Source organism: Lissotriton helveticus, chromosome 5_1 (assembly GCF_964261635.1).
Source record: "Lissotriton helveticus chromosome 5_1, aLisHel1.1, whole genome shotgun sequence".
NCBI lineage: Eukaryota > Metazoa > Chordata > Amphibia > Caudata > Salamandridae > Lissotriton > Lissotriton helveticus.
Genome location: NC_136065.1, coordinates 347,469,547 through 347,613,725, shown reverse-complemented (window position 1 = coordinate 347,613,725; position 144,179 = coordinate 347,469,547). Strand labels below are relative to the sequence as shown.

General features: G+C 44.1%; 1 protein-coding gene across 3 annotated transcripts; it reads right to left on the bottom strand.

The window, feature by feature from the left end:
• Nucleotides 1–26,571: 26,571 nt before the first annotated feature.
• Nucleotides 26,572–140,952, bottom strand: RER1 (retention in endoplasmic reticulum sorting receptor 1). Of its 3 annotated transcripts, none has more exons than XM_078642465.1 (7): nt 140,818–140,952; nt 98,702–98,789; nt 83,058–83,162; nt 72,892–72,991; nt 61,438–61,516; nt 53,350–53,485; nt 26,572–27,795 (listed from the first exon to the last, which is right to left on the bottom strand). In XM_078642465.1, exons 2-7 carry the CDS (start codon nt 98,780–98,782, stop codon nt 27,706–27,708), a joined length of 591 nt encoding a protein of 196 aa, XP_078498591.1. In that variant the 5' UTR covers nt 98,783–98,789; nt 140,818–140,952; the 3' UTR covers nt 26,572–27,705. The 3 variants fall into 3 exon arrangements, with proteins under 3 accessions (XP_078498591.1, XP_078498593.1, XP_078498590.1); XM_078642467.1 differs by having other exon boundaries at nt 140,814–140,871; XM_078642464.1 differs by lacking the exon at nt 140,818–140,952 and adding an exon at nt 109,698–109,733.
• Between the last annotated feature and the right edge of the window lie 3,227 nt (nt 140,953–144,179).

Here is a 144,179-nt window from a genome sequence, read left to right as displayed (position 1 = left end):
GGTTAAACCACCTGAAATATAACTAAGTAAAAGAAAACAAATTTCCAAAGCAAATTGACTCATACATAAGCTACAGAGATTGACGCCTAGAAAAAGAAGGGTTATAGAAGCATACAACATCGCATTCATGTAGAAAAGACATAAGACAAAAATAGCTAGGCTCAGAATCACAGTCCCTCTTTCTCCTTTGGCAAACCCCCTATGCCATTTTACCCTTAAGCGTGAGTTTGTATCCACTGTAACAGAGGTTCCCATATCAAGCATACCTCTTTGTTTTTTCTTAATCCCTTTATTTTTATATATGGCCACCTCCAGACTACAAATTGCCAGTAATCTAACCCTCCATTGTGTGAAGGATGGCGGCTGGGGGTCCAACCAAGCGGAGGCTATACACAGTCTGAGTGCAGCCATAGCTACAAAAATCAACCCCTGTTGGTTTATTGGCCGCTCAGTTCCAGCCACTCCTAGCATTATTTCTTCAGATATAAATTTAGAAACCTCTATCCTAATATTTGTAAGTCCTGAGCACGAGGCGAACATATGAATATCGTTAGCTGCAACCAATGAGCAGCGTGGACAAGCAGTACCCAGACCGCTGGCCCATTTGGCCATTTTATACGGTGTGTAGTATAGGGCAAAAAATGTTTTATAGAATTGCGCCTGCAATTTTATTGACATTAGCCATGTTTGTGCGAGCTCTAGCGCACGAGCAGGCGTTCCTTTCTGCACCACTAGGTTAGACTGCCACCTATCGAGATATTTGTCTAGATCATCAGGAATAGAGCTATTAAGCTCCTTGTAAATTTCACCAATTTTAGGGGTCGTTTCCATACATAAATTATCTATTGCTGCAATATTTTGAAATGTGGAAATGTGCCCCGCCCTCCCATTTTCCTTGACAAGAAATCCCTAATCTGTAGGTATTTAAAAAAATCCCTATTGCTGATATTATAGTCATTACGAAGCTCTGAGAAGCTTTTCATCCGATTTGCAGTAAAGAAACAACCTAGTTGGGTAATCCCTGCCCCGACCCACCTGGACATGCAGCCATCTAGAAAAATCTCTGGAAGATCGGAGTTGCCATTAACAGGGGTATAGCAAGAGAAACGTCCCAGCCCTAGGAGTTTGCGGATATTGATCCAAACTTTCCAGATGCTCGAGATAGTCTTGAGTTTAGTTTTCTTGAAAAAATTATCATTAATATGTCGCCATAAACACCCTTTACTTCTATCCCCTAGAATCATCTCCTGTGGGGTAGGGATTAAAAGATTGCGGGAGTCACTGGCTATCAGGTTCGCACAATATTTAGCAACCGTGGCCCAATAGTACATCCTGAAATTTGGCATAGCTAGCCCCCCTCTTTCTTTCGGTAGCATAATCCATTTGAGTGCCCTTCAGGTTTCTTAAATCCCCAGATAAATCTAGAAAACAGAGATTCAATATTTTTAAAGTAATGTGGGGAAAACTCAAGACAAATTGTTCTTAAAAAATATAAAAATCTAGGTAAGAACAGCATTTTAATCATATTACATCTACCACCGATAGTCAAATGTAAATTATCCGATCAGATCTTTTCTTGTGCTCCCTATTAGTGGGTCGAGATTTATCTGTACAATTTTGTCTACCTGGGCGCATATACTGACACCGAGATAAACAGCATGCTCCACTACTCTAACATCTCGCATCTCTACTTTGTCATTGATAACAATCCGAGTTTTCCCTGTATTCAGTTTATATCCCGAGTTGTTGCCATATCGTACTGCTTCCTCCTCAACAATCTTAATAGCCTCCTTGGGGTTGGTGGTAACTAGAGCTATATCGTCTGCGTAAGCAAGGACTTTTGTGTCATAATTATTGATCCTAATAGGTGACACACGAGGATGGCTTTCAAGTTTGCGGATAAATTGATCGATGTATATCGCAAATAAGAGAGGCGAGCAAGGACACCCTTGTCTAGTTCCCCTCGTGATCTTAAAGCTCTCGGACATACTGCCATTTATCACTACGCTCGCGCTTGGGTTGACATAAAGTGCTTGGATAGCCTTAATAAATCCCTTCGTTATTCCGCGGTTTGACATAGCTGCCCATAAAAACTTCCAGTAGACCCTATCGAACGCCTTTTCAGCATCCAGCAGAATAAGGGCCATAGGATCTCCTGTAGCTTCAGCATAATCAAACAGGGAGATCACTCTCTGTATGTGATCTGTTGTCGATCTGCCGGGAATAAATCCATGTTGTCGAGCTGACACCATTTTATGGATTATAGGTGCCAGTCGCCCTGCAAGCAGTTTGGAGTAAATCTTTGAGTCTCCATTAATTAATGTTATTGGTCGGTACGAGCCCATCTCTAATGGATTTTTATTCTTCTTCAGGAAGATCATAATCTTTGCCAATGACCAAGACGGAGGTGGATTCCCCCCCTGAAGTATGGATTTGAAAAGCTGTAGCATGATAGTTTTCAGTTGTTCTGCGAATTCGACAAAAAACTCTGTAGGAATTAACGGTGGGCGGCCAGCTACGCTCCGTGCACGGAGTGCACGTAGTGCCGTCTCCTACGCATTTTGCGTAGCGGGCGTAGCCAGGCGGCACTACGCGCGCTCCGCAGACGGTGCGTAGCCGGCCGCCACCCGCCTCCCTCCCGCCCTGCCTAAATACTTTTAAAAAAAAGGATAGAAAGCTTTTAAAAACACTTACCTTGTCCGCCGCGTCCCCGGGGCTCCCTCTCGCCGTCCCTGGATTTGCGCCGCCATTTCGGATACTAATGCGCATGCGCGGGTGGCCGCGCATGCGCATTTCTCATGAGGAATGCGCATGCGCGGGCGCCCGCGCATGCGCATTAGTATCCGAATCTGTGGCGGCGCGAATCGCGGGACGGCGAGAGGGAGCCCCGGGGACGCGGCAGACAAGGTAAGTGTTTTTAAACGCTTTCTATCCTTTTATTTCAGTATTTAGGGAGGGCGGGAGGGAGGCGGGCGGCGCGGAGTGGGGCTACGCGGAGTGCGCGGGTGGGCGTAGTTTTGCGCCCACTTCGCGTAGCTCCGCGGAGCCCCACTCCGCACACTACGCCCAGGGTTAGTAGGAATCCCATCTACGCCAGCAGCTTTACCAGTATTCAAAGATTTCATGGATAATAATATTTCGTCCCAGCTAATGGGATAGTCCAAATCATCCTTATCCTCTTGTTCCAGGCGCTCACCCAAGTCTTCACCTAAATAATCTCTCGGATCCTCTTGCTCTCTTGGTGGTTCCTCATACAATTCTAAATAAAACCTTTGAAAAGCAGCTCTCATTTCATGTTCTTCTAATCTCAGCACGCCACTACTATCATTAATAGCTTTGATCATATTTCCAGTCATCTCCTCTCTTGTACGCACTGCCAGCTGGTGCCCCACTTGTTCGCTAAGTTCATAAGCTTTTTCTTTGTAGATCGTTGCTTTGGTTATGGCTTTTTCCGTAAAGATCTCGGATATCCTATTTCTAGCGATTGCAACTCGCGTTAATCCCTCAGTTCCCTGACCTGTTTGTACAGCAACGATCAGATCTGCCTCCGCTTTATTCAAGTTCTGATGTAAGGATGCAAGGAGTTGTTTGCCTTTTCTATTGTTGCGCACTGAAAATTGCAATGTCTCCCCTCTAATACCAACCTTCATTGTGTCCCATACTACCTCAACAGGAGCACTACCCATGTTTATTTCTAAAAAGGATGGAAGCCACTCTCTCATATGGCTGCAGTATTCCTCATTTCTCAAAAAAGCTCTTTCAAAAGTCCAAGAACTTCTAGTGCGAGTAGTGCTGCTGCATGATATATTAAGTTCTAGTGGGTTATGGTCAGATAGTACCCTTGGGAGCTTCCTTATAGTGCAACTGTCCTTGACTGAGTTAGATAAGAGTATGTAATCCAACCGGGCATGGCGGGAGTGGGGGATGGGAAAAGAAAGTGTAACCATGATCCCCATGGTGTCCCAGTTGCCATCCATCCAATAAGCCATGAAGTTCGCACAGATCTTTGAATGCTCTAAAAACTTGGGGTTTTCTCCCTTGGTATTTTAATTCCGGGCCTGGAGTCCAATCTCCTGGTAGGTCAAGGTTGAGGTCACCGCACACAATAAGAGGCAAGGGCCAATGTACCAGTTAATTAGAAATGCTTAGTAAAGTATCTGGGTCATCACCCAGATTCCCATGCACTGTGCATAAGGTCACCGTATTATGCCCATTATTGTAACGGCACTCTGTGATGGCCCATATTCCAAAATTGTCTGCAAGTGATCAATTAAATTGTAAGCCGCCTCCTTTAGCAAGAATGGCCACTCCCTTAGTGCGAGTTCCCTGAGTAGAGGCGGTTATAAGTTGGAACCCTAGGGATTTTAACAGATGTTGTTGTACCCTCTCTATATGTGTCTCTTGTAAGCAGACTATGTTGGCCTCCATCGCATGTAGGCCTTCTGCTACTGTTTGCCTCTTTTTTAGGTCGTTGAGGCCGCAGATATTTAAAGATACAATTCTTAATCTAGCCATCCTTCTTAAAGATCTTTCTTTGAGTTAAAGCGATGTTTGTTATTTGTTTTTCCTTTTGCCCCTTCTGACCCTTGCGTATTAATGTAATAGCCATTTTCCAGACACTACATCTCTTTACATGCGTGGTTATCAGCTCTTTAAATCTTTGTTGCAAATTTGCTCTTTTTAAAGCCCTACAATTAATCTCTTTGGTGACTATCTTCCCTTGGTCTTCCCCCCATTCCCTTCCTTCCCTCCCTTCCTCCCATTTACCCCCCCCCCCCACCCCCTCTTACCACCCTATGAGGCGTCCTGGGTCCTGGAGTACCCAGGTGTGGGCGACCGTATAGTCAGTGCACCTATGCTTGCCCTTGGCCTGGTAATATGTACCCTAGAAATATTGCAGGCAGTTATGGTTTCCAACAGGGTTTATTACCTCCTTCAGCTCCCCCATCCGAAATGGAGAACAAGTGCGATAACATTTGGAGGCTTTACAGTTGCCTGTGCAATTTGGGGTTGTGAAATGTTCTGCACATTTCAAGGGAGATGATTATGTGACGGTTGGCAACATATATGCAGATGAGGTTGCAAAATACTGTGCTCATAACGCTTGTACCTTTAATGGAGAGTACACTAATGAAGAAGCAGACAACCTCTTGTTAACAATTGCTGATACCTGGGAGGAAGTTAATACGTTGCAAGAAGATATCACTGAGATAGAACAGAAGATTTGGGTAAAAGCTGGTTGTGTGAAAAGAGATGAAGACATTTGGGTTTCAGGAGATAGAAGACATGTGTTGCCTAACAGTTTATTGCCTCCTATGGCAAGGCACTATCATGGACCTTTTCATGTGGGCAGAGATGCCATGGTTCGGCAGACATGGTTCAATTCTAAGTTCAGATTGATGGCAGAAGCATTGTGTCACAGGTGTGTTGTATGTCAACAGATGAATGTGGGAAAAGGACTGCAGTCACACAGGGAGATCAGGATATTCCTTCAAATGGATGCAGCTAGACCTTATTGAGGTGCCTGTGTGCAATAGATTGCGATATGTCCCAGTGGTGGAGTATTTTCTCACGTTGGGTTAAAGCTTACCCGCCTAGAAGTTCCCCCCCCAGGATTTCAGCCAAATTCGTCGAACAGCTGGCCCCTCCCATTTGCTCGATTCTTAACAGCTCCCTAAGTGATGGTCACCTCCCCCCCTGCATGGACGTACCCATGATACACACGCCAACACTACTGTAGTCTCTTGCTTCTACATTCTTGGCCTCCTGCAAAGGATCTTCCCCCTCTTACCCTCATCCACCAAGAAAAGGCTGATGCAGGCCTTGGTACTTAGTAGACTTGACTACTGTAATCCCCTCCTATTTTCAGCTAATGAAACTGCCATAAATAAACTTCAGGTAGTGCCGAATACTGCTGCCCGACTCACTGTCGACGCCCCTGCTAGAACACCCTCGGCACCCCTCCTGAACCAACTCCATTGGCTCTCAATAAGAAAGAGGGTAAAATTCAAAATAGGGTGTATTATTTATAAAGCCCTCAATTTTCAAGGCTCATTGTATCTCTCTAACAAGCTCTCCTCCTACACCCCGGCACGGACTCTTAGGTCCAGCACAGAGCATCTGCTCAACACCTCCAGAGTCAAAAAGGCACGTAGTGGTGGCAAAGCTTTTTCTTATCTAGCCCCAGTATTTTGGAATAATTTGCCCTTTCATCTACGTTCTGGACTTAATCTGGCCCAATTCAGAAAGATGCAAAAAACCCGCCTCTTTTAATCTTCCCCTGGTCTCTGATGCTCCCCACCGTTCCAAGCGCCGAGATACCCTCATGGGTGATTCAGCGCTATACAAACCAATAAACTTCAAGTGATAGTCTCACTGTAGCTAAACTGTTGTTGAGGGAACTCATCCCTAGGTTCAGATATCTGACCTCTGGAGTAAGACAGAGGCACTCATTTTAATAATGAGGTCCTGAGAATGTTGTTTGCAGCATTGCAAGTGGAGCAGCGTCTACTCTGCAGTCATCGACCTAAGGCTTCTGGCATTGTGGGGAAGGTCAATGGAAAGTTGAAATCCAGATTAGATTAGGTGTGTGCTTCGTCATCTCTGAAAAGGCCGGTTGCTTTGCCTATTGTGCTAATGGGTTTTCATTGTGTTCCTGATTGGAGAACAGGATTGTTGCCTCACAAACTTATTATGGGAAGGGCTATGCGACTGCCAGCTGTGCCTGCAAATGTTCTTGTGAGGTGTCCAAACCACTGGCATCCACCAATTCCTCATACCAGTTGTCCCCTGGTTCATTAAGGGAGTGGTGGACTTCATAAGGGTTCTCAGACCCCTTCCAATCGCCCCCCTCTCAAGACCTATCAAAAGAAAAAGCCTCTGGCTCTGATTCAGAAGGCATGGTACAGCAGGTGCTGGAGACAGGCATCTTGCGATGCCTATCTGGCTCCTTACTGGAGTCAGGAATAATGATGGGGTCAATGCCAGCACAGAGCATCGGCGGCACCAAGAACAGCAGCATTGGCGCGGGCTTCATGGAAATTTGCGGCATCATGAGCGGAAATGCTCTGGATCCAACACTGCATCCATGGAACCAGACTGGGGGTACGGGCAGACCCACTGGCGGGAACCCTTGGGACACAAAAGCACTCCAGAGGGGTTGGGTCGCCCAAACACAAGGTGCATGGCCTCATAAAACTCTTTGAGTTTGGCGGGGGTCGCCCTGGCTCCGGGAACCCCAGGGAGGTGCTGAGCTGACCCACCACAGGTTCTGTGGTCAAGCGTGGCCTTGAGTGGTGTGGTCATTCTCGCTGTGAAGGTGAAGTCAAGGGGCTGAGGGCTCTGTGAGCAGTCCCAGTGCTTTCCATGCGATCGGGTTTGAGAGCATCACAGGGTCGTCAGGTGGTGAGGAGCTTCTGTGAAGGTTCCCTAAGCTCCTTCAGAATCATGGCACAGAAGTCCATGCAGGTCTTGGAATTGTGGACCCACACCAAGTACTACAAACAAACCAAGTGTGTGTCTGTCACAGACCTGTGACAGGCACAACAGGGTTTGAAACCTGCTATTTTTCTAGGAGACAACCCTAGCACACCAGGAGAAAAAATCTAAAAAATTGCTTTGACAAAATGTCAGTAAATAAGCAAACATTGACTGGGGATAACTCACTTTGGATATGCACTGACTGGCACAGAGAGAAAAGAACTGATGCCAGCATGCCTCTATAGGTAATGCCCATCTCACATACGGCGGTGTCGACTCAGAGCTGAACCTTACCACCTACTGGCACTCAGGGATACTGCTCTAGAATATCCTGGTCCTGTATACCAGCTGGGAATAAATCTAAGGTAAGGAATTTGCGGCTTGAAGTCTCTATCAAATAAATGAATTTATACATATAATTTCTTTAAAGATCTGCTGTATTTCTGTTGAAACACTTTATTTTTGGCATCTACATTAACAAGCATCATAACAACAGCTGGGATATTGTGGTTTTCGTTGTGGACTGATGGAAGCACAGACATCCTTTATTATTTTCAAGAAAAACAATACCAGAAGCTATGTTGTCCGGTATGGCAAGGCATGTTCATGGCCCAACTCAAATATGAAGAAATGCGATGGTGCCAAACTGTTATTGAGGGAACTCATTTAAAATGAGGTGATGCTGCGTATAGTCATCAATATCTAGGGGTGTAGGGGGAAAGTACCTGGTAGAGCCGCCCCCCCACTCAAACAACTCTCAATCACAAAGAGCCCTACCAAGACAGAACGCATCAAGGACTTAGACCAAACGGGGGCTCTGATATATCATCAAAAATCTAGAATCCCTTAACGTGTAGAATCGGGGAACTCCAACCGGTCGATCGCGAGCTACCGGTAGCTCGCAGAGACCCTGTGAGTAGCTCGCGCCGAGTGCTGCTGAATTTAGTAGCATGTTAGCATTATTTGGGCTATTCAGGCTGTTTTTTTGAGTCCGTTGCCCGCCCTCACCCAAAGCAGCGCTCTGATTGGCTTGAGCTTAGCTGGGGTGGGGGCGGGCCGAAGAGGATGACGTTGCTCTCCTTCAGAGGCTTGTGACCGGGTGCGCACAGAGTCTCGTGCCTTTACCTGACTGGCACTGCACTGTCCTTTGTGCGAGTGCGAAGCTCAGGCAGGCGTGTTAGGGCGTGTAGTGTCCCCGTGGAGCAGTTTGCACTCCCAAAAGAACTGCCGGGACCAGAGCACATGGAACCTTGCACCCGAGCAGCAGGTTAAGCACAACATAACATTCTTAGTTAGGAACCCCCTCTCTATCGTGATTGCCCCGTTACTTTGTTTTACTTTTATTTGGGTGTATCAAGACAGCAAGCTAGACCAGACCTAAAAATGAAAATATAATTACAGAGAATAAATGAGGTTAAGCGGCCTTTATGTGCAGGGTCATATCATGTAAGACGATGGTGTGGGAAGTCAGGACTGTGCAAGGGTGTAGGGCCCAGACGCGCATACGTCGTCCCTTGATCGCTCACAGGCGTTGAGAGAATATGACGGTCCCAAGAGCAAAATCCTGAGCTGATGAACAAGCCACAGACATGCACAAGTGTTTTCCCTTCTAGTGTAAATATATGCAATCTGTTTCCGCAGGGCCTGTAATTAGAAAGGAAACGTGCCGCACTTGCCACTGGCATCCGTCACAGAAGCTGGCTTGGTGAAGTTAGCGGCGGGCCCGAGGCTGAAGCTGATTCTCGCGCTTCCTTAGGGTTACAAAGCGCCTGCGTTATTTGTGCTGCAGAGATCACTTGTCTTGGCACATGTCCCGGTTTACAGAGAGGATCAACTGAAGACCGAGGGAGGCTCACTTTAGGACAGGGGGAGTAGTTGCCAGCCTCCAGAAATGAACTAAAAAATGAAGGCTGATCATACTCAGAGTAAAAGTTGCATTTAAAGTCCTATTGTGCCCCTCTGTTGAAGTGAAAGTTGACAAGTCGAATATTCCCAAAATGTTTTGTGGGCTATCTCCTGAACACCATCCTACTAACAGAGACAGTAAGAAGACCACAACTTTCCTCCTCCACTGATCTACATTTCGACAGAACTGAGTCGTGTGTGTGCTGTCACACTTTTCTTTTGCGTATCTATCAAAATCTTTATTCCATCCCATTACTCTCTGATTGAGCACCACATTTAATTGGCATCTGTGATCTGCGCCAGGGCTTCCCCTTTGCACAACACTACTACTACTAGTCCTCACAGTACTTTAATTATTAATTCTCCGCACTTTCGCTCACAATACCTGCTCTCTTTCAACACCCATATTGCTTCTTAATGTTCACCATGCAGCCCTCTCGCGGCCAAGTGAAGTGCACCCTTCTACAATCCAGTCTCAGTTGACAGATAACTAGAGCACTGGGACCATATTGCGGTGGAAGCTGGGGTGCTCCTTCATGTTGCAAGCAGGTGGCCGAGCTCTTTTGCAGTGTCAGCAGCACACACAGTTTTAGGGTACTCAGTGGTGGAGTGAACAGGTGATTACATTATGTCTTTGCACCCAAATTCATCTCAGTTTATTGTGGGCCACCATTGCCACCCTGAGAGCTTGTTCGATCCCTCACCCACACCACACCACACTTGACTGCTTCAGGTTCACTGGGGGAGCAATAGATACCCGCTGGCCCTGGTCACAGTGTACTCCTCATCACCATCCCCCCTGTCCTCCACAGTTCCACTACAGACTACACATTGGCAAAGGCCGCACTGAGTCCACGTCAATGAAACTGGGTGGGGGAGTTCAGTCGGAAAAATGCGCGAGTTGCTTGGGGTTTAGTAGCTCACGACGATTTTCACTGACCAGAAGTAGCTCTCACTACACAAAAGGTTGGAGACCCCTGGTGTAGATTAACACTGTACCCAAGGTCAAGATGCATAGGTTTATAGAAGTGGATGAACACAGGCCACTGTACATTGACACCCAAAAATTAAAGTGGAAACAGAGAGATTGCTTTACAACCAAGAAACAGCATCCCACTGATTAGACAGTAATGAAGATTGTACAGGCATGCCCTCTGTGGTGCTGGCACCACGTACCATTCTCGGGGGGCGCGGCTCCACAGGGGTTTGGTAACTTTGGGCACATTGGACAAAGATACTAAAATCATTCTAGTGGTGCTCACTCTATTTCATTGTCGCATTGTTGTTTTTATTTAGGTGGCTCTATACACTTTGAGCACTGGGAGGACACGTGATCATAAGACACGGGGTCCACTACATGATCGCTGGTATGTGATGCCCGGGCGATCATAAGGTAAACAAATGTCTTTGAGTAAAATTAATGCGTGGCGTTATTATGGGTGAATTCGCCCTGAATATACTAAATCCTTTGGCTGCAGGGTTGTATATTGCGGTACATTCATTGCTGAACTCCAGTTTTATCTACACAGGTCCTTTAAATTGACAAGGTGTGAAGATTGAAAATAGTGCACCCCATCTTTTGCCCTGATGAAGTTGCTGCGGTTGGAGCAACAAAACATGTCGGCCTCAAACAAATAATGATGGTATATAATTAACCATTTTTTAATTGAAGGGTTTTGCAGCACCATAATAAAGATAGATAGCTAGCAAACCTTTCCATACTTTTTATTCTTTTTTTGGTTCATTTTATATGGGGTTTTGGTATTACTATATGCAATCGCACAATAAGTGTTGGTATTGGTCTACTGTTGGTGTATTTATCACTATTCTTATTTGTGCACATATATATGTTTGTGTGTGATTCCTTTTTCTTCACCCAGAGAGAGTGACCAATGATGAGAAGTGGTTAAACCGGTGATTGTTAACCGGGAACCCCCTCGGGTGATTCGACCGTGAGGCACTCTCTCTGTTTCCACTTTAATTTTTGGGTGTCAATGTACAATGGCCTGTGTTCATCCATTTCTATAAACCTATGCATCTTGACCTTGGGTACAGTGTTAATCTACACGTTAAGGGATTCTATATTTTTGATGATATATCAGATCCCCCGTTTGGTCTAAGTCCTTGATGCGTTCCGTCTTGGTAGGGCTCTTTGTGATTGAGAGATGCTGCGTATAGCCCTGTAGGTGGATCAGAGGTTCTATTGTAGTTATATGTCTAACAATCTGGTATCATTGAGCAGATTCAAGGTAAACAATGAAGGCCAGACTTGCCAAAGTGTGTACATCCACATACCTGAAACGGTCTGATGCCCTTCCATTGATGCTGATGAGTCTCCAAAGCACTTCTGATCAGAGGACAGGACTGTCCCCCACAGCAGACTGCATGGGGATAGCTATGAAACTCACCATCATTTCTTCAGCTGCACTTGTAAGCATTACAGTTGATAAGGTTATGGACTACTGCAAAGGACTGGCTGATGTGGTACATTCTGTCTCTCATCAGGTTGAGGCGGCGACTCCCCTTCCAAGCCAAGAACAATACCATGACTTAGAGACTGGGTCCTGTTGAAGAAAAGTCAGAAATACTTGTCTGGAACACTGCTGCTGTGGTCCTTTTAAAGTCATCCTTGTGACGAACACTGCAGTGAAGTGTGGTAGCCTTCCAAAATAGGTACATCCTTCTCACACCTGAAGACATAGACAGGCTGGTGAAGAAGCTGTGGCAACAACCACTGATTTGAAGACTCAAACTCCATCGACTCAGAACGACCAGAGGGAGGGCAGAGTGTGTCAAAGTGTCTCAATGTCGAAGTGAACTACGTTGAAAAAAGCCTGTGGAAAGCCAAGCAGTCCATGCGTGCATGGGGGATGGGGTTGCGAAGACAACAAAGATGGCCAAGGAAAGGTGAGAGACTGAGATTGTTGTGCCAAAGGAATGCATCTCAAAGACAATCAACAGGGAAAGAGACAAGTGAGCAAAGTGACAGTGAGGATTACCGGCTAGAAATCAGGTGATCTAAGGTGCCTCTTCAAAGGTATTCAACTCCTGAATGGACGCACTTTGCTGAAAGTGAAGCAGACTTGATAAAAGGGCTACCACACTGAAGACTGATTGATTTTGACGGACTTGATCCAACTGCCCAAAAGAACTAAAGCGTTTCTGAAACTTCTTAAAGCCCAGGCTCCAGTAGAAGAGCAGGGTTGTCATTTTAGAATATGCTGTTGTAAGGTTAGGGATAATTTCTAAAGATAATCAAACATGTACATACTCATTATCAACATTTTGTTGATTTGCACAAGTAGAGATCAATTAGAATAAGTTTTTTGCCTTTTGATTTGTGTTGTTTGAAACCTGCCTCTAGAGAAACCTTGGTGTCTGATTCACCAAGCAAATGTAAAGTTATACTAACTGTAGCGCCAATTACCTTAGTTATTTTCATTATTTGCTCATTAGCGGGCTTGAATTCTTCCGTTGAGCATGCATCCACTGTAGCTAAACCTAATTCCACATAAAAAATAGAGGCATATATTTGGTATGAAGATTTTGCATGGTTCCAAAGGGAATTTTTTCATACAGCATTTTCTTCAATCTGTTGCATGAATATTCTCGAGTCTTGCATGCGCATACACCTATCTACCTCAACTACAGCAGAGGAAGTGACCTGCTATCTCTTACCTCCTACTTAGTCCCTGTTTTTCAGTGTAATTCTTAGATTTTTCTTTATCATCAGGGTTGGTTAAATATTATTTTTCCAATTTTCATTAAGGGCCAGATGAACGACCATTCAGTTTAGCGAGTCTCAAATTGTGACTCACTAAACTGAATGTACAACAGTGTGACACTGTTTGCGATTCCTAATGGGATCGCAAATTGCATTCCTCATCAATATTTATGAGGCAAGCGCAATTTGGGACCTCATTGGGAATGGCTAGCACTCCCAGTGATGGTGGCCTGCTGGAGTCAGCAGACCACTATGTCCGAACTGGGGTGGTGTGGAGTGCAAAGAAACGATGGATTTAGGCCCAGATCTCTGTACTGGGGTGAATGTATGACATTGTTCTGCATTCTGTCCATCAACTGTTGATTTTGCATTGTCACCCCGAGTGGGATGGGTATGCTCAGACGTGAGTCCCATGCTCTCCACACCACTGGAGTCAAGCTATCCTGGCTGAAGACGGCTGATAGCCAGAAACCGGTCCTAGGATGCTTGATTCCGGTCCAGGAAAGACATGGCTTGGCAGTTTGGGCTGGACTGTTCCCATGAGGCACAGGGTCAAGGCTGATTTGCATATGGCCATGTCTGAACTGGGGTGGTGTGGAGTGCAAAAAAAACCGATGGATTTAGGCCCAGATCTCTGTACTGGGGTGAATGTATGACATTGTTCTGCATTCTGTCCATCAAATGTTGTTTTTGCATTTGTCACCCCGAGTGGGATGGGTATGCTCAGACGTGAGTCCCTTGCCCACTTTGCCACTGGATTCAAGCCAGGCGGGCTGAAGACGGCTGAAATGCCAGAAACCGGTCCTCGGAAGCTTGTTTCCGGTCCAGGGAAGGCATGGCTTGGCAGTTCGGGCTGGACTGTTCCCTTGAGGCACAGGGTCAGACTGATTTGCATATGGCCATGTCTGAACTGGGGTGGCAGAGTGGGCTAAAGAACGGTGATGGATTAAACCCAGATCTGTTGACTGGGTGTGAGTGTTTGATTGGTTCAGATGCTCTGTCCATCACCACCCCCTTTTGCACCACTGATTATAATGACAAGCAGAAGAGGGTGGGGAGGCTGGGCAGGGCCTCACCTCAGCCCTCCCTCCTCCTTCACACCCCTCATCTTCCCTCTGCCATAACGAGTGTTTATGTAGTCCGGATGCCAGTTGGCAGACCGGGCCCGCACCCTCGGCCTACAGCGCCGCATGTTTGTTTTTCTTTCGGGGTTTGGGCCTGCTTGCGGGTTCGTGGGTCGCCCGGCCTCTGGGGCACTTGGTCTGCGCCTTCACACCCTCCGGGTTCAGGCTGACGATAGCACCATCTGGGCCTCGACGTCAGAGAGCAACATCTGGCACTAGGAAGGGAGCTACAAAGAAGAGGCTCTGCCACACAGAGAACCCTCTCGAGGAGCGCCTGGCCCTTCACTTGGCGCTAGAAAACTCCTCTCAGTCATACTGCACGCGGATGAGCAAGGGAGAGACCAGAACATTTAAATAATCCCTGTGAGAAGTTGGCATGGTATATGATGTACACTACTCTAGTGAGCACCTTGCACCAGTCCAAACAACCCTTATGGTGATGGTTGTAAAGTCAACCTTATAGACCAGCTATCCTAGGGGTAGCATGGACAAAAGCAGTCTTAGGCTAAACTCAAGAGGGAATGTGAGGCCAGCTGTTTTACCATATGCAATCCTTTTTAATACCAAATGAAAGGACACCACACAGGTTATATATTCAAAATATATATGTATTTATTTCTAAAACAACCCACTGAACTCTTTAGGAGAACAGGAGCACAAGTGCATAAAAAGTAACTTAATATAACATACAAAAGTTGCACAAATATGGCTAGGCACTGGTGGCCCCCTAAACCATATACTAAAATAGTGGTATAAGAACCACGTCACGAACAATGGTAAGGTCTAGGGCCTTGGGAATCGCTGGGGCTACACTGGACTAACAGTAGTTAGGGAGCAGGAGGCCCACGGGATGCGGGTGCAATGTCTAAATGCACACGCGTGCACACATCGAAGTCAATGGGTGCGTAAAGTTAGAAAGTTAAAGATTTAGGAGTCTTCCGACTGGACTAGAAGCTAACCACTTGAAACTAGGACACTAGGATTGTAAACCTCTACAGGAGCACCGTAATACTCGTGTTACCTCACCCACAGGAAGCAGGTGCATAGGTGTCAAAGTGTGTCGGGTTCGTCGTGGAGTTCTATGGAGCCTTGGAGAAAAGATGCTGCAGGCGACCAGGAGAGAAGAGTCCGGTTGGATCCAAGGGTGGATTGAGGATGAAGAGTACCTGAAAGCAGAGGGGATAGAGTCTGGGTCACTAGCCAGTGACCAGGAAGGAACCAGGCGATGTCGGGATGCGATCAGGTGATGTCGTGAAGCTCATCTCTGCAGCCACGTGGACCAGGAGGTGTCGACGATGACCAGAAGCTGGATACGGACTGTCCCACGAAGGCTCTCGCTGTTGGCAGTGTCGGATCTCGATTCGGAGTCAACAGGCCTTGGCAAATGCAACCCACGCAGGAATCAAAGATGGCTTCTGAGTCAGACCAGCAACGTCTGATGGGCTGCTCCTTTTCAGGGGAGCAAGGGCCAGTCTGGAGCAACCAGACCAGCGTTGGAAATTCAAAGGTTCGTCGTCACAGAGGCCACTAGCCAACGGGCAAGTGACCGGACAGACGCGTCGAGCAGGAAATTGCAAACGGGCCCCATGCAGCACTCGGTGAGTGTGGAGAGGTGATCTGCGGTGCAGTTGGTGCTCGGGCTTCTCAATCCCCAATGCACAACTTCGAGGATGCCTCAGAAGTTGCACGGAAAGCGATTCGCCGGCTTTCCAAGATGGCTGGTCCCACGTCTCTCGTCGCCTCCACGGGTCTCAGCTTTGCTGTGGCTGTGGATCGGGCTGTTGGATGTCTGGAAGTCCGGGTCTTGTCAGGCTCTGTGTTCAAGCTCCAGCGGGAGCAACGACAAAGCAAACCGTTGAGCGCTGGATGGTGCCTGCTTGCACAGGGTGGTCACTCCTTGACCACAAGGGAGATTCTTCAGTCTTCTACGTCGAGTAGGATGTTGAAGGGTCCAGAGTTTCGTATCAGAGTTTCAGTCAGGATTATCTAAAGTCTAAGGACACCGTTCTTCCTATATACAAAATCTAGGGGCTGGATTACCTGCTAGGTCCCTCCTATGGGTGGGAACCAGGAAGGGGGTGGTTACACCCCTTTCCTTTTGTCCAGTTTCACGCCAGAGCTGGGGCTGGAGTGCCCCAGCACCGGTTTGAACTGGCCTATGCATGGGACACCTTGTGTGCCCCAGGCAGTGTCTCATTTCATTCAGCCCTCCCTGCCCCAATCCAATATCTCCTGTCTGGGGTGGTGCTAGCACCTCCCTGTGACAGGAAATCTATTGTCCAAGCCTCCCTCGCTGGAAGGACGCCCAGCAGCAGGAGGTCAGACTTGTGTCTGTGGCAGCAGCATCCATTTTGTGATGCTGAGGCTCTGGTTAACTTTAACCGGGATTAATGGAAGTAAAATGTCTTCTCCCTCTAGAAGGTTGGAATGCTAACCCCATCGCCAGAATTGGTGAGGGGGTAGTATTCCAAAGCGTATGACACCTTACACGACATGTTTTGATAAAGCCAAACCAAAGTTAGCATCTGATCGCGAGGTACATAATGCACTTAAGAGTATATGGTATGGCAATATCCTAGAACAGCTATAAGGACATGGTTCCGAAAGCTGCAGACAGGCTCAGCTCATGCTAGAGCACCATCTCACATAAAAACCAAGCACTCTGCCTCCAGGATTGTTAAGGCCTGCCATAGGAGGGACTTATAGGTGTATATGTGTCTAGATATAAGTTTAGATATAGGAATACTATACCTAAGCAAGGAGTGATTACATGACCTCACCCCAGCTGAGTGATCAGCCAGTTGTGTCAGTTTGGATGGCCAGCCAGGGGTGGCAAAAGATATGCTGCAGCCCCTGGTAGGCCTTGGGTGCACCTATGCCCTGGGTACCTATAGTACACTATACAGGGGCTGATAAAGGTGACTCAATATCCAATTAGTTATGTACCTAGGGTACATGGAGTCCATTTTACAGAGAGAGCAGATAGCCTGGGGCCCTGATTAGCAGGATCCCAGGCCAACTAAGTCGAAAACCAGCTAAACACAAGGCAAAAAATGTGGGGTAACCATAGTCAGGTATCCACCTTCCTACAATCCCCCCCACACACTTAAACATAACTCTAATCAACCCGAGCACTCAACCAAACTCGGCTCTCCTTGGGAGAATTACCTTTACCCTTTCATTGTCCTCCTGTTCGTCTACCCTTGAACCCTTCTATCTACTAATCCATCATCTCACTCTTTCATTTATAATCAGACCTTTCACCCCTACACCCATCAGTATATCCATGTCTTCATCCGTTCACCCATCCATCTTTTCACTCTTCCCCATCTGTCCATCTTTCACCTTCCATCCAATCACCCATTTCTCAGTCCTTTAATTCTTCATTCCATCAATTCCCTCACACTTCTATCCAGTCATTCTTTCACCCTTCCACCATACCTCACCCTTTCTTCCTTATTTGAATTTCCTTCTCTCCTTCCATTCTTTCTTTCGTCTTTCTATCTACCCATCTTCTGTCTCTCATCCTTTTCCTTTCTTACTATTCTCTTATGTTCTGTTTCTGTTTAGCCATCTCGCTGTCTTTATGTCTATTTTCTCTTTCTTTCTCTTATTTCCATTATGTTATCGTGTCTCGGTTTACTTTTGTGTGTGTCAGACCTCCTCCCACGCCTCTCTTTCATGCTATTACCCGAGAGTATTATTTATGGATATTTTCTACAGACCTGCAGGCAAATACACGTCTAAATAATGTTGGAGTGAACCCCAGTTCTTCATCCCAGTGGAGCCCCCCCTTACGCTGCATAACTGGGGGTTCACTACGCCACTGTGTTTCAGCGGCATGTAGTGTGTCTGCACATCTGAGAGGCAGGGAGCTAGCTTACCTCTTTCCAGTAATCTGCTTCCAGTATAAAAACTCAGTACAGTGTGTGTGTCTGCACCCAGGACGGAAAGAGAGCGTCTCTGTCACAAATACGGCCCACACCCTGGCAGCCCAGTGCATTGTCTACACACCTGAGTGGAAAGGAGCTTCTCTGTCACAAAAACTACACACACTCATGTAGCCCAATGCAGTGTATCAGCATGCCGGCCAGGCAGGAAGCTTCTCTCTCACAAATACTGTGCACACTCCCTCAACCCAATGCAGTGTGTCTATACACCCAAGAGGCAGGGAGATTATCTCTTTCCAGCAGTCAAATACAGCTTCTCTGTTACCAATACTGCGCACACTCCCGCAGCCCGATCCATTGTGTCATACTTGGAAAAAGTGTTCACATTCACAGATCTTTCTGTGTAGAGTTAATCTATTATACTAACGTGTATTGCACAGAAGCCTTGAACATTTTTTTATAAAAAAGATTTAAGCACAGCCAGTATTTATGAACTGCGATTTAGCCAAACTGAGTTTTATTAAACGTAAATTATTTGAAAATAAATAACTATAAGTGTTTCTCAAAGGAGAAAGGAACAGTGAATGCATCCAGGTGAAAAAAACAAACCAAAACCGAAATCAAAGAAAGAAGGGTGGAGTACAATGTGAGCATACACAGTATATTGGTTGCTTTATGTCACCTGATAACAATACACTCCAACCGATGCGTTCTGGGTGACCTCAACATTTGGTTTGACAAACCCAATATGACCCATCCAAAAACAATAATCACTGGTCTAGACGCACTGAACCTACATCAGATTGTCCACAAACCCACACACATCGCTGGACATATCCTAGATGCCATTTTTGCTAATACTGAACTAGTGACCTTTCAAACTAGAACTCCAGTCACATGGTCAGACCATTTGCTTGCTTTCCAACATAAAACAACACCAAGCGACTCGCCTAAACCTGCCTTACATGCATCCACCCATCGACAGTGGAACAAACTCAATTTGGAACACTTAGAAACACAACTAACATCCAGTACAGATCTGAAAACAAATTCTGTTAAAAAATTATATGAGTGGATACAGGAAGCTTTTGACATCCTGATTCCACTCAATACCACACAACAGAACAAAAGAAAACAAGCATTGGCATAACCAATAGGGCTTGCCTTTGGGACCTTAAGTGTTTAGCCATGCAACAGTTGATGTTGTTGAACCAAGGATATCGTGCTGCATAACCAAATACTTATAAGGTCCCAAAAGCGAGACCTACTGGCTATGCCAATGCTTGTAATTTTTAGTGTATGGCTCCAAGATTCCTGTCTTCCAAATTGGAATGGTGAATTAAAAAAAATAAAACAGCAGCTGGGTCATGCAGTAGGCACAGAGGCATGGTGATGCAGGCATACAAGTACTGACGTCATCATATTTTTTTTTTTAGGTTGATACACAGTCTAGAGCCCCTCCCCCCCCCTCTTTTTTGCCGATAGTGAAAAGCCATAGAAAAAAGCACTGACAAATCCAACGTGTCTGAATTTGGATTGCAAGGATTGAATATTGGCCAAAGATACCTTATGAACATTCAATTGCCGCAGGATTTTGCAGCCTCCTGCATATGGACGTCTAACAAAATCTTTTCCCAAAATCCTGCACAATCTTATGGCATATCCCTGAACTTGCAAGCTGTTTATAAATGTTTTGCTTAGTATAACAATAAACAATCAAGTGAGGGCTGGATTTGTTGCAAGGCAGACATTTTACACCATTTGCGAATTCATGATGGACATCTTTGACAGAAAAATAAGGAGAATGATTACTTAATTGTATTTATTATATTGGATTGGAAATGTAGCCTGGTGGCGACTTAGTGGTGCTTAAGACAAGTTTCAAAATCCCAGCCAGAAAAAAGATGACAACATAAAAATAAAAGAATGAAGGAAAACCAAGATCTAGTCACCAAGATATTTAGGGTCGGAGTATCACAAAAAGTAGGAAATTTGCTCCTGAAACCTCATGTCTAAATATGGAGTATATTTCAGATTTTTTGGAATTCACACAGGCATACTCCCAGGGTGCTGCAACAGTCACGGTTTTCCAAGTGGGCGTTCTGAAATGGTTCTGCGAATTCCAGATTACTTCATGAAGCAGCATTTCTGCATGTGTAAAAGAAGCTACTGTATTATACCTAAAAGTGTTCTGCATGTGGAACTGCACTGGATACTTTTTTCTTTTACTTGAAAAATCTCTTTACCCCTGAAGGAAATCCCTTTGTCTACACAGCCAACAATTTTGGACTATTTTTCGATCCATGGATACTGATATACTTTTGCCTAACAATGGTGCAAATCCAACTAAACGCAGGTGGTGGGAACTGTGCCTTCCAACACAACCTGGGACCATCTTTTCTCACTGGTAATATCACACATAGTAGTGTTATTACTTGTTAAAAATCCATTTAGTAGAGTAAATTAAAGTATGGGAAATACAAAATAGTACTTTGAAGTTGTAAATGGTGGAACCAAAACAATTTACAAATACATTTATGGCAGGACCTTTATCGGGTAATAGGAGTTTTAAGTTTCATTTTAACACAATAAATTGCTCCCATAGCCAGGTCTTGATTGTATTGATGATTTGTGAGAGGGGGGTGGCCTGGTGGTTTCCCTATTTTGCTCCCTGTTGTGAATAGGTAAAACACTCAAACCAATTAACAATATTTTATAAATGTAAGTACGTTTTTAAACATTTTAAATAAAACTTTTGTCCCCCCAAAAAACATACCCACACACCTTTCTCCCAACATTTTATTACAATTTAAAAAAAAAAATCAACAAATGTTGGCAATTGTTTGAAAAAAGAGTCATCTGAAAACCACAAACTCTGGGTACCAATATTATCACCATCTCAAGACAAATTGTAAAACTTTAGACAGAATCCCACAATAAAAAAAAGTTGAGACTCTAGTGTGAACATGCAGGAATTAAACCAGGCATGGTGGACGGGTGATTAGAAATAAAACAGCCTCTTCATAAACAATTTTGTCAGAGGGGTGCTCGAGGAAAATCCTCAATAAAATTGTGAATTCTCCATCACATGTACGTTCCTACTTTATTTAGTACAACTAAGACATAATCATGTTTGCTTTCAGTCAAAAAACAAACCCATTCTTAAAGTATCATGTAGCCAATTAGACATATATATATATATATATATATATATATATATATATATATATATGTCTGTTGAAATTCTTTATTTTTGGCATCTACATTAATAGGCACCAGGACACAACAATACTTGGGATACTGGAGTTAGGATTATGGACATACAGTCTTCACTTATTATTTTCATTATAAAAAAAAAAATACCATCCTGCAAGACGTGGTATGTTCTGGAGGCTTACAGTGTTTTTCCCTTACCACTGCTTGGACACATGTTGCTTACACTTAGGGTTTCCCGTGGAATACTTTAAATTAAAAATGTAGCAGGATTGAATTATGCAGAAAACATGGCATGAGGACCCTTTAAAGACACATTGATGAAAAATATTCTTCCTGAGGACTTAAATTGTCCTACTCGAAAAAGGATATTACGCCTATGGAAAATATTTTACAAAATATCCCTTTATATGTCTTGTCACATGTTATATTTGGCATGAACGCCATATTTATGCCCTCACAAGGTTTCAGTAATGCGGAGGGTGTTCGACCAAATGTTCTTTTTGCTTTTATTTGATTTTTCCTCACTCTAAGTCTAAAACATTTACGTTGTCCCAGGTCACTTCTCCGTTCCATTGATCCCCCACTCCAATGACTTCACCACTCGCTCCTTCATTGCGACCCACCCATTCCGCCATGTTCTTTAAAAGGAAATTTTTATTTAAATAAGTAAAAAACAGAGGACCCAACAACAGCAATTTGCTGCAGTGCTGCTCCTTGTTCAAAATGTGGTTTTGTACACAAGTTTTGTGTTTAACGTATGGCTCCACGATTCCGGTCATCCATTTTGGAATGGTGAAATAATTTTTTTTTAAAACAGCCGCTGCATCATGCTGTGGGAACACAGACATGGCGAAGCATGCACACATATTCACTATGCTGGGTGTCTGTAACGTCATAACACATGCATGTATTGACATCATCACACTTTTTTTTTGTAGATTCACATCACTGACAAAACATTTGTTTTCTCTTTTTGCCAATACTAAAAAAAACAGCAAAAAGCATGAGCAAAGCCAATATGTCTGCATTATCAGTCAAAAGGTGATACTTATTAGCTTGGCCAATGCTTGTGCTTTTTGTAAGAGTAGATGGCGTACTCAAATACCAATATTAAGTTCCTCGGGTACACTCAAAGTGTGTCTTTCTGAAAGAAATGGGGACATGACTGGTGAGGTCTTTTATGAGGATAGGCAATAGCACAAAATTAATATGTGGTTATGGTAAAACTGTTTCTCCAAATGCAGGATTTAAATTGGCCTACAATTAACGTGTTCAGTGAGCCAACATGACTGCTAAAATGATGCACATATTAAACATTATCTGGGTAAGACAACTCAAGGAGTTGGGCGTTTCCAGTAATTAGTATTCGTATGTTGTTGTGCAATATAGAGTGCGCAAAGAGCACATCCTGACAAACTGGGAATCTAAATGTCATTCTACTTTGACCTGTGAGTGGGCGATTTGAGAACCTGACCCATCCCTAAGGGTGAATAGGATATTTTCTTGAACATTCTTGATGTTCCTTGGGACTGTTTACTTTTAGCGTTTTTACATCATTCTTTCAATTAATGTAGATTGGATGCAGTTCTCTGTTGCATAATGGAAACATGCACTGCACACAATTTGTCTAATTGCTCAGATACTTTGAACTAATCCTGTTCAACCCTAACCCTGATTGATTCCTTAACACAACTGAGTTTTGAGTCATTGTGTGGTTGTATTGTGTACCTTCTGAACAACAATACATAGCAAAAACATTTTAAGAAGGTGGAACTCGGGGCTGGTTGGCGAATTCAACAAAATAGATAAAACTTGATGGTGAAGCTTCCAATGACAAAAATGCTTGAGGGATTGTAAGGCTAAAGATACCTTATGAACATTCAATTGCCACACGATTTTCCAGCCTATTCTATATAGACGTCTACAACATCTACTCCAAAACCTCTGCACAATCAGATGGCAGTCCCACTGTTAGAAAGTAGCATATCCTTGAACTTAAAATTCTTTCCTAAATGTTTTGCTTAATATCAAAATTATTATCCTGTATCAAGTGAAGAATAATAATAATCAAATGATGGCTGGATTTGTTGCAAGGCAAGATTTGACACCATTTCCGTATACAATATAATTTTAATTCACTAAGCAATTACAGACATCTTTGAGAGAGAAAAATAAGGAGTATATTTACTTAATTTTACATATTGTATTGGATTAGCCACACGTGTATCCCAGTGGCCACTTAGTAGTGCTTAAGACTAGTTTCAAAATCCCAGGCGGAAGAAGAAAGAATAAAGCAAAACAAAGTACTAGTCCCTAAGAAATTTAGAGTCGGAGTATCATAAAAAGTAGGATATTTACTCCTGTAGCCTTATGTCTGCTTATGGAGTATATTTCTGATGTTTTGGAATTCACACAGACGTACTTCCCAGGGTCCAGCAACAGTCACAGTTTTCCAAGTAGTAGTTTGACATTCTTCTGTGAATTCCAGATTCCATGAGGAAGCAGTTTGGCATGTGCAAAAGAAGCTACTTTACATTTGTGTATACCTAAATGTGCACACTGTTTTCTGCACTAGGAAAATATCTTATTCCATGAAAGAAATCCCTTCCTCTACACATCCACCAATTTTGGGCTATAATTTTGAATTCTCCATCACATGCATGTTCCTACTCTGTTTAGCAACACTAAGATATGAATAAAATAGGTTTGCTTTCACTCAAGAAACAAATTCATTCTTAAAGTACCGCGTAGCTGATTAGACAATGGATATATAAATATATATTTTAAGATCTGATGCATTTCTGTTGAAACACTATTTTTGGCATCTGCATCAATAGGTACCAGGAAATGAGATACCTGGGACATTGGGATTTGGATTGTGGACTGGTGGAGACACAGTCTTCATTAAAAAATATACCATCCTGCAATACATCTTTCCTAACCACTGTTTGGACACTACATGTTGGTTACACTTAGGGCGTCCCATGGAATATTTTAAATTAAAAATGTAGCAGGATTGAATTATGTATGCAACATGGCAAACTGACCCTCCAAATTCACAATGCTAAAAATTTGTCTTCCAGAGAGGACTGAAATTGTTCAACTCGAAAAAAAAGACATTACTTCTAAAGAAAATATTTACATTTCACCTTTATGTCTTGTCACATATCTTATGCAAGAGAATTTGCATAATCCATGAACACCATCTGTATGCCCTTGCAGGGTTCACAGTAATGCTGAGGGTGGCCGTCCACATGTTCCTGCGTTGGTTCTTTGGCCTGAATCATGGTGGCCAGTTGAAACACTTAGTTAAATAGAACTGTGGCTTTTGTAGTTTTTCTTACACTTTTTAGAGTGGTATAATTTAATTAAAAAACATGTATACTGCAAAACGTCTGGAGTAGAACCACCTCAAAATAAGTATTATATTTTTAAAGTCTGAGATATAAAGCAGAGGCAACAAAAATCCCAGTATAATCGAAAGGGATTTACACACTATTCTAGCTTGGATTTGACAGTGTTGTACAACTTCATGGCCATGGATGTATACCTTTGTTGAAATTTGTACAATCTCAACTGCACATCCTTTGCCTTGAGTCCCTATGGAAAGCCTGTGGGAATCTTCATTCTTCTCCAAAGATCACATCAAAGAAAAGTAGTGGTCAAGTATAATGGAACAGGTCTTGGCCAATTTGAGACAAAGAGACTAGCGCATTTTTAGTCTTCAAATGTGTAATTTTGGGCAATTTTAGATACAAATACTCCACCACTTGCGAAGCTGCTCTATTTTTAAGCTCGGATTCTGGACTTAGTAAAATGTTTGTAGCAATTGGGCAACTGCTTTAATAATTGATGACATGTGCACAGCTTGTAAAACTTGAACCCAAGACAGTGGTACAGCTCCTGTTCTTTTGCAGTAGCTATTCTAATGTGTGTAAGAAATGGATTGCTCCAATATGCCGACTGGTTGGGGTGGCTCAAAGCAGACTCACCTTGGAAATTTTTAGAACTATACACAGGAAACTATTGTGACAATTCTGATCCAGAAATAGGATGTTAATTTGATTTATGATAGTTTATTTTTCATCTTGACATTTTGCATTTATGTGATTGTATTTTAAATGTGTTTTTAATGGGTTCAATCCACGAATAAAGTGAATGTAGGCTGACTTCTTCAACACTGTGAAGAATAAAAGAAAACGGCAAAAACACCATGTAGTGCATATTCCCCATGATAATATCTTACCACTTGAGGAATTTCACTTTGGAATCAAGGTTCAAGCAGGATCTGTGTGCTACGACCTAAGCGGTTACCCAAAACTTAAAAAAAAACATTAAATGGCACGCAGAGAATATTCAGTATCACTAGTTAGGCACAGAAACCCATCAAGATTGGATCCGCTGCAGATGATTTGACGATTCTACTCCAATTCCAGAAAAAATGACGTGTAAAGATTATCTTGCAAAAGAGGAATATTAAACGCAATCAGAGTGTACAAGCAGGTAGATTTTTCATTCCACCAGAAATATCCTGGGATAGACTAAGCAGGTAAAGGCATCTCCATGATGTTTCGAAATGTTCTGAGTGTGCAATGAACATAATTTTGTTTCCTATTTTCACCATGGTTTCTAAATCAGAAGGTTCAAGGTAAGCAAGTAGGCTGTTAACGAACCCATAATATATTAAAACCTTGTATTACCCACGTGTATTCAAAGATTCTTACAGCACAATTGTTACTACATTTACATCTGTGGTTTATAGCACATTAGAAAAAAGTTTGATACATTTCGATACTGCTAGGGTGGTGCTTTCAGTAATTTACTTGAGGCAAAATTCTACTTTAGTTCGGCCTCGGAGTACCCTTTGAGCAGATGCACCCACAGATAGGGCTAAGAAAAAAAAACACACAGATTTCAAACAAAATGTATAATTATTATCTTTAAGGAAAATGCTTTCATTCATAATTGAAAAATGAATCAACAAGGGTGAAAAAGTATGGCTTTTCATTCTGAGCCACAGAAAAAGACACAAATCGAACTGCACAGTAAAGTGCACTTCGCGAGGCCACTCAAAATTAAAATTATCTAAATTACAGTGAGTATCTGAAATGAATCCCAGCATCATAATTAGCGGTGGCACGCAAGGGTAGGGAAATCTACAAACGTCTTAGCCAATCAAGCAGTATTTAAATTTACAGTAACTTCAAGGTCCATAAATATAGTTGAGACGAGAAAGGGGTCACCGTCTTTAATAAAGTTTGGAATGAAAAAGTCACTTAATAAAATCATCTTTTTTTTATAGTTGTACCACATCGAAAAAACATATACATGCATGTCATATAGTTTAGTCTCAATTTTTCATAAAAAATGGAAAAAGCAGCATTCAAACCCTCCAAAATCTTTTTTGCCACTGGCGGGTTTGTATGTGTTAAAATGTCTTGAAGGGGCTGCACAAAAGAAACTTAAGTTAATCAAAAAAAATAAACCAAAAACTTTTTGTATCAAAGAAATAAATGTGAAAATAATCTCAACTAATAATTAAAATATATTTATATATAGGTATATCCAGGCCCTCAAGCAAAATTATAACATCAAGAACAGAGTTTTGAACCATTATTAAAAGGGCGCAATTTCAGCATCACGCAGGTAGCGCAACAGTGAAACTGGCATTTGAACCAAATGGAGAATACAAGAAAAACATATAAAAATCTAACACTTGTTTCAGTTCTTAATTCCACTAAAAGTGTGGGACTCCTCGTTCAAAAAAGAGCAACTATAATAACTTTTTAATATTCTTAATAGCTCACGTTCAACTGGTGTCATTTCCCTTGGACACTTTCTAAAAGAGGATCTACCAAACCCAGAGAGCAAAGGGGTGCACGGTATCTCTTCATTCCTTTTCATGTGCAGCACACTGTGGTCATGAAAACTGCCCACAGGTTAGTTGATTATTCCAAGGACCCCCGTCGCAGAGACAACACTGCGGTAGACTGTGAGGTCAGACCTTTTCTTTCTTTTTTTTATGTTTAACAAACCCTGCAACTGTGAACTAATCCTGAGGTACTAGTGCCACAGAATACCACAAATTCGGGGGCTTCTTCAGTTGCTGCTAAAATGAAAATGTTTTGCTTCTATGGAATATTCACCACTTTAGACATCGGCAGCATCATTTGGTTGAAATGCCAGTTATCGGGTGGCATCATTTCGGATATTTCATTCATACAACTAAAGCTATCCGAACAAGAAACAAAAATAAACTGCATCATTAGCTCTGTCATTTCCTGTTTGGTGAATAAAAAGGCATTATTACAATGGCTCAAAACTGTTCTTTTCCTTTAATTGTACATAAGAAAGTCAATTGTTCCATTTAACTGGAGAACGGCTTCCCCATGTCTTCCTTTCCTTTGTACTTCCTCTTGCCGTGCGTGAATGGGATATATCTGTATTTGATCATGTGCTGTAAAAGAAAGTAAATATGGTTAGATGTCTGCTGCAGCTGCACAAACACAAAAAGAATACCAAGGCCAACTTGCTCAGTCATTTCCTAAAATAATACAACATTTAAACCGTACTGACAGATTCATTAAAAGAAATATCAGACTAGGGATGTCTACTATGACCCTTTCCTGTCCTTTTGCAACACAACAGCCTCTTGGACATCTTTATTTACTCTTTCACTGGGATTACCTTTTGTGTTTGTCCCAAACCGTATGAATTGCATTCTTGACTTTGCATCGTCACACATCCCCCAGGGTGGTTGTATGTATTCACTATAGTCTCTACCAAGAATGTCCATATGCTGCTCCTACAACTTGACTGCCTTGTCACCTACTGGAAATTTTCAGGCCAATTGATTACATAAGCAAGCAGTAATTCTGAGGCAAACGAAAACTGGGAAGAGGCGCAATTATTTTTGAATTTCTGTAAGGGAAATGTAGAAACAGCTTTTTGGCCACTTACGTTTCCTTTTGCTCCCCCCCCCTAGTTAAAGGCAGTAAAGAGAACATTTAGAGGGATTTCGGGGAAACAATAAGGTCAACCTGCACACCCCACCCAAGTTAGAAATGAGAGGCAAGTTCGCATTTATGGGGAATGAGATGTAGCCAATTCAATTGGTCTGCACCGTTATGTATTATTCCCTGAAAGCGAACTGTAAGAAAGCAAGTGGTTCTTTAAAAAGCCTATTTCCAAAGTTATAGGTGGCACAGGGAACATTTGCAGGTACAAAACTGCGTGTTATGCTAAAACAGTGTTGTATTTTAGAGAACCCTGAAGATTAAGAAGACTGAATCATTTCTTTCCATTCTAATATGTTGATATGCTGACAGTGGCGTATGACATTAAAATGGCTACAATCTAAACACCCACAAACCGTCCAGTAGTGTGTCTATGGTGGTGTTCTCTGAAGATGGCATACTTGGCTCTACGTTGTCCTAATGTTTTCTTCCTGTGGCACCCATATGGTCACACTTAAAAAGGAAGCAAAATTATATTATCCTCCGTTGGTAGGATAATTTGTGAGTACTCACTCTAAAGGCACCAGGCAGAAGTCTTGCCTTCCCATAAAACTTGCATGCGTCTCCTTGCAAGGCAGGATCATCCAAAGGTGGTGTCCCGAACTGCCGTGATAAACTGAAGCCTTTTTTTTTTGTTTGTTTTTTTAATGGAAAAATGCTTTCCTTTGAGGATATATAGAGTACCCCATTTAACAGTGCCACATAGAGCCTGAAAACTAAATAAAGCCTGAAAAAGTTGGCTTTATGATGGACTTGCCCTCCAGTTAGTAAAGATGTTAGGCTCTGTGGTGGTGGTGGTGGTGGTGGTACGTCGCCATTAGAAACACCTGGGTAAACTCTCAAGGAACAGCATGACCGAATTTGAGCAAATTTTATTGCCAATTTACAGCATCAATTCCAAATCTCAGGCACGTAAAGTGATCATCCTTGCATCTTTTATGTGCACTGGAAGTCTGTGAACACATGGATGCATGACCTGCCAAACAACGTGAAATGCTTTAAGATAAAGAAACTAGATAAGGCTCAAATTCCTGGTCTTCAAACAATCTGTATCTTTAGAGTTAAAACAAAGGAATGTTTGAACCGCTGTAAGAGCCTCCAGAGTTTAACTAATTTCTTGGCAGATTCCAGGTGTGTACTTCAAAGAGAACTATGTGCCTTTTAGGCTGAGAAGGAGCCTTCGTTTGCAAGGTCTACATTCACGTGAATATCTTGAAATTATATAAAGGTTGTAAGGACTAGATAGCTCAAGTGTGAGTAGAGCCAATCACACTTAAAAACCTAGCAAAGACCTCTAGAAACTTACACAGCTGAAGAAACTCAGGGAAAGTGTAAAAATAACAAGTAGTTTCTTTTTATCTTTAGGTTAATATTCTTGTCCTGAATGTCTTGATTTAGAAACACCTTTGACTCCGGTTGTCTCCGCATTGCCACCCCCATGTACAGACTTACATCTGAAGCATAGGGAAGAGAATATTGCCTAACGGCTAGGGCAGTCGACTTCGGGGTTGGGGATCGGGTCTCGGCAGGGACGCTCAACATTCTGTGATTCTGGGCAAATAACGTAATCACCCCGTGCTAACAGAAATAAATGTGTCCATCTGTAACGTAACTGGTGCTCATGTAAATCGCTCTGATACCTTCTAGTTCGCGCTATATACAACTCCACACACAAAAAAAAAAGGTATCTATGAATCTGCTGATGAATGGCCTCCTTACCGTTACAAACTGTTCATTTTCCTCAAGATCTGGTGGAAGAAATTATTATACCCACTTTTGCTATTATGGACAGAGTTCTAACCTGTTTTGAAGCGTTTTGGAGTCTCAGGATTCCTTAGAGTCAACTCTACCCTATACCAGAGTATGTAAGCCTGAGGAGCTTTGTTCTACTATACAGCATCAGACAAAGGTACAGTGAGTGCTTTTGCACAGTCCAGTAAACATCCGTCTGCTCAAGTTCACTTTCATACTTGCATTCTCGGTATATAATGTACACTTTGCTCATCTCTTTCCAAGCTGGGCAACGTCAACTTGCTGGAATTAAACCTTAAACAATCCGTACCACGTCAAAAATGTGGTGAAATGTCAACTTCTCTGCAAAAATGGAATGGGCATAACACGTAAGACATTTTCCCAAGGGTTTCTGTGGCAATAAGATGTTTCTGACCAGCACATTTACTGGACAATATAGTTTACCACAAGCATCTCAGAGTGTCAGGTGTGTACACTTGACCTAGATAAACAACTCCTTCACCCTATGCCCATGAATCTGCAGAGTTAGCTTTGTCCATCAGGCAAGTTTTACTCCACGAGGCACTAGTAGTTTCGGAGGTTCAATACAGTAAGACACAATAATTAAACAAAATTAATTCAATGCAAAGTAGTTAAAATAACAAAAACTAAACAGAAGGGTATGATCCTTCAATATCAATAAACGGGGAGAAAACAGACAATGTTATCCTTAATGGGAGCATATGACAGCTCAGCTATTCCCCGAAACCTGGGGGTCTTATTTTCTTATTATTGCTTTGTCAATGGATCACAGATGTGAAACAATGCTAAAATCAATGAAGTACTCTGATATTTAAGCCCTCTGATGTCCTAGTTTCCCAGTGGCCCTACTTGCTTGGGCGGACAAGAACGTCTTTGATCTTATGTTGAAAATTAGTATAACTGTCAGCCCAATAATGTTTTCAATCCCAAGCAAAGGTAACTCAGATTTCCAACCACAGAAAACTGCCACGTCATTAGTATCCCAGGTGTACTATTCAGTTAACCAGGGCACTGGACACAGTTCAAGTGACCAATTGTATCTCGAGGGGTCCTCCAAAAGGCAAGTGTTTTTGATCAGCGGTGAACAACTGTTGGTGGGATTGGGTTTGCACCCAAGGGTATTGCTCTCCCCCACTCCTCCCTCGGTTACTGAAACTTATGGTTCTGTATATGGAGAAAGGATGGTGGCTGTCAACATTTTTTAGTGGCAGAGAGAACTAGTAGGAATTGACACAATTCTGAACCCAGCCGTAACTACACCCAAGTGGGAAATTTAAAAGTTAGGGAGCAATGTCCTATTAAGTGTTGAAATCTTGTAGCTCTTCAACGGCACACTTCCTTGAGACGTCCACCAGGGAGCTGGGAGTCCATTGAATCCTGCTCATGCCCTCTTTATCTGGCCCCAGTCTTTCAGCCACACAAGGCAGCATAATTTCAGTCTCTGCATGATAAGAACAGAGAAGCAAAACATCTTCAGATTCCTGGGCTCATCCGTATAACAGTAACTCCTATCTAAAATGAAAAAGATTTTCTTGTATTGTAATTTATGTTTTGTAGCTCTCTTTGAATATTGTCTTGCATTTTTGAGATTGTTCCTCTTTAGTTTTTGAATCAATAAGAAAAAACGTATGAATGAGTTCACTTTATAGTATGAATGTCACTTCACTGGAGAGTTTGAGGGGAGAATGAGGTATGAAGATATGGTGATGTAAATGTGATGTATTACATGTGATGTTTTTTACATTTGTATAGTGATTTCTGTATTGAAAAAAATATCCAAATTGGGTTTAAAAAAAATATAAAGGAGGGAAAAATAAATAAAAAAATCCTTCAAATAATTAAAGAATTCAAACCAAAACGTGGTCTGGAAAGATCGGTTTTGTTTCCATCTTTCTGAAGAATTAAATGAATAGGCAGAAGCATTGGCAATTTCAGTTGTTCATTAGGTTAGCACGGGGAAGGAGCACTGATTTTAAATATTAACATATTAATTAAGCTAGGAAATTTGGTCAAGGAAGAATTTACCAATGCTGCGCTTGTTAGGTTTACATTCGGAGTTAAGGTCCTACATGCTGGAGGCTATGCAGTCTTTTCCGCTCCTTGGTAAGACCAGAGCCCAGAAGCCTAAATGCCAAAATAGGATGAGGCCTGCTTCTGGAGCACTTTGACAAATACACTTGAATCCTTAAAGGCAGTAATCACCAATACGAAGGAAGGTTCACAAAATGACATAGAATGAGGTAAGTTAATAATAGCTAGTGCAGTTTGTAATCATGTAAGATCAAATATATTGAACAGTGAAGCCATGCTTAATAAATAGATGCAGGTGGAATAGGTCCAAAGTAAACAGCAAATGTAAGGAGACTCAAATTCTGGTGAGAACATCAGAGACTTAAATTCTGGTGAGATCACCACCAATATCAATCCACAAATTGAAAATAAATCATGGATAATAAAAAAGAAATCACAGATCAGAGCCTCTGCAATGACAACTTTTTAGAGGTTGCTGTGAAAGATGAAAGATAGTAACCTGACCTGGTAAAGTCGGTACCAGAGGAAATGTTTGGCTCTTGAAAATGCAACTTGTGCCTGTATAATGTTTTAGAGCCCTAGTTGAAGCTACAGAGGCACATAGTTTTAAGTCAGTGTAAAACAGTTTTGCAAATAATTCAAAAGTTTCAGCTGAGGATATCTAAAAATGGCATCATTGCAGAATGAAAAGGACTTAGCAAAAGGGAAAATAAAAGTCTCACACTATTGTGGATGTAGTAACGTTCTGAAAAATTAACTGTAAATGCCAAAAGTTCAAATGCTTTGTTCTTCCTATTCAAAAAGCGTTTGCTGCTATGCTTCTTTGGAAAACCTTTGCTGAGGTTGTCCATACTGGAAGACTGATTCAGTGATTATTTGCTATGCAGATATGGTCATAGGACACTGAAGGTTGAGATGCGAAGAAAAATAAAAAATGGAGTGATCTTCGTCTCCTTGCTTTGCAAAACAGCCAACATAAGAAAAATATTCACTTTTTCTTTTCCTTTAAACACAAATTGCAGTTTTTTCAGCTATGACCCATGAAAATGTTCAAAAGGGTTAACCCTTTGTCTGAACATGCAAGTCTTCACATTTATTAGAAAACATATACATTTTCAAAATTGTTCTTCTCTTGAACCTTTGTAGCTCAAAAACATGTCCATCACATGCTAAGTTAGATTGGGCATGTTCCTGGAGAGGTGTTCAGCAAACCAAGTATCACAGTACAATTGCCATGAGTGTATCTACCAGATCAGCCATGTATGCAGCAGTGTGGTAGCTAACCTTTAGGTGATATGCAATGCTATCCAATGTACTGGATAGCAAAAGGAGAATGAGGAGCTTGTCTCTTCTTTTCACCTTTTAACTCCCAGAAGTGTACGACAAAGTTGATTTAGGCCAAGTTCTGGTTTCGTTTTCCACCCTTCCATGTTGATTTTCTAAGTGTGTACACATGCTGTTTGAAGCCTCACTCTTTCGCCATGGCATTAGGAAAGCTCCAAGTGTCTATTTTTTACTTGTATGTATTGAACATCTATGGGATGCTGAAGAGAGACCTTGTGGCCTAGGCGGGCATCTCCATTCGCAATTATGCGGATGACCCACTATTAAATCTTCAATCCTGTGATGGCTCTTCTTTGTGACAGGTTTGTAAATTACCATACAGACCTACACCTTCATGCCATTTGGACAATGTTGACATATTCTTTGTAGAATGTGCAGTCACTCTGCTGCTGAGAAGTTGACTGGCTTTAATTATTCTCTTTATCAGTCTAATTTAGTTTTTTGAGCTTTTTGCTCAATGATGCACGTTTACAGTTCTTAATATGAAATCATAACTGCAATTAATTATCTAACATGTTACCTGTCTGATGCAAATTCAAAAGAGTTGTAAAGCCCATAGTACTTACACTGGTAAATGAATGAAACTAAGCAAGGTGGTAGAAAGCAATGTAACCTGAGATCTAACTTGGAATATCCGGAGTCAGTGAGCGTCGTTTGTAAAGCTGACAAAAGGACACAAACAACTGTTCAAAAGGATGGAAGCCTTCTATTTTACGCAGAAAGAATATGAAGCACCATCAAAAATTTAAGAAGTGGAGGCCTCATCCCACTTGCCTGGAAGGGTTTGTGAAAAAGAAACACAAGCTCACAGGCTTGTTGAGGTGAAAGTCTAATGAAACCTTTTGTATAAAGTTGGGTTTTATACATAATGTGACCTTGTAAATTACAACAACAAAAAAATGGATTCTTCACTGTGGAAGCTTACATTTCTATACCTCGCCTGGAAGACATCAGAGCCAAAAGCAAAGTGTCTTTCCTGGAAAGATATTTGAAGCAAAGAGTGATAACCCAGGAGCTGGTGCAGTATTTGATTGAGATTCCAGGGAGCCTGGGGAAAGGTTCTGGAAGGGTACTTCATGAATTGATGGCGTGCAAAAACAGTAACGAAGAATTGTTAAGTGTGGAAACATGATATCACTGAAAGGATGTACTCTGCTTTTAAGACTGATATAGACAAGGTCTACAAACACAGTCTTCTATACTGCCCAGGGAATGGGAAGAACACTTTAAATCATTGCACTATAGAGTCCGCCACTTAGTTTTTCCCTTGAGGAAACTTCTGCTGTAATTTGCCTTCAAAGGCAGGGAAGGCCCTATGCTAGATGAAAAACCTTCGGATATGTTCTGCTCTAACCTTCCAATTTGTGTGCCATACATTAACATGGTGTCTAATGCAATAGCTGCAGGTGCACCCTTGCCTCCCACGTCGAAAAGTGCGGGAAGTATGCCAATATACAAAACATTAGCCTGTTCGGCAACTTGCAGAAAATATTCTGCAAGCAAGTCTTGCAGCTATCAAAATCTTGGATAGAGAACAATAATGTCATCTTCCCCTCCACCTCCAAGATGGATTCAGACCACAAACTGGATCCATCTACCAAGCCTTTAGGCTCCTTATGACTAAACAGAAGATGGTAGATGTTGCAGATGGGGCACTGTTGTGTTTATAGATTTACTAGCAGCATTCAAGCTGGTCCAAGGGCAAAAATGTGGGATGTCCTAATTGATACGAACCTCCTTGTCAATTTGTTGAACATAATTCTGCGATTGGACGAGAAGAATTATGCAAGGATCCGGTGGGGGTCACACGGGGAACTGACAGACAACACAGATGTAGCTAAAGGCGTTTGCGAAGGCGGGGTTTCTGTACCTATTATGTTTTATGAACAAATGCATAGATTATCTGCTAAACTGAGTTAATGACTTCCTATCCGTGGCAAGCAAAAAGGTGCTGGCCTTGTTCTTTACTGATGACACCTTGCTGCTCTCCGAAACATTCATGGGCCTCTAGACACTCGGTTCCTACTTTTTTGTAACACCTGTGGGCTAGAAATAAATGCTCTAAAGACTACAATCATGATTTACTCTACAAATAGTAGATTGGGTGGTAATATTGGTTAGGAGGTGCTCCACTAGATAGAGTATCGGAAATCGACTATTTGGGAATCTGATAGTCGAATAACGAGTCTTCGGGCCCATAATCCAAAACTGTAGCTCACAAATCAATCACAGAGCATCTGCCATTGTGGGGTTTGCCAAAAGAGCCCTATCTTACCGGATCTCCCTGTGATTCGAATCTATAATGCCCAGGTTAAAAGCGCTGCTTTGTACGGCGCAGAGTTGTGGGGTTACTGCAACTGTTCACTTCTTGGGTGAGGGTGAAACTAACTTCATATTGGCTTTTGTCTGTCTGGAGTGCGGGACTCTACTTCTCGTCTTTAAGCCGATTACAGAAGAGGTGATATTGTTACCTCTAAGTTATTGGCTTCGGGTATAGTCCACAGGGTCTTTATGGTTTAAATCTTTTTATTGAATGAGTTATGAACATACAAAAACACAGAGCCCTCAGCTCCTCAATGACAGCGTGGTGGAGACAATGAAGTCTCGTTGCATGACTTTACTATAAGTAAATAGCATGGAGCGGGCTAAGACAGTGAAAACAACAGGAACCCCCATCCCCCCCCCCCCCCCAACCCACCCCTCGTCCACCTGAAGCTAACAGAGAAAGGGAAAGCCAGGGGAAAAAGGGACATGGGGAAAAGGTCGATGTCTAGAGTTGCCGCTTGCGATTTTTGGCAGCGTCGCTGTCTGGAATTTGTGTATCTGGTAGGCGAAGCAATTGAAGGTACAGTGGGCACGTCAAGTCCCGGAACGCAGACACCAAAAGTGTGAGGAAAGGCCGCCACAGATCGGCGAATTCTGATCCTCTACCGACCAGTGTAAGAGAAAGTTTTTCCATACCCAACACAAACTAAATCGTCTGGAGCCAACTAGTATGTGTAGGAAGCAGAATGGTGCGCCAGTGTATCAAGATATTTTGTAGGGCCGTCCCCAGAGCAATTGCAATCAGTCTTCCCCATCGGATTTAAGTGGATAGGTCAGTGGGTTGGGCAGCCCCAGAAGGATATATGCAGGGAACCGTGGAAGCTGCGTCTCAAGGTGCAGGTCAATCTCGTCAAGAATTTGGGACCAATAGGGCTGTAGACAAGGGAAGCTCCAGAGTATGTGTTCTAGGGTGCCCACCTCCCCACACTCCCTCCAGCAAAGATCACTACGTCTGGGGTCAAAGCGAAGCACTCGCTCCGGTGTGTAGTACCAATATGTGGCAATCTTTGTCATGGTCTCTGTGAGTACCATGTGGTAGGCCGAGGGTCTGGCTCTATGGTAAATACCCTCCCATTCTTTGTGACTTAAGGATCGCCCTAGGTCTCGTTCCCAACGCGCGCAGCCTGCATTATATGTATGTGTGGTATTGGCCAGAAGCATCTTATAAAGGTCGGAAATGAGTTTCTTATTGGACGTGCGTGTCACTAGCCATTTCTCATATGGGGTCAGTAGGCGCTGCGCTTGTGGTTTGACTTGTGGGTGTAGAGCCCTGTGTCGTATTTGAAGGTATGATATGCGCTCGGGCTCCAGAAGACCATAGTGTTCCCTAAGCTTGTGATATATGAGGCGTATCGATTGGGCGGGCGATGTAGCCTACAAAGAAAGGGGACACTTTGCAATGGTCTGCCTGCTACCGCCTGATCTGAAACGGCCAATGCTTCTCAGATTCCAACTGCTGCCACTCCACAAGGTACCTAATCTGGGCGGTGTGAAAGTACAGCTGGCGGTCTGAGTCCGACCCCTCCGTTTTCAGGTGGGAGAATGGCTATCTGGTGTTGGAAGTGGGGTTTGCGACGGTGCCAAATGAAGCGCGATAAATCCCTCCGAGTCCGTTGGATCCAGCCAGACGGAGGTCTAAGGGGAAGAGTCTGAAAGAGGTATAAGATCTGAGGGAGAATGGCCATCTTGATAGCTGCTATTCTTCCCAGCCAGGACATTATACAATGTTTCCATCTGGACAGTTCCAAACGGATGCGAGCGCAGAGAGTGGCATAGTTGACGGCAATGGTGGGGGCTAATTGGATGCCTAAATAGGGGATCGCGGTGGTGGCCCATTGAATTGGGTGTTCTTCCTGAATGGAAGCGAGAGTGTGCGGGGAAAGGGAGATGTCAAGAGCCATGGATTTGTCCATGTTGATTTTAAAGCCTGAGCCTCGTGCAAAGCTGTCTAATTCTATGAAGAGGGAGCGCAATAATGTGATCGGGTCTGAGAGAGAGAGGAGGATGTCGTCAGCGTATAAGCTGATGGTATGCGTGCGCCTCCTCACCCCCCCAAATTTAATCCCGGTAATGAGTGGCTGCCGTCGCACTCTGAGCGCCAGGGGCTCCATATAGAGCGCAAAAAGAAGGGGTGATAACAATAGGGAATCGGGAAGAAGTGTGACCATTGACGCGGACCGTTGCCATGGTGAGCGGTAGCAGTTCAGGATTTGTTTCCGGAATTTCTCCCCAAACCCGACCACCACCAGTACCATTTCCAGATAGGGCCAGTGCACCTGGTCAAAGGCCTTTTCTGCATCGATGGCCAAGAGCATGTACTCACCTTGAGTGCGGGAGGCCTTTTCGATTAGGTGTAAAATGCGTTTAGTGTTGTAACTGGTCTGCCTCCGTGGAATAAAGCCGGCCTGATCTGGCTCTACTAATTGGGCCATGTATGGTGCCAAGCGGGTCGCTAGGATGCTAGTGTACAACTTATTGTCAACGTTTAGGAGTGATATAGGCCTGTAGGCGCTACATGCGGTTTTGTCTTTACCTGGCTTTGGGACTATCGCCGCCTCGAGCATTTCTCCTGGGACGGTGCCTGTCTGTTCAAACGTGTTGAAAAGAGCTGTCAGGACGGGGGCTATTTGGTTGCAAAAAGTTTTGTAGACAACAGCTGTGCAACCGTCTGGTCCTGGGGACTTGCCTAACTTGAGATGGGAGTTTACCGAGATTACCTCTTCCGTCTGAATCGCTCTATCCAGGTATTCAGCCTGCGCTTGAGATAGGGAGGGCACCTGTGCTGCTATATATCCCGCACTGTGAAGATTATCCAGTGAATCCCCTTTATAGAGGTCGGCATAGAAGTCGCGGAATGCCTCCGAAAACTCAGCGTCTTCAGTAACACTCTCACCCGCAGATGACCGAATGCTCTGAACTCCCTGGCGCTGCCTGACCTCCCGCAGTTTATTCGCCAGGAGGCGGCTACACCTGTCCCCTCCGGTGTAGTTGGAGTGTCGGAGCCTGAGAGCTGCATACTTTGCTCTGTCTTGATCAAGGGCAGCCAGTTGCTTCCTTTCTACACATAGCTGCTGCCAGGCCCTGGAGGCGCCCGTTTTCTGATGCAGCTGTTCAAGCTCTGCCACTCTCTGCGTAAGTTCCGCCCGCTTACGACTCCGCTCCCTGTTCTGAGCAGAAGATATAGCTATGAGTTCACCACGAACTACAGCCTTAAAGGCCATCCATTGGGTCGCTAGATAGGTGTCGGGGTTAGGCATTCTGAGCTAGGTAATCCGTGATGGCCTTCCGAATTTGGTCTACCACTGTCGGGTTGTGCAGCAGAGTGTTGCGTAATCGCCAGTGTCTGAGAGGGGGCGGGGAGCACGGCAGTTGAAAAGTGGCCAGGACAGGATAGTGGTCGGAGAGAGAGGCCGTCAGGGTCTCCGCATCTATCGCATATGGCAGCAGTGAGGTGGAGCAGAGAAAGTAATCTAGGTGCGCCATAGGTCTTGTGTGCTCCTGAGTAATAAGTATAGCTGCGTGAGTGCGGGTGTAAATTGCGCCATAGGTCTAAGAGTCCCAGACAGCGAAGGTGGGTCTCCCCCATTGGTGTCAGTACCCCTACCTGCATCGTCCTTCGACACGAGCGGTCGGCCACGTTATCAAAGACTATGTTGAGATCCCCTCCAAGCAGTAAGTGTCTATTAGGCGTACGCCCGCCTCGTTGAGGGCATTAGGAAGGAACTTGACTTGCCCTTCATTAAGAGCATATATAGAACCCACCACAAAGTTCAAATTCCCAAGTGAGGATAAATATGTGAGTAGACTACCCATAATCAACGCCTCCCTCTGCAGAACCCTACCGGGGAAGGATTGAGAGACCAGAATAGCCACCCCTGCCGACTTCGAGGTGTTAGAGGAGAATAATTGCGTGGGGAATGCCTTGGACTTCAGTCTGTGGTGGTCCTTTGCAAGTAGGTGTGTCTCCTGGAGAAGGCAGATATCTGCCTTGGAATGTTCCAGAAAATGTAGGACAGCCATGCGTTTAATGGGGTTGTTTAAGCCCCGTACATTAAGTGTGAGGATCTTAATGGGGTCAGACTGCGTCATAGAGCTGACAGTGGGGTGAGGCGTAGCGTGAGCAATCTGCCGGTGTGTGCAGCCGGAGTGAGGGGTGCAAGCTCTCGGGCCGGAGGGACGGGCAATTCCGAGGGGCAACTAGGGGAGGTGGACGAGGGAACCGAAACATAAAACCCCTCAAAAGAACTTAAACAAGTAGTAGTCCGTAAAAAAAGTCAGTCGTCCTGGGACAAATGGTATCATCATCAAACGGGGTCCGGGGAAGGTCATCATAGAGGTCTTCCTCTCCCACCACCCCCCAGTGGACAGCAAGGAAGCTTAAAGAGGAGAATGTCCGAGCCTCTGCGTACAGTTCTCACGAACCACCAGCGTTTTCCCCCGCCAGCGTCTCCGCCACCACAGCCAGAGCCTCTTGCTGGCCACGGGCAATGTCCGACGCCGCCGGCCTCCTCGAACGTCGCCTCCTGCGCTGGCGCTGCCAGCCCGATGGTGAAACCTCTGTCCCCGGGGGCCCAAGCCGCCAGCGTCCTCGTCCTCGCTGGGTGGCGTCAGACCCAACAGCCTGCAGGACTCTTGCAGGGAGCGGACCTGATGCACCCTGCCACCATGCTGGAATATTAATCGAAACGGGTGACCCCAAGAGTAGGAGACTCCCAGCCCTCGAAGGTGCTCCGTCACTGGGCGAAATTGCCGACGTCGTTGCAGCGTGGTCAGGGCCAGGTCTTGATAGAACACGGGTGTGTGCCCCCGAAAGGAAATAGGGTGAGCCGCTCTTGCCCTTGACAGAATGGTTTCTTTGGTTTTGAAGTCCTGGACGCACACCAGTATGTCAGCCGGCGGCGCGTTGGGGCAGCGGGGCGGGCCCACTCAGTGCGCCCTGTCTAATATGACTTCCGCCTCAGAGGTATCACCCAGTATATGCTTGAAGAGTCCGGTGGCGAAAGAGAACAGGTCACGAGTGTCATCCGTGACTTTAACTCCCCTGATCCTTATGTTGTGTCTGCAAGAGCGGTTTTCAATGTCCTCTAGATGCAGCTGCATGTCCAGGTGTTGGTCTTGCAGCCTAATGACCTCTTGCTGGAGAGTAGTCAAGTCAGAGACAGTGGTGTCACTCTTCTCCTCCAACTTAGCCACTCGCTCGCCCACATTGTCAACATCTCTTCGGATTTCTTGGAGTTCAGTGGCGAATTCAGTTTTCACCGACTGGATGTCCTCTCGGAGTGTAAGAAAGAGTGACTCCAGAAATGATTTCATGATAGGTTTGTCTCCGGTCTCAACAGAGGGCCTCTTGGGTCCCGTTCCTAGCGCTGTGGAGGCCATCTTGATGGTGGGTTGCGGCTGACTAACGATGTCTTTGAGGGTTTTCGGCTTCGTGCCTCTAGATCTGGACATGCTCCCCAAGGGCTCCAGAGAGGTGTGAGGGAGATACGGGTCAGTCAATGAGAGAAGCTCGGAGCTCCAGTAACCCAGAGGAGGGGTCCCGTCTCGAGGCGGTAGAGAGCGGGCAGATCAGGGCCAGGGGGTGCTTCCTGTCCGTTGTGCCAATCCCACGCTGCCAGGGCATAGACGGAGGAATCCCCCAGCAGCTATACAGCTCCGAGTGTTGTAGGTGGGCGCGGGCACGTCTCTGGGGAGGCCGGGCGGGAGCTACCTCCACTAAGTGCCACCACCGCTGGGCCACGTCTCTTCCACTAAGGCCTCCAACGCAACGGAGCGCAGAGTAAGGTGCTATTGCAGAGCTCCGTGGGGGCCTCTCACTCCAACACGCCGATGTCCACCCAGCAGTCCGTAGCGCAGCACCGGCCGCTCTGGTCCCGGGTCAGGGGGGGTCCAGACACAACCTATGAGCCGCCACCCCTCCTCTGGGCCCCAGTGCAGGTCCCCCTCCAGCCTCACGGACCCTGCTCTGCACAGCCCACCTCCTGCCTCGCCGCAAAGTCTCATCCATCTTCCGAGCCACTGTTCGCCAGGGACAGGGGTAGGCCTCGGTACAGATCTTACTGCGGCCCCACAGTGATTACAAGAGCCTTTACTCCTCCGCAGTCTATGCTGCCCCCTCCGGAGTGCGCCAAAGACAGGGCCGTCGTCTGGGAACAAGTCCGTGTCCCGCTCACCACCTACGCGCCAACCCCTGCAGTACCTGCAACGTGGGACTGTGTCAGTCCTTTGCTAGTGGTCACTGGTCACCAATCCGCCCCACGCTCCGAAACCGTGCAAGGGGCACCACCAACATCGGCGTAGGGCAACTCACATCAGCGGCGGTTGAATCAGCGAGGCGGCACGAAGAGGCAGCAGCAGGCCTCCGGAGCTCCCTCCACGCCTCAGTCCAGCGTAGAGCGCGGCTGCGATGCTTGCCTCAGAGGCGGACTCCAGGTGAGCCGCAGGCCGGGGATCCGCGCAGGCCTAGTCCGATGGCACCTGGACCAGGCCGCAAGCAGCAGTCCACCTGCGCCGGTCGGTAGTGGAGTAGATGGTGGGTGGTCACTGGGTAAATGGTGGGCTCACTGGGCACCCCCTCGTGGGACGTCGCCGCCGGGACCACGCAAGGCCTCATCGCCGCTCTGGTCTCCACAGCTCTCGGGGGTCGATCTCTCGCCCGTCCCAGTAGCGGGTGGGCCCACAGTATTCCGGCTGTGCAGGCAAGTCGGGAGACAAGTAGCTGGCCTCGGTGACTGGCGCCGCCAACCACCGCGTTGTTGAGGCCTCCCTCGCCAGGCGCGCCGGGGCCTTCTCCCGGCCAAGTCAGGAGATCGCACTTCGGTGTCCTCTCGGCTCAGGCGACAAGTCCGGACCGGGCCCGGTGCGACCCAGAGGGAATGCAGTCACTCCTCGAGCAATTAGGCACCTCGAGGGGCCTGTGCTGTGCAATCCTGGGAGGCGGCGGGCAGGAGCTACGATAAACACGTCCTATCCAGCCGCCATCTTGGCCACGCCCCCCCCAACAGTGTCTTTAAAAGCCATACAGAGAAGCCCCAAGTAAGATCACGGCGTTAAAACATTTATTTAAAAACTCTGGCTGGCATTAATTAAACAGAATTTAAATAGTTTGGGGATGGGTAGCCAGTAGAATGCCCCCATCAGGCATCAACAGCATTGTCAAAGGCACTGTCAACCGGGCATACTGGGCAAACTGTATTACGTTCCGCGAGTCTGCTCATTCTACAGGTAGCAGGATCAAAACCTTTTTTTATGCATAAATATTTATTTGAATTAGAATACATTCTGGATTAAATTAACCCGCCTTGGCCACTTTCTTTTTTCCTCCAGGTTCGTTATGGTGTTCTTCCACTGGACAATTACACATCACTATTTGAATCTTTGGCTGGTTTGCTGTTCTACAGATCAATCAAAAAATTTGTAGGGCATATTCTAGATCATGATCTAGGTGGATTGCACCAATGTGTCAGGCTTCGGGGCTGACCGATAGCACTAATTCACTAAGAATATGCTAAAGTAATGCAAGGGCGGTTGTGGTATTTGCAGTGGCCAAGTTCATCACGTCTGCTTGAGCGAAGTGTCAAATTACCATAGACCCTGCGGAACCAACATAGCTTTTATTCATTTTAACTGCCTGTAGGATTGGACTTGAAGTTATTATTAGAAAGTTACTGCTGTTCTGAATAGTGACAATATTATACTGCTACTATTTCGAACTTGACACTACATGTTGATGATTTTATCAGTCGTTTTCTAAAATTGAAATGTACATTATCGAATAAGTTTTAACTTTTATATTTGTCGAATATTTGAATTACAACGGACAATACATTTGAAATTTTGTACTAACCTTCTCAAATCTGCTTCTTCATGGAACATGCTTATAGCTGGCCACTAAAGCATTTTGTGCCATCACCGCAAGCCCCATTATTTCCATGTTCTTTCAGTCAAGGAATGTGCTGGAAATAGCACTGTCACAAATAGAAGACCCTCATTTTGAATGTGTGCTAGCATTAGATTTGTGATCACTGTCTGGTAAGACCTAATTAGGCCACAAGAAAAATTGATTCTACCCTTGTTGATGTAAAATTAGATTGATGCCGTTTTGATTTAACCATGAAATAAGAAAGCATCATAGGGGGAGAAATCATTGGACAGGTGCTCACTGGGATTCTCCCTCAAGCTTATATATTGTTGTGATTTATTTGTTTGGGCATCATCTTCCCCCTTCATCCAGTTCTTCTTCGCCTCCTTTTCCAGCTTCCCCTTTATGCAGATAATGAAGTGTATATCTACTCAAGGCAATCATGTAGAGATAGATGACAAGTCTTGAGGAGGCGCTGGAACTACCCATGCCTGCTGAGGCTCTGTAGGTACATCTCTATTGCTTTAAGCAACTGTTTTCTAATTTGTGACTAATCTTTGTAAGGAAACCAGAGACTGCTTTCAATACGGTGGTCTTGGCGAGAGAGATGTATTCTCTTTATGCTACAGTAATGACGTTTACAGATTATCCCCCTCCTTCACTCTAACAAACAAAATACTTGAAAGTGGCCCAAAGTGGAGGGCATTGCTGGAGAATTAACTTGGTCTGGGGTTCCTCCATTATACTTCATTACAGAAAAAGTCTTACAGTTCTGAAAGACTTTGACTTCACGATTGATCTACAGATCACCAGGTTAGTGTAAAATCACTTTTTTTTAACAAAGTCCCTTTCCTGAACGGCTTGCATGGGTTAATTATGCCAGGGTGAGTGATATGAAGACAGCTGGAGTGATTGTAACCTGTATGGTATCTACTCTGCCCTATAACTCCGGTGTGTTTCAATTATTAGGTTCAGCTTCAGCATTCTGGATTTGTGGAGCAGGGGCGGACATAAGATAGACTTCTGTAGTAGGGGATCTCTGTGTATAGTCATAATCTAGTGAATAGTCCCGCCCATGTGCGTGAACCTTCTCTCAGTATCCCAGAATGCATAGCAGGTCCAACTTAGCCTCAGTTCTTTTTTCCGGCTCCTGCAAGCAGGACCCTGGAGCATTGAGCTCTCCCTTTCAAGGGTTTTTGTTAGTGTTTTACACTGCTTTCGATTTTTGGTACTTTTAAAGTACTCTAGTGACTTTCTTTCTGTGTTTCTGCACTCTTTTTTGTCCAATAATGCCTGCATTATTCGACAAGTGCCCTGAGTGCTCAAGAAAGAAGGCCAAGACAGACTCCCATGAGGTCTGTATTCTCTGCCTTCCCTCTTCCCACATCCCTGAGGAGTGTAGGATCTGCAGAAGCTTCTCTGGAAGGACCCTGAAGGAGAGGAAGAAGATCAGGCTTCAGGGGCTTGAGGAGAGGAAGCTGAAGGCACGAGGTGGGTCAGGAGGGGCTCCTTCTACCCATGCTGAGGCCTCTGGGGGGCTCCCCAGGGGCAGGAAGACCAGCCCGCGCCCAAGGTCTCCGTCTGGGTCAGTTGCGCTGACCACGACGTCGAGGGGACGGTCAACGGCCAGTTCCAGGTCTCCCCAGGGCTCTGGGTCGAGAAAACGTCGCCCGTCGACGTCGAGGAACGTGTTCCGGCCGCCGTCGAAGCCGGTGTCGATATCCTCGTCGTCGCTGTCGGCGTCGAGTGATCGACATCGGAGGGCCCGGCGTCGGCGCTCGCCGTCGAGGCGACACCGCCGTTCGCCGTCGAGGACATCGTCGTCGAGGGGATCCTCGTCGTCAAGGTCGCCGTCGAGGCGAAAGGCATCTCCGGCGCCGACGAGGTCGACGTCGAAGCATTCCAAAAGGCCGACGTCGAGACGGTCGAGAAGATCGACGTCGAAAAGGTCGGAGAGGTCGACGTCGAGGAGGTCCAAAGGGTCGCCGTCGAAGCGATCCAGGAAGTCGACGTCGAGACCGGCGAAGAGGTCGAGGTCGCCGTCGAGGCACCATCGCCCGTCGTCGAGGTTTCGTGGCTCGTCGATCTGGTCGGGGTCGACGTCGAGACGAAGACACGGTTCGACGTCGAGGAGTGTGATTCGGTCGACGCCGAAGGACCGTTCGACGTCGAGGGGACATCGGTCGTCGTCTGGACACCGGTCTTCAGCGTCTGTAGGTCCTAAGGACAGACCCAGGACTGTGGGGGGCTCCCCACTCTCTGGTAGAGGTGATGGCTCGCCGGGACCGGCGCATTCCGGGGTGGATACTCCGATGAGGCCGTCTACGCCTCCTCCGCGGCCTGCTGTGCCGAAGGGTCCTCCTCCGAAGGCCCCTACCCCGCCTCCGAAGCCAGCTCCGCGGGACCCGCGTCCGGTTGCTCCTCCACCCCCGATCCCACCGAGGGAGGTGTCGATGCCTAAGTTCCCGACGCCTCCGAAGAAGACTCCTAAGAAGCCTGGAGCTCCTGACCCTGGGAGGCCGAAGGAGCGTCCGAGGCCCAAGAGGTCGAGGTCTCGCTCGGGGAGACGGGACAGATCGAGGAGTGGCCGCGGATCTTCATCACGATCCAGGCATCATCGCAAGAGACGTCGGTCCAGGTCACGTTCTCCTTCTGGGACCCGTTCCTACTCGCCCACGCTGTCCGATTCGCCGGAGACTAGGGTGTCTCCGATAGACGATATTGGCACATTTCAGGAGGTTCTCCTGCGTGGTGCGGCGAAGTTGGGCATTGAGGTTGAAGCGCCTACGGCTTCTACCTCGGTAATCTTTGAGACTTTACACAAGAGGCACTTGTCTCGCCCCCTGTTGCCTCTGGTGCCGGGGCTCCTTGAGCCCGCCGAACAGCTATTCCTGACGCCGGCGACGGTGAGATCTGTCCCTTCCAGGATACTGAAAAAGTACAGGGCTCCGGACTCAGACCCAGCCTTCTTGAGAAAAGACCCGGTACCGGATTCAGTCATCGTGACTGCTGCTCGGAAGCTTCATTCCACCTCCCCTGCGTCCACGGTGCCTCCGGACAAGGAGAGCCGGTGGATCGATTCTGCGGGTCGCAAGGCGTGTGGGACATCCGCCTCGTCCATGAAGGCAGCCAGTGACTCGGCTTTGCTGGGACGTTACGACCGGTCCCTTTGGGACTCGATGGAGCAGTTCGCAGACCTCGTCCCTCGAGACCGCAAGGAGGACTTTGTGGAGATCGTCAAGGAGGGGATGTTGGTCTCTAATCAGGCCATCGGCGCGGCAGCAGACATATCGTTGCTGTCCGCGCACGGATATTGCCACGGGATTCACCAGAGACGCCATGCTTGGCTCAGGTTGACGTCGTTGAAACCGGAGGCACAGCAACGCGTGGCGAATCTCCCGTTTTCCGGAGATACCCTCTTCGGGAAGCACGCGGATGATGAGATGGCCAGGATGAAGGCCGAAGCGGAGACCCTGACGGCAGTGGGCCTGGAAAAGCCCAAGGAAAAGAAACCCTTCCGACAGTACCAGCGTCGGTTTGGGGCGCAGGGTCGTGGAAGGGGGCAGTCTGCTGGTCAACATCAACAGCGGCAGCAGCAGCAGCAGCAGTACAGGCAGCCCTTCCAGAAGCGACAGGGTGGTAGAGGTCGTCAACAGTCCTCTACCGCGACCAAGGGCCCGGCCGGGTCCCGTCCCTGAGCTGTTACTTCCCCCTCGTCCGTTACCCGCTCCGGTGGGGGGAAGCGTTCAATTTTTTCTGGCAGAGTGGAGAAAAATTACTCAGGACAAGTGGGTGCTGAATATTGTTTGCAATGGATACAGTCTACGTTTCACCAGCCCTCCTCCATCGATTCCTCCCGTCAGCTCGCAGTATCAACTGCGCGAGCTTCAGACGGAGGCGGACGTTCTGCTAAGGAAAAGGGCGATCGAAGACGTGCCTCTGTCTCAAAGAGGAAGAGGTCTGTACTCTCGGTTCTTTCTTGTCCGCAAGAAGGACAAAAACGAGTTCAGGCCCATTCTGGATTTGCGGCAGGCAAACAAGTGGATTCGCAGAGAAAAGTTTCGCATGCTGTCGTTGCATCAGATCTACCCTCAGCTGCAACGGGGAGACTGGATGTGTGCCATAGATCTACAGGACGCATACTTCCACGTGCCCATTGCATGCAAACACAGAAAATTTCTGCGCTTTCAAGTCGGCACCAATCACTATCAGTACACGGTGCTACCCTTCGGACTGAAGTCTGCACCCAGGACATTCTCAAAATGTATGGCAGTGGTAGCGGCACACCTGAGGAAGAACAAGGTGTTTGTCTACCCGTACCTGGACGATTGGTTGATCAAAGCCTCCTCCTTCTCGGAAGCTCGAGCACACTTCCAGAAGACGTGCGTTCTCTTGAACAAGCTGGGGTTGCACATCAACATGTCCAAGTCGGTCCCGATTCCGGTGCAGTGCATCCAGTACTTGGGGGCCTCCATCAATACGCTGTCAGCAAGCGTGTCTCCTTCGGAAGAGCGACGTTTATCACTCGTTCGGAAGGCTCAGGCTCTCATGAAAACTCCGTCCACGACGGTGAGGACCGTGTCTTCTCTACTGGGATCGATGGCCTCTTGCATTTTTCTCACTCCTCACGCACGGCTACAAATGCGTCCTCTGCAGGAGTGCTTGGAGGATCAGTGGGACCAGAGGAGAGGTTCTTGGGACGACAGGATACGGCTGTCTCTACATGCTCTTCAGTCTCTGAAGTGGTGGTGCTCGAAGGAGAATCTCCTCAGAGGCGTTCCCTTCCACAAGGACATTCCCACACAGACCATCGTGACGGATGCGTCTCTCCAAGGTTGGGGGGCGCATTCCGGAGATCTGCAAATTCAAGGGACGTGGTCCCCGACGGAGTCCACGTACCACATCAATTTCCTGGAACTGAGAGCTGTTCACTTGGCACTGAAGGCCTTTCATCCGTCCTTTCAGACCAACTCTCTGCTTGTTCAGACGGACAACACGACTACGATGTATTACCTCAACAAGCAGGGGGGCTCGAGATCGCGCACTCTGTCGCAGGAGGCGCAGGCGATCTGGCACTGGCTTCTGGCTCGAGGACTGTCGATAACGGCCACCCATCTGCCAGGTGTGCAGAATGTTCAGGCAGACGAACTGAGCAGAATCGTGCAGGAAAACCACGAATGGGTCATAAACGACGAAGTACTAGGAGAAGTCTTCGCAAGGTGGGGAACTCCAGACGTGGATCTGTTTGCCACCGCCGAAAACAGCAAATGCCGAGACTTCGCCTCCAGGTACTACCAGCCAGGGACGCTGGGGAACGCGTTATGGATCAACTGGTCGAACAGCTTTCTGTACGCTTTTCCACCAATTCCCCTGATTCCGGCGGTTCTCATCAAGCTGTCCCAGTCCAGGGCGAGAATGATTCTGATTGCCCCGGAATGGCCCAGACAGTGGTGGTTCACGGACCTGCTTCACCGTTCTCTCCTTCCTCACATGAAGCTGCCGTGCAGGCCGGACCTTCTCACGAAGTTCGGGGGGCGGATGGTGCACCCCAACCTCTCGTCTTTGAGTTTGGCGGCATGGCTCCTGAAATAGTGCAATATGGCCATCTGAATCTCCCAGAGGATTGTATGGGCATACTGAAGGAGGCTAAGCGACCTTCCACTAGGACTTCCTATGCTTACAAGTGGAAGAGGTTTTGCATCTGGTGCAAGTCTAAGAACTATGACCCTACGTCATGCAAGGAAGATGTCATCCTTCCATATCTGCTTCATCTGGCGCAGTCGGGCCTTAATGTCCATTCCATTAAGGTTCATCTGGCTGCTTTGACTGCCTACAGGAAAGGCCCTTCACAGACTTCCTTTTTCCAGATCCCTGTGATCAAGGATTTTTTGGAAGGCTTGAAGAAAGTGTTCCCTCCTGTCAGGCTTCCTTCGCCTTCATGGGACTTGAATGTGGTGCTGTCCAGATTGATGAAGGAGCCTTTTGAACCCATTCATAAGGCTTCGTTGCAGCACCTGTCCTGGAAGGCGGCGTTCCTAGTGGCCATTACATCGGCCCGCAGGGTGAGTGAGATTCAGGCATTGTGTTGCCAGGAACCTTATACTGTGTTTCATAATGCTAAAGTTGTTATGCGTACTCACCCTAAGTTTCTTCCCAAGGTTGTTTCTGATTTTCATATCAATCAGACTATCACTTTGCCTACGTTCTTTCAGAATCCTTCGTCTCCGGCGGAAAGGTCTTTACATTCCCTGGATGTGCGGAGGGTGCTGAAGTTTTATCTTGATAAGACTAAAGATGTTCGTAGGTCAGACCAATTGTTCATCAATTATGGTTCAGTCAGGACGGGTCTTGCTACCTCTAAACAGTCCATCTCTAGGTGGATTGTGTCCTGCATTCAGTTGTGTTACTGCAAAGCTAATAAGACCTTAGGGGGCAAACCTAAGGCTCATTCCACCAGGGGCAAGGCTGCTACGACAGCTATGCTCCGTAATGTTCCCATTGCAGAGATCTGCAAGGCGGCCACTTGGAAGTCGGTCCATACCTTTGCTAAGCATTACTGCCTGGATTCTGATGCCAGGGCAGACGCTCAGGTTGGGCAGGCTTCGCTGCGGAATCTGTTCGCACAGTAGTGGCGTTATTTTACTCTCCACCGCCGCTTGGTGTGGGGATGGGCTTGCCATTCTATTCACTAGATTATGACTATACACAGAGATCCCCTACTACAGAAGGAGTAGTTTCTGTCCTGTAACTCCAGTTCTGTAGTAGGGGTATCTCTGTTATAGTCATAAGCGCCCTCCCGCCTCCCCGGTGGAGTGTTGTTCGTGATCATAATGCTACAGGTCTGGCGTTTCCTACGCCCTCGAAAAGAACTGAGGCTAAGTTGGACCTGCTATGCATTCTGGGATACTGAGAGAAGGTTCACGCACATGGGCGGGACTATTCACTAGATTATGACTATAACAGAGATACCCCTACTACAGAACTGGAGTTACAGGACAGAAACTACTCCTTCCACTTCACCGTCTCTTCTATGTCTAGCATCTTGTTGGATTTATTCATTGGTCACACACTTATGCCCCCTAAACACATTTTTGGATGTTAATGCATGTAACCATCTTGGTAACTATATAGCACGTCTTTACACAGTATATCTACCCTGAAACCATATACAAAATGAACTCTTTTTAAAGTTGATTATGTTCCATCCAAGAAAGTTAAACGAGAAGCACTTAGAGATAATGTTTAATAAAGTTTTGAGATGGTTTTTGTTGTCGATACACAACTCCTCTATGGGATACAGTGGTCTAGCCATCGGGCCACACCTGCTTTACCCGAGTCTAACCACGAAGGGTAATTCAACTTGTGTAAAACGGTTGCAGGCTCTAGGGATGCTAACTTCAAGGAACAGGAGTGTGTACAGGGTTCCAAACAAAGTTGTTGCTTACTATTAGGTTTAGTATTTTAAACTTAAATGCACTTATTTTGAAGTCTGACACCTTTGGAGAGTCTTTCCTATGCTGAAGAAAATCTGCAATGTGATAGTTACATTACTCATAAATGGGTTATAGTAATACCAATAGATTGATCTTGTATTAACCCATGTAATCCTGGTCTTGGAGTAAGCAGAGATGGTACCCCAATTAACAAAGAAAAGAATTTGTAGTGGTTTCAGTATGTTCGTGAATAGAATTGCATTTTGCTTAATAAGGACGTAAAATGTATATAAGGTACAATTCTTTAGATTATTATTCAGATTTAGGATTATTAAAAAGCAGACTTTCTCTGCTGCAGAGCTAGAAAAGGGATTTCATCATTTTCAGCTCAGCTTGGTTGCCTCTAGCTTATCATATGCTTAAAGACTTTGCTGTAAAAATGGCAAAATGCTTTGTTACTCTCTAGCTGGGCGTGGATGGCACTGTGCTAATTGCCTATGCTCAAAAACTTTGCTACAGAAACAGATATTTGAGTTGAACAGATTCAGAGTGTCAGTAGTTTTGTAGGGTGCGCCATATAAAGGAGCTGCTCTACAACTAAACTTGGGAACTACCCAGAGTTTCCTCCTTCCTTTTTTGCATAATTTATGCAGCACTCAAATCCTGAAAGAGTATAGTCAACTTATACTGGGTGCTCGCTTGTGTCTGGATACAGCCATACCTCTCTGATGAGCGCCAAGAAGATCCAAGGTTGGCTTGGATGGTATTTTAACAAACCAAAGCTGTAATATTGTTCGTTGCGTGGTAAAAGACTTTAGTAATTTTCAACTTGGTGTGGATGGCACATGGTGCTAATCCTATGCTTTATAACCGTGCTAGAAAAACAGACATTTAAAGTGAGCAGATTCAGTGCTTCGGTCGTGTTGTAGGGTGCTCAATATAGGGAGCACCCGACAACACCAATAAACGGAGCTGCTCTGCACCTAAACTTGAGAATCACCTAGAGTTCCCTGCTTCCTTTTTTGCATAATTTATACAGCACTCTAAGCCTGAAAAGGTATTGTCTTAACACACAGTTATACAGGCTTTCAGTCAGTCATTTGTCTGTTGCTGTCATTTAAATTTTTAATCTGCCGACTACAGCAACTTGAATGGGGCAATAGGTCAGCCCATTTCAGACATCAGACAATTTCATGAGTGAAGGCATTGAGCTCATTCACAAGGAGCACATCCACACAAAAAGTAGTTCCCTTGAGTGCTTAGATCTACTATGGAAATGTGTGATTTTTGAGACAAAAAATATGTTTCCTTTACCATGAGTTGATTATATAAAATATATATACACATATATATAGATAGATAGATAGATAGATAGATAGATAGATAGATAGATAGATAGATAGATAGTCAGATAGATAGATAGTCAGTCAAGGGGATGAAAGTCAGCAACCAACTAAAGGTTGCTGGGTCAGGTGGCACAATAAACAAAAGCATGCACTGAATGGATATCTGTTTAACCGAATGGTTATATGTTCAAATACTGAGTGGCCTGTTACTCAGTTTTTCCTGCTTTTGAAATCAACAAAATAAGTATGATTGAGTTGGGTTACAATAAATATTTGTAATAGTCGTGTCAACAAACGTAGAGAAATTAACTTTTTAAGTGTAATGTTCTACGTCAATAATTCACATGGAAGAGAAAAATACTTTTTTTTTACATATCCATCTCTTAAATGATGATCATTTTGCTTCAGGCCCCCCTTTGAATTGGGTCTCGAAAACCCTTCTACCATTTAAGACCCAAATGTATAAATGCAAATGAAATTACACAAAGCATTTAAGTACTATTCAGCAACTACTAAAATCTGTAAAGTAGTTCCTTCTAAGACATTTGCAATATTGCTACTATTTTCGCAAAGTGTTGAACAATGTGAAAATGTCACATTGCTACAAGACTTCATGAGTAGTAGTCCTGCTCCATTTTCAATGATAGTTTACTAAGTTTTTGCATCAAGGTAAGACTAAGTGGATTATTGAGAGTTTGATGGATGAAGGACATCCACCAACAATTGGTTTATACACGTGTTTAAACTATAAATAGGGTGGACAGGGCATCCACCAATTCTTGGCAGATGTCCTGCATCTGTCAAACTCTAAGTAACATCCCCAGTCGGTCAAATGAATAGGCTCTAGTCCTTCAGTTAAAACAGGGCTGGAATCAGACATACCTTGATTTGTCGCTTCATGGTGATGCAGAATAACATTATGAAGTACATCACGAGAATGGGCCAGAATACTGGAACGTTGAACGCCTCAAAAAAAGTGCACACCATTGCAACTACAATACCTTTGGTGGCAGAGTGCCTATGGAAAAAAACAGCATAAATCCAATTAAAAAATAAAACTGCCCTAATGGGAGTGTAAAATATTTAGCACAGTATGGAAGATAGCTGTGCAACCAGCAGAAAAGGAGATTCTTACTTTTGCTGTTTAAAAAAATGTATATCTTGTTCGAATAGCTCTTAACCTAAAATGAAAATGCAAAGAGACTGGAAAAACTCAGTAAAAAGCACATCCTGGCACTATATAGTATCTGGGGAAAAAGAAAAAGCATTTCCTATGCCCAGAAGTGGCCTGAAAATGCACCTGGACCCGTCCTGTTATGACCAGAATTCTGCAGACTTCAGCCATCGTTGTGCTCCATCATCCTTCATTACTCACTCACTCATCATCTGTTTTTTACTTTTTTAATTCGCTGGCCAGGCCAATGCATAAGACTGGCCTATTATGGTGTAGTTTCCCTTGAGGACATCCAACCTGGTTCGTAGACATTTACAGACTGTGCCTCTGATTTCTACCGCCAATATTTGGTTCTGCTCTCACCGAAGGCACAGTCATCAAATACGATAAGATTTCGCGTTTCCCACGTCCAAGACTGCGAGACAGAAACTTGAGGGTTCAGAGCTTTAAAAAATGTTTAACTAAATAAATACATGAAAATCTAAATCCAGTCACACCGCCTTTTATTGCAATCTCACTTTCGGAGTTTGATCTGCTGAGCAACCATTAATCTTTCACTCCGAGTCATTAATTGTTTTCAAATCAATAGAGATGCTTTGAAAACGTTGACCTCTCTAAATCTGGAATACTTAAGGCTCTGAAATCAGACCGTGCACAGTGGACAACTCCCAATGATATGGATACTTATGCAATAAACGATATAATTACATGTTCCATCTCAAAATGAGAATATATGCTCACCTTTTGGAGCCATCCAAGCCTCCTCTGCAGCTCTGCTTAAAAGACAGACCCAACCATGGAGCTATACTTCCACATGTCCCCTACTACTCAGAATACCAAGAGACTTCTCCAAATTGGCTGCAATGTTAAACGACAAAAGCCGGATGTAGGAAGAAACTGCTGATGTTTACTGGGACAAGGCCCAACACATCAGTGTATGTCAACCTTACACCAAAGACACACCCAGTTGTACTGCATCAAATCAACGAGCAGAAATCTCCTTTTCTACATCATTCCCTCAGAGGACAGTCATTATGAACATAGAGAAGCAGTTCAATAGGAACTTTTATGCTGCTGCATGACAAGAATATAAAAGTCACTTTTAAAAATCTCATTACATTAGAAGCCTTTTACTCACTTAAAATAAAAACGTTACTAAATCAGAATATCATTAACTTCACGTACATAACTAAGAACTAAAACATAGATGTATTATTTTCATCCAAAAAAGTTTATAAAGCACTACCGGTTTTCAGTGTGCACACTAATTTTATTTCAGAATATACTTTTTATCTGTTGGTTTGATCAAGAAAAACATATTTAACCACTATTGCTCAGGTAACTATGTGCCATTTCAAACTCGGTCAGCACCGCGGAGAGTGATAGACAGATTTCACAAGGTTTGTACATTCTTAGACACTGTAAATTTTGAAAACTGCTCATCTAAGTGTACTATCATAGCACAAGCTTAAACCACATTTCTAATAAACTCTTCAGCTGCACCGCAGAGCTTCAATAAATACAGCTAGTAAAGAACTAGTTACTTACCTGTACACTATGGTTCTCCAGTATTATCTTTCATAGATTCACATGCTTGTATTTTCCCCGTCGTCATGGTGGGAGTCTCCCGGTATATGATAACCATAGCAGTAGAAGAAAAAACTGCCTGGAAACCATAGAGTAGTGAAACCACTAGGTAACCTCTCCTCCTCATTATGTGGCCCAAACTAAGGCCCAATCAGCAGCCAGCACCAGCCTACACCATTCCCAGCAGAGCCACCATACCTCAGATTTCCTACCGCCCAAGAGTGAGCAATGCAGGAAACCAGAGATAAAAAGGTGGTCTACCTAATGGAAACGGGGAGGCGGGCGGGCGCATGTGAATCTATGAAAGATAATACTGGAGAACCATAGTGTACAGGTAAGTAACTAGTTCTTTCTCCAGTATTCAATCTTTCATAGATTCACATGCTTGTATCGGAGTAGATAGCAGTCCTTTTAGTAAGAGCGTTTCTAGGCTAGACCCCTTTCTTTTCTCGGGGCTGTGTGCCATAAATTCCTTTCGGAAAAAAGAACTCATTACGAATTAACAGTTACTAACAATCAAACTTTGCTATTCCAGATATTAACATAAAGGGAAAAACCCACATTATATAGGAAAAACAGTAGAATAAAATTCATAAACATGTACCTTATTTAAAGAGATGTCGCAGAACTGCCTGCCCCACTGCCGCGTCTGCTTTCCATTCCGTGTCCAGACAGTAATGTTTGGTGAATGTATGAACATTCGACCAAGTTGCTGCTCTGCATATGTCTGGAAGGGGTACTCCTGCTAGCAATGCAGAAGACGTCGACATCTTCCGTGTATCATGGGCACGGACTTTCATGTCGAGAGACCTTCCTGCTTTCTCTTGACAAAAGACAATGGCGGATGCAATCCATCTGGAGATGGAGGAACGTGAAAGGGCCAGACCTTTTCTGGGCCCCGAGTAGGAGACAAACAGTTGGTTTGATTTGCGAAAGTTTTTAGTCTTTTCAATGTAGAACTTCAGGCATCTGCCAATGTCTAAAGTATGTAGAGCTTTTTCAGCCGCTGTAGAAGGATTTTTAAAATATATAGGCAGGATCACCGGTTCATTGAGATGAAAAGACGAAGGTATTTTAGGCACAAATTTCGGATTAGTCCTTAGCATCACCTTATCTGGCCTGAATTGAATGAAGGGATCTTGTATAGAAAAACCTTGGATCTCGCTGACCCTCCTGGCTGATGTGAGTGCCAACAGTAACGCTACTTTCCATGACAGGAATTGCAGCTCAGATTTGTGGATCGGCTCGAACTGAGCTTTCATAAGTTGTGACAAGACTGTGTTAAGCTGCCATGGGGGTGGAGGACGCTTAATTGGAGGAAACCTTCTGAAAAGTCCTTTTAAGAACTCCTTAATTAGTCTGTTAGACCACAGAGAAGGGCATCCTGGAGATCTTCTGTATCTAGATATTGCTGCTAAATGGACTTTAATAGATGAGTGCGCAAGCCCTGATTTGGCTAAATGCAGCAAATAAGGAAGAATTTGCTCAGGAGAAGACATCAAAGGATGCACTGTATGAGCAAGGCACCAAGTACAGAATAGTTTCCATTTTGCAGTATATGTCTTGTTGGTAGACAGCGCTGCAGAACTTTGTAATATTTCACAACATTCCGGAGTGATATCTAATGACTGGAATTCGTGCTCAAAAGGTTCCAAGCCGACAATTTTAGAGATGTCAATTGTGGATGAAGTACTTGGCCTCTGTTCATGGAGATCAAATCCCTGGTTGTTGGGAGCTGTATTCTTGGCACCACCGACAATTGAAGAAGTTCTGTATACCAAAACTGCCTCGGCCAGGCTGGGGCTATTAGTAATATTTGGCAAGGTTCTGGTCTCATTTTCCTCAGTAATCTGGGAATTAGAGGAAAGGGAGGGAAGGCATAAGCAAACATCCCTGTCCATCGGAGGTGAAGAGCATTCCCTCTCGAACCCTGTTGAGGGAACCTGCTGGCATGTCTGCACTTTTTGTTGCTCTGAGTTGCAAACAGGTCCAGACTTGGCTTGCCCCACACATTGAAAATCCGATTCAGCTGGACTTGACATAGTTCCCACTCGTGGCAAATATCAGATGACCTGCTTAACAAATCCGCTTTTGTGTTGTCTACCCCTGGAACATGTTCCACTTGCAGCGTTATGTTCTGACACAATAGCCATTTCCAGATCCTTTGTGCCCGAATCGACAGGGGTTTTGATCTCGTGCCACCCTGCTTGCGCAGGTAAAACATTGTTGTTGTGCTGTCCGTTCGCACTAAGACCGATGAACCCTGGGAAGGAAGGCCTGAAGGCCCAGGAAGACTGCTTTCAATTCCAAGAGATTGATGTGAAGTTTTGTCTCTTGAGGAGACCAAAGGCCTTGAATCTCTAGGTCTTGTAGATGTGCTCCCCAACCTCGTAATGAAGCACCTGATGTCATGACGTAGCTTGGAGATGGAGGTTCGAATACCAGGCCCTTTGTTAGGTTGCTCCTGATACCCCACCATGACATTGCACATTTGATCTGACAGGTTATGACCAGCTTGTCGTCGAAGGAACCCAGGGCTTGGACCCATTGTTTGTCCAGGGCTTCTTGCAGCGGTCTCATCTGTAAACGGCAGTTGGGAATCAATGGGATACAAGAGGACATCATTCCCAGTAATGACTTGAATATTCTGATGGAAGTGAACTTTTTTGTTGCCAGAGATGCAGTCAGATTCAAGATTTTTGTTACCCGTTCTTCTATGGGTAAGCTTTCATTTCCTGTGTTTTCAAGATTGCTCCTAGGAATTGTAGAGTACAAGTCGGAAGAAAAAATGATTTTTCTTTGTTTATCCGAAGGCCTAATCTTTGGAAGAGATCCGTGCACATCCGTAGAGATCTCTGTGTTGCCTGGAACGATGGTCCTTGTATTAACCAGTCGTCCAGGTATGGGAAAACCTGGATACCTTGCTGCCTTAAATGCGCAGCTATTGGAGCCATACATTTTGTGAATACTCTGGGGGCAGACTTCAGGCCGAAAGGCAAACTCTGAACTGGTAATGGCGCCCCGCCACCATAAATCGCAGATACTTCTTGTGTTTTTTGTGTATCGGAATGTGGAAGTATGCATCCAACAGGTCTAGAGAGACCATGTAGTCTCCCTTGCGGAGCAGTAGAAGAATTTCCTGTAAGGACAGCATACGGAAAGAAATTTTCTTTATGTATGTGTTCAGATCTCTGAGGTCCAGTACCTGCCTCCATTTTGATGATTGCTTTTTCTTCATAAGGAAGAAGTGTGAATAAAAACCTGTTCCTCGCTGGTCTGATGGGACTTCCTCTATCGCTCCTTTCAGTATGAGTGATAAGATCTCTGCTTTGAGAGCTGCTATATGTTGATGAACTCTGCAGAGAGGAGGACGATTTGGAGGCCTTTGTGAGAATTCCAGGGTGTGACCCTGTGTAATGATGTCTAATACCCATCTGTCCGATGTTATGGACTGCCAATGCGAGAGAAACTGAGAGAGGTAGTGGAACTGGTCGATCTGAAGCGGTATTGGAGGCGCCTGAGAAACATCACTGTCTGCGACCAGAGTCTTGCTTCCCTCCGGCGGCGGACTTTCTTCTTCCTTGCTGTTGGAAGGAAGTGTTTGAGGATCGGTATTGCTGGTTGGAGGAGTACTGACGGTATCCCTGTTGGTTGTAAGGTTGGTACCGATTAGATTGGTAAGAGGAACGTTGCTGTTGAAAGCGTCCTCTGGATCCTCGGCCACGAATGGACTGATAACGGCCTTGCTGTAAAGATCCCAAGGATCTAGCAGTATCAGTATCTGCTTTTATCCCCTGCAACGCCTCATCGATCTGTTTACCAAAGAGGCTTTCGCCATCAAATGGCATGTCCAAGATTTTAGACTGGACCTCCGGTCGAAATGATGAAGCTTTGAGCCATCCTTGCCTCCGTAGTGTTACCGCCCCAGCCATCTGGCGGAAAGCTATAGACGCTATGTCCATTGACACGTCAATGGACTCAGACGCTGCTCTAGCTCCATCCAGCAGGATGGTAGTTGCCTCTTCTTTCTTGTCCTCCGGAAGGTGCGACAGGAATGGTGCGCTGTCAGACCACATCTGTCTATTGAAACGGCTCAGAAGGTTGCTTTGATGGAAGCTGCTGCCATGACCGCAAAACGTTTACCTATGCCGTCCATCTTCTTGCCCTCCTTATCAGGGGGCGCCACACATGTTGCCATTGGGTTCATAAAGCGCTTTTGCGCTGCTTGAGTCACAACCGAGTCCGGTCGAGGATGCCCAATAAGACATGCTGGAGCCGTCTCTATAGCACGATACTTTTTGTCCAGCTTAGGTATGGATGCTGGTACTGAGGCTGGATTCTTCATCAGTTTGAGTCCTTCATCCCAGATATGGTCAATAATAGGGATGGCTCTTACCGACTTCCTGGAGGACTCTTTGAAATCGTAAAGGAAACATTCGCTTTCCTTGATTGGCATATCGAGCTTAAATCTTTTAGCCGCTTTTCCCATCAAATCGTGAAAACTGGCTATGTCCTCTGGAGGAGAGCTTGATTGAGGCAAAGGTGATACCGGGGACGTTGGAGCAATATATTGGTCCCATTCATCTCCAACCCCCTCATCCTGAGGAAGTTCCCCTTCCTCCTCTTGATCGTCCTGATCGGAATCATTAAAGTCATCACGAATTGTAACAACATTTTGGACCTCCGTCCGAGGAGGAGGAGGCGGCGCCTGAGCCAGGGGTGTCTCCTTTACAGGTTGAGAGACTTTTTCAGCGGCCGCGGAAGCATTATCTTCCGGAAAGCGACGATAATAGCTATCGATTATGCTTCTTAGGTCTGATATTAAAGAAATAGGCACAGACGTGGCCTCTTCCCGCACAGGCGTATCCACTTCCTCTTCATCATCATAGTGGTAGGCCTGGTGAAATGACTCGTAGCTCATCTGGCCTTTGACCGGCCGATCTGTAAAAGAGAAGTGCTCCTGGGCCTCCTGGTGGTCTTCATCGGAATCCTGATGTTTAATATGGAGCTGCGAAGGATTGTACGCAACACCAAAGGATCCTTCCTCCTCTGATTCCGGGCAATCCAGAATGGTAGAGGGCAGTAGAGGTGAAATCTTCGGCGTGGAAAACTCCCCTTTTTTGCTCGTCAACGCTCCCGTCGACGGAGCAATCCTCTTTATGGAAATATAGGTTGAGGTTATCTTTGTTGGAGATGGCATCGTCGACGACAACGGGACCGTCGACGGATCAATCATCCGCATCGTCGACGGGATACTCGTCGACGAAGATCTTGCCGTCGACGAAGGTCTAGCACTCACCGTCGACGGAGTCGTCGTCGTTGACGAAGCCGTCGTCGTCAAGATTGTCGACGACGAGATGGTCGTCGTCGATCTGACTGGAATCTCGATAGATTTCGTCGACGGAAGCGACGACTGAGTCTTCTTTTCTGAGGAAGGCTTGAGAGGAGTTGGAGGGAGTGAAGTAGAAGGTTCACCTTCCTTAGTTTTTTCAGCTATTTGTTTCCTCATATCTCCCTTTTCCTCAGAGGACCCTCTTTTTAATTTCTTAGAGGTGTGTCCTTTGGCTTCTCCCTCAGACTCGGAGTCTTGAGTTTTCCTTTTCTGAAGCCATAACAAGAGGCGCGCTTCTCTATCCTTCAATGTTTTTGCAGAGAAGGTCCGGCAATACTTGCAGTCCTTAGGAATATGCTTAGGGTACAAACACTCCTTGTGAGGATCCTCAGAAAACAGTCTGGCCTTGCCACAGGACCTGCAAGCTCTGAAAAGACTCTTCTTGGAGCTTTCAGACATTTTTAATGAAATGTTGATAATAAAAGAACAGTACCTGTCTTCCAACTGTGAAAGGTCAAAAGTTCAGTGAAGAGAGAATAAACTGAGCAGAGCTCAGGGAGACGACTCCTCACACGAAGGCGGTTGGAAACCTGAGGTATGGTGGCTCTGCTGGGAATGGTGTAGGCTGGTGCTGGCTGCTGATTGGCTGTAGTTTGGGCCACATAATGAGGAGGAGAGGTTACCTAGTGGTTTCACTACTCTATGGTTTCCAGGCAGTTTTTCCTTCTACTGCTATGGTTATCATTTACCGGGAGACTCTCACCATGACAACGGGGAAGATACAAGCATGTGAATCTATGAAAGATTGAATACTGGAGAAGTCCTGTTCATAGTCTACACCAATAAAGAGGACACAAACTAGAAAGGGTGCGCTCACCAAAATTTAAACTCTGGCAGCCTCCGAATAAAAGGACGAAATTCTTCATTTTGTTTTGTAGGTAAAGAAGGCCCTTCATCTGAAAAACAAAAATATAATTTTAAATTCTAGAATAGTAATTTGATGTTTTTAATTTAATACACCACAGGAATTACTGCTCTCAGCTTTATCTAGAGTATTTATAACAGGTTGAAAGTAACCCAAACGTTTCAATATGCATTGAACAAAAAATAACAAGGCCCCGATTTCAAACTAACAAATTGAGGTCTACAATGGATTCTGCAATTCTGGTTGTGGAAGTGTGCCACAGTTAAAGGAAAGTCATCAACTCATATTCTAGCCACCCCTGTCAGTATGTCATTCGTCAAGTTGCTACAAATATGGACATCTGTAGCATAATGGGATTATTAAAAAGGAAATGTGCCATTCGTTGGTACGGCGCATAAACTTTTTAAAATTTGTACTGTGAGGAGATTTGCAAATCTGACTTCATTCTAAAAAAAGCAGCCCATATGGTAGGACAGTAACATATGGGTTTTCAGAACTCTGGCCCCTTTGAGTTAGAATAGATACAGCACCCATATACCAATTGTTACAAGGGCAGACTTCCCTCCAGGAATGGATTAAAGCATTAGGAGGAACAGCAAGGCGAACAGGAGCATTAACCTGATGCACCTTTTTTATGCAACTTTTAGTTGGCTTTAGGAGAACTTTACAGAGGAAATTATCAGAATTGTTTTAGTTCTCATTATGGATTATGTTTTTGTATGTTCTGGCAGTACCACTGATGAACACTTTACCTAACTTCAGTTATCCTTTATCTGGTAGAAGCTATCTAGCCACAGATTCCTTAACATAGAATATTCCCCAAGTGTCAGACTAGATCCAAACATTTTTAGCAGTCCGCTTGCACGTCAGTAGGTGGTGGTGGTGTTCAGCTCCATATGGAGTAGCTGGTATTGCTATTGCCAGAAGAGATGTGCATGGTACATTAAATAGGTGCCACCCTGGGGCTCTGACATCAGTTTGTGCCTATTTTTCCCAGCCAGAAGCATGTACCTATACTGCGGTGGAATGAACAGCGTGCCAAAATGAGGTTCTGACGGATCTCTTTGATGTGACATGTACAGTTTGCAGAATGGAGAAGATAGGAGGATAGTCAATGAATCTGCTGCTAGATAATCTCTCTATCAGATAAGGCGTTACAGAAGTTAACAGTTTTCGTGGAGGATCGCCTTGCTGCCAGAATGATATCACACACTTCTTTGGGGAGGTCAAACACTCAACTGTCACCGCTCAGTCTCCACGCATGTAGATGGAGAGTGTGCAAGTTCAGGTGAAGGACCCTGCCCTGTGCGACAGGAGATCCTCCAGAAGGGTCAGCCTAATCGGAGGACAGATGCTCAGGAGTTCGGAATAGCAGACTGTACGTGCCCAACCCAGCGCCACCAAGATGACCTGGGCTCGGTCGTTCCTAATCTTCTTGAGAACTCTGGGCAGGGGAGGTATCAGCGGAAAGGCGTACAGGAATCCTCGAGACAAAATGAAACTCCGAGCGAGAGCTGCTTTGGAAACTCCAGCATGCAGAAGTGCTGACATTGCGCTTTCTTGGCAGTGGTTGCGAGGCATTGAAGGCCGAGTTAATCCGCTCTGGCGTTCAGAAAGCTAGCCAGATGCTGAACCACCAGCCCTTAAGTTCCAGCCATGTCCAGAGATGTAGGACCTCTTAACACAGCGTCCACAACCTCACCCTGCTTATTGCAATGCCACATGGTGAAGATGTTGTCTATGAACACCTAACCCAGTCTTCTCTTGATGTAAGGGAGAAAAGATTTTAATGCCAGGCAAATCACTCTGTTCCAACATGCTGATGTGGAGCCAAGACTCCACAGTAGACCAGAGTCCTTTGATCTTCACCTCTTCCGGATCGCTGCCCCACCCCAGAAGTGACCAATCTGTCACTACTGTGAGCAATGGGTGGGGAAAGGAGAGGATTCTGTTGGTGAACCAATGGCGTTCCATGAGTGACCACTGCAAATCTTTTGAAGTTCCCTCCAATATCTGAACTAGGTCAGAGAGATTCCCCCTAATGCTGTGCCCACTGGCACTTCAGATTCCACTGCAGAGTCCACATATGCCAACAGGCATGTTTTACCAGCAAGATGCAGGAGGCCATGAGACCCAGCAGCCTCCGAGGTAGTCTCACCAAAATCCAGGATAGAGGAAAAAAACTTTGGAATCGTACCCCGAATTTCCAGCACTCACTGTTCCAGAGCAAAGGCCTAAAACTGCTCTGTATCCAAAACAGCTATGCTGAAAGAGAGCGTCTGAGAGGGAGTCAGGTGTGACTTCGGCACATTGATCGTGAACCCCAGCAAATGCAGGTGGTCTGCCGTAGTCTGGAGGTGGGAAATGACTGCCTAGGGTGAGCCCACCTTCAACAGCCAACCACTGAGGTAGGGAAAGACTGGAAATCCTGACCTCCACAGATGTGCTGCAATCACCGCCATCACCTTGAACATCTAGGGGTGCAGGTAACGCCAAAGCGGAGCTCAAGTAACTGACAATGCTCTTTGCCTACCATGAACAGTAGGGAATTCCTGTAGGCAGATAGGACGGGAATATGGAAGTAGGCTTCCTACAAGTTCATCACTACCATCCAGTCTCAAGGGCAGACAGAACCTGAGCCAAAGTGAGCATTTCGAATTTCTCCTTTTTCAGGAAAAAGCGGAGAGGGCCAAGTCTAGGATAGGAAAGAAGCCTCAATACTTTTTCGTCACCAGAAAGTAGCGGAAATAGCAAACACGCCTACTTCTAATTCTAAGAGCTAGCACCTTCTGTCCTCAATCAGCCATCCCTGGTCCTCCATCAGCCAATCGGGGACAGGTGGAGGAGTCTGCAGGAAGGGTAGCACGCTGGACAAACTAAAAGACCTATTTGTCCGAAGTGATCTCCCACCATTGGGCAAGTGGTGCCAAACCCTGCCTCACCAACCTGGTGCATGTGATGAGCTGAGGGCATTTTAAAGCGGCTTTGGGGCTGGAGCAACGGGTGCTGGAGGAGGAGGAAAGGGTGAGTGGAATAGGAACACCTTTGGCCTTGGTTCCCACAAGGTTTGTGGGAGCCGCGCCAACGAAAGGACTGAGGTGCCGCAGACCAATATGGCTACGGGGCAAAGGACATAGATGGAGCCATTACCGTAGTCACGGAAAGGGCAGAATGCTGCTGTTGCATGGCCATGGTGAGCCCCAATGACCTTCCGGTGGTCCTACCACCTTTAAAGTGTTCATGTGCCAAATTTGCTTTGTCGCCAAACAGGTGAATACTGTCAAAGGGCATATCCATAATGGATGCCTAGACATCTCTCGAAAAGCAAGTTGTCCTTAGCTAGGTGTGACGAAGCGCCACCATTGATGCAATGCCACAGCCCAGCGAGTCGGTCGTATCCAAACCTGCAGCGCTCCTGTCAGCAATAGCTTGGGAAAGTATTGCTCAGGCCTCCTACAAGATCATAAGCAGCAATTGTGCAATCATATCCCATACAATATGGGAATAGCGACCTAATAAGCACACAGTGTTCACAGGCTGCAGTGCAAGAAGGTAGAAGAGAAAATTCCTTTAGCAAAGGTATCCAACCTCTTGGATTCCCTAGCCAGTCGAGTGGTAGAGAACGCATCGAGATTGATTTTAGAGGTCGAGGCCGGGACCACCAGGTCCTCAGGGAAGGGATGCCGGATGAGGAAGGCTGGGTCACACGGAAGCGAGGCGGTGGGAGATAAGACTTGCCCCAAGCAGTGAAGGCTTCATTGAAGGGGATTAGGGTTCTTCATGGGGAAACTCAGGGTTGAAGCACCTCTGTCAAGACATTGGTCATGATATATAAATCGGGGCAGCGGAAGGTCCAGAGCCTCAGCCGCTCTCCTGACCACCATCGCAAAGCCATTGTGGCAGGAGAGAGGGGGCTAGTGTCTGGTGCCGTGTCCAGACCACTGGCAGCCAGGTCCTCGTACGAGGTGTCGTCGGCCACGGACTATGCCAGGTGATCAGACTGGCCATAGGGATCCTCAGATCCCCTTCATTTGTGTTTCTCAGAGGTCCCTTCACGAAAAATGCTCTGCAATTCAGGCTGACGCTGGTGCAGCTCTGTATAGGAGTGGGGGATCACAATGGGTTCATCGCCATTAGAACGGTCATTAGAGGAGGTTGCATAGTCACGGCCTGGCTGATCTGGATCCACCAATAGAGGGTGGATCCTCTGACAGCGTTTCAGTCAAAGTCCCTCATGAACCCATGGCACCTGAAGGTGATCCAAAGAGGTTCGGCTACCCCAAAATGAGGCTCATCAACATAAAACTCTAAGTTGGGCGGGGTCGCTCTGGCTCCAGGAAACTCGGGGAAGCTCCGAGCGGACGCAGGGTCAACCGCGGGCTCCACAGAGACGACCTGGGAGGGGGCCTGAACTTGTGGCATCATTCCTGTGCCGCATCAGGTGAATGAGACCACTGCAGAGAAATTGATGAATGGGACCACCACAGAGAAGCTGATGAACAGGACCAGAGCAGAGAAGCTGATGAATGGGACCAGAGAAGTCACAGAATGCTTTACCTTCTTGAACTTCTTCTTGTGGGACTTACCTGAAATAGACCGGGATTGCGACAATGACCGATTGCGGCAACTACTTCGAAAGCGGTCCTGGGACCTCCTTAGCGAACAGGACCAGTGCGGAGTTGCGTGGCGAGCAGCAGAAGCTTCATGGCCCACTGGTGGGTGGCTTTAGTATTCAGATTCTTGCAATCTGGGCAGGAGTTGAAGTTGTGGTCTTGCTTCAGGCACCATACACACACACACCACATGTTTTTCACAGACATTTGCCGGTGGCAGGCCACCACAAGGCTTGCAACTAGTTGTTTCTTCTGAGACATACTCCCAAAAAAAACAGACTAAAAAAGGTACACTGGTCAAAGTCAACAGTCAAAGTATTCAGTCAAAGTATTCAGTCAAAGTATTCAGTCAAAGTATTCAGTCAAAGTATTCAGTCAAAGTATTCAGTCAAAGTATTCAGTCAAAAAACGACTGAGGGGAGGAGCTTCGCGCGTAACCAAGATGGTCGCGTGAGCACAGGGCTCCCCGGACCCTCGCCACCTCCACCGTCTATCCTGACTTCTATCCAGATTTGGACGACGGGTTGTTACTGGCACAGCCCTGCTGATCAATTATCAGTTTACAGAATTTGATTTGGACTATGGGAGCGGAAGATACGGATCTCTGACTTTTTCAGGCCTTCTCCATGGCATTGCCCCGGGCTCTGTTTCTTTGCCAGCCGGACAGTAATTGAACAACAACGGACCGCCCGAGTCCTGTCGGCTCGGTTGTTTACTTTCGGTTTCGTTTCTCGCCCGAGGACCTCCTTGACTCAGCCTGAGTGGCCTGTCCCGATCGTCTTCCACTCTACTACTTCTCGGAATTGTGACTTTGGCCTACTTTGGTTCACTGCCTGGCGAGAGGTGCCCATCTCACCCTTCTCATTGATGCTGGAGACTTGGTTGTAGCCATTTTTACCCGGCACCAGGCTTCCCTCCGGGGCTCCAGATCAAAAATGGCCACCAAGCCTGAGGGTGAAAAACGCAAGACCAAGCCGGGTGTCCGAGGGAGTTCCGTGCAAACAAACGTCATGGATAGATATACCCTCGCTAAGGGCTCGCCGGGAGGACCGACTAAACCCCCAACTACTGCTACAGATGACTCCTCGACTGGTGAGGACCTGTCGCTGCGAGACGTTATGGGCGCCATTTCTGCAATGAAGACGACGTTGGGGCAACAATATGAGGCCCTGTCTCACAAGTTGGACACGGTCGCTATGGATGTTAATCTGATCAGGGCAGATCTCGCGAAGACCAACGAGAGGGTTAAGTCCCTTGATCTTAAGACATCTAGCCTCACGACCGATGTCTCTGACTTGCAGGCCGAGGTCGGTAACCTGCGATCCGCCCGGGGTTATTTCTCGAGACGCCTGGATGATTTCGAGAGCTGTGCCCGGCGGAATAACATCCGTCTGATTGGTGTCCCGGAAACATCCGGGGCCTCTTCAGTGGACCTACTGGTGGAGGATCTTGTATTGAATCATCTCGCACCCAAGGGCCTTAGCAAGTTCTTTGCTGTGGAACGTGCGCACAGGATCCCTGGAGGCACGCCGAAACCGGGTGCCACTCCGCGTCCTATCATCGCTAGGATTTTCAACTTTCGGGACAGGGATGCGATTCTACAGGCGTCACGCCAGTCTGGCCCGACTGCTTTCGAGAATACTACAGTCAGTTTTTACCCGGATTCCACCCAGCAGGTCCAGAAACAGAGACTTGGTTTCCAAGGGGTAAAAAAGAGGCTGAGAGACAGAGACATGAAGTACGCTATGCTCTTTCCGGCCAGACTGCGTGTGGTCTACAACGAACGGACATTTTTCTTCGACCATCCTGGGGCCGTAGTGACTGGCTGGACTCGCTGCCTATGGGGCAGGATCACTGAGAACTTTGGACCTTCCGGAGGTGCGGAGGGCGGCCCGGCGGAACAGGAATAGGGATCGTGACCGGCCCCTTGTCCATCGAATTGACTTTTCACTTTGGTTTGATGCCATGATTATTGCTGCTGACACCTGGTCACTTTTGGGGGTGGGTGCCTCTTCCTCCTCCGGGATTCTTTTCGTAGATTAGTTGGGTACTAGGGCAACAGGCACACTGCAAGTTAGGGTGGCTTTTTAGTCTCACGCAGGGGTGCGGGGAGGAGGGTGTGATGTACCGGGTCTTGCGGGGGGATGGGGGGTTGGAGTTCATGTTTCATAGTTCTTTACAAGGCACAGTAATGACGAGCTTCTGTTGTACGTTGTTGCACTGGGTGTGGAGTGGGGGCGGGTTTCACTATCGGGATGGGGGGTAGGGGACTTCGACTGTTGTGTTGGAACGTTAACGGGTTGGGGGATAGGATTAAACGGGGTGTGGTGTTGCAGCTGCTGCGACGTCTATCCCCTGATGTGGCTCTGCTCCAGGAGACGCACTTGCTTGGCAATATGTGCCACACGTTGAATAGGCGTGGTTATCGTCTCCTGGCGCACTCGGGTTTCACTTCTGGATCCAGGGGGGTGGGCATATTGGTTCGTAACTCCCTCCCTCCCTCTCGCTATTGACGAGATCATCCTTGATGATAGGGGACGGTACGCCGTCATTTTTGGGCGCTGGGAGGGGAAGATCATAACTATGGTTTCTGTCTACATACCACCCGGCCTCCAGACTACTACTTATGCTGATCTGGGAGGGGTGCTCCTTGGAGTCCCGGAGGGTCTGCTTGTGGTGGGCGGGACTTTAATTCCGTAGTTTCGGGGGGGTGTGATCGTTATCCTCCCCGGGAACTTTCCAAAGCTCAGTCCTGGTTGGGCGAATTCCTTGATACTCTGGGGCTCACCGATTGTTGGCGCTTGCTTCACCCCGGGAAATCACAGTATACCTTTCACTCTGGGGCACACGGCAGTCTCTCGAGACTGGACTACGTGCTGATGCCCTCTTCCCAGGCCTCCTCTATACGGGAGGTGAGACATCTAGCTAGAGGTATATCGGATCACTCCCCGGTGTGGTTGGTTGTGGATGCGCAGCTGGGGACGGAGGGTCGTGTGGCCCCGATTAACTCCTGGTACCTCCGTGATCCCAAGGTTAGAGTTGAATTGATTAAGACACTTGACCACTACTTTGCTGACAACGTTGGCTCCGTCTCGGTTTCGTTGTGGGAAGCATATAAAACTGTTATCCGAGGCCAGGCCCTCTCTCTGATTAGTAACATTAAGAGGAGTAACCGAGCGGAGATTGTCCGTATCGAGGACGAAATTACTGCCCTGGAGGGGGAACTGGAGTCCGAGGTTACCCCGGACGGACTACATCTGTTGGGTCTCAAGCAATTTGAATATAGAGCGTTGGTCACAGATGCTGCGAAAGTAATGAGCAGGGAACAGCAGGGATGCCTGTATGATGTTGGTGATAAAGCTGGGAAGTTGCTTGCCTGGCTGGATAAGAGGGAGAGTGCGAGTCGGGTGGTCCCTGTGATTGTGGATGTGAATGAAGTGCTTCTTACTGATCCTGTTGAAATAGTTGAATGTTTCGCTGATTATTTCCGGGGAGTATATTCCCCTGTGTCAGATAGAACTGAGCAGGACTCCCACTTGCTTTTGGGTGACATTGCGCTGCCCTGTTTGTCTGCTCCTGGGAGGGAACTCCTCGATGCGCTGCCCACGGTGGAGGAGGTTTCGATCGCCATTCGTTCGGTTCGCTCCGGTAAGGCCGCGGGTCCTAATGGGCTTCCTATTGAGCTCTACAAACTCCGTCCGGATACGATAGCCCCGTATTTACGATCGATGTTCCTGGAATCGCTAGAGATGAGTACCCTCCCTCCTGATCAGAGACTAGCCTCCATAGTAGTGATTCCTAAAGAAGGCAAGCCCCGCGACCGCTGCACCTCCTATAGGCCGATATCGCTGAACCGAAGATCCTGGCCAAATTGCTTGCCAATCGCTTGGTTACAGTTATAGGCGACCTGGTTCATCCGGACCAATCCGAATTTATACCACACCGCAATACTGCGCTTAACCTCCGGCGACTACATGGCGTCCTCGCGCGGGCAGAAACGTTGCGGGAACCGGCCGTCTTGGCGTCCCTGGACGCCACTATGGCGTTTGATACGTTAGAGTGGCCATACCTGTGGGCGGTCCTTGCTAAATTTGGTTTTGGTCCGGTTTTCATTAACTGGGTGAAGCTGCTTTACACTGACCCCTTGGCTCAAGTGGTCGTGAATGGTCGAGTCTCTGCTTCCTTTGCGCTGGGAAGAGGTACGCGCCAGGGCTGTCCTTTGTCTCCTCTTTTGTTTGCCCTCGCCTTGGAGCCGCTCGCGGCTTGGCTGAGGTGGAAGCCGTCCTTGAAGGGCATTCGATGGACTCCGGAGTTTGAGGACCGCGTATCCTTATATGCGGATGATATCCTGTTATATCTCACATCGCCGCGTAAATCACTAATCGTCCTTTTTGACGTGTTGACCTCCTTCCGTAAGAATTCTGGCCTTGTCATCAATTGGTCGAAGTCTTGTGTTTATGTTCTTTCGGGAGATGCTCCTCTTTTGCCCCGTGGCTGTCCTATTGCGGTAGTGCGGGAGGGATTTAAATACCTGGGAATCTTTGTCACCCTAGACCCGGGGCTTTGTTATGAACGTAATTTGTTGCCCCCTCTCCGGCGCCTCCGCGCTGATGTCCTTGCTTGGGGTAGGCTACCTCTCTCCCCCTGGGAAGGGCGGCGCTGTTTAAGATGATGTCACTGCCCCGGTTCCTTTATGCGCTACAAAACACACTTGACGCTGTACCTGCTAGTTATTTCCGAGAGATTGAAAGTTTGCAGAGACAACTGTTGTGGGGGGGCCGCTCTCGTATCGCTATGATGACGTTCCCGTGGTACGACGGTGGCATCGCGCTCCCTGATATCCGCCGTTACTACTGGGCCTCTCAGTTAGGGGTACGTCCCTGACAGCACGATCTCGCTTATATATAAAAAGTTGATCAACTCTAGGACCGACCTATTGTGTCGCCTTCGTGAGGCTTGGACTAGTGACGGGCTGGTACTTGATGACGAAGATTGGCAGGCTGCGGTCTCTTCCCCTCGGGAAGTGGCGATCCCGGCGCGCCTCCGGTTTGTCCAGCTTAAAATTCTTCATAGGATATATGTGACCGGCCCCCGTCTTGTACGCATGGGATTTTCTGAGGATGGACTGTGCAGGCGTGGCTGTGGTTTCGTGGGCACGTTTCTCCATATCATTTGGGAGTGTCCTGTAGTGATGCGATATTGGTCGCGCATGCATGAAGTTATGAATGAGGTCACGGGTGTGCGGTCGATGCCCGAGGCGAGGAGATGTTTGCTGAACGTTTGGGAGCCGAATGATTATAGTGTGGCGCAGCTTCGATGGGTGACCTTAGGTAATATGATTGCCAAACGAGACATCGCACAACTATGGGGTGCCCAGAGACCGCCGACAGTTCTGCTATTGAAACAGAATTTGGATTGGTGCATGTTCAGGGAAAAAACGGTATATGTTTCTCGAGGTACGCCTCGCAAATGGGGGAAGATATGGTCTCAATGGAATGTCTATCGTGGTGAGATATGTGCTCCTCCCCTCCTGGATTTGGATACGGAACTACTGTCTCCCCAGCCCAACGCTTCCCCCACGACGAATTAGACATCTGGATTGCTTCTTGTCCCTCTGCCCCCCCCCCACTCATATGATGTGTTTCTAAACTCGCTTTGTAGTACACCTCCCGCCCCCCGCACGATGCGACACTGTATTGTAAAGTAATGCCTTGTTTGTGTTTTTGTTGTTGTTTCTGTATTTTGTCATTTTATCTTTAATAAAAAGGTTTTTTTTAAATAAAAAAAAAAAAAACGACTGAGGGGAGCTCATCTGGATCCGTGCTGAAGGTGTGGAAAAGAAGGTACAGAGGTCAGCGCACTGGGGTGGCACCTATATAAACACCGTGCAAATAACCCCTGGGGAGAACAATGCCATTCAGAGCTGAATCACACCACTTAGCAACGCACAAGGAGACGGCACAAACAATATCCAGTCTGACATCTGGGGAATATTTTATGGTAAGGAATCTGCAGCTAGAAATCTCTATTGCATTTATGAACTGCTGCAGGGGTTTCCGATGCCATACAGGCATTTCCATTAAGGAAGAATGAATTGCTTTTTAATTTTGGCATGGTAAAATATGCCAAAGATATTTTTAGGTGGAGAAAATCAGAACTCTGTTGTTAACAGGCTACTCGTAAGTTCATTACCATTGGAAGATACCAGCTTGATATCTCTAATGACAACTCCATGTTCGCCCCCTCACCTGTGTGACTATTAGTAATTCCACTTGGTCCTCAACATTTCCTTCTGAGAAAGCTAAGAGTGGAAGACAGCACTGGGTCATATGAAACGCAGCAACAAATATTACTGCATATCCACAACAATCCAACTGTTTGGAAATCCTGATCTTAACTGGGGCCCAGAAGAACACAACTAATTATAAAATTGCTCTTTCCCTTTAAACGGACTGTATGACGAGTTCTCAGCACAGTTACTGGTCAGACAAATAGAGCCTAAATAAGAGCACTACAAAAATGTGCATTTGGGGTACACAAGTCTATACAGATTTTCAAAGCAACAAATGGTCATCAAGTGCTATTAGTGAATCTCCAACCCACCCCACCGAATGTCTTGACAGCACTAACCCACTGCATGACTTTTCCTTTTCATAAGAAGTGGGCTCTAAGGTAGCCAACATCACATGATGTGGCTTTTACAGCCCCCCATTCCCAGTTAAAGTTGCCCAAGTCAGGTAGATATTTTGAATGGCATTTTATACATAAATAACGCAAAAGATATAAACTGTACCTGAGTCTTCCATTAAAGACGGATCTACTTTTGGAGACAGGAAAGCTATGAAGAGATTAAGGTGATAGATTCCCAAGGCATACGTCACAATGTACCAACCCTGAAGCAAGATACAAGAACGGGAAATGTGTTAATAAAACAGCCACGATAAAGGAGTTCAACAAAAAGTGGTGACAACGGCAAACTTCTGGATATCATGGAAGTCAAACGTCATGCCTGTTTTGTTCTTCTGCTTGAGTCAGAGAGTGATAGATTATTCTTATACAATCTCATTGTCACTTTGCCATAATAAGAGTCTTTAGGCTTCATCAGCAACCTAGGACATGATGAACCATCAAGGTAGATATGGACATTTGGAAGGATTATATAGTTGAACAATTAATTAAAATTCCGTAGGAAAGAAAAAAAAGGATACTGCAGCAAGAAGTACATGAAAGTAGGTAAAAGTAAAAAGAGACAATCACGCGCATCACTGAGAAAGGGTTGGTATGTACTGATTCAAGGAAGAAAATAACATTATGCCATTCTTCAGTAATCTGTAGTCCAGGTGTCAAAGGAAAACGACATAGTGGTCTGGTTTCTGTATGAGAAAAAAGGGTTGGGATGGTACTGGGCGACTTTCTAATGCCTCCTCCTATGGCGCACCCTTTAACTTATGATCTCTATTATCTTACTATAATCCTTCTTCAAGGCTAGGATTGTAAATGTACTTGCTATTCAGAGGACTTAAAAAAAAACACAAACATCCCAAGTTTTACACAACAGGGAAGTTCAGAACATCACACATATTTCCCAATTTTTCTGTCCCACATTTCAGCTTCACTCATTAATGCTAAGAATGTAGTTTACATTTTCAACACTTCAAACTTCTTCCAGCACACAGTACATTTAGGTTTCCAAGAGAATATGACTAATACAATTTTGGCAAACAATTTAAAGTCGTTGTTAAATGAACAGCAACTTTAAACTGTAAACTCTGCATTCTAAAAACTGCTCATTGAAAAGTATGTTGTAAAGTTTCAGTTTTATTTTACTTCATTAATATTGAATGTTAGGATTTGCTGTTTAAATTCAGACCATGTGCAATTAGACTTTGAATATCTTAAAGTTTTCATTGAAGATCCTAGCTCCACTCATACCTGCAACTACACACTTGCTTTACAAAGGGATATAGCCTAATGTAACCTGCCTGCTCGTCAAAGACCTTTCCAGACACATGGTAGAAAAATGCCTTTCTAAGCATTTCTATGCTTCTTTCAGCCACCATCCGAGCCATTCCATTTGCGCTGGTTTCTGCAGCTATGCTGGCAATGAAGCTGTTCATCATACAAAACTGACCGGAGACCAGACTACCCTACTGACCAGCTTCATACTTAGTAGCAAGCACATTTTAAAATCTTTGATAGATGCAAAAAAAATGTTACTTCTCTGCAACTAATGTTTGCAGCACTGGCATATTTCATAAATCTTTGTGCTTTTGAGTTGTACCCTGTAATTCCGACTGAACATATCAGCCAGTGAGTTGGATAGGCTTCGAGTCAGCCCCAGTGACAAATTTTAGAATCAGCATCACAAGTATGCCGAACCATATCTACATCTCATGTGGTGGAGATGTAGAGGGAAAGAGGTTGCATAAGAATCCATGACATTTTAAAACACTTCTGCACCACATATCTGTGGTACACCATGAGAGAAAAGGTCCATTTTTATTCCAAATTGTATTTTACATAAAAAGTGTTTTTTATTATTCTTCTAGAAATACATTCGCAAAAATTCCTACCCCACATTATGCTTCAAAAAATTGCATGGCTGGCAATAAAGCAACATCGATACGTTTTAGGATAAAACTATCCCTTCATGAGGAGACAACGCTTCACATAAAAAAAGAGCAAAACAAAAAAGATTCAAACTAAAGATTTTAAAATGCATCATGCTTATCCAAACCGCTAGGTCCATTTTCCGCTTTGGAGAACTTGTGTGTTCGCATAGACTTTTGTTCCATCATTACACTAACCTTCTTTTCCGGTTGCCAAAAGCCCATTTGACAGTAAGAGGGAATTGTTTTGCAACAAGTGTCATCCTGCAGTATTTTTACCCTTTTACTTTTTAACTTGATTCTCAATATTCCTAACTAACTCACCAGTGGTATACCTACAAATACTGATGGTAAAATTCAACCAACATTAAGACCATCATGAAAGCAACAATCACATAAACTGTCTGATTATAAACAATTGAAAGATATGTGTAAACCTTACAAATGAATATAGATTTCAAAAGTCTTAAATGTGATCTGATCAAAACCAATTTATGCTAAATCAAATATAACAAAGATAATTCTGTTTTTCCTTCATTCCAGGAAGATGCTCACTCATTCTGTAGTTTTTCGATCTCCCAACTTTCTCTTGGTAATACTATGTTGATGGTCTCTCCCCCGATTTGAGGGTCAAACCACTTCAGAAACCTATATGCATAGAGGTCACATAGGGATCAGAATCCATAAAATGTCATGCTACACTTGATTTCTCATCTTCTGTCTGAATACATGGTATATGTTAACTTGCTGTGGATATTATCCTTCAGACGTATACATTTTCCACTTGAGAATTCAAAGGGAAGATATATTACACATTTTGTCAGACAGATAGCATGTTTACTGCCATGCTCCTTTCCAATCATAGTATGATGCATAGCTGGTCCTTTGGAAATATGATTAGCTGTAGCAATTTAAACTTGTTGATTGTGTCCAACTGATGGTGTTTCAATGCAATTCTAGTAACAATGACATCAGCATGTTTCAATAAATTCTTGTAATTGTCTTTGCACATGCACACATACACCATCAATGGTTTTTCAAAGCTTAGATGTTTCAATATTATCTTGAGGTATCAGTTTCCAGTTTTTAAGAACCACTCAGTTTATTTTGTGACAGCGAATCCTGAATGAAATTATTAATTTCAAGCAGCTTTCATTTCTTTTTCTCAGGTAAGTATTCAAGTGAATTTATTATTTATTGAGTTTGACTCTTCCCTACCTCTCCCTGCAAAGTTTCTTCTGAATAATCTAATTCTAAAAACATGCTTTCTCTACTCTGTTTTTAAAATGTCTCTTCATTTGAAATACATGTAGATGGTTTGCTGAAGGTTGCATTTCCTACGAGTTTGGGTGTGACAAATCTGTTCTGAAGTAATAAACAGTTCCAATCAGTCTCTATTAATATGAGCTTAATTGCAAAATGATATTAACTTATGTAGGTTTGCATATTTTCAATTTGCTATTTGGTCCTCTTGATATGCCAAAACATCAATGAATAAACACCAGGGAATCAATCTAAAAAAAAAGCCTGCTTTTGCATGTTCAACAAAATATGTTATTCGCATATCTAAACACTGGTACCCAGGTATGGAATTTTTTTTTTTTTTTGATCAACTAAACTTGGGCATTTCTTCTCTTCGATGGTCTACTGCTCCAAGGGTGCTGCAGGAGGGGGAAGACGTTTGCTTTCTGAGAATGAGGCAGTGCATTCTATTTTAACCCCAGGGAGAATGACAAAACATAATACAGTGGTGAAGAAGATGTGAAGACCTAGCATGTTGCTTACTGAGACGGAGGCAGTGCATTCTTTTTTAACCCCTAGGGAGCATGACAAGACCTAATATAGTGGTGAAGAAGGTGTGAAGACCTAGCAGGTCTTGAATGATATGGCTAGTCAAATGGAAGAATAGGGACACCAAGGGGTCTATCATGATGGCGCACGGACAACGTCCGCCCACCACCGTAACGGAATGCAGGACCGTCCGCAAGGTGTGCACCGCCACCGTGGCATCCCCTATTCCCAGCATTGTGGCGGGCGATGCTCACAGCACCGCCCGCCACAATGATGGGAATGCACGTTGGAATGCACAAGGTTACTGGCACCGCAGGGTACATGCCACTTTGTCCAAGCCAATGCAAGGGGGCACCATAGGTACCCCCCATGTGCCCCCCCCACCTTCTTGGGGGCTCGGTATGGGCCCCCATAGGCAATAACCGTATGCCTACGCCGCCATGGAAAGGCACATCTCCACCTGCATGCTAATATGGATGGCGGTGTCTTGCAGACACCGCCACCATGTTAAACCCCTTTCCGCCCGGTCGACAGGCGGAAAAGCGGCAGACGATCTTCCCTTCTGCCGTGGACCCCCCAGCCATCATAATATGGCGGGGTTATTCATGCGTGGATGGCAGGTGGGTCGCCCCCACCGGGCCGGAGGTGGCTACCGGCGGGGGCGATCCGCCCGCCATCCTAATAGGCCCCCAAGTGTTTTAATACGGTGTCATGTCAGTCTCCTTAAATTCTCTGTGTCCCACCCTCTGTGAGAAACTGGATTATTTGGAGTGGGTGACAACCCACCTTTAGGAGCTATCAGAGCTCTTGCCAGGGTGATCCCTCAAAGTTAGTAGTTGAACCCGAGCTAAACTCCCCCAAGCACCTAAGAAACTCATAGCATTTCAGGCAGAGGCCAAGATCAGAGTCAGTCCAGTTACCACTAGTCAGCTGTGCACTTCCAGGAAAAGGCCTCTTGTAGTTTGTTGTATCCCTGTGGCTTGAACAGAAGGTCAGGCGTATGACCCTGGGAGTCCACATCTTTGCCCTATGTGCAAGAGGGAGCAGGTCTCAATCCTTAGAGCTACTTTAAGGTTACAGCCAGCAGGTCCAGTTTCTTCTGATCCTCTGCAGGAACAGAAGTGTTCTGAAGTGGGTGCCTGGAAATGGCACATTTGTGCCTAGCACTAGCTAGTGGATGAGAGGCCTCCTGGGCAATGGAGTAAAAGTCCCCAAGGCCAACCTCACCCACTTTGGGGATCTTTAAGATGGTCAAAGTCTTCGGCCACAATAAACTTGGGCTCTGTGGGCTGGGGCGCGTGTACTAAGGTAATCCTAGTGTCCTCCCACATCTAACCCTAAATTCTAGTTTGAGGCGGTCACTGTACGCACAACAAACCCAGAGACTGAAGTCTGGTAGGTTAAGAGTAGAGTCCTTAAGCAACCAGACAGTGGATCCACAAGTATTTTCTTGGCTTCAGATTCTTTCCCTTATCAATTGTCCGCTAAGGGTTATATGTAAAACCAGCACACCTGTAAAGCAGGATTTGCCATTCAAGCAGTGTTAAAAAGGATGCCCAAGGCCCCACTCTGCTTATTCTGCAGGGGTTTAGAGGAGTCATCACAGGCCTAATCAGGTCATCCTATTGTTGGGTTTTGGGAGGCATTTCACACATATTCACAGCTAATTACTGGCCGGGAGAAGCTAGAGAGCCAATGCAAATTAGCCTTCGTGAACTTCAGTCACGGAAGAGGAACATTTTTAAAAGTAACTTTCCCTTAATATTTATTACAAATCTAACTTCACCACTAAATTGTATTTTTAATAACTATTAAAAATGGTTGTTTCATTATTTTTCTAGCAGGTCCCATTCCTGAGATACCATATTAGGATTTTAATCTGTACTTCGGTTTTCTACATATGAAAGCTAGGCCTGCCGCAGTGAAAAATAGATTTTGGGTGCCAGTCACAGTAAGAACATGTTAATATTATATTTAAACATGTGCTACTTTTAAATACCATGCGCACTTCCTTGTGGTCTACAAAGTCTTCAAAAGGAGGGGCCTAATAATATTTAAAAGTGAGGATTTGACCTGGCAAAAAGGTTTATGTCGACAGGTCGAATCTCAGTTTTTATGCTGCTACAGTCAGGCTATTCTGGTGGGCCTGAAGCCATATTTGCACTGCCACTTTTGTGAATGGCATAATAAGCCCTGCAGTCCACTAGGGGCATTTAACTTCCAGGGCAAGAATATAATCCTAGTAACCTGTTTCTGGTCACAATCGAAACATTAGAAACCAATGCACCGAAATATAAATATATATATAGATATATATATTTATATTTGTAGAGATTGTGTTATATAACAACTGTTTAGTTCGATGACCAGCCAAGCTTTTCAGCAAAAGGGGACATCAGTGGGGTGACTAGGGCCCCTGTGGAGCTATCCTTTAGAAATAATTTTTTGAGAAGAAAAAGAAAATTGTATAACGAGTTGGTCCCTTTGAGGAAAAAAATTACGTTTTTGTATCACAATTTAGAGGTCTATATTGAATAGGTACATTCTTGTGATGCCACCATCAAGTAAGACAAGTATGTCACCGATAAATGCCCTCTCTAGATTGAGGGCTCGGGGGGAATCTCATATTGAAAGTGGATTCAGATGCAAAACAATCTTATAAGAACATCTTGCTTAAATGAAGGACATCTTGCTTCAATGAACACAGATCAACGATTCAAACAAAGAAATGTAATACACTCCTGGTGTCCCATTTTATAGAGAAGTGATGACCCAGATGATATTAGATGGTGGCTGCAAACAAAATCTAAATAAACAAGAGAGTTGGAGATATGGATGGAAACCCTATTCTCAAAGAACTATTTTGGATCATTACATCAGGAAGTGCAGGTAATGGTTCAATGAAAACCTTGGTTTTCTATAATAATTTTGAGATAGTAGCCCTAAAGAGAAGACTAGGAAGAATTTCTGATTAACCAACAGGACGCATACATAGATTGACAATATATAACAATGACTAAGGAACATCAGATTCTGGTTCCATATGTTTTGCATGAATAGATACGTTCAAAATAATCCCACAGGTCGACTAAAAAGGAAATGTATACTGATAGAGAAAGTTTGAATCATTGAAGGACTGATTTAGGATGTCTCCCCACCTTGAACAATTGGTGCAATGTTCTGCAATGTTCTGCAGGACCTTTTAAGATGACCATCATGTACTGCAACACTTCTTTGGTAACCAAGCTAATGCTATGACTATAATGTATAGAGTGTGGAACATTTTCTTGGAATTATACTTAAAAAAATCCCCCTTAGCAAAAAATGTTATTTGGTTTGTTTAACACTGGAATTCTATTTAGGAGTAGCTCAAAAACCGACAAACAAAATATCTGCACTTTTATAACGGAGTGATCTCACTAAGGGCAGTGGAATTCTGCAAATAACAGATGACAAAGAGGTGTCAATGTTACACACTGAACTGAAAAAGGGAAAATTAAATGTGCTATGTTAATAGACTGTGGTATAGAACAGCCAATTTGTAATTATACATTCTATGACTATCGCCCCCCCTATGTTCTAAATTTCAAAACTAATTCTGCCACATCTGAGGAAGGTAAACTAAAAGACATGATGATAGCCAAAATGTTATACAGATGAAAAATGTTGTCTGTACCAATTAGCATTGTGAAAGATGTACAGATATACAGATGGTTCACAAATATCAAAGACAGAATGTCTATCTGTAATAATCATTAAAAAATAATGACAATAAAAATGTATATGGGATTTGGTATACTAAAAAATATCTGAAGTAATTCTGATATATGACATTTCTATAAATCATTTAGGGGCATAATGTGAGTGTTCATGTTTAAATTTCTCCATATAGGACGCAGGGATGTTGGCAATAGATCATTAGAATCTGTGATGGCTGATTGTTCTCTATTCAAGGGGTGTAGAACAATTTGTGTGATTCCTGGAATGCGCTCTGAAGTGGACCAAAATTCAGAGTGGCAGAGGTTAGCAGCGTTTTACAGATATAAAGGGATCATGGCTGGCATGAAGCTGCCTCTTATCGCAAAACACCTCTTATGGCACCCTGAAGACTGAGTGGCACTAATATTAATAGAGATGTGTTACACTGCTCTTTTGATTACACAATAGACCCCGAATTCTTTCAACAAAAAGACCGCTTAGGTTAACTGCAGCAAATTACACAGTTTGCATAAAAAATGGATTCTGAGATACTATACAGGACACTATATTTGCCTGACCAACTATGCACCCTATATTGCACTAGTTCCATTTTTGAAGCAATAGCTTTTAATTGGAGGCGAAAGGCTGCAGCTACCCGACCCGAATCTGAATAAGGAGAGAACTTGGGCTATGTTAGCAAAACATCACTCTTATGAACCTGCAGTGACCTGCCCTCCTTACTGGAAAAGCACAAGCCAAAATAGCCCAATTTTATTTTAACAATATCTAACTTTATTCAATTCAAGAAATATTGTCTGTTGGGAGTAGATTTCTTCACAGCAGTCAGGATCTTAAATTCTCCACACTGATCGCAAATGTCTTGCTGGACCGAGTAGTAAGATAGAAACCCTAACATATGCAAATAGAGACCAAGCTCAGTGCATGCTATTAGTACAGTTTTACCCATATGCAATAAAAATGAAATTTGGAAGCATCCAACGTTTTTAAAGAAAGGGATGCCACCATATAAAAAAATACAGACATTAAACTAGAAGGGGGCTATGTGTTTCTTTGGCGTACTCCTTTACAGACTACAAATGGGGCTGTCATTTTATATTCAGTACTAAATGTTATGTAAGCTGTACTGTTCGCATATCAAGCAAAAGTTGCATTAATAAGATAAGTGGGCACCAGATGGGCTGCCAAGGCATCTAATAGAAGAAAAGCTTTATCAATGTTATCATAAGTGACCTAATGATCGAGAAAAATCCCCGATTAGGATAGCCATTTTTTATAATAATACATTTCAAGATTAATTATATAAAAGACTTTCAATTTTGCCTACAGATTTCGTAAAACCAATATGCCAATCAACTATAGAAATCAGCAAAAAACAGTGCCATGGCCAACAGAGTTAGGCCAAGAGACCAAAATAATATTTTAAATCCTAAAACTATCTATCATACTATATATCACATAAAATAGAAAGGAAAACAAATCACTAAAACCAACACACCAAAAAGAAAAGATTTTGAAAAAACTATGGGTACAGTCGACTCTGAAACAACGGACATGTAAAGAAGACCACTATCCAAAACTAGAACATTTCTATTTGAGTAATTCAGTAGCATTTGCAGCCAGATGCTCTTGGACAAATTTTCCTGCCCATCAACTACCTTCAATCACAAAAGCCAGTGGCTAGAGATAGCAACGCTATACAGCACTCAAATCCTTTACAATGTTTCCTTTTTACTTTTTCAGGAGTTTGATTTGCAAAGAGCTTCGCTGGTTGCGAGCTGTAATCCTGTATGCCTAAAACTGGTTGAGGTTCCAATCCAATTCCTTCCCTTGGCAGTATCATCCAAACACTCGTGGTGCCATTGCTGTTAGAGGTATGGTCTGTCCAAAGGCTGCGTCTTGCAGAATAGGACAAATTAGCAGAGGTATACTGGAAACTGCAAAATCATGATGACTGAATAAACCTACTGCACGGAGTAATTTTGTTACTCAAGTGCATTTTCTGAAACCGTGTAAGTGAGCCAAGGATCCCAATTACTCTACTAAACATCAAATATGTTTTTTATGCTTACTTTTTGGAGTTTTGAGTTAGTCCTTTTTGTCATTGGTCTGTTGTTGTGTTCACATTTTTCTTCCACACTCGAGTCTACAGCATACAGCATGGGTCACTTGGTCAGCCCACTTTACTATTGGATAATTTAACTTTAAGTCTGCTTTTTCACAGGCAGCACATCTGCACGCCAAGTACTTTCCTTCAGTTACATAGTCTACTACGTCAATATGAGCTTTTTGAGACCAAAATAAATATTTTTGTTTTGAAGAAATATTTTTTTTATTCAAGCAAGTTTCATGCAGCTCCCCCTAGAATAGCCTTTTACAAAATCCATTACAAGACAAAACAAGTACTGACAATGCCAAAAGCCTGGCAGCCAATGCCGGACCCATTAGCTTTTTTTATGACTGTGGTTGTGTCTGTTGCCTTGACACGAACACCCTACTTCTGTTTGTAGAAGCACACTCACCCATGTATCTCTGACTATCTTCATCTTTTCTCATCGTTTCAAATAACTACTTCCAGTGTAAACTTCAGAAATATATTTAGTTTTTCCTAATGACAACTCTGAAATCTTTTGAGAATGTATTTTTTCATAACACTGTTAACCAAGTACTATTGAAAGTTGCAGTTAAGTTTAAGTGTTTGCTCTCACAAAACAATAAAAATTAAAAAAAAGGATTCCGAAACACATTTTAGTAACTTTGCAGCACCAAATATGAAGGGATGAAAGCAAAAATAATCAACATTTAATGAGAATATAGTTACATGACTAAATCGCAAACTTACCTGTAGTAAATAAACTCTAATCATGTAGAGGAAACTTAGACCGAGAGTTAGAACCCATCGTCCTATTGTGTATGGAGTGGATTTATCTAACCAGGATTGATAGATCTAGATAGAAAAGAGTGAGATTAATATCAGTTTTTGAAGATACTATAATTTAATTTGCACAAAACAGTTATCTTGCAGAAATCCCAGAGGATTTTGGGAGGGGAAAAACGCAAGACTTGATAGATCTAGATAGAAAAGAGTGAGATTAATATCAGTTTTTGAAGATACTATAATTTAATTTGCACAAAACAGTTATCTTGCAGAAATCCCAGAGGATTTTGGGAGGGGAAAAACGCAAGACTTGATAGATCTAGATAGAATAGAGTGAGATTAATATCAGTTTTTGAAGATACTATAATTTAATTTGCACAAAACAGTTATCTTGCAGAAATCCCAGAGGATTTTGGGAGGGGAAAAACGCAAGACTTTCCCCCTTTGATAATTTTATAATTCCACCTTCTCAGTTCACACCCCACCTTCAGCGGTTGTAGTTTAATGAATAAAGCTCAGTAACACAGTTGCATCTTAAGTCTTCAATTGAATAAGTCTATTTTACACTGCTGCTTTACCTGTCTGTCCTGTAATAGTTTAAGAAATCAAATGGTCAAAGTGGTTAACAGTATTCTACCTGAAAGTATGCTGCGTTTTCATTTTATACCAAAAGGTCACGTATAGCGTGTCTTATTCCAGTATTAGCTGTAGTATTGGAAAAGCTGTGTGTATAAAGTATTCCTTCGATGTAAGACATTGCCACAGAGTTCTACTGCAAAGTTAATATTTTATTACTTTCATGCACCACAATATATATATTTTTTTTACTCACTATTGAAAACAAAAATCGTTCTTTTAAAAGAAAAATGAAAATTCTGTTTAATCAAGATGCAACCTGCAGCCCGAGCGATTTTCATGCTGGGAATAACAATGAGTTAAAAATGTCCTAGTAAGCATGACGGAAAGCTTCAATTCTATTAAGGACGCAGAGGGGAGGATTATGCTGTAACTTTCCTCTATTTCTTACAGCCAGCAGTGTTTAGCTTCAACTTTTTTTTTCCTTTTACAAAAAACTAGCACTTCCATGGTGCTTTACACAATTCATGCACAGTCCACCAATCGGCAGTATTCACTATCCCCAAGGGCCTGTGCTTCCTGTGGCAACTCCTCTTTCTGGACTGCGAACAGAAAAATCTTGTGTCGGTTCAATCATTCTTGAAACCCTTGGAACCTGAAACAAATGGCCCATAACAAACCATGACTCTGTTCTCCAAGACACCCTAAGGCAAACTCAATTCCACATAAACAACAAGCCCGAGAACATGATATCATGGAATTCAACACCAACAACTTCATGAGGCATATAAGGTAACAACGAACTAAGGCATGCTCATACCATACGACGAATCTTCTTCCTGATGAGCATCATTATGTGTCCACACCGGGTGGGAACAAGGAGACCGACAGAGCCCTGGGAGGGAATAATCCTCGCCTCCGCGTCCTTAATAGAATTGAAACTTTCCGTCATGCTTACTAGGACTTTTTCATTCTATATCAGGACCGGAGGCGAGGATTATACTTGTTCAAAGCTTAGCCACCACAAGCGACGCCATGTTTATTACGGGTCGTGTAGCCTCTGGAAGACTTGTGGCTGAAGCTGCAACAGGCTCCTGTGTGACCAACTTCTGGAGCACCAGTCCGCTACTACGTTGGAAACTCCCGGGAGGTATTCCGCCTTCACCAAGATGTTGTGGGAGGCACAAAAAGGTCCACAGATCCTTCGCCAAGTCCGCCAAAGCCTTGGACTTCGTACCCCCAGGAGGTTAATATAACGCACCACCGAGACGCTGTCCATTTTCAACAAGACGCTGCTGGACACCCTGACCTTGGTCCATCACCAGATCGCGAAGGAGCCCGCCATCAATTCCAGGCAATTGATGTGGAGCTGGCCCTCTGACACAGACCACTTTCCTCCTGTAAAAGAGTCCCGGCAACAAGCCCCCCAGCCCGATTTGTTGGCATCGTACTCTATGACTAAGTGTGATTCGCAACCGAAAATGGCCCTGCTATTCAAGACCTGCATATGGTTGAGCAACCACCCCATTTCCATGTGGACCTTCTCCGTGAGAGGAACTTGATCCGCATATTGGAGGCCCCAGCGTAAGTGGGAGGCTTTCAGACGTGTAAGCGCTCTATAGTGGAGAGGCACGGGAAGATAGCCTGGATTGACGAGGCCAAGAGACCCACCAGACGGGCAATCTGCTGCAGCGAGGTAGAGGAGCGAGCCAACATTCTTCTCAGCTCTCTGCAGATTTTGGTAATCTTCCACGGAGGAAGGCTCAGGGTGCGGGCTACCGAATTGATGGTAAACGCCAAAAACATCACCTGTCTGGAAGGAGGAACGTTTTGTCGTTGATGACAAACCACAGACTCTGGAGTAGATCCATGGTCTCCTTGAGTTGGGTAACTAGACATAGAGGGCACTACTCTAGCAGCAAGATGTCGTCAAAATAGATGATATGACGCAGGCCTTTCACCCGGAGCGTCTCCACGACTGGTTTAAGATCCTTCATGAAGCACGGTGCTGACGAAAGGCAGGGTCATGAAATCGTAGACCTGGTTCCTCCAGAGAAACTGAAGGAGACACCTGTGTGGTGGAAAAATGGGTACCGTCAAGTACGCGTCCTTTAAATCCAGGCGCACCATCCAATCGTTGGGCTGCAGGAGGTCGCGCAAAAGATGAATACCTTCCATCTTGAAGTGGCGATAAACCAGCCACTGATTGAACCCCTTGAGATTGATGATAGGCCGCTGACCGCCGTCAGTTTTGTCTACAAGGAAGAGGTTGCTGAGAAACCCCGCCGGGTGCAAGTGAGCGGGCACTATTGCTCCTTTTTGCAGAAGATCCGCCACCTCTCTGTCGATAAGCGGGATCTTGTCCTATGCGAAAAACAGCAGTTTGGGACGGGGGTTCCATAAAACTCCATTTGGAAAACACTTTACAGTCTGGAGCACCCACGCGTCTGAAGTAATAGCCCTCCAATTGTGTCCCCAATCTTGAGATGTTGAAAAGGAGGTAGGCTCACCTGCTGTGGCCAGTGGTTGGCCTCTTGCTGCTCCTCTGCCTCCCCGGACTCTGTAGCCTTTACGGGACTGAAATAATTCCTCTTTGAGGGCCTTGTGTGTAGAACTTGCCAGCCGAGCGCCCCCTGCCGTGACCGGCACTAACAAAAACACAGGGGTGGAAGACTTTCTTTATCGAAGATTGTGCCTTATCAAAGGAAGTGAAAGTTGAAACGAATGTCATCAGTTCCTTGATAAAGGGTCTTCAAAGAGGCCACCTTGTGCGATGGTGCCCGCCTCCGAAGAGGCCAGGACCCCGAAAGTTTGGGATCGACTCAGGAGGAATGAGCGTCGCCTCAGTTGAAAGGGCGCAATTAGCATTCCCCAAAAAGACCATCACCCGTTGGTCCCAGTTGGAAACTCGCTCTGGTGACAAAGGGGTGCCTGCGACGATGGCCTCCTCGGCCAACTCAAGTATTTTGGTGAGCGGTCCGGTGAGGTCCAGGAGTCTGTCCTGGCAGGACTTCCAGGATCTATCAATACCCTTCTACGGGTCCCTAACATACTTCAGAAGAAAGGTCACCATTCTGGGGGTCTACCTCCGGCGTTGTTGCAACTTTGCCCGGGAGGGACAGACGAGAACACTCTGCCCTCAGGCAGGCTCTGACCTCATTCTCCAAGGGTTTGCGTAACTGTCCAGCCACAAACACCGAAACCTTCGGGGAGGGATTCCATTCCGAGGACGGTGGATGAATTAGGTCTTCCGGAACTAACATATCGGAGGGCTCCTCCGCATCTTTTGAGGTATCTGGAGGGAATACAATAGGGTGCCAGGGTCTAGAGGGGCTGCTTCATCCAGGGAGTCTCCTGCAGAGTCCTCGGAGTCATCTGGACCGAAGTCCGGGACATCCAGAGAATCCGGAGTAGTATCCTGCTCTACTGGTGAAAGCCTGGACAGAAAAGCCTTTTTTAGTTGCTCAAACACACCCACCTCAGCCGTTGAGGTGCTCTTGCGCTTCTCGGCGCGTTGGGGTCATTCTGCCTGTATGGCGTAAGCATACTGCATCATGCGGCGTTCAAAAGGACCCATTGCCGCCTACACCGCCCGATGAATGGACGCGTCCACATCGCGGCAAAACTCCTCATCGAGGGGGATGACTTGCAGGGATTCCTCCTCTGCGTATTCCATCTCCATGGCAATTAATAATGAAGAGTAGCAGGGATCAAAATTGCACGCGACCCCTGATGGCAGGCAACACGCTCTACGCGTATACAGGTAAACCTGCAGGTAGTGGCAGAAAGTTTAGGCAGTAATAGTACACTATATTTTTGTGCCTCAGAGCAGCTGGCAGGAAAGCTCTTCCCAGGGGCTACTCACCCTTTGCTTATAGTGGGTGTCAATGAGGTCTGGGCCCGGCCCCCACCACAGCTAGTCAGTGCTGGAACAGCCCAAGGCAATGCCTTTACCATGAAATCGCCTCAGGGTGACGGATCTGACCCACGGAGTTTGTGGGTGTCACGCTGTGGCCTCAGCAATATACGGACCCTCTACTGCAGGCGTAAAGGTTCTCAGACCGCTGCAGGCTTGTCAATAACACGCGTCTGACTGAAAAACGCGGGCTGCGTGACTGAACTCGCTGATCCCACCACAGAGAGCGGCACGGATCAGAGAGTTCGATCCTGTCGCCCCCCCCCAAGCCGATGCACCCTACAGCCTGTCACAAGGGCCACGAGTGGAGCTTCGGTGATGCTCACGCGACCCCAAGCAAAGGAAATAAGCACCTAATGAAGGAGAAAGTCAGAATTAACAAGCGCAACTTCACACGAAGACCCTGTGAGAGAACAACAGGCGAAATACACTTGCAAATAAAACGGGACAGTTAATGACAAAACCTCTCCCCCGGTAATCGCGGGGGCATTATATATATTTTTTTCCCATATAACGAGAGAGAAAATAAAAGACGACTTAACTGCTGGCAGCAGGAAAGAAAGAGGAGTTGACACAGGAAGCGCACGCCCTTGGGGATAGCGGATACTGCTGACTGGCTAACTGTACATGAACTGTGTAGAGCACCATGGGAGAGCTAGTTTATTGAGAAAAAAAAACCAACAACAACAAAAGTTGAAGTTAAACACTGCTGGCTGTGAGAAATAAAGGAAAGTTGCAGCATAATCCTCGCCTCCGGTCCGGGCATAGAATTACATTTTTTATTTAATTTATACAGCATTGGAGGCAAACAAATTGGCTCGCAACCAAGATGCTATTACAAAAAAAAAGTAGCAACATGGATACTGGAACACATAGGTGAAGAAATTCTCTCCTGAAATGTATTGATATTAAAAGTGTATTCACACTTCTGTTTATATATTATCTATGGTACCTTCACAGCGAAGCGATGTTCTCAACGGTTTTGCATGATGAAGGTCTAATGCTTTAGAATGCCAACAGAATAGGACGAGCATGGAAAAGAAATGCATCTGCGGGTTCATTCTAGTTTAGATGGACCTTGAGCATTTCACATCATTCAATAGTTCACTCTGGCAATATTTAAACAGGGTGAAACAGGTGTGGCTGTGAGAAGTCCCTCTTCAACTCCCTGGGTCATATTTAAAAGATACCACACTAACATTGACTTTCAAAGCTTTAGCTCGGAGCATTTCTCTGGAAACTCTGTTGCCACAACTTTGGCTCCTGCCTTAATTCAGAAGTGAAAGTACTTTCAAAAGGGTTTCATTGGGAAATGATCAGAGAGAATACATTTTGTAACTACTGATGATGAAACCTTGAATATCAAACAGCACTTGAAGCGTGACACAAACAAACCTGTCTGCGCCTGACCATTGCCAGACGTCAGGATCCCTGACAGTTTCATCCCAGAAAATCAGGCAAAATTAACCTACTCGCAAGGGACTCTCCTATTGTTAAACAGCCTCATCACACTTAAGCCTAAATCATGTATATTATGGTTCCCAGGTCATCTAAATGGCCCCTTCGCATGCTTCAATTGCAAATGGGTAGGCTGGCCAAACAAGGACCCACCCTTGAATCAAACCATTAATCTTGATGGTTTAACCTTAAATTGCATCAATTTCAATGTCAGATCTCTGCCCAAACAATGCATAGACATTTGGGTTATTATAAACAACTCCAATCCAGACATAGGCCTCATAACAGAAACCTGGATTAACTGCCACACTCTACCTGAGACTACCGTTGCAGTTCCTAACGGTTACAAGATCCTGAAATGACACAGAGTAGGGAGGGGGCACAGCTTTGATCTTTAAATATACATACAACTGCTTCTCATAAAACAGCTCTTCGACAGCAGAATGTGAAACTCTAGCATTCTAGCATTCCAGCTATCCTACAAAGCACAAATATTGCTTGGAGGCACAGAACTATACAACCCCCTTGGCTAAAACTCCCAACTGGCCTCTAATCTTATCACATGGTTGTCCACACTTTGTCTAAAACATAAGTAATTCCTATCGATTAGGGACTTTAATCTTCACTTTGACAACATAGAGGCTCCTCTCTCCAAGAGGCTACAAATTGAAATGTTAATCCTCATCTAAAACAATGGGTCTCAGGGCTGACACATGCGGCAGGCCACAAGCTAGATTTGCTCTTTTCAAACATAGAAAACACAACAATCCATGACATGCTCCCACTAATGTGGTCTGATCACTTTTTAATCAAGTTTTCTCTCACTCTACCCTCAACCAGGAAATTACCAGCCAACTCGCCGCCCATCCAGAAAAGACCCTGGAGTAAAACAGACGTTGCTTCCTTCTCGAACCATTTCTCTCCACCAGAAACTGGTACAGACTTGTCTCTCAAGTATTTTTTGGACAATTTTTATTTAGCCATTACCAACTCCCGGGATAAGAGCACCCATGGAAAGCTAACAACCTTCGAGGCAATATCCACCGGAAAAAGGGTACTCCATAGAGCTAAGACTAGAGAAAAGAAAATACAAATTACTGGTGCAAACATTGAGAAATTCCAAGAGCCTAGAGGAATGGAAGGTATACAAACTTTAATTGAATAGATATCACGGCGCTCTCATAGGGCAAAAAAAAAAAAAAAAAAGACTACTTCATCAAAAGACTAGAAGAAAACCAGGGTTCCTCAAAAGAACTTTTTAAAATAGTATAAGAATTGTCCCACCCATCCAGCCAATCACAGGGTACCCGTGGGGTGTTCGTTGCGCTTTATAAATGTTATATACAATACAGGCGATCAACCCATCTGCCAGCTATTGAAAAGAATTAGCAAACTTATTCAATGGCAAAATACATACAATTTACTTACAACCATTTTTAGAAGAAATCTTCTGGGAGGAACTAGGCTTACACAACAAAGCAAGCACACACGTAGGCAACTTTGTGAGTACTTCTGTGGATCAGGTAGAGAAAGTGATTCTAGAGGTCAGGTCCAGCTGCCCAGATGATCCTTGTCCACACCCTTTATTTTCTTCCACCCGGACCACATACTCAGTAACTACCTAACACACATCTTTAATCTCTCCTCATCTAATGCCAACTACCCCGGGATTTGGAAACAAGCCATGACACTCCCCTTGGCCAAGAAAACATGAATAGACATATCAACCGTATCCAACTACAGACCTATATCCTTGCTCCTCTATGTGGCTATGGTCCGGAAAAAAATAGTTAACATCCAACTAACGGCTTATCTAGAGAATAATAACCTCCTGAATGCATCACAAACTGGCTTCAGAGCCAAGAATAGCACTGAATCCACTCTCCTTGCTGTCTTGGATGACATCAGATTAGAAGGAGATCATGGCAAGGCCATTGTCCTGAGTCTACTTGATCAATCTGCTGCATTTGATACAGTTTCTCAAAGCCTTTTGGTAAAGAAACTCCATGATACAGGGCTACATTCAAAAGCCCTAAAGTAGTTCTGGTCCTTTCTAAGCAAAAGAACCCAGTCTGTTATACTAAACACCTTACGTTTGCCCCCTCCATTTATCTAAGAACAGGGCCCATCAGGGCTCTTTCATTGAGCCCGACGCAATTTAACATTTATGTTGCGTCTCTGACGCACATTGCCAGAACTGGGGTTTTGAGATTTGCTCTTTTGCGGAAGACACCAAGCTAGTTATTTTCATTGGTGAGAAGGATCATGAGACTAGGTCTAGACTGATTAACTATCTATCCGAGGTAGTGAATTGGATGACATATCACTGCCTAAAGTTAAATGCTGATAAAACTGAGATCTTACTCTTTGGCAGTGCCCACCAGGTTTGGGACTCCTCCTGGTGGCCACCTTCATTAGGCTCAGCCCCAGAGAACAAGAAAGTGCCAAAGAATCTCAGCGTCCTAATCGAGGACTCCCTCAATGCAGGAGCAGGTCAGCGCCACATGTGGCAAGTGTTTTGGACTATTCAAGCTCCTATGGAAGCACTTTCGATGGATTGCCAGTGACTGGAGCAGAACCGTAGTCCAGGCACTAATTACAAATCAATAGGACTATGGAAATGCCCTTCATGTGGGCATGGCAGACCACCGTTTCTCAGACTGCAGGCGAGAATATAAAATGTGGCTGCTAAACTAATCTGCAATAAAGATAGGTTCAGCTCTGCTTCAGAATGCCTTACAACTTTACATTGGCTCCAAATGTACAAAAGAGCCACATTCAAACTTTTGAGCCATGTGCACAAAGCACTTTACAAAGATGTACCTGAAATTCTACAATCTAAGGTAGGATTCTACAACCCTTCATTGAACCCTGGATCTGCTAACCTAGTTTTAGCTAAAGCCAAATGTGTCGAAATAAAAATAGAAAGGTGGCTGCTCTTTTCCCCACTTGGCAACTGCCCATTGGAACCTCCTGCCCTTGGACCTGCGCCTCACTTCCGACTATGTCATGTTCAGAAAGAGCCTAAAACCATAACTCTTTACACGTTAAGCCCAGTGCACCATCTCTTAGGGAAAGCTGCCGGCTAGGACCTTTGAAGAAGAGTGTTGCGCTGTACAAAATGCCTTAAAATACATTTAAAAAAACCTTTCCCCGAAAATAGACTGTTTCATTAGCCAATATTAATTTGACAGACTTTGCTTGACACTACTGGAGAGCTAAGAAAAAAACAATGATTTAATCACGAAAGCAAACTATGCAAACTTCCATGTGATACCAGTTCCTCTCGACTGTAGAAAAACTGTCAAGCTATGTCAGTGTTTTAGCTCTCTTTCTTTACCTGTATGTATTAGCTATACCTTACAAAATAATCAAAAATGTACATGGATACTTCATGATAATGGAAGCACACATCACTAACCCAGCCAATCACCCCATCATGTGTCTAATAGTGATGTGGCCTGTGTTGGTGGTTCCACAACCAGCTCCGAGACTAACAAATGGGACACAACTAGCAGAGTTTTGCATAAAGCTTGAAATAGAGAACTTTATTTCCTATATGTACTGTGATCCTTTAGTTTAAATGTCCCCTCACTTGTAAAAGGGGCTGTAACTGTAATAGCTCGTCCATTTTTATTTTGTAGACCGTTTTATTGTAATTTATAATACACTAAACAATAAAATAAACAAAACCCATTACAACAATTAACCTAACAACCCCCTCCCTAAATGCCCAGTCTCCATCACATCATGTATCACTATATTTCCTTCCCTTCCATTTCAGAAGTTGTTTGTACTGTTTCTGCACACTTTGGCCCCTGGATTCATCCACTGTATCTGGATTTTTTGGACAATCTAATAAGTGATCCCATGCCTGTTCCCTGTCAACAGATCCTCTTCCTGAGTAACTCACACCTCTCAAACTACACATTAGGGGTTACTCCCATCAGCTTGCCTCCCCACCTTACTTCACACCACCCACCCCTCATTCAGAATGATGCCGCCCACACCCATATATCATTTATTACTTGCACTCCATTCTGTACAAATAAACCTCCCACTTTATATTCCTAAATTTACAATGTTTTTCTATGAAGTCAGGTTCTGCGTTTTTTATTAAATTATTTGCTGCTCCTCCTGGCACGACATGTGGGAGGGTAATCAAAAAATATCATTAGATGTGCCAGGTGCAACGTGGCAAGATCACCTCCAACTCAGCTGTAGAAGCAGAAGACTCTTCTGATTCTGTCTCATCTTCCTCTGTATTTTGGGAAAGAGAGTGCAATCCCACTCTACCCCGACTCACCACCTCTCTGACCAGTTTTTCCTGATCTTGATAAGCCTGCAGCCTAGAGAGGATGCGCCTGTAGCCTAGAGAGGGCTGCTCCTCCACCCTTCCTTCCGCTGCTTTTTGGTCGACTAACCGGCTGTCTCTTGTTCTTAAGACGAGCCCATCTCCCTGGGGGAGCCGATCTATCCACTCAGAAAGCAACTGCAGGCAATTAAAAACAAGGCCTCCCGGCCATAAGCAAAATGCAACCAAGAAGGGAACAACATTGCATAAGTAATCCCTCTATCTCGAAGACACCTCTTGACCTCTGTAAAAGAAGCCCTTTGCTTGTGAGCCTCCCTTGTGAAATCAGGAAACACCATAACTTTCAGGTTTTGTACAAAGATGTCACCCTTTTCTTGAGACTGTGCTAAAATATGATCCAGATAATGAAAATACAGTAATCGGACAATCACAGCCCTTGGTGCCGTTCCTGGCAGATGAGCCCTTCCAGGTACCCGATGAGCCCTTTTGAGAGCATAGTGTTGAGAAAGCCCCTTTGGAACCACTACTTCTCTCAGCCATGACTCCAACAATCTAGTCATGTTTCCATTGGCCCCCTTCTAGTCATTCTGGCAACCCTACAATGCGGATATTATTCCTTTGGGGTTTTTTCTCTGCGTCCTCAGCTCTTGTTTTCAGCATTTTAACTCTTGTTACCAGGAGGGTCTTCTCTTTTTGTATAGTGGATACTTCAGGTGAAATCTCGCCCAATGTGAATTCTGTACATGAAACCCTTTCTACCAAACAGCAATGATCCTCCCTTATTAACCCCTATTCTGAAACCTAAGTATTCTCATGAAGCAGCAATAACATGCAGGATATTGTCTAGCGTCATTCAGCCTTCCTCCATCACAACCGGCTGCTGCCCCTCTATTAGGCCATGGTCACCTGTTTATTTTTTCTTAGTATTTTTACCCATTGTGTGCCCTCTTTATGCGACACGGACACCATAAAACCTCAATATACCATAGATAAACCAGTACTTGTGTTAATTATTAACAAGTATCACGGGCTACTGTGACCCACGCCCGTCTCCACCACGTGTCACCTGCCAACATTCAGCCAAAATGTTCCAGGGCCCATAGTAAGACCAATATACAAAACATTGCTTCAGGGCCCACTGTGACACACTGCGTTGCAGATCCAACAATTAGAATGAGCGTGTCACATTGTTAGACTAAGAGTGCATGTCACTGAATTACAGACACGAATAACATGCCCCCCACACTCAATTCGCAATGTAATTTGCAGTGCGACATAAAGGATCTATCAATTAATAAAATGAGTGTCGCGCTGTTAGACAAAGTAAATAGGTTTCTACCATGTAGTTTGTGTGTATAGCAGTGACATGCAGTTGTTAGTAAAATGTGTGTGTGTCACAGTAAAGTACTCCTCCCAACACAATGCGACTTGTGAAATGGTTATCCGTGTGCAGCGCATTCACAAAAATGAGATTAAACTAAGCTAAATGTTTGACATGCAGCTTCAAATAACATATGTGCATGCCACAGCAAAACGCCTCCCCACACAATGCGCACTTGTAAATTGTAATAAGTGCATATTGCAGCTGTCCTGGCCTTAAAGGAACTGACAAAATGACCATTGGACACACCCACAAGAAGAGAAATGCAGGACGCCAGGCATTCTTCCTGTTCGTTCTATGCAGGAAGCATGCAGCTGGACTATGATGCGGGTGACACACGACCACGGAGACGCCAATCCGCAGGCCACTCACAGCAATAATGAGCCAGTAAGTTGCATGTGCCACTCAGAGTGCAGGTGTAAGTCACGCCAGACGTCCTACATCAGGCACGAGCAGGCAAGTTTCACACGTGCATACTGTCAAGTGCGCACAAAGCTTGGTTTAAATCAATCATGCGTGTGATTTCAACTGTTAAATCTGCAAACCGCATTAAAGCTAAAATGAAGTAAGAAAGTGCAATACAGGCGTCTATGAGTCTCTGGACAAATTGGCTCAGTTATCGGATTCCATGGGCTTTGTCTGAACAATCATGCAGCCCAAGCATGTAACGGCTGCAACTATACTGTTTCCATAGGTCGCAACGACAACACTGAATCTGCTTCAGTATCTTCACGATATTAGTTACGATCAGTTGTTCACACTCAATTGTAATGATTTCCCCTTCTTTGCTCTGGTTAAATTGGCCTTCAATGATATTGCTGGTCACCGACCTCAGCTAGTCCGCCCGTCATTTTGTAGTGCGGCTGCTGCAACACAACTATTTGATTAATTGCCTTTCATTAGCCCGGCCAGCTTCAATGTCTTCACATGGTTGGACATGCTCAGATGTTGGCCTTCAATGGTTTCATACAACACGCCACAGCTCCCAAGTGGGTTTCAATCATACAGGATAGCAGTGGATGGTGGAGTCAGGTGTGGAGTGATACGGAACCTGAGCTACTCCATTGGCTTCCGAACAAAGAACCATAACTCGTCCATGATGCTGAAAGGGTGCACTACTAAATTAGAACACAGGCCTCGACAAATCTACTCACCCACTCACTATGGCGAGCCAGATTTTATCAGGGCGAGCTATATTTAGGGTCTACTCGCCATTCCTGGCAAGCTGACCAACAGCTAGTTGTTCTGTTCACTCACAAAGTGAATGAGCATAAAAGATGCCTTTAAAACTTCTTTTTATCTTGTAAGATTTACTTGTGTTGAGACAGAGGTCAAAACTCAGTTTACATCTACAATTACTTTTCCTTCTCTGAATGAAAAGTTGAAGAGTTTATTAAAGTGAACTGTCTGACGAACATGCTGTGCAATCAATGTGAAAAGAAAAGCTGTAGGGTGTCATGTTTTATTATAACTAAGGCTCACTGTTTTCCGTTGTAACTGATTTCTACAGAGTAATACAGACAGAAAACATTCATTTACTGGTCTGTATTTATTTTTAAATGTGGATAAAAACTGAAATTGGGTTGCTGTTTGAGTAATATTTGTTTGTGTTGTATTTTAGTAAATAGGCTTTAACAGCATTAGATATACACATGGTTGATACTGAAATGTGCATATTTTCATTTAAGTGCACTGATTTATCTTTCACGGTGTTCACAGCACTAAAACCTGGCAGACATTCAAGCATAAACGCATATTTATCGGTTAAATAAATCTGTAAATATACTAATTTCAGCTTAATTTTTCCACAACACCCAAAATAAATATGGAAAAATACAGATGAAATTAGCAAAAAATAAATATGGATAAATACAGACAGAAATGACAAAAAAATAAATACCATAAAACCGGGAGCCCTAATTATAACACATTTAAATAGCTAAAAAGTGAACTGTACAAACATGTTAAATACATTTCAGTAGTTATGAAAGCCCTTCTTTTGTAATTGTGTGATGAAAACAATATTTTTAAAAGGATGAAAACAAATCAGAACTCTTTACTTGGTGATGTGCAAGTGATAAATTGGTTTGCTGGAACTCAATTTGCACTGAGAATGGTTTATACACTATAAAGTTTTATAAGTAAAACTGCATGTCAGTGGGAACGTTTGTAGCCATTTCAATGGAAAATGTTCTGTCTGTAAATGACAGAGCACTACCACATCACACTCATTAGTAATATATTTATTAAAAGTGAGTTTTTATAGATGAACTGAGAAACATTCCCGTGCGGTTATGTGTACCCTATATGTGGGCTAGATTCTTATTATACATGAAGCAAACATTTAGTCCATTAAATTGAACCATTTAGGTTTTTTTTGTAAAGCAGGAATGGTGAACTCACATATTGGAAGGTATTCCTATGTGATAATGAAGAAAAAGGTGGTTCTGCCAAATAACATAGTTGCCTAGGGTGACATAATGAAACCAGCTTATGGGTCTAGTACATTACAGTTATGTGAAGTATATTATTCAAGTTACTAGACCTCTTCATCAAGAGCAGAGAAGGGATTAAAACTTTGATTTCGCACTTTGGATCAGGAAGGTTCTGGGGTGTGGAGGGGCAGAGGAAGTGTCTGTGGGTTGTGTCATAAAAACACTGCTGATTCAGAGGAGAACACTATGGCTATGATTAAGAGTGGCCCAGCATAGTGTGTACTGCTCCGGGCCATTATAAGTAGGCCTGTATTTCCGCACCTAGGGTTACTGGATTTAATGTTACTCTTATTATTTAGTGCGATTCCGCTACTGTGGCGGGGCTGGTTATGTGGCGGGCAGGGGCTGCATGTAGAAGCACACAACCCAGTGCCTGTCTGCCAAATGTGGCACCTCCTACTGCCTTCCCAGCACTGTACCACCTACCAATCCAGATCAGTTACCCAACCCCAGAGTAGAAAAGGCAACATTGAGCCAAAGAATGAGTCCTTAGCACATAACAAACCTACCTGGCCCCAGATGGCTCCATAGTGCAAACCCTGCTCATTCCCGCAGCATCAAGGCCAGGAGCATAAACTGTGCACGGCCAAATGAAGACAGTACAGGTACAGCCCAAAGGCAGAAGTCTTGGGTCATCAGGGGCTACCTGGCCCCAAGTAACAGCAAGAGGGGGAGCAAGCACAACTTACCCAAGCCACAAGGGTGGCAGTAGGCACCCAGCATGCCCTGATGTCCCGCCCCACAGAACTGTGCCAATAGCACCCAATATGCACTGCCATTGTTGCTCCCACTAAGCACCGCCAAAATGCAGGTGGTAAATAGGAGCATTAAACAGGCTGGAATAGATAAAATGATGCTTTTTTCACTGAAAAACACAGGTCTGCATAGTTAGTTGTTCCCATTCCAGATGGTTTAACTTGTAAGTAAACTATGCAGGGGCACAATTACCTGCCAGAAACTGAAATTCCAGCCTTGATAATTCCCAACCACCCTCCACTGAGCAACTCGTAAGCAGGTCCTAGGTGTTTATGCCTGAATGATAATTTAAACAATGACTTAGCAAGAGTTAGATGCCCACAAGAAAGGTTTACGTTATACACATAACATCATTATATGATTCCAGTGAAGTGGTACCTACAAATTTTGCAACTCAAACTGAACAATTGTTTTTGACAGACTTCGTCAAGCAGCTTCAGTGAATAAATGTCTTATTCCAACCAACAGCTCTTTCTTTAAAGCTCACTGCTGCACAACCCCACTGGGGAACTAACGGCCTCAGGAACAGGCAATATAATCCCATAACGCGCTTGGGAAGCCCAAAGAGCTACATCCTGAGGGAACATTATTTCAGGATATATTGTTTGCTGCATCTGAATTAAGATGTTTTTCTACTATTCTAAAGTAGATGGATTCAAATATTTGTTGTCAAATCAGCCCTCCATCTTATTGAGCCCAACCAAAACGTACCTGTCCGAGTCGTGAAAAAAATCTGGAAACCACAGAAGCCTTGCCATGGACAGATTCGCCAACACTGTCCCCTTCTGACATCCTGCTTCTGTTGAGACAATTTTTTTAAAGAATTGAGAATTTATATAGCAAACACAATAGTTGAAGCTTTTTAGGCATTGTCATATCAAGTGTTACTATTACACAGCTCAACAATACATATGACACTGAAAAAACCTAAGCCTTTGTAAATCAACTAAGTCTCGATTGTATGTTGATTTCTGACTCAAAACATTAACCCCTTGCATGCTTGTGATGGCCGGGAGCCGTCACGCGTCACGGTGGGCGTGTGCGGAGGGCGGACCCCGGCCATCCAAATCCCACCCACTAATAAAAACTCCAGCACAGCGCGAACATTCACCGCGCACGCAAGGGGTTAAAACCTGCAGAGTAGAAAATATAGAACACAAAACGATTACTTTTTGTGTAATATGAATCTATTGGATAAATGATTTAATAAGTGATGGATGATTCAGTATACTTATGAGAAGTAACTCACCACTAAGTAAATCAGGGGTCTCGCAAATGTTCTGTAATAAGAGCTATTTATGCTCAATTAAAATCATCCCGAGCTACTAATATTATTAGTGTTGTAATAATGACCACATCAGACAAGATTACCTTGGTGGCCACTTTATGCAAGATTACAAGCAGTGGTCACCTCAGTGCAATGTTGCCTGCAATGATAACTTCAGTGCATCAGGCAGGGTTGCCAGAAGCAATGGAAGAGAGACTTTGGGCCTGATTAGGAGTTTGGCAGTGTGGGAGTGGGCTGGCACGCCAGCGCCCCGCTCCCACAATGCCAAACTCCGCGGTTTACCGGATTAAGTTGTAATCCGGGCAGGTGGTCCTGCAGCGGCTGGCCCAGGGTGCTGCCTTTAAAAGGCTCACAGGAGAGCCTTAGAAAGGCAGCACTTTGGGACAGACAGCACTTTCCAGCATGGCATGGACTGTAAAGTCCATGCCATGCTGGAACAGGGCGTGCCATGAGCCCACCTGAATGCATCCCAAAGGCCCTGAGGCAACAGGGGGCCCTGAAGGGGCCCCTTTGTTGACTCTCTGCCACCCTTTTCATGGCGGTCCAAATGCCATGAGAAGGGTAGCTGACAGCCAACTCGTAATATGCTCGGCTGTGCCACAGAGGCCCCACCAAGCACACTGAGGCCTCAGACCACCGCGATTGTGTGTCCCTGGTGGATGTGGTGGTCCTAATACGGTCCGACCACCGTAGTTGTAATAAGATGGTCGAACCACTGGTGCGGTGGTCTCTGACTGTCACCACGAGTTTAGAGGTCCTAAGGACCGCAAAACTCTGAATTAGGCCCTCAGACAATTTGCAATGCCTTTACCATAGCTGCAGCCCCTGGCACCAAGGTAATCATATCAGTAATTGGTTTCCCCACAGTGCCTCATGTTTTAGGGCATTAATATCAGCTCTAAATATATTTTGGAAATTCAACCATTTTTTCCAAACAAGCTTATGCAGTCTGAAAATACTCATATTTTTGTCTCAGAATGACGTTTTTCAATTTTGGTATGCACATATTAATTAGCCAAACAAAAGACTCAATTTTAGTAAAGAGGATTGCGCTCAGGAGAGCTACTGACAGGTAAGAAGGCTTAAAGATCTTGAACTAAAGACATATGAAAATATAAATACAAGCATCATTGTGATATTTAATGAAACTTTATGTAATTACTTAGGAACGTGCGCAGAGGTCTGTTGGCCACAAACGTGGGGATCTGGTGGTTTTTCCCTACCTTATGCACCGTGCCAGATTACCTGCCTTAACTGATATGTACTTGTGATAGACCTTAGAGCACCATCTTTGCCTATTGCGGACCACCAACTGTATAACTACTGGCAGGTATCTGGAGAGCTACCAGTAGCTTATGGGCTACTTGTTGGAGAAGCCTGATGTAAACACTTCATAGCTGGTGGAATGATGCACCAAATTGGATTGCAATGATGCACCAAAAAATAACTACTACTCTAGGAGAAGCCAACGCCCATTTTGTGCATGTTATAAGTATTGGTAAAAACAGGTGTTCCAGACCAAAAACATTGGTCTTACTGGGATTCAAACCTGTCAGCTACAAGTGATACATTACCAAAGCAGTGGACAATTGACAAGACTGTGTTCTCTTCTAAGCTTCTGAATGGATGTCATGTGCTACTGCACAGGATTAGCTATGAACGCATAAAAAGGGCACGTCTGACAGATGGAAGACAGGACAAATGTACTGTGCTCACACCAGCGGACAGCCAGTTAAGAGCACAGTGTGTGTGTGGGGGGGGGGGGTGTTCTGGGGGAGGGAGAGAGTGTAGCAGGGATTCCGTTCTCCTACAGAACTGTGCATAGAGATTTGGAACCTCTGTGAATTAGGGTGACCCAAAACTCACCTCAGTACACAAAACCCTCTTACCGAGCTAGCTACAGTTTCTCATTGGTCATAACAAACTCCCAATGCTTTAGACAAACCAGAACATGAACTTACAATACCTCGGGTCACGTGGAACACATGAGCACTCTTTCGTTATACAATCATTTCAAACCAGAACGTGGAGTAAATGAGGACACGTGCATATTTGAAATATTTATTTACTAATGCCGTTTTCTCAAACGCAGTATCTTAGATAATACAAGGAAACATATTATCAGAAGCATAGTTATCAGCATAGTTACTAGTCCATAGAAAGCAAAAGGTGACAGCATGCTAATGTGCTGTAATGAATAAGCGTTAACAACACCTAATTCTCACCCTCCCAAACTAGCATATTATATTACTATCTAAGAAGGTCTCTTTGGGTTTTAGCAGGGCGGGCCCATACCTACAGATCCTAGTATGAAGAGATCACATCAGCTTCCACCAGCTCTCTGCATGCGAACCACATCAAGTGTGTATGTGTGCTCTAAGCAAAGCAATATAAAACGCGCCTAAAGCCAGAATTTGGCAGGAGCTGCACTTATGTTATGTCTATGAAGGTGCGGAGATCAGTTCTCACAACAATTCTGTGTCGTGTTATTCTTGTAGCTTCAGCACTCTCTGTACAGACATAGTTTATTAAGCAAAGCTGATATGAGAGCAATAACATATTATTCTCATGTAAATCACAACGCTCTTCTAGGTTGAAAGCTAAATCAGCAATTATGTATTGTGTGCAGAAGCAGCAAAAGGAAAAAATGGCGTTTAAACATTTAATAAGCCTATGCTAACTTAACACAGATATTAGATAAGCAGAAGCTATATGACACACCCCCCATGATCCGAGCACGGACAAGATAAGACAAGATAAGGGCCTCCTCATGAAAGCAGAGTTCAAGAACGATGAGCAAAGTTTATAATGTACAAACCTCGGGACAAAATTTTTATATGACTAAATGTAACAAATCCAAAATGTCAATATTTTGTTCACTTTTGCTCAAGCCAATAGGTCTGGGAGGAGAAAAAGTCTATCAAAATTTGAAAAAAGCATGTCAGGCGAAAGCAAGAGGGCGGGATTCGAAACATGAAAAGTTTTTAGGGCAAGACCGAATATGCAAAATATGCAGCAACAGCCTCCAACATGAAATCACCGTCTTCATCCGAAAACAGTTCAGCCATCCAATTCAAAAGTGGAAAAGACCATACGTGCTCTTCTAGTACCGGAGCCTCTATCACCATCAGAGGACAACTCGGTGGGTTCTCAAGAAATCAGTGCCAAGAAATCTTGCGCTGCTGCGAGTATGTTCCAAGGACCCATTAGTCCATGCATCGCTGCTAAGGCCATAATCCTTTCGCCAGTACAAATCAACTCGTGAGTAACGACGGGACCCATCAGCTGATTAAAATCGACGTCAGGAGAAACCGGTCTGCAGACACACAAATCAATGGCCCAATCAAAATCACAGCTCAGGCAATGAAACACAGGCTGGACACAGGTGAAATAGGAAAATTGAAACGATAATCCATATGCCGTGCTTAAAGTCGCAAGCGGCAGTGTGCCATAGTATTCAAGCATCCGGTTGCTAAATAGTGCCAGGAGGGGCTGCGCGGCTTCTTGCACATGAAGGGCATCCATATTTAATGAAACAAAAAATCACCAGAATGCCTGCCGCTAGTGCCAGTAAAACCGGGAATCCTCCAAAAAGACTCGAAAAAATAGAATGGAAGAAAGCAGGAATGACTCCAAATATTTTTGGGTTTCGCCTGTCGAAGGCTGCGCTCTGCGCAGCTTTTCGGCGCAGGCGAAATCCTTTGATTCTAATAAGGACTTCAGGAACGTCCCCCAGCTCCCATTGGCTAGCTCCATAAATGGAGGCTAGCCATTGGGAGCCGGATCTGTCCGTCAAGGCCGGACCAGATTCGGGGGCGTTCCCGCGATTTTTTCCCTCTCCACCCACTTCTGTTCGTCATCGCGGCGGTGGGTGTGTGTTATTTTTTTTTTGGGAGTCCGCCTGTTTTCTTCTTTTGATAAGTGTTTGTTGTTGGAGTTGGCTGCAAGATTCGAGTTCCAATCAGGTAAGGAGCATTTTGGTTATAAATGTGTTTTCACTTTGTAAGTTTACGTATTTTCCCGTTTTAGCTCTTAATGTATTTTTTCTGTTTCCTTCGTAGGTTCGGTCGTGTCCTGTCGTGTGAGCTGTTATGTGCTCCGGTAAGCTGTTCCACGACGCGATCAGGTAAGGATCATTTTGTTTATAAATGTGTTTCTACTTTGAACGTTTACCTATGTTGCCGTTTCAGCTCTTAAAGTATTTTTTCTGTTTCCTTTGTAGGTTCGGCAGTGTCGTGTGAGCTGTTATGTTCTTTAGCTCGTGTGTTTTCCCTTTGTAAGTTTACGTATTTTCCCGTTTTAGCTCTTAAAGTATTTTTTCTGTTTCCTTTGTAGGTTCGGCCGTGTCGTGTGAGCTGTTATGTGCTTTGGCTCGTGAGTTCCGTTGTACCGGTAAGCTTTGGCTCCGAGTTCCCACGAAGCGATCAGGAAGCAATCAGGTAAGGAGCATTTTGTTTACAAATGTGCTTTCACTTTGTAAGTTTACCTGTCGGGCGAACTGTTATGTTATTTTTGTGGGGGGGTGACATTTCTTTGGATTGGTATTTTAAATTGCTTTTTTGACGAAAGTGCTCTTCATGTTACGTTCTGGGTGGGGCGCGCTTCTCCGGTAAGCTGTTCCACGACGCGATCAGGTAAGCAGCATTTTGGTTGTAAATGTGTTTTCACTTTGTAAGTTTACGTATTTTCCCGTTTTAGCTCTTAATGTATTTTTTCTGTTTCCTTTGTAGGTTCGGCAGTGTCGTGTGAGCTGTTATGTTCTTTAGCTCGTGTGTTTTCCATTTGTAAGTTTACGTATTTTCCCGTTTTAGCTCTTAATGTATTTTTTCTGTTTCCTTTCTAGGTTCGGCAGAGTCGTGTGAGCTGTTATGTGCTTTGGCTCGTGAGTTCCGTTGTACCGGTAAGCTTTTGCTCCGAGTTCCCACGAAGCGATCAGGAAGCAATCAGGTAAGGAGCATTTTGTTTACAAATGTGCTTTCACTTTGTAAGTTAACCTGTCGGGCGAACTGTTATGTTATTGTTGTGGGGGGGTGGGTGACATTTCTTTGGATCGGTAATTTAAATTGCTTTTTTGACGAAAGTGCTCTTTATGTTACGTTCTGGGTGGGGCACGCTTCTCCGGTAAGCTATTCCACGACGCGATCAGGTAAGCAGCATTTGGTTTATAAATGTGTTTTGCCTTTGTAAGTTTACCTGTAGTGTGAGCCGTTATGCGACTTTTAGTTTTGCTCGTGGTGCAAGGACCGGCAGGTAAGCCATTTTGTCTTTTTGGGGTGTTTCCAAAATGCTTGCTTTAGGCCGTTTGCACGTAAACTATTTCTTCCTTTTCACTTTTAATCTTTTGTCTGTTTCATTTGTATGTTTGCCCATGTTAGGCGCTTTGGCAGAGGTGCAAGGCCCGGCGCAGGTAAGCCATTTTGATTTTGGGTTGGACGCTTTGGCCGTGGTGCCAGGAATTGCATCTAAGTCATCTTGTCTTTTTTAGGTGTTTAGGAAACGCTTGCTTTAGGCATTGTAAAAGTTAAGTATTTGCTCCTTTTCGCTCTTAATGTGTCTTTCCTGTTTTTTTTTCTAGGTTTGCCTGTTACTTGTGAGCTCCGTTGACCCGCTTTGTACGTTTTGTTTTCACTTTGTATGTTTATCTATTTCTAGGTTTGCCCGTTTCATGTGAGCTACTGTTTCTTTTTGGCGCTTTGCCCGTGGTGCAAGTGTCCTCAGGTAAGGCATTTTGTATTCTTTTTTTTGTTTATAAACTGTAGGAATGAAGATGCACCTCTTTTCAGGATCGTGTCTCATTGTAACTATGGATGCTGTGTAAAGTCGGGTAAACGATTTTGGTAGATTTCATACTTTAGTGTACTTTTATGTTTACTTTATACAGATTGCGCATGTTGTGTACTTTCTGTGTAGCAAAAATGTTACATTCTGTAAACTCGTGTTTTTGTTGTAAATTTCTACAATTCCACTCAGCAGCACGTTCTTTTTTTCCCTTTTTTTGCAGACCATAAGGGACATGGCTCCAACTTGTCGGACACCATGCTTTGTTATTCAAGATAGGCTGATGTCGCACATTGCTGCTAACGATTCTAACAAGCCACAACATCCACAGTCCTTTCATTCTTACAGGCAGCCTCCTATCTGCAATTTACATACGGCGAGACAGCAACATCCTCAGCAACATCACACCTACATGCTGTTCTTTAGTACAAAGAGTTGACCGCTTTTGTTATTTAATTAAGTAACTGTTAGTTTTTCTTTTTACAGTATTTTTAAAGGAGTAAGGCAACCGTCGGAATAATTTCTTGGAGCGAGCCCAGCAGGTATACTTCGAGCCAGCGGACTAAAGCTTTTCTGGGAAAACAGTAAGTAACTTAGTCTACCTTTAAAAAAAACGCCTCTTGCAATAGCGTGTTTGGATTATTTTCGGCTTTTGTTTTATCCTTCTCTTTGCCCTTTCAATACCATTGTGTTAATATGTTGTTTCTTTGCGTAGACTTCACTAAGAATTATTTGATAATATGTTGTTTCTTAGCGTAGACTTCACTAAGAATTATTTATTTTTAGCAACGTTACTTACGAGCACAAAGTTCTATGCATTTATGTCCGCTTTTGTTTTACCGTCTCTTTGCACATGTTGCTTTTACAGACCATTGTGTTAATATATTTTTTCGTAGCGCAGACTTCACTGAGAATTAATTATTTTTAGCAGTGCTACTTACGTGCACAAAGTTCTAGGCATTTATGTCCACTTTTGCTTTTCCTTCGCTTTGCTTATGTTTAATTTACAGATGATTGTGTTAAGATGTTGTTTCTTAGCGTATACTTCACTAAGAAGTATTTTATTTTTAGCAGCGCTACTAACGTCCACAAAGTTATATGCATTTATGTCACATTTGTTTTACTTTGTTTGCTCATGTTTGAATTACAGGCCATTGTGTTTATGTTGTTTCTGAGCGCAGACTTGACTCAAAATTAATTTGTTTTCACTAGCGCTACTTAGATACATTGCGCGCAAAATGTAGTTACAGACATTTGTTTTGAACTTTGCGTGTTTTATCTTCACGATTTACATGCATGTGCACTTTTCGATATCTTTACACACACACATACTAACTAACGTGAAGCAGGGAATTAGCACAGTGACATCTTGTAAAATCTAAGAGTAGCACAGGAATGTGGCTCCCGCACACTTTCACGATCTCATAGTAACTATTAGTTGCATGTGATATAATACAAACTTGGACGCTCCTCACAAGTAAACTCTATGCGCTACTTATGTGCACAGAGTTCTATGCATTTATCTCGACTTCTCGTTTAACTTCTCTTTGCTCAGCTTTTCTTTACAGGCCATTGTCTTAATATGATGTTTCTGAGCGCAGTATTCATAAAAAATGTATTGCTTCTTTTGCTTGCGCTTGTTATCTTTTCCTAACACTATCATTTATTTACACAGGAGCAAAAAAACCTTAAATCATTTGAGACAGCTGCACCATCACCTACACATCTTAAAACTTCATTCAGTGAACACGGTACGTTTATAATAACAAATGTTTGTTTACTTTACGCATTCTTCTTTGTATTACTTGCTGTCTGTCCTAGGCATTCTTTACTGCATAATTGCACAAAAACTTTCACTCGTGATGCTAACTTAAAGTATTGTTTGAGTGAGGTCTGCACTAGTAAGGTCGCATTTAGAAGGAGAGATGACCAGCCTAAAGGTAAGGAAAACATGTAACAAACACTTTGTTCTACATCTCTCACACTCTTGCCTTCACTCTCCATCTACCTCCACATTTTATCTTCACTCTCTATCCTGCACTCTATCTTTCCTTTTCACACTCTTGCTCCTGCCTGCTCTCCTTTTTTCCTGTCGTCCCTATCCCTTCTGGTTTCTTTCACTCTATTCCTTCTGCCCTCCTTTCTCTCTTCTGCCATCCCTCTCTTCTGCCTTCTTACTCCCTCCTGCCCTCCCTTTCCAGCTCTCTCTTCTGTTTTTTTTCCTCCATCTCTCTTGTTCTCTCCTTTCTGTTTCAATCTGTCTTCTTTTTGCCCTCCCTTTCAATCTCTCTTCCTTTTGACCTCCTTCTATATCTCTCACACTCCTGGCTTCACTCTACATCTACCTCCCCTTTTTCTCCTCACTTTCTATCCTTCACTCCTTCTACCTCATCCCTCTGTCTCTCCTATCTTCACTCTCTCTCAGGCTCTCCTTTAGCCTTTCTTTCTTCTCCTTCTTGCCTTCAGTCTCCATCTCCCTCCTTACATTACGCTCCCTCTACATCTCTCACACTCTTGCCTTCACTCGCCATCTACCCCCCATATTCTCATCACTCTCTATCCTGCACTGCTTACCTATTTTTTCACTCTCTCTTGCTCCTGCCCTCTTTACTGCTCTCCTTTTTTGTTCTTCTTATCCCTTAGGCCTTCTCTCGCTCTATTTCCTCTGCCCTCCCTCTTGCTCTCTCTTCTGCCATCTATATCTCTTCTTACGCCCTCCCTTTCCACCTCTCTTATGCTCTTTCACCTTCTTATCCTCCATCTCTCTCTTGTTCTCTCTCCTTACTGTTTCAATCTCTCTTCCTTTTGCCCTTCCTCTACATCTCTCACACTCCTGCTATCCTGCGCTCACTTCATTTTGACCTCTTCCTCAATCTCTTATTTCTCTCTCCTTGGTTTCAATCTCTCTTCCTTTCGCCCTCCCTCTACATCTCACACTCCTGCCTTTCACTCTCCATCTACATCCCCATTTTCTCCTCACTCTCTATCCTGCACTCCTTATCTTTTCTTTTCACACTCTCTCGCTTCTGCCCTCCTTCCTGCTCCATTCTTCTTTCCTGGCCTCCCTATCTCTTCTGCCTTCTCTCATTCTATTACCTCTGCCCTTCTCTCTTCTGTTATCCCTCTCTTCTGCCTTCTTAGTTTCTACTGCCCTCCCTTTCCACCTCTCTCTCCTGCTCTTTCACCTTCTTGTCCTCCATCTCTCTCCTCCTTTAGTCCTCCTTCTCCTTCCCGCACTCCCTCTTACATGCCGCCCTCTCCTTTCTGCCTTTCTCACACCCTCCTACCTTCCCTCATGCCCTCACACTCCTTCATACCCTCCCTCTCTATCCTGCACTCGCTTCCTTTTGACCTTTCTTCTTTCTTACTCCTGCCCTCTTTCACGCCCTCCCTTTTATTTCTGTCCTCTCTCTTGCTCTCCCACTCTTTTCTGCCCTCCCACTAATTCTTGCACTTTCTCATTCCTACACTACCTCTGTATCCTGTCCTCTCCTCTTTGCATATGCCCTCTCGACATGTGCCATCACTGCACACAGCCTCTCTACACATGGCCTCTCTGCACATGCCTCTCTCCATATGATCTCTCTGCACAGGTCCATGTGTAGAAAGGGCAAGTGAAGAGAAGGCATGAGTAAAGAGGGCGTGTGCAGAGAGGGTGTTTTCCAGAGAGGGCAAGTACAGAGAGATCAAGTGCAAATAGTGCATGTTTAAGAGGGCATGTGTAGAGGCTATAAGTTGACCAGTGCTTATGATGAGAAAGTGAGTGCAGGTGAGAAAAAATCTGCTAACTCCAATGGTGTTCCTTATGTGATGAGAACAAATCTGCAAACTCCAATGGTGTTGCTTACGTGAGGCACTGTCAACTTTTTCACAACTTTTTTTTCACTTTTTTGTCTACATTACTACACTAATACCTGCCTCCTCTCTCCTTCTACCCTCTCTCTTTCTTGCCCTACATCCTTTTTTCTCACTCCCTCCCTTTCCCACTCTCTCCCTTTCCACCTCTCTTCTGCTCTCTTTCACTTTATTATCTTCAATCTCTTATTTCTCTCTCCTTGGTTTCAATCTCTCTTCCTTTCGCCCTCCCTCTACATCTCTCACACTCCTGCCTTTCACTCTCCATCTACATCCCCATTTTCTCCTCACTCTCTATCCTGCACTCCTTATCTTTTCTTTCAGCACTCTCTCGCTTCTGCCCTCCTTCCTGCTCTATTCTTCTTTCCTGGCCTCCCTATTACCTCTGACCTTCTCTCTTATGTTATCCCTCTCTCTTCTGCCTTCTTAGTCTCTACTGCCCTCCCTTTCCACCTCTCTTCTGCTCTCTTTCACCTTCTTGTCCATCTCTCTCTCCTCCTCTAGTCCTCCTTCTCCTTCCCGCACTCCCTCTTACCTGCCGCCCTCTCCTTTCTGCCTTTCTCACACCCTCCTACCTTCCCTCATGCCCTCACACGCCTTCATGCCCTCCCTCTATTCCTTCTTTCCTGCCCTCCCTCTCTATCCTGCCCTCGCTTGCTTTTGACCTTTCTTCTTTCTTACTCCTGCCCTCTTTCATGCCCTCCCTTTTATTTCTGTCCTCTCTCTTGCTCTCCCACTCTTTTATGCCCTCCCACTACTTCTTGCACTTTCTCATTCCTACACTACCTCTGTATCCTGTCCTCTCCTCTTTGCATACACGACCGAACCTACGAAGGAAACAGAAAAAATACATTAAGAGCTAAAACGGGAAAATACGTAAACTTACAAAGTGAAAACACATTTACAACCAAAATGCTCCTTGCCTGATCGCGCCGTGGAACAGCTTACCGGAGAAGCGCGCCCCACCCAGAACGTAACATCAAGAGCACTTTCGTCAAAAAAGCAATTTAAAATACCGATTCAAAGAAATGTCACCCCCCCCCCCCACAAAAATAACATAACAGTTCGCCCGACAGGTAAACTTACAAAGTGAAAGCACATTTGTAAACAAAATGCTCCTTACCTGATTGCTTCTGCACAGGTCCATGTGTAAAGGGCAAGTGAAGAGAATGCATGAGTAAAGAGGGCGTGTGCAGAGATGGTGTTTTGCAGAGAAAGTGTTTTGCAGAGAAAGCAAGTACAAAGAGATCAAGTGCAAATACTGCACGTTTAAGAGGGCATGTATAGAGGCTATACGTTGACAAGTGTTAATAATGAGAAAGTGAGTGCAGGTGAAAAATCTGCAAACTGCAATGGTGTTGCTTACGTGAGGCACTGTCAACTTTTACACAACTTTTATTTCCTTTTTTCTGTCTACATTACTATACTAATACCTTTGTCTCTCTCCCTTCTATCCTCTCTTTCTTGCCCTACATCCCTCCTTCTCACTCCCTCCCCCTCTCTCCCACTCTGTCTCCCTTTACACCTCTCTTTTCCCTTATTATCCTCAATCTCTCTTTTTTCTCTCCTTTGTTTCAATCTCTCTTCCTTTTGTCCTCTCTCTACATCTCTCACACCCCTGCCTTACACTCTCCATCTACATCCCCATTTTTTCCTCACTCTTTATCCTGCACTCCTTATCTTTTCTTTCCACACTCTCTCGCTCCTGCCTTCCTTCCTGCTCTATTCTTTCCTGGCCTCTCTATCCCTTTTGCCTTTTCTCACTCTATTACATCTGCCCTCCTTCTTGCTCTCTCTCTTCGGTTATCCCTCTCTTCTGCCTTCTTAGTCTCTACTGCCCTCCCTTTCCACCTCTCTTCTGCTTTCACCTTCTTGTCTTCCATCTCTTTCTCCTCCTCTAGTCCTCCTTCCCGCACTCCCTCTTAACAGCCGCCCTCTCCTTTCTGCCTCTCACACCCTCCTACCTTCCCTCATGCCCTCACACTCCTTCATGCCCTCCCACTCTCTTCTGCCTCTATTCCTTCCTGCCCTCCCTCCCTATCCTGCACTCGCTTCCTTTTGACCTTTCTTACTCCTGCCCTCTTTCATGCCTTCCCTTTTCTTTCTGCCCTCTCTTCCTCTTCCACTCTTTTCTGCCCTCCCACTACTTCTTGCACTTTCTCATTCCTACACTACCTCTGTATCCTGTCCTCTCCTCTTTGCATATGCCCTCTCGACATGTGCCATCACTGCACACAGCCTCTCTACACATGGCCTCTCTGCACATGCCTCTCTCCATATGATCTCTCTGCACAGGTCCATGTGTAGAAAGGGCAAGTGAAGAGAAGGCATGAGTAAAGAGGGCGTGTGCAGAGAGGGTGTTTTCCAGAGAGGGCAAGTACAGAGAGATCAAGTGCAAATAGTGCATGTTTAAGAGGGCATGTGTAGAGGCTATAAGTTGACCAGTGCTTATGATGAGAAAGTGAGTGCAGGTGAGAAAAAATCTGCTAACTCCAATGGTGTTCCTTATGTGATGAGAACAAATCTGCAAACTCCAATGGTGTTGCTTACGTGAGGCACTGTCAACTTTTTCACAACTTTTTTTTCACTTTTTTGTCTACATTACTACACTAATACCTGCCTCCTCTCTCCTTCTACCCTCTCTCTTTCTTGCCCTACATCCTTCCTTCTCACTCCCTCCCTTTCCCACTCTCTCCCTTTCCACCTCTCTTCTGCTCTCTTTCACTTTATTATCTTCAATCTCTTATTTCTCTCTCCTTGGTTTCAATCTCTCTTCCTTTCGCCCTCCCTCTACATCTCTCACACTCCTGCCTTTCACTCTCCATCTACATCCCCATTTTCTCCTCACTCTCTATCCTGCACTCCTTATCTTTTCTTTCAGCACTCTCTCGCTTCTGCCCTCCTTCCTGCTCTATTCTTCTTTCCTGGCCTCCCTATTACCTCTGACCTTCTCTCTTATGTTATCCCTCTCTCTTCTGCCTTCTTAGTCTCTACTGCCCTCCCTTTCCACCTCTCTTCTGCTCTCTTTCACCTTCTTGTCCATCTCTCTCTCCTCCTCTAGTCCTCCTTCTCCTTCCCGCACTCCCTCTTACCTGCCGCCCTCTCCTTTCTGCCTTTCTCACACCCTCCTACCTTCCCTCATGCCCTCACACGCCTTCATGCCCTCCCTCTATTCCTTCTTTCCTGCCCTCCCTCTCTATCCTGCCCTCGCTTGCTTTTGACCTTTCTTCCTTTCTTACTCCTGCCCTCTTTCATGCCCTCCCTTTTATTTCTGTCCTCTCTCTTGCTCTCCCACTCTTTTATGCCCTCCCACTACTTCTTGCACTTTCTCATTCCTACACTACCTCTGTATCCTGTCCTCTCCTCTTTGCATACACGACCGAACCTACGAAGGAAACAGAAAAAATACATTAAGAGCTAAAACGGGAAAATACGTAAACTTACAAAGTGAAAACACATTTACAACCAAAATGCTCCTTGCCTGATCGCGCCGTGGAACAGCTTACCGGAGAAGCGCGCCCCACCCAGAACGTAACATCAAGAGCACTTTCGTCAAAAAAGCAATTTAAAATACCGATTCAAAGAAATGTCACCCCCCCCCCCCACAAAAATAACATAACAGTTCGCCCGACAGGTAAACTTACAAAGTGAAAGCACATTTGTAAACAAAATGCTCCTTACCTGATTGCTTCTGCACAGGTCCATGTGTAAAGGGCAAGTGAAGAGAATGCATGAGTAAAGAGGGCGTGTGCAGAGATGGTGTTTTGCAGAGAAAGTGTTTTGCAGAGAAAGCAAGTACAAAGAGATCAAGTGCAAATACTGCACGTTTAAGAGGGCATGTATAGAGGCTATACGTTGACAAGTGTTAATAATGAGAAAGTGAGTGCAGGTGAAAAATCTGCAAACTGCAATGGTGTTGCTTACGTGAGGCACTGTCAACTTTTACACAACTTTTATTTCCTTTTTTCTGTCTACATTACTATACTAATACCTTTGTCTCTCTCCCTTCTATCCTCTCTTTCTTGCCCTACATCCCTCCTTCTCACTCCCTCCCCCTCTCTCCCACTCTGTCTCCCTTTACACCTCTCTTTTCCCTTATTATCCTCAATCTCTCTTTTTTCTCTCCTTTGTTTCAATCTCTCTTCCTTTTGTCCTCTCTCTACATCTCTCACACCCCTGCCTTACACTCTCCATCTACATCCCCATTTTTTCCTCACTCTTTATCCTGCACTCCTTATCTTTTCTTTCCACACTCTCTCGCTCCTGCCTTCCTTCCTGCTCTATTCTTTCCTGGCCTCTCTATCCCTTTTGCCTTTTCTCACTCTATTACATCTGCCCTCCTTCTTGCTCTCTCTCTTCGGTTATCCCTCTCTTCTGCCTTCTTAGTCTCTACTGCCCTCCCTTTCCACCTCTCTTCTGCTTTCACCTTCTTGTCTTCCATCTCTTTCTCCTCCTCTAGTCCTCCTTCCCGCACTCCCTCTTAACAGCCGCCCTCTCCTTTCTGCCTCTCACACCCTCCTACCTTCCCTCATGCCCTCACACTCCTTCATGCCCTCCCACTCTCTTCTGCCTCTATTCCTTCCTGCCCTCCCTCCCTATCCTGCACTCGCTTCCTTTTGACCTTTCTTACTCCTGCCCTCTTTCATGCCTTCCCTTTTCTTTCTGCCCTCTCTTCCTCTTCCACTCTTTTCTGCCCTCCCACTACTTCTTGCACTTTCTCATTCCTACACTACCTCTGTATCCTGTCCTCTCCTCTTTGCATATGCCCTCTCAACATGCGCTATCACTGCACACAGCCTCTCTACACACGGCCTCTCTGCACATGCCTCTCTCCATATGATCTCTCTGCACAGGTCCATGTGTAGAGAGGGCAAGTGAAGAGAAGGCATGAGTAAAGAGGGCGTGTGCAGAGAGGGTGTTTTCCGGACAGGGCAAGTACAGAGAGATCAAGTGCAAATAGTGCATGTTTAAAAGGGCATGTGTAGAGGCTATAAGTTGACCAGTGCTTATGATGAGAAAGTGAGTGCAGGTGACAACAAATCTGCAAACTCCAATGGTGTTCCTTATGTGATGAGAACAAATCTGCAAACTCCAATGGTGTTGCTTTCCTGAGGCATTGTCAACTTTTTCACGCATTTTTTTCCTCTCTGTCTACATTACTACACTAATACCTGCCCCCTCTCTCCCTTCTACCCTCTCTTTCTTGCCCTACATCCTTCCTTCTCACTCACTCCCTTTCCCCTCTCTCCCACTCTCTCCCTTTCCACCTCTCTTCTGCTCTCTTTCACTTTATTGTCCTCAATCTCTTTTTTCTCTCTCCTTTGTTTCAATCTCACTTCCTTTCGCCCTCCCTCTACATCTCTCACACTCCTGCCTTTCACTCTCCATCTACATCCACATTTTCTCCTCACTCTCTATCCTGCACTCCTTATCTTTTCTTTCAACACTCTGGCTTCTGCCCTCCTTCCTGCTCTATTCTTTCCTGCCCTCCCTATCTCTTCTGCCTTCTCTCACTCTATTACCTCTGCCCTTCTCTCTTCTGTTATCTCTCTCTCTTCTGCCTTTTTAGTCTCTACTGCCCTCCCTTTCCACCTCTCTTTCACCTTCTTGTCCTCCATCTCTCTCTCCTCCTCTAGCCCTCCTTCTCCTTTCCGCCCTCCCTCTCTTACCTGCCGCCCTCTCCTTTCTGCCTTTCTCACACTTTCCTATCTTCCCTCATACCCTCACACTCCTTCATGCCCTCCCTCTCTCCTGCGTCTATTCCTTCCTTCCTGCCCTCCCTCTCTATCCTGACCTCGCTTCCTTTTGACCTTTCTTCTTTCTTACTCCTGGCCTCTTTCATCCCTTCCCTTTTATTTCTGCCCTCTCTCTTGCTCTCCCACTCTTTTCTGCCCTCCCACTACTTCTTGCACTTTCTCATTCCTACACTACCTCTGTATCCTGTCCTCTCCTCTTTGCATATGCCCTCTCGACATGCGCCATCACTGCACACAGCCTCTGCACATGCCTCTCTCCATATGATCTCTCTGCACAGGTCCATGTGTAGAGAGGGCAAGTGAAGAGAAGGCATGAGTAAAGAGGGCATAGGAAGTGCAGAGTGCATACAGAGTGCTGCATAGGGAGTGCACAGTGCATAGGGAGTGCATAGGAAGTGGAAAGTGCAGAGTACATAGAGAGTACAGAGTGCATACAGAGTGCTGCATAGGGAGTACAGAGTGCATAGGGAGTGCAGAGTGCATAGGAAGTGCAGAGTGCATAGGGAATGCAGAGTGCATAGGGAATGCAGACTGCATAGAGAGTGCATAGGGAGTGCAGAGTGCATAGGGAGTGCAGAGTGCATAGGGAGTGCAGAGTGACTGCAAAAAATAAAGTGCATAGAGAGTGCAGAGTGCATAGGTAATGCAGAATGCATACAAAGTGCAGAGTGCATAGGGAGTGCAGAGAGTGCGGAGTACAGAAAACTTAGAAAGTGCAAAGGGCATAGACAGTGCAGAGTGCATAAGGAGTGCATAGACAGTGCACAGTGCATAGAGAGTGCAGAGTGCATAGAGAGTACAAAGTGCTGCATAGGGAGTGCAGAGTGCATAGGAAGTGCAGAGTGCATAGGGAGTGCAGAGTGCATAGAGAGTGCAGAGTGACTGCAAAAAATAAGCTAATGGCAATGTAAATGACAATGCCATTTACTTATCTGTTTTCAAAACAAAAACAGAAATACAAAATTTTGGCATATACAATGCCAATAACTCAAACTTTTCCAAAGGCGAAACCATTGCATTGTAAATGCTTGTTTCAAATGAAGTCACGAGACCGCCGCTAACTATTTTTAAAAAGTGCGCCAGCCCAGTGGTGGAGGACGCGTTAAAGATTGAATGAACCAGTTCGCTGAAATGCAACGGTACATCAGTATTTAAAAGGGCCTGAACCTCTGTACGGGTGTTAGCTATGTGAAGCACGAATGTTTCTCGAGCCGAACTCAAGGCCACTTCTTTTTGGGACAAAAGAGCTCTTATTCTGCTCATGCCATTGAACTCCGCTGTTAATACTATTATCAACTACTGCCAGCACCTTCTCAAGATTAGCTTGATCAATTGCTCTAAGGCGAGTCGCCGCCTCAACCTGTGATGTCTTCCAGATTTCATTGTAAATAGCATATATCCATCTTTTTGATCTACCACTAGCCGGGCCTTTTATGAAATCATTTAAATCTACATCTTCATTCAGTTTGGAAAGATGAAGTTTAACTGCAGCCAAAGTAGAATGTTTCAGCCAATTCTGACACAACTTGCCCACTGAATAAGTCGTGACAGAATGGACCATGTCAAAACGGGGATCAGGTCTGACCTGTTTAAAGCCATCAGATAATCCCAGAAAACGGTGCTGGCATGAATCAGCACTTCGGTGCCACATCAGCCAACCTTTTGGATCCATACTGGATATGTTAAAGGATGAATTAAATAAAAGGGTCTGCAATTCTCTAATGGAAAACGGAGTAAAATTACTCCAGCCAGTATATTCCTCCATTTCAGGAATGTTTGGGGTATTTAATTTTTTAGAAGTAGCAAATCCAAAGCATGTTGTTTGTGAAATTGTTGCATTCAAAAACAACATATGATTTGGGATGAGACATGCACGGTGCAAAGCCTCAGTGCCTTGTACCTGCCAGGCTCTTGAACCCCAAACTGATTTAAGGTCAATAGATTCCTTCCACAACTCGTAGCCTCCAATAACTAACTGATCAAGGAAGGACTTCGAGTACAACAACTTGGTATCGGTAAGTCTAACCTTGGTCATCGGCCCCTGGGACATTTTAAAATAAAAAGACTCAGGATTGGACTGATTGAAGTCAGTAAAATAAGTGTACTTTTTCAAAAATGTTTTGAACTGCCTTGTTTAGGAGCTGGGCAATGCTCCCATTGCGTAAAATTAACAGCATTCCTCCTGGAAGAAGTTTTATGTAAGAAGTGATTGCCAAAATGTTGGAAGCAAAACAAATCACCATAATTAGCAGACTCTAAATAAAAATCCTCAGCATCAAAGGCAGCATAGTATTTCAAATCAGAAAACAAACTCTCCACTACATGAACATCCCAATCATCAGAACGTATGTTTTGTTTTACTACATCCCCCATGTTAACTCTAAGGACATTAGGGACATTAACAACCTCCGTAGGGCCATGAATTTGAAACCTAACTGCATCCCACACAATACCATCAAGGAGTGGCCAAGCAGTGATGTTAACAAATGTTAAGTCTCTTTTCAATCTGTGTGCTGAGTGTGACGAGGAAAGTGGGGCCAAAGTTCCATTGAGATGTCGAATGCATGTTCTTTCCTCGATATAGTGTCCATTGATGATTCGAAAAAAATAAAAACACAAAACCAATTGACATAAACAAGTAAATTGAGAAAAGTACCAGCCAAATATATGTCCAAGGGGGAATCAAAAAATGTTTTTTAAATAAAGTGGCATAAACTGCAAACTGTGAGGGTTTCTTCGAGGCAATCGAGACAGTGTCAAATGAAAACCTTGATTCAGTGGCCAAACGTGTTTGCAGGTCAGGCATAGATAAGTCAGTGGGGTAAGTGTAATCGATATCATCACGGTCTGTACCAGGCAAAGTACTTGGATTAGAAGCAGTGGCCAAAACTGAATTTCTCACAATGGATGGACAGGAGACTGCCGGTGTCATACTAAGAAGAATCGGCCACTCTGTGTATCTTGACATTGTCAATGGAGATAAACCGGTTTTCCTTACGACCTGGAAGAGGGGGTAAAATGACTGTTCTTGTGCCCTTCACTCCAAGGACCGGGACTGAAGCTCGATAGGAAGGTCCAAATTCTTTCTTGTTATCGATCTTCTCTCGAACCAGTTCTCCAACTTGGGGTAGCCAGCCAACTACCGGGATCTGCAACGCAACATCCAATGTGGAGGGCAAATGTTCCTTTGCAAGACTGTCTCTGGTCTTTTGTAGATCCAGTAAAACATTGCAATATTCATCTACGTCAAAGGTTGTGGCGCGAACCACACAGTCTAGACCATCAAGGTCAGGGACGTACATCTTGATGCCAAAGAGCATTTCGTATGGGGTCCGTCCACCCAGAGACCTTCTAGGGAGATTATTAAGAGCACGCTGCACGCCATTGAGGTGGGCCAGCCAGTTTCTGCCAGTGCCTATAACTCGAGCTGTCAAAGATTGCTTTAAGTCACGGTTCATTCGCTCTACTACACTATTACCCTCAGGTCTGTAGGGAGACGAAAACTTGACTTGGACCCCCATCGAAGTCATGGCATCCTTATACGCCTTAGAGGCGAAAGCCGGACCCTGATCCGAATGGAAGGTAGCACAGGCAAAAATTCCCACAAAGACACGCAAATCTCTAATGACAGTCCGTGAATCAGCGCTGCGTTGGGGCCAAACCCACACAAAGCGTGTGCATGAATCAACTGCTACTAAGATGTACTTATACGCAGTATCAGAGGAAAAAGGACCGCAGTGGTCTAAATAAACACAACCTAGTGGTTTATTTGATATGTACAACTGTGTCTGTGGCGGACGCGCAGCAGTCTAAGGTTTAATCTGCTGGCAAATGTCACATTGAAGGACATAGTCGCGCGTCTGTTTGTACAGTCCCCGCCACCAGAAACGTTGTTGTAATTGAGTTACAGTGGCCGAGACGCCCGCAGACGCAACACCTTCATGAGCCGCTGTAATCAAGCCAGCTCTGCGATCCGAGTTGGGAATTAAACGTTCGCCAACATCAGGTATTTTCACAAAAGGAACCTTTTCGGGACTTAAGTGGTATGTGTACTTCGAAGGGAACCCCGCAGGATGTTTACCTCCCTTCTCAGTGGCAGCAACAGCCGCCAAGATGTTATCATCAATCTTACTTTTGGACCGTGTAACTGCTGCAACTAAATACTTAGACACTGCTGATTTTGCCGCTTCATCAGCAAGCGAGTTACCGACAGCGTGACCTCCCACACGCTGATGGCCGAGAGTATGAATCACAAAAACAAGCGGCAGTTGAGCCTTAAGCTCAGCCACTCGAACCCAGATCATCTTGTGTTTTATTGTGCTACCCTTGGAATCACGAAACTCATTCTGAATCCAAAAGAACAAGTTTTCATTGTAAGACTGTACACAGTAGTAAGAATCACTCACAATAAGAGTCGTCACACTAGCATCTGCGTACTCCAACGCTAGTAAAAGAGCACAAAGCTCTGCTAATTGTGCCGTGCAGTTCCCTAGAGTCTGCGAATGCACTACTCTGGACTTGAACTCATCGTTCACCATGGCACCGACCACAATGGCGCATGCGGAACCTTAGGCATGTTTAGAGCCATGCGCAACCTGCGCCGAACTATCAGTGTAAATGATGCAATGGCAGTCCTCCAAAGGTCGCATTGCTAGAGGAGCAGGATGAACGAATTCATACTGCAAGTACTCTTGCGACCGCAATGAGGCCGTGACATCCAAGGAAGCAGCCCATTGAATCCACCGAGGGTGCAAAGCTTTAGAATTTGGTACACTTGCTTTCGTAACTGCCTCTAAATGAGGGCAGGGTGTAACAACCAACATGCGTTTTCCCTGTGACAGAGCACGTTCCTTAAGAATCGCCATCTGCACAGTCGTTAAAACTTTCTCCACAGTGGAAAACCGCATTTCAGCCAAAGTGTACAAGTGTGACTTGTAGGCAATAGGTACTGTGTCTCCTTCATTAAAAGTTAGGTACGTGAAACCCACCGTCCCAGGAATGATTCTTATCACCAGGTTAGTGTGGTTATCACGAGTCAGTAAGAATTTAGAAGCGAGCAGATCAGCCTGCAAGGATTGCAAGATGGCTGAGTGCTCAGGCAGCCAGCATGATTTGGAAAAAGTTGGTTGTATCAAAGCATACAAAGGCTTGATACGCTGGGCATATTCCGGAATGTATGTTCTCCCGAAATTTAAAAAACCCAGCAAAGACTGTAATTTTTTCAGTGTCATCGGAGCGCGCAACTGTGCACATTTCTCCAGGAAGTGAGGAGCCAAACCTCTACCTTCATTGTTGAGCTCATAGCCCAGAAACAACACTGTGTACTCTGCAATGTGCGATTTCGCAAAGTTAAATTTGTAACCCATGTCTGCAAAGTTACAAATTATGCTGTTGACTCGACACAGATGCTCCCAAATTTCGTCGTCTGAGATAAATGTCATCCACATACGAACAAGCATACGGGTCGATCCTCTCCAAAAGAGAGACTATGCGGGCAGTGAAAATCCCAGGACTATTCTTATAGCCCATCAGGAGACGCCGAAAGTTTTTTTGGACCCCGGCTGAAGTAAAGCTGGTCCACTGGGAACTCAGACTATCTAAGTTATGGGCATAAAAAACGTTGGAAATGTCAAGCGTGGTTTTAAAACGCTTACGCACAAGACTATCCACCAGTGCAGAGCCGTGAGTATTCTGTACTGCACAGTTACGGCAGTGCGAGTTTAAATGCCTGTAATCCAAAACCAAACGATACGTTCCGTCCGGCTTGTTCACAGTAAAAAGGGGGTTATTCATCGGAGACACGCACGTTTCAATCACTCCCTGATATTCCAATTGTTCAAGGATAGCCGCGACGGAAGCCTTGGCTTCTCCCCGAATGGGATATTGAGGTTGAGGCTGTGGCTGAGATCGCAAAGGAATCTCGTGGCTTGGGGACAATTTATCCCAACCACACTGATTGCGGTACAGAGCCGGTGCTAAAGCCTTAGCCCACTCTTCTGCAAAATGCTGCGCATGCTCTTTCGAGACAGTGTTCGCGAAACTGGGGAGGATTACCTCCTCCCCTCGCGGCGCTGCGAGGACAAAAGGTGGGGGCCAGTCAGACTTCGAAAGCAAAATGTCATACGTAGACGAACGATTTTCCCAAAATACCCCTTTTACAGTACGTTGTATGTCTCCTTCGATTAACAGGACAATTTCAAAAAGTCTATCAGGGGGAGCAACTGTCGTATCCGCTGTTTCTATTACAACATAAACATCAGTCGCTGTCACCTTCAGTAGTGGACGCAGGGCCTCTCTCACAATGGTAATCTCCGCCGCGCTGTCTAGCAAGGTCAGAGCCGACGTCAGATTCCGAAGCCGCGTTCTCACTATCTGTGGCATATCGATGCGCTGTCAAAGCCGCGACTTTCTTTTTGGCAAACTGCGGTCTTTTCGGCGTTGAGCCGTCCTGCTTCCCTGCACCGTCTGTCTGGCGGGGCTGGTCACGTCCTTGAAGACCACCCCGACCCCTCCCGCCTCCCCCTTCACCCGTCTTCGGGGCCGATGAGTCCTGAAAGGAACGAGGAGAACGTTGATCAAAACCTGAAATCTATCAGGTGATTTAATCGTCGCGCAAGTCATAAACCCGCTCTGTCGGCGCAGGCATCGGAGTCGCAGGATAAGATTCTTGCGTCTGCTGCTGCTGCTTACCCTGTTTCTGTTTTTTAGGCCAATTTTGTTTTTTGGAATTGGGCTGAACTTCTGCCTCAGCAGACTGCTCTTGTGGTTGTTTTTTCTCCTTGACCGAAAAAGGCTTTAGACCCTTACTTGTGCGACCCACTGTCTTATAAGCAGCCACAACAATCCTCGCTAACTATCGGGGTTTTTCGGCATCGGGGATCGCCGCCAACGCATAAGCCACCTGAAAGTTCACTGCACCCCCTTGACATTAGCAAGTATGAGATCCAAACTATTTCAAATGAGCCACACAGGCGCATACCCAATTCAACCGCTGCTTCAGGTCCGTGATCATCTTGAACACGTTTAATGATCGTAGGCAGTACAGCCATAGACGGGGTGTAGTAACACCTCGCATAAACAGCCGCAAAAGTCTTACCCCAGGTCTCACAGTCAACGAGTTCGGGGGCTAAATCTTTCGGTAAACTAATCGTCAAGATTCTATGTTTATCACCAGGAGTTGTACTAGGAAATACTGCTTCCAGTTGGTCAAATTTCTCGGCAAGCCAGAAAGGAAAGTCATCCTTATCATCGGGGCGCTTACCAAATACAGCATTGACCATAACCGGACTGAGCTTCAAACCGCCCTGTCCTGCTGGAAGAGCCGGACCCCCAGGGGCCCACCCGGGAGATGACGACCTATGTATTGCACTAATGCACGAATCACGGCAATCGAAACTACATGTAGTCTACGAACCTCCGCCAGGGTACAATTGCCGTGTAGAGGATGAGGGGTAAATCCAGCCAAAACAGGCCAATTTGCGCCTGGAATGGACAAAGGACCTAACCTCGGAGCGGTTAAAGAATGTGGTAGGGCGCCACCAAACCAAACGCGATGCTGCCAATGATCAATAGGTATTTCCAGTGCCCTGTACGGAGTATATTCATTCGGTACAGGAGAGGCAGTGTAGTTGTGGAACACACCAGAATTAGCGTCCACTGCCGGAAACGTCACCCATGAATAAAACAGTTCGTAAGGGTAAGCTGCACCCGCACTCACCACCAAAATCACAGCCAAGCCTTCCAATGGGACTTGGAAAGTCTGCAAATGGTTGCGCACCGCAATGAGACTATGCTGCGGAATGTCCACAGGCTGGGCCATGATTACACAGGAACTTAGAAAAACAAAGTAAACTTTGTAGCACAACTGGGTAGTAATTCAAGGAAACCGTTTTAGAAAGATTCAAGCTTGAAAAGACCTATCTCAAAAATAGGTAGGTTTGTCCGACACCACCGTTTTCCGGAAACGACAGTGAAGGGGTTAAGGTTTGAATGATATACTACTCGAGTGTCATGATATAAGACCACCAACGTATGGGCGCCATGTAGCAGGGATTCCGTTCTCCTACAGAACTGTGCATAGAGATTTGGAACCTCTGTGAATTAGGGTGACCCAAAACTCACCTCAGTACCCAAAACCCCCTTACCGAGCTAGCTACAGTGTCTTATTGGTCATAACAAACTCCCAATGCTTTAGACAAACCAGAACATGAACTTACAATACCTCAGGTCACGTGGAACACATGAGCACTCTTTCGTTATACAATCATTTCAAACCAGCACGTGGAGTAAATGAGGACACGTGCATATTTGAAATATTTATTTACTAATGCCGTTTTCTCAAACGCAGTATCTTAGATAATACAAGGAAACATATTATCAGAAGCAAAGTTATCAGCATAGTTACTAGTCCATAGAAAGCAAAAGGTGACAGCATGCTAATGTGCTGTAATGAATAAGCGTTAACAACACCTAATTCTCACCCTCCCTAACTAGCATATTATATTACTATCTAAGAAGGTCTCTTTGGGTTTTAGAAGGGCGGGCCCATACCTCAAGATCCTAGTATGAAGAGATCACATCAGCTTCCACCAGCTTTCTGCATGTGAACCGCATCAAGTGTGTATGTGTGCTCTAAGCAAAGCAATATAAAAACGCGCCTAAAGCCAGAATTTGGCAAGAGCTGCACTTATGTTATGTCTATGAAGGTGCGGAGATCAGTTCTCACAACAATTCTGTGTCGTGTTATTCTTGTAGCTTCAGCACTCTGTACAAACACAGTTTATTAAGCAAAGCTGATATGAGAGCAATAACATATTATTCTCATGTAAATCACAACGCTCTTCTAGGTTGAAAGCTAAATCAACAATGATGTATCGTGTGCAGAAGCAGCAAAAGGAAAAAATGGCGTTTAAACATTTAATAAGCCTATGCTAACTTAACACAGATATTAGATAAGCAGAAGCTATATGACAAGAGAGAGATATAAAGTAGTCCGTAAAATAATGGGGCAATGAAACGAACATTTTCTGCACATATGATTATCCAACTCATAGCATACAGACTCAAAGAAGGCCTATGGATGGCAGACACATAAATAGTAGCACCAGACCAGAAGCAAGACGTCCTTCTGAAAAGTCTTCAGACAAAGACAGTTAGAATTTAGCCAATGCTGGGTGCGCAGGACCCAATCCCCAGCTTGAAACTGCCACTTGCCTAATACGGAGTTTACAGGATGTTGCTAGCGAGCATGTTCTAGCCAATCTCATGATTGCTGATTAGAGAACTTTAGAACAACGTCTTCAAAAAACTCATAACACAAATTGAAAAAGTACAAAACCCGTGACGTTTGTCTTCTAGTCCAGTTGAAAGGAGTGGTAGCACCTTTCTGCTAACGTATTAATTCATGGCCCTTCAAATGTTGATCTGACTTCAACTGGCATTATGGAAGAATCCCCTTTTACTCACTGGGGCTGTAAAACATTAGATTACAATTTTCATAGGTATATGAATCAGGGTCCTACTACCTGTGTTTTTTTCATTTTATTTCCAGGGTTCTTACTCAAACTTTTCAATGGAGCAAATCCTTTCATTGGTGTCTAGAGACAACATGCATCATCGCATACAACTTAAGACCGATGACAAGAGAACATAAAACAGAACGGTCATCATAGCATCAGAATGAGAACGATAACAGTTCCTACGTTCTCCCTCACCATCCCATTTCCATCGGCAGCAGGAAGTAGCAAGAAAGAAAAAAGTCTGAAGTTATGTTGTGCAGGGTTCCATTTTTAAATGCATCTTCATGGCCATTCTTCAGAGTCCTTCTTCCTACTTGAAGCAGTTGAATTCACTACTGTGGTGCAATTCTTAGAACATTAATATACTTAGAATATGCAAACTCTCTTAATTCCAAAGGCAAAAAATTCAAGGAAGTGATCTATCAATTTTGTACACCAACAATTTAGGTAAGAATTATATTTTCTACATTTCCAGAACTTCCCACAACTAGATATCCAATCTTTAATTGAGGCTCCAGTTTTCCCCGACAGTGGGAAAACGGCCTAGATGCACACTGAGTCAATGGAAGGCATTTACACCTCAGGGAGTAGTAGTAAGGGAGGCAAGTCTGCCTGTTTGATAAGCTTAGAAGTGCATATATTAGGGCCAGGGAAAGTTGTACAAAACACAGCATCTGTCGCGTTAAGGACTTCAGCCCAGTAAACATGAAGTTATGGATGGACTAAGGTGCCAAAATACCATAACCACACAAACATGAGTTTCATTTATACATGTCCCACTCCTGTAGTTTGGCGGGTTTCTAGTGCAGCTGTAATCCTATTTTAGCTTCCTTCCCTGCAGCACTCCTGGCTGTGATCAGCGTTCGTACATATATGTCCTCCCATTCTTCATCGGTGAGAGTTCATCTCAAACCAGTCTGCAATTGCCATTGTCCAGAGGATTTCTCTGCAATGCCTTTCTTTGTGAGGAACTTATAAATGTCTGAATTTCTCTCTCTCTTCTTCAGAAACAGCTATTTCTCAAATGTTCGTTAAGTGTAGACTTGCATATGGTCCACTCCTCCAAAGAAAAACTTTGGGATTCTGCATTTATTGATTTTTTTTTTATTTCATCAATTTAAGCAATGAAGTTGTGGCTTAGTGTAAGAATCGGCCAAAGGACATTTCTGAGGTTATTTACAATGATCAGGTTGTGTTTGAAAAGTATCAAGATCAAACAGAGTCTCATTTTAAAAAATGCTATAATTTGAGTTGCCATTGCCTGGTCAAAAAACGTACGATTTCTGGTGATGCTTTATAGCAAGAAGTATACCTTCTATTAGAGAACAAATTGCCCTATGTTCCAATATGAAAAAAGAGAGGAAATGTGACACGCGCACACACACACACCCAAACCTAGAGAATACAAAAATGGGTTAGATTTATTTATCTGGTTGGTGCCATGTGCAATCTTTAGCATAAATCACTCTTGCACCAGCATGTGGGTATCTAAAAGAACTGTTTAATAAATACAAGCCGCAGGTGAGGAGTGACAGTAGGTCTTGACCATTTTACAGTTCTATGCTGAGATTGTGAGTGTTTTTGCTAAGTTGCCCCATGTCATATTTTACACCACCAAAACAGCAATACAAATTAGCAGACTCAGCTGAAAAGTCAATAACTGCAGAGTAAGTCTGTTCTTTCCCTCAGGTTACAGAAAGAAATCAATGCTATCCTCTTAGTAGGGAGATTCATAGTGTGCTGCCATGGTGCAGTGAGGCATTACTGGCTTGTGAATAACCCTGTTCTCAAGTCTAGGATTTCTGAAGTCTGCCTGAAACCATATTCCATAACTGAACTGCCTCCACAATACCTTACAACACCATCCTTTCATGGCATTTCAAATACGAAGCTACCACCCGACGAGTGGAACTTTGGATTGTGCTTGATGTTTAGTTAGTCATCCATATGCATACAAAGAATCTATTTTGTATGAATAAAATCCAGCATCTCGTGAAAAATGCATATGTCAAGCAGTTCAAGAATGAGGGAACATATACACTCCTCAACAAGAAAACCTTGAACAGAGATGGTTGTTATTAAGCCACGTCACAATAATACAGCCCTTCTGAGGAGGAGTGGCGTCAAATCTGTGTTGCTGTGCTAATCCGTTTATGGTAACAAGTGAGATGCCTCTGCTGAGTCAGGTCATTAACTACCTTTGTTGCTTAAATATTTCAACAGCTAGACTGTCTTCCAGTAATCCCATAGCACACCAGTTTCTGTTTCCTCTAAGCCTGTTGGACTACATTCTTTGAAAACTAAACAAAGCTCCATCCTAATGCCATTACCCCCGCTCTGCAGAAGTGACTGTCTAAAACAAAGCAATGAAACCAACCTCGAGCCTTTAACACATGCTTAAGGTTAGTTACTCATCATTCTGTCAATCACCATTGAGCCTTTGACGTACAGTGGCTGGATCACATGGAATATTAGAGCTGCATATCTCAGCAACCACAATGAGGGCCGAACCAGCAAGATACACACACAAACCTTGAATCCTGTGAAGCAAATCTAACACTGCAATAAGCAATCACATTGAGCCCTGTTACATGCATACTGAGACAAGGGCAGGCTGATACAAGGATACTTCTTTAGTTCAAATATTTTTAGTGCTATAGTTTAAAAGAAATACATTTGTAATACGGTAGCAAAACTCAAAAGCAAATATATAATAATGAAGAATTAAAAAGGACTACATAACAAAGAACATCTGGACTGGGATAAAAATATATCAAAGTTATCCTATAAAAATGATCAGATAAATGTCATGACCGATAACAGGTATTACAAATTCATCAAATATTAAGTATAAACCCCAGGAGGATAGGACAGATGGAACATCTACATATATCCCAGCAAAGTCATGTGTGAGTTTGTACATCAGGGAGGGGAAAGAAGTGAAAGATGGGAAGAGAAAAAAGAGAGAAAGAGGAAAGGATACTTGAAGGAAGGAAGGAAGGAAGGATGAGAATGGTGGGAGGGGACATCTGTTACACCTATAAAAATAAATTAAGAAACGGATTCAAAAGGATATTGAGCTACCCACCCCTGAGAAGACAAATCCATATAATTATCCAAAGAACGCCATACTCTACTAGAAATTGAAGGCGAATAGTTTTTCTTTTTAACAAAAGTATGAGCTCCACGAAGACATGAAACGCACGTCCACCAGGTATGGTAAGAAAGGAGATGAAAAGATTTCCATTCTGTGAGTATAATTTTGACTGCAATGGATAAGAGCAAATCTAAAAGCTCCAAACCCATACTGCCAAAAGGTAAAGGGGTATCTATAGACAATGGACCCAACAAAATCATAGGTAAAGAGAGCTATAGCTGTATTAAAAATTAATAATAAATGTTTTTGAATCAGGACCCAAAAGGAGTCTAATAGCGTACATTCAAAGAACATATGTTGATGGACACAAGGATACTTGAACAAAGGCTGAAGACAGACACATTCCTCCAATTACTCTTCACTGTTGATAGAAAGATGCCGTGGTATGGACATTTTCTGCTTCGTCGACAGAAAAATATCAATGAGCACATACAGGGGGGTGACGGGGGGGGGGGGGGGGACGACATCACCTCTGCTAGGCTAGCCAAAGGAGTACTTGATGGCCAATCAACAAACCAAAACCAAATGAGAAAACAAATAAAATGTAACCACGGACAGTTCAATCATGGCATAAAAATCAATGAAGAATTAATAAAAGCCAAAGCATGAATGGGATTGACACACAGCTCTAGCGCTCGCTTTTGGGTGTTGGAGGCAGAAACTACCAAAACCTCTACAAATACTCTTGTTCCTAGTCACACAAGCCCATACAAAGCTTTCCTGACCACTTTTTTTTTTTTTGCAACTCCCATAGCATGACAGAAGAATGTTTAAAAAACAGATAGGAAAGACATATTCATGATCAAACAAGGTAGGAGAGAACCCATAATGAACTTAGAAAAATCCAGAACACAGGAAAACTTTCCATCCCTTCCTTTTAGCAGTCACGAATGTCTTCAAAAAACGTGCTCCTCGTCTAAATGCAAGTTTTAATTGGTTTCTCCGTCCCTTTTATCTGCTCCATCCCTTTGGTGGTTTTGTGTTCAATTTCCTCCTATCTCCTGTCCCCAGAGGGCTGTGCCTAAAGGCGGCTGACTGGGTTTGCTCTGCAAACTGTATACATTTAATAAATAAATGCAAATTTTCTGTATTTTGGCTAACACAAGAGTGCGGCTATTCACGACTTTAATAAGCTACTAGCTGTAATGTCTCAAAGCACTCCAAACGGGAGATCACGATGAAATTCCAACCGAAGTTCTTTGAGCTTAAAAATGAGGTTTATTGAAGGTGGAAACATTCAGAATTCATGCCTTTTGGAATAAGATTTCCAAAATTCTGCAACTACATCCAATTGCATAGAACACTATCTTCAGAGTTCTTGTCCCTCAGGATCAACATGATGGTAAATACATGTACCTCTTTTCTCCAGATGGCAGAACAGATGGCTGATGATCAAAAATATACCTTCATTTCTATAGGGTGACCTCTAGTGGAATTCCGAATTGCCCTGCCTAGAAACAACTGTTTTCTTCAAGGACCTTCAACAGCCCATACAGCAAGGACGTGCCATATTGCCAGTGGGAGCAAACAGCCTGTGGGAGTTCTAGAGCACACACTCAGCTCAGCCACAGGAAATCATACTATGGATGGCAGTCATCCTGCACGTTGTCCAGGTACCGCCAGTACATCTGCATTATAGTCCGTAGCTTAGACCTCCGCTCACCAACAACTAACTACCTTTCTCCCTGAATCTGTTGAATCACTGCAAACACTATTCTGCAAGGCTATCATGAATTTGTAACAGAAGGTTATAAGATGCGTTACAGAGGCTGCAGGCACAACGGAACTCTGTGGTCCTGATGTCCTTGGCCTCCATCTTGGCGACACCCAGCATCAGTGCTGTTAATTGGTTCTCATGTCATTATTAAGCAATGAAAACAGTTTTCCACTGAGAAACAGGCAAAGGCCTGACTACAGAGATGATACAATACAATTTATGAGCACATATCTACGAAGATATTTACATGAGATCATGTACAGCATCTTCAACAGGAAGGTCGAATCTTCAAAAGAGGGAAATGGGAGGTAGTGGTCAGAGCCTATGAGGGGGCTTCCTTAAAATATGGAAAGCCTGCATACTTTTCAGGGATGCTGGATTGGACCAAGAAAGAGAGATATTGGTCAACGAGAATAGATGGGAGACAGTGTTGGCGAGAGCTCTCAAAGGTGCCTGGAGTATTAAGAGTAGGGTTACATGTTCAAATTCGAGAACAATATTTCCGACAGCATCATGTTTTTGACACTCAAGGCCACGATCCAAAGCCGGCAAATTGAATAGTAAATTCATAGACCTTTCGTTGGTCCTTGCAAAACGACAAACTGCTGTGAAATATAGAACTTTGATGCCTCCAGATCTCGTTATGTGGAAAGCAGACTCACACAGATTTGCTTGAGCAGAGATAGATGCTAGCGCCAGCTGGTCAAGTTGAGCGCCTAGACCTCAGCTGGTATTGAACTGGGAATTCAAGCTGCAGGCCATTAACTCCAAAACTGATGACAAACGACCATAGACACTGAATCTTTCCAATATATATATATATATATAACAAGTGGACGGCAAATTGGGGTTAGCAGCTTTACTCCATCTGAGGAATTGGTTTTTATGGTGGAAGATCGGCGAAACACCTTAAGGTCGAGAGGGACACAGCCAGCAAGTTGAAGAGGCGAAACAAATCCCGTAAAGAGAGGAGGAAACGCCAACAACTACGGGAGAAAGAGAAGAGGAAGGGGGAATGCCCAAACAAAATCATAAGTAGAATTATGAAGCTACCCACCACACCATCCTGTAATGACATAACTTTGTCTTCTGAATTTGAGACCAACGATGGTAATAAACTTGATAATAATGAAAAATTTGTAATGAAAGAGATAAATACAAAAGGAGAAAAAAATACTAAAGAAAAAGAAAAAGATAAATATATAAAAGAAAAAAACACACAAGAAAAAGACAGAATTTCTTTGAATGCTACTTACCATCAATGTAACTCTAATGAAGAGAATACTGTGATCAATTTAACTGAACAGCAGAAACCCAGCTTCTTTCATTGGGCCTTTCCTTTTGCCCGAACAATGGATTTAAATATGTGCAAGCGAGAATTGACACTTTTAAGTTTATAAGGAAACTTAAGCTTCTCAAATTCCACACTACTAACAAGAAAAGTGAAAAAGCCAAAATTATTTTGAACGAGTCTCAGAGTCATAGGAACTTTTCTATTGCTGACACGGAGGTCTTAAAGATTGCTCATTCTCTTGCTAATGATGACAATGCCCCTATTAACACGCAGGATGCATTAAACTCTATGGGAATCAGCAGTGGCAGTGCTGGCAATAGTCCGTTTTGCCCTAAATCTACTTTTGTCCCGTTAATGCCCCGGGATGCCATTGACATTTTTAGCGATAGGGTCGTGGAAGACCTAAAGGAATTAAATAAAACTGTGGCAAAAAATAAAAAATGTAGAAGCTTTAGAGACAAACAATATTCTCTACTGATGCGAATAATCAAATCCAAAGGCGATATTATAGTCAACAAAGCTGACAAAGGTGGAAATATCGTTCTTTGGCCATGCACCCTGTATTTGAAAGAAGCTGAAAGACAATTAAGTGACCCTGCATGTTACAGGAAGGCCTCATTCAATGAACTCAACAAAGTAAAATCACTTGTACACTCGAATTTGGCATCTTGGAAGAGGGAAGGATTGATCAGTAAGAAAGAATTTGATTTCCTTAAAAAGGATTTCCCTATCACTCCAACTCTATATCTGTTACCCAAGATCCATAAAGGTACTACACCTATACCGGGGCGACCAATTATTTCGGCCCAAAATGGATTGTTGGAACCCCTTTCAAAATATGTTGATTTCTTTTTACATGATTATATGGAGGCCTTACCTAGTTACCTAAAAGACACTGGTGACTTTTTGATGAAATTGAAAGAAGTTGTGTGGAAACCTAATTATTTATTTCTAGTCATGGACATTACATCCCTGTACACCTCTATTAATCATGTTGATGGTTTAAATGCAATTGAATATTTTTTGTCTAAAAGGGACATCAGATATTTGGAACATAGCAAAATGCTTATCAGTATTATTGATTTGTGCCTTAAAAACAATTTTTTCCTGTTCAATAATGAGATCTTCCAGCAGTTGCGTGGTGTCGCCATGGGTGCGTGCTTCTCCCCCAGCTACGCGTGTTTACACGTGGGCTGGTGGGAGAGGCACGTCCTGGGTGGGATCCGCGACTGTTTGGATGAAGATGAAACAGGCATTGTGAAAATGTGGCGCTTTATTGACGATGTTTTTATAATTTGGCAAGGTTGCAAAACATCAGCCGAAGAATTTGTCAAAAACATCAATAACAATTCTTTAAATCTAGAATTTTCTGCCAACATCAACAATACAAGTGTTAATTTTCTAGATGTGGAGGTTTACATTAGAGAAAATAAGATCATGACTAGAATGTACAGAAAATCCACAGCTGGAAATTCTATTTTACATGCTCAGAGTAACCATCCGCATCATCTTATCAAAAGCATCCCTTATGGGGAGTTTTTAAGAATTAGACGCATATGTAATAATGAGATTGACCTCATGAATTGTCTTAATGGATCTTATCATAGATTCTTACGTAGAGGCTATGATGTTAATACCCTCACCAACTCTCTCAAAAGGGCTGTGTCTAATCAAACAGTTGTAACGGCAGAGCAACCCACTATAGTAACATCAGAGGAGGTTGCTGTTACATCTGAAAAACCTACCATTCGTCTCATCACTACCTTTAACAATCAACAAAAAAAGATGAAGCAAATCATTAAGTCTAATTGGCCCATCTTGAAAACTGATATTATCTTAGGCCCACTGTTGGAAGATATGCCCAGCATCACTTTTCGTCGAGCACCCTCGATGAGGGATGCTCTAGTTAGAACTAGTCCTGAGGCCATTACAAAACCTATTTGGTTCTCAAATAAAACAGGTTTTCGAAAGTGTAGTTCGTGCCGGGCATGCAAATTCGGTGTGAATACCACCGAATTTGTTGAGGGCTTGATGGATGCTGTAATCTAAATTAATAATGTGTACACTTGCAAAACTGACCATGCCGTCTATGTGTTGAAATGCACGTGCGAGTTGCAATATGTTGGTAGCACAAAGCTGCAAGTGTACAACCGTATTCTACAGCATCTTCGTGCCATAGTAAATTCAGACCCCAACTACCCTGTGGCACGCCATTTCAAGTTGGTACACAATAACAATCTTAATGATTTACAGTATTTTGTTATTGATGCAGTCCCTCCACACAAAAGAGGTGGAGATAGAGAAAAAAGTCTAAGACAGTTGGAAAGTCAATACATCTTGAGGCTAAACAGCAAGATTCCTAATGGCCTCAACATGGGGGAAGATTTAAATAACTTTCTGTAAATATTTTATCTTACCATATGCATGATCCTTTTAAATAGATTTTACACCTTTTTATTTGGTTTTAATCTATTTTATTCACGTTGAGGATGGTCTAAGATTGAATATACTGTTATTACTCTGTGATTTGGCCATATACTATATTTTATAATCTAGCTGTACTGTTAAAACTTTTTTAGGTATGCCCGATTTCCTGCTGCTAGTTATTGATCACTTTATCCCCCCCATATCTCCCTTATTTATCCCCCTTATAGATATTTGTACTGCCGCACTTTACACCTTTTTGCACTATGCACTTTATCACATTTGTTTACATCTTGTTCCAGGTTTCGACCTGGATATTCATTGCTCTCTCCCCAAATTTTGGGATAATATATTTTGCACTATAACTCTTGCACTAATTTTCTCATGTGGTTTCTACTCTTTTTTACTGGTTTATCGCCATGACCCCATGAAATCAATTTACATTGCTTAATGATGAGACTTAGTTCTTACTGTGGTTGACCTTTGGGCACTTGCCCTTTATTTACAAAACAATTTATTTCTATTTTTTAAATTGATTGTTTGATATTTTGCATTTTACGCATATATTTGTATTTGAAATGTATATTGGTTGACCTTAGTTGATGTTTAAGGATATTTCTTCTATGTTAGTTGATTTATGGGAGGAGTCTCGTCATTACCAGTATATAACCACATAAATCTCTGGGTTTTGTCATGTGATCAAGTCCGGGTTTCCCAGACGAAACGCGTCTTGTTGCCGTCCCCATCGATGGAATAAAAGCACACCATTCACCTTGAACTCCTCGTCTTGGGGTCTGTACCCGTTTGCTGTTTCTGGCACCTCAGGATTGTGAATTTATATATATATATATATATATATATATATATATATATATATATAGTCTCAAAGTTGATGACCTTTAACTATATTATAACTAGTAGGGGGGACCCCCTCTAAGGGAAGCTAACGTCAGGGAGAAGAGGGGAACACAACTGAAGAATATATAACAAACTCCCTCACAACCTCTATTTATACAATTTGACACTGACAATATGATTTGTTTGTCATCGTTTTATTGTTCAAAAATACATAATATTTTCCTAAGTTTTTTTAATAAATAACGAATGGGAAAAAATTATACGCATTTTTGAATAATAAAACGATGACAAACAAATCATATTGTCAAAGTGTAAAATTGTATAAATTACAAGTGTAGCCCATATTTCATGTTGTTCTCATAAGTTAAAGAAATAGAGATTGTGAGGGAGTTTGTTATATATTTTTTAACTATATTATACAATTTGGTTATAAAAAAACAAAAAGTCCAAGAGAGGATTGGTCAAAGGTCCGGAATGATATTGCATACAACAGTCTCTCGAATCGTAAGTCTTTGAATTTTAAGAGTAGGTTGTTGGATTGGTTTTGTGGTGGGGATGGATAGTGCTGGAAAGTAGGGTGATCACGCCGGATCCAGGTTTCAGCAGCTAATTTTGGCCTGATCTAAGATTCTGCCGACCCTCGGAAGCCTGCTCAATTTGTCCTGGTGTAATTTTTCGATACCAGGACACATTTCAGTAGTTCCTGAGGGTTGCCTGCATTTCATTTGGAGCTGCAAGGTGCAGGCAGCAAGGGGGGTTTCCTATTTACACTTTCAGCTGGGCCGAAAACAAAGGCCTACTTTAAAGGGCTATCAGCCATCCTTTTATTCAAGTATCATCCTGGCTGGGAGCATAACACTTAGATTCAAATGCAATGGAAAGATTCAAAGTTGCACAGCTTGTTAAGACTTCATATGTACTTAAGAGAAAATACTGGAAGAAGGTTTTTTAACATTGTTCAAGAGATGTGCGTGCACTGTAAGAATGCAAGATGCATCTGTCTAGGCAATTATACAAACATTGAAATAAATGGCACCTACTATGTTTTATTTCATCTTTAATTTTATATCTTTTCTAGCGCTACTCATAGCAGTGCCAGAGTGCTTTACATCACACAAAGAAGCACAGTAAATCATACACCTGTGTAAATCAATGTACAGGAAATGTCAATTAAGAGGAAGAATGAGGGCTATGGCTTATAAGGTGTATAGAATCACATAATGTATTCTTGTAGCCATTATATGCTAAGAGTGAATGGTTGGGATGAATACAAAGGCAGGATTAAAAGCGAACACTGTGATTGTTAATGCAGGGATTTGGGTTGTCTGTAGTAATAATGATTTTTTTTTTACAACAGGAACCCTTCTTTGCAATCTTATTATAACACCGCATTGGGAATAAAACAACAAGGATCTAAACTCCTAACTTACAGTTTTCAAGTAGCTCCTTGATGTTGGGAAATAGGGCCCTGTGCTATATAAGAAGGCGTGCAACTTATAAACTGAAAGTAACAACATCATCTAAGTGTCAAACGCAGTGGCCCAGAACTCAGTTACTGCTATTATAATCCCCTCATTTATGCTGATCTCTGCAACAGGTGACTTGACTCGGCAAGTTATTCTAAATTGGAGGCTCTTTGTGACCAATTAAGTAACCTAGAACATATTTACAGTCACATATGTTCTTGCAGCAGATTTCTTTTTAAATAAATGTATACGTTGATTGCCTCTCTGCTTTTCCAGCTTCGCCCCTTGTGACTCTACATCATTTCCTCTACCACACCTTGACCCCAATTAATGGGATCCCGAAGTAAATGTTTTCCAATTCCAGCACTGGGGATGGGCTTTCTTGTTGCAAAGTGGGTAGGGCGATGTTTTCCTACTTAATCGTGACCACACAGTGCCACCTGCTACCTGAAATATGTACATATTGTGTCTAACATTACATCCTTACATTATTCCTTTTCTCTGGGACACAGATTTGAAAACGCTGTAACAGCTGGGTTCAACCAAAGATAGTTTATGTGTTGTATTAAACTTTACTGAAAGTAGTAAAGACCAATTGAAATGTTTCTGGCACTCGAGTCACACACAAATTGCACAGGGGGATAACCTTCCTGCCTCGTGTTGCTGAATGAAATAACAAATTATGGCGTTTTATTGTAAGCAGGTATCATGTCTTTGGGCCATTTGGCTTTCCATAACTTTGACAAGCCTTACAGCATAGGCAGCGTTCCCCCTATTTACACAAGTAGTAGTACAGGCTTTCCTCCAATCTCCTACCATTATCCTAAATTATTAATGTTAGCAAGAAAATGCATTCTCTGAATAAAAAACGTATCTTAAACACACAAATAATGTAGTCCCATCTTGTTCAAAGGCCCCTGACTTCACATGACCAGTTCATATGAATCACGTAAAGCTTCACACTCCCAAAAAACACCCCTTCCACCAGGTACTTTCTTCATTCTCCTCTCACCGGGTCTACTTTAGTTTTCTACAGGCTTGCATTTCGAGGATGTGGGAGTGTCTTTCGAATATTAAGGGCGTTTACACCGAGTGCTGATACCAGTAAGTTTGAGATGCGGTTCAAGTAAGTGCTTTGATCAGCTCTACAACTGCCACAAACGAGTAGGTAGCCCACGTTTTATGAACTGAATCGTATCGTAACCTGCCAAAGTAAGAAATCTGTCCATGCAAACATTTTACAACATATCTAGGCAGAGTTCTTCCCGAACAATTCTCAACAGTCTGATGAATCCATTCAGAAATTCAAAAAGGTGTCACATGTTACACTTGCTGATTAACTAAATAGCTTTGTTTTAAAAGAAAACGAAATTGGACACAATGAAGCCTGGATTACGCCACACATCTTATAGGGAAAAGATCAATAAATCTAAATAAGTGTCCACTGCAGGAAGGGGAGATGGACATGCACAATCCGGAAGGGCCTAAAGACAGTTCAAGACGTTGCTTTATTCACCTGAAGAGTACAAATTTCCCTTATGGAAGGTTTGCTGGAGTACATCTCAGACAATTTCTAGGTTTTGAAGGGATCATTGAGGAGCTTGGGAATGCAGACAAATGTGTGTTGTTGTGTGTTCCCGAACATCCATGGTAAACCATGCATTAGAGTGTCCACTACCCACCCCTTAAGTGACATTTACTACAGTACGTCTCTCTGCATTTGTGTCCGAGAAATCCATATTAATTAATAGACGCATATACGCCTTCAGGAAACCCTTTGAGAATTTCTAGCTAGCGAAAAAAAAAGGCAAATTCGCTCGTAAAGGGCTTAAGGTCGTATTCACATTCATATATAGGAGCTGTGGTGTTTGGGTGCTTCCAGATAAAAATACAAGGTTCTCTGCATTGCTATAGCTGGGTAGAGCATGTTTACTTTGAGTAGAACCCATTGTGATATGCGTTGCTACCACAGACATTTATTACACGAATGGGTCAGGTTTCTTTGTATTACTATAAAAGCTGATCGAGTATAGGCCAAAGTAGTCTACATGGTTAGAGCACATTATTGTTGCCATCCTACGCGTATAGAAAGGATTGGCAGGGATGGTCTCGCCTCCATCAATGGCCACCGAGTGTTTACTGCAGCTAAAATCGAAGGGGGTCTGCACTGCTTCCAGAGGGTTTCTTGCAAGTAGATGTTTGTAATGCTACCAGGGGCTTTGTTTAAGGTAGGTACTGCTTTCAGGGGCAGTGTATGCTATACCTGGACAGAACGTGTTTACGGCAAGGATAGGATAAGACAGGGTGGGGTGGTGCACAGGGTCACCAGAATCAGAGTGCTTATTGAAACAATTAGTCAGGGTGGTCTGCATTGTGGTCAAATTAATTTACCTAGATTGACCTTGTATAATTTTTGTATTTGACCACGTTTTATTTATTTTCCTATTGCGGTGTTCACGCTGTTATTTCACCCTTGCGCCGCCCACTGTCACTTGCACGTTCAATGCATTTGTATGGTATGGTCACTGTTTAATTTAATTGTACTGTAGTGCTGATATAACTATTTATATAATATATATAAAATAATATTGTTCCTTGCTCCATTCCTGCTGTGGTCTCCCTTTGTTCTTCCCCTTCCCTTGCGACTTTTGCTATAATTTTTTTTTTTTTTTTTAATTGCCTTCTCTAAATGTTTTCCAGTTGAGACATTGTGTTTTTATATAAACTGTACCTGGTCTCACCTGGGTTAACGGGTTTACTCCTGTATTCTTTGCCTCCAACACTAATGGCTGCATTTACATGATAACAAGGAGGGATCCCTGGGTGAGAAGGCAGCCCTGCCCAAAGAGCAATGAATAGTAGGGAACGCTGCAGCACCCCAGGAATGAGCTCCTGTGACAACTGGCAATGGATCTGGTTGGGAGAAAAACGAGATGAACGTAGAGGGAAGGGGGGGGATGTAAAAAAGTGTAGTGACAGCTGAAGTTAGGATTGCCATTTTTTCCCGAAAAAAAAAAACATTTGTTCAATTCTGAAATGGGTGTTTAGAAATGGTATTTTAACATAAATGTGTGTAAAGTAAAAAATCTTCTGTATTTCTTGAAGTAACTGGTTAAACTATTGATGTACCACACGCGATTTCAATCGAATTATCTCTTTTAATGCTGGGAAGCAGTCGGGTCAAGAGAAATTAAATAAGCTGTAGTCTGAAATTTAGTTTAAAACGTTGCCTTGCAGAATTTGCAGGGCCGCGACGGTGCGCGCTCAGGCACAAAGTTTCACAGCTTGCAAATACTTTTGAAGTGATTAAATGATATATGCTTTTATTTACTGAAAAAATTATCAATCCTAATTTAGCAAGGTTTTTTTTTTTGAAAGCCTTTATTTAAAAAAAATACAGGCCCCAACAGTAAGCGTGCTCTATCACCACAAATAATGAAACCTAGCACAACAAAATATAGGCCAGGTGGCAAATTTAGGGTATGGGTACATCGTGGAGAAAAGGAGGCAAGTGGGGAGAAATAGTGACAAAATGTAAGAGACTTGTGGTGAGAGTAAGCGAGAGGTGGGAGTACAATGGGCATAAGCACAGAGAGAAGGTTAGAGGCTGGATAGAAATGAGAGGTGAATCGAGAACGGAGCGGAGATGTGGATGTAAAGACACTGAACCAGCAAGAGATAGGAAGAGCCTGACAGTAGTGAAAATGGCAGAGACAGTGCTTTAAATGGGACGATAGTCACAGGTACTGAGTACCAGCACTCCTTATGTTTTTATCTATTAGTATCTGCACTTAGCTACTGGTAGGCTCATTGGTTGATAGTGCTGGTGAGCACTAGGCTGTCCGAGAGGTAGCCGTCTCTGACAGCCAAGCGCTTCTGTAGTTCTGAGCTCATCCTCTGCTGACTATTCACATGGCTCCTTTGCATGGTGGACTGCTTTTGTGTATGTCTGCTTGTTTGTTTCTGTGTGTGTGCACACTTGAGAATATATAGCATTGTGCCAAACAAATAAATAATGGTTTGACATTAAGAATTTGCAATATTACAAAACAAGGAAATGTTAACATATCCTGCTTGGCTTTCATTTTGTGTAATGATTTAACCTATTTTGTTTACATAAATGCATTTCTGTTGTGTTTTGATATATGCGACAACTGGTATAGAAGTCATTAAGCATAATTATGTCTTGCCCTTAGCCCCACCCATAGCCCCGCCCACTTGGCACACCTCTAGCTCATTTTAATGAGTACCTGCACTTATTTTTCCCCATTTAAAGCACTGAACAAAGTGTATGTATTTTGAGTAGAGGATAGGCTAACCTGCTTCGACATCAGGTACAGTTTATTTTGGAGGATAGGTCAGGGGGTCTGCATTGCCATCACTAGGTGGGGCTTTTTTGTGGCTTGATTAGGTCATGGTATGTACATTGCTATCACCAGATAGAGCTTGTTTAGTGCAAGGATAGGACAGGGTGGTCTGCACAATCATCAGAGACAGTGTGTGCTTATTGCAAGTATAGGTCAGGTTGGTCTCTAATCGGCTTTGCCATCAGGTGCAGTGTATTTTATTTCATAGTGGGAAAAGGTTAACTTCAGATTGGGTCAGAGGTTGGCACTGCTATTATTAAGTAAATAAGATTTTCTTGCAGCATTCTAAAATTGCTATATTTAAGAGAGTAAAGGACGATATAAAAGCATGTTTAAAGTCATCATTAAGAGACAGTGGGGAACTTTGACTGGTGACACAGAGGAATCAGGAAATGACAGGGAACTAAACAGTGAGCACAACGTTCGACTGAAAGGCAAGGCCAAAGGGAGATCCTGGGTTGGGGTAAGGCCCCTGTTGGACAGTTGTTGGCGTACTGGCACCTGTCTTTTAGTTCGGGGGAAGGGGTGCGTCCTAGAACGAGGTTGTTGGGGAGAAGCACCGGTTAAGGTGTTGATGGGGGTGCCTACATCTTACCTGGTGATGTCGGGATCCCGAGAAGGGCGTCCTTTCTGTTATGGTAGAGGATTTTGCTAAACGAGTATTAAGCTACTGACGAATGGAAGTTGCTGGATGGAGGGGGTTACTGAGGTGTTATGTGGTGATGAATAACTACCACTGAGTAGCTGGTGCTGCCATAGACTTGGAGAGGGGTCTATCAAAAAACTGTGCGTGAATACTGCCATAAGTAAGTTTGTAATTGGATTACTGACAAATGGGCCATTATTGCAAGGGGATTCTCTGTTGGGAGGTCATGGGAGACTGATACTGTTGGGGGTAGGTGGTCACCTTTTGTAATATTCGCCCCATGCTGGAAAAACTAGAGTAAACCGCCTCCAACACGGCGAAAGGGCCGACAATGAAACAAGAGCTCCCTAAATGAGCACGTTAAAAAAGCCCTTAAAAGTCTATATTGAAACCCTTTCACAATTTGTGAATTCACCTCCGGGACAGTTGGGAATCGCAGTTCCGTAAGTAGCTCCAGATGTAAGATACTCATTGGCTTGGGTGCCGAGCAAACTACAATCCCCAGCACGCCCCTTGCAGTGAACAACTCACTTCCGACAATCCGAGTCCCTGACTGGGGCCGATCACGGTGTCTGTGGCCGGGAAGAGGACGCGGGTGGGTCTCAGCTTCCAAATGCCAGGAAGAATTGCAGGTATAAGTATAAGAAAAACACACAGAGTAATAAGAAACCCGGGTTGCAGCCGGTGTTTCCGGCTTACCTACCTCCGTCCTCCCCTTGCGCCGAACTCGGAACTGGTGAGGACTTGTGTCTTACACGTCACTGTGCAAGTCCAGAGCGAGCCTGACAGGAACAATCGAACGGTGAACACATCCCACCATCAATAGCTCGGTGCTCGGCTTTTCGCCCGGCAAGACTGGGATTTTAGAAAGAAAAGAGAGACTAAGCCTCTAAAGAGCTAGAGTGCTGAACTATCATATAGAGTGGCGGCATCCATGCTTTGTAACTAAACGGCTAATTTTATTAAGTGCCATCAGGGCTTTAAGTGGGCCGGGTCTCTCCGGTGCTGAGCACCGATAGTTTTTTAGAGGGGCCTCGAAACGGGTCTCTATCGGGCTTTGTTTTGTGCCCTGGTACAGGTGGTCCGTTTTTTTCCCCAGACTGCAGTGACAGCAGGCGCATTGATGTGAGCCTGCTCACACTGCTCACTTCTCACTAGTGGAGAAGTTATACATGAGATCATGCCAGGTGAGTTGTAGGGTAAGGGAAATCCTTTAAAGAGAGTCATTTTCTCTCTGGATCTCCCTTATCTTTTTGAAACTCATGAGCAGCATCATTGTCGTGGTGTCACCAGGGCTTTAACTGGAAGCTTTTTCAATATTATATACTAGCCATAGTTGCTGCTTATTTATCTTATGCAACTAACAGCCATTGACAAAGCCAATAGTCCTGACTTTGTTGTAGGTATGATGTTACTTGTATCATATTTCCGGATGCAATGACAGAAACAGCGAAATACCAGCTGGGCGGCACACTATGCTAAGCACAGATTTTTAGCTTATGTGTTTTTAAGCCACGCCCTTAATTACATTGGCCACACCCCTTTTAGAGACCACTCCAGTTTTTTCATCCCACTTAAAGCCCTGAGTGCCAATGTACGTACAGCTGCCATGCGGACACAGCTGCAACGTTTTCACAATACGTACACATATTTTTCGTATATATATATATATATATATATATATATATATATATATTTTTTTTTTTTTTGCAAACGCTACTGAAAAATACAGGCCAATATAAAATCATTGTACAGTAGCAGAGTATAAGTGAGTAAATTTCATAGCTTTCTGTTCTGAAAGTTTAAATTCCATTAATTATATGGAGGCGAGTGTAGATTTGTACACTGCTGGCGGGCATGACACAGACCACTAGTTACTTAGTACGGGCAAGCACCCCTAGGGGATCCAAACCCTTTTTTAGGTCGCAGCCTGCTAAATACATCTTATGGACATTCAGAAAGTTGACCTCGAAATGCATTACACTAGTTGCTTACCATTGGCTTTGTGGTTTGTATCTCACATTTTCTGGCTTTCTATTTGCTGGCTTTATTTGCTTTATAGGCTGTCCAGCTCTACTTTGTCCATCCTGTTGCCCAAGTCCTGTTTATAGTATTCTTCCACAAACTAGCTTTCTGTAAACGGGCTTTTAAATCTTGTTCTTATCATGTCACATTTGCTGTGTATTCAAAGACAAAGCTCAAATTTCAGGCAGTGTCTTCCAGGGAGCTTGGTTTTATTTTTATTTCTCTGACTTCAAAGTGAGGAGATTGTGACAATTATGCTGGCTAGTGGGGGCTGCTTGAGGAAGGCTGTACGGATGTTATTCTTATTCCAGGCACACCAAAAAATTTAGATCTCTGTAAATAAAGTGTGCTGAACAGCAAATCAATACATTGGGTGATGAGATTTCCACACATTATCGTTTGAGCACTGTATTCTTTCATCAGTAAATCTGTATGTGAATGCAAATGTAATGGTCATATCAAATGAAGATGTGTTGTCTGTAATGGCAGGACGCTACCATTCCATGCATACTCCACATTACCCCACTCCCCTCTGCTCTGCACCACTCCACGCCACTGCACTCAACTGCACCACTGTAATAAAAAATAAAAAAATAATAATAATATTCATCAATAAATAAAAATCATCTTTGGTCTACAGGTACATACTTCCATTGTGCATCTATGTACCTTCCATGTACTTGGGTCTGTGTGTCTGTTACTTTTCTCCTGAAAAAGCATATCCAATGCATTACCCTATTTCTCATCCTGTGCCTCTATCAATATATTTAATCTAAATATACTTACTTCCTTTATGTACCTATATACTTTCAATGTACTTATGGATCTATATATTTATCACTTTCTTCTAATTTAGCATTTCCAATGCACTAGCCTATTTCTCAGCCTATACTTCGCTCAATATATCTTCTAGCCCAACCTTCTGACTCATCTCAAACTTCTTTCTACTACTCCTTCTAATGCACTACCCTATCTCTCATCCTATACATCTATCAATATATCCTCTACATCAACTCTCTCATTTATCCCAAACCCCATACCACTACTATGATCACCAAAATAACCCTTTCTAAACTCTCTCCTGCTCTACCCCTCCTTGCATCAGCTGACACCTCTTTTTACTACACCAATCCCCTAAAACAAACCTTTCTAAACCCTCCCCTCTTACTCCTTCCCTCCAAAACTCTTTTTTACTCATCCAAAAGCCTCTTCCTACTGCTAAGACCTAAAAAAAAGAAAAAGAAAACCTTCACTCTTTTATCCCTCCACTATCCTATCAAAATTAACAGACTAACATGTTCACTTCTCATATTCCATATTCAACTATACTAATATACTGCCCAAATAAATGAATAACATATCTACTACTCAAATTACTTCATATTTATACTATACTAATTTTCAACACTAATCCTTTATGGGTTCCGGAGTGGCGTGCTACTCGCCAGAAAAGCGCTTCAACACCCATCAGGGGTAACAAGTGCTATATGAATGCAAATCTTTCTTCCTCTTTTATCCATCCGCTATCCTTCTCACTCCAAGTAACAGACTAATATCCACCACTGAAATTACCTCATATTTCACCATATTAATTCCCCACTAATCCTTTATAGGCTTTCTGAATAGCATGTGTCAACAAGCGAGCGATAAATAAATACAAACCTGTGTCCTCCTCTATCCTTCTGCTATCATTCCAAATCCAAATAACTGAGTAACCTATCCACCACTTAAAATGTACTTGCATGTTTCACTATACTAATTCAACACTAATCCTCTATGGGTCCCGGAGTAGCGTGCTACCCACCGAAAAAGCGATTTGACGCCTCGTTAGGGGTAGTAAGCGCTATATAAATGCAATTACAATACAATACAATACAATACACTGCGTCACTGCATTCTTCTCTGTACCACTCCACTCTATGCCTCACTACTCTACTCTACACCACTCCACTCTACGCCAATGCAATCTACCCCACACTGCTCTACTATGCACAACTGCATTCTTCACCACTGTACTCTACACCACTCCACACCACTCTA

What these genes read in the sequence shown, in the direction of transcription:
- RER1 (XM_078642464.1), bottom strand. Translation starts at nt 109,726, where the DNA reads ATGCAAAGAGGAGAGGACAGGATACAGAG. An exon ending in TTAGAGTTTATTTACTACAG is followed by an intron (nt 72,992 to 83,057) that starts GTAAGTTTGCGA and finishes ATCTTGCTTCAG; the next exon opens with GGTTGGTACATTGTGACGTA. An exon ending in CTGCCAGAGTTTAAATTTTG is followed by an intron (nt 53,486 to 61,437) that starts GTGAGCGCACCC and finishes TTTTTTCCATAG; the next exon opens with GCACTCTGCCACCAAAGGTA.